The 144,179-nt window shown below is 39.9% G+C and overlaps 1 protein-coding gene across 2 annotated transcripts; it reads right to left on the reverse strand.

Moving 5' to 3' along the window:
* Positions 1 to 34,964: 34,964 nt before the first annotated feature.
* GDA (guanine deaminase) lies at positions 34,965 to 114,509 on the reverse strand. 2 transcript variants are annotated; one of them, XM_055311111.1, is made up of 15 exons: positions 111,498 to 111,581; positions 110,786 to 110,944; positions 78,593 to 78,681; positions 72,879 to 73,050; positions 65,896 to 65,983; positions 63,666 to 63,771; positions 61,716 to 61,743; positions 60,443 to 60,550; positions 57,818 to 57,925; positions 54,938 to 55,035; positions 52,565 to 52,632; positions 43,820 to 43,966; positions 40,537 to 40,667; positions 40,111 to 40,138; positions 34,965 to 39,010 (listed from the first exon to the last, which is right to left on the reverse strand). In XM_055311111.1, exons 1-15 carry the CDS (start codon positions 111,543 to 111,545, stop codon positions 38,940 to 38,942), a joined length of 1,449 nt encoding a protein of 482 aa, XP_055167086.1. In that variant the 5' UTR covers positions 111,546 to 111,581; the 3' UTR covers positions 34,965 to 38,939. The 2 variants fall into 2 exon arrangements, with proteins under 2 accessions (XP_055167086.1, XP_055167087.1); XM_055311112.1 differs by lacking the exons at positions 110,786 to 110,944; positions 111,498 to 111,581 and adding an exon at positions 114,270 to 114,509.
* Positions 114,510 to 144,179: the final 29,670 nt, after the last annotated feature.

The following is a 144,179-nucleotide window of genomic DNA, read 5'->3' on the forward strand; positions in this document are numbered from 1 at the left end:
AAGCATTTTTTAGGCTCCTAGCAAAATGGGGCAGAAAGTACAGAACTTTCCCACATAGCTTTAGTCCCCACATGTGCACAACCTCCCTCCACCCCTCGCTACCACCTCCCACCAGATTAGTACATTTGCAACAGTTGATGAACCTCCACTGACACATCATTATCACCTAAAGTTCACCATCTACATTAGGGTTCACTGATGGTGTTGTGCACAACACCAGGTAGGACAAATGTATAATGATACGTACCCACCGTTATGGCATCATGCAGAACAGTGTCATTGCCCCAGAAATCCTCTGAGCTTTGCCTTTAGATAATTCTCTTCAAGCATTAATTAAATAACAGACGAGCTCTGAAGACAGTTCTTAAAAATCAGCAGCCTGCAAAGAAGTCCATCTGGCTCACAAGGGTTGGATTTCTGCCTATGTTTACCACTGATGCACATTGTCTTCTGAGCTAGTGGCATCTCTGACTGTAGCTCTGACTGTAGCTCACCATCTAGAAACCAAGGCTATCTTATCCACCTGAAACAAGCACATCCCCAGCTCACCTGAGGCAGTGGACGGGGCAGATTTCAATGAGGACTGTAAAGGGGAACAAGGTTCTCATTAGTCCTATTCAAATATTCAGGCAAGAACCCCTTTCTGCTCTGCTTTGGTCTGTGGCTTAATTCTTCAATTCCATCTTTACTTCCCTTTCAGTTCCACCTCATTGGTTTAAATGAAACAGAAAGCAAATTAGGAAAAGCCCAAAATACTTTGACAAATTTAGGTCATTGAAAAGGCCTAGGATTTTTTTTTCTTCTCATTAGTGGATGGAACCCATTGTTTATTCAGTTGGCCAATCCACAAGGATACACGGGCGAGCCCAGGGATCCCAACCCTGGAAGCCCCCAGAGGGGTACAGAGCACTGATGAAGATGTAGTCTTTGATTTTGGGAAGTCTCCAGTCCTCCTCTCCTCCCCAGCCCCCTTCCCTTCCTTCCCCTGCTTGTATGATACACATTTATTCAGGACTAGACCTATATATATATTTACTGCCTCGGGCCCCACTGTACAGCATCTTACTAAGATCATTTTATGGTCTTGCGTAGTAATGATTTAGAAATATTTTTAAATGTTTTTAAGAAATTGAATTTTCTGGGGTGCCTGGGTGACTCAGTTGGTTAAGTGGTTGCCTAAGCTCAGGTCATGATCCCAGGGTCCTGGGATCCCCACATCGGGCTTCCTGCTTAGAGGGGAGTCTCTCTCTCTCTCTCTCTCTCTCTCTCTCTCCCCCTCTGCCATAACCCCTGGCTTGTGTGAGTGTTCTCTCTCTCTCTTTCTCAAATGAGTGAATAAAATCTTTTTTAAAAAATCATATTTCCCTTTGTCAGCACATATTTCTGGGTTCGATGTTACCTCACAGTCAATTATACTCAAGTCATAAATGAAGAACCATCTTTCTTTGGATAATGGGGGCAGTAGGAGGTGTGCAGTTCCTGTTAATCACTTAGGGATTCGTATGTGAGTAAAATACATCACTAGCGATGGTGTAGGGGAAGGTAGGCGGCGTCACGTGGAGTGTGAACTGGGGCATGACAGAGACCTGCATTTGGATCTGAGCTCCATTATTGAGTTGCTGTGTGATCTTGGGCATGCTATTTACCTTCCCTGACCTTGGTTTCCTATTCTGTAAAGTGAATGAGACTCCCTGCCTTAAACACACGTCTAAGAGTTAAACATGAGTCACCCAGGAGTTGCCGCGGGCAACTAAAGCAGCCTAGAGGCATGAAATGCATCTTCTTTAGGAATAGGGTACGAGTTTGCTAGGGTCGCCATAAGAAAATACCACAGATGAGGTGGCTTAAACAGGACAAATGGATTTTCTTACAGTTCTGGGTGCTGACAGAGACTTCCCTCCTTGCCTTGCAGATGGCTGTCCCCTTGCCTGTGTATATGGCTGCCCTGCCCCTTGTGCATCTGTGCCCCTGGCATCTCTTCCTCTCCTTATAAGGCCACCACTCATATTGGATCAAGGCCCACCGTACCAGCCTCATTCTCACTTCATCACCTCTTTAAAGGTTTCATCTACAAATTCTGAAATTTTGGGAGTTGGACCTTGACATGAATTTGGAAGGATACAATTCGGTCCCTAAGAAGGAAGCCTTTGGCTTTCACAGTCTTGCATTCATTTGCATGAAGCACAACCACAGCTCAGCATGAATCCCAGAAGGTGTCTTACAGGTGCTCAGGGTTTTCAAGGGCTTCTACTCTTGCTTTGCCCAGGAAGCCACTTTGGGGTCCCTCCACACCACTGCACCTGCTGGAGCCCTCAGGGAAAACACAGATGTCTGCACCCAGGGTGCCCTGACCACCAAGGAGGGTGACCAGGCCCGTGCAGTGGGGAGAATGCTGCTCAACCCGCTCCATGTCACAGCCCATTGCTGGGCCTCCAGCCAGGCTGCTTATACTTCTATGTCTCAAATCCCTCATGGAAACAGCTGCTTCATCATCTGTCTGCCGTCTCTTGCCCTAGAGGGCTCCGAGAGTATAGAACCAAATGCCATGCTCTGTTCCCTACCCTCCTTTCTCTACATGGCACCAGGATATGCCACCCTCCCACTCCAGGTTCTTTGACTTGGGGCAACCTTGCTACTAGGTCATGCACTTGCTCAGACAAATTGGAACCCTCCTTCCAGTTTAGGGCAGGACTCCTTTACATAAAAAACACTTGTGCTTTCCCTGTTTCTTCAACTGAGGCTCTGATGGGCACAATGCCATTGGATTCTGATATGCCTCCCTCTGCCACTTGGCATCTTGTAGTGGTTAAAAAGGTAGGCTCCGCACTCGGTTTGCTGGGGCTCTAATTTTATTCCATGACCTTGGGCCAGACCTTTCTCTTCCTTTAAGCTTCAGCTTACCCATCTATAAAATAGGCATAAGGAGGGTGGCTTAGTGGTTGAGCATCTGCCTTTGGTTCAGGTCATGATCTCGGGGTCTGGGGATCGAGTCCCACATCGGGCTCCCTGCAGGGAGCCTGCTTCTCTCTCTACCTGTGTCTCTGTGCCTCTCTCTCTAAGTCTCTCATGAATAAATAAATAAAATCCTTAAAAAAAAAAGTCATAAGGATGGTTCCTACTTTGTAGAATTATAATAAGAGTTAATGGTAATACACACAAAGAATGTATCCCCTGGCCTAGGAATCATGATTATTATCATTACCATCTAACACTCTGAAGGGTAACTTCCAGGCAGAATTACCTGTGATTAGTGATTAGCTCAGTGATTAGCTCACTGAATTCGCAAAGAACCCCAGGACGGAGTTGCCAGCCTGACCTCAATCTTACAGATGAGAAAATGGGTAAGTCAGTGGCCTAAATGGCAGGTTAACAAGCCGCGCTGTCAAGATTCAATCCAGTTCAGCGAGGCTCTGGACAGATGCGCTCTAAGCCCTGTACTCAGTAAATGTTATTTATTATCACCAATTAGTAAATTAGATCATGATCATTACTCAACAGATTTGATAGAGATGCGAAGTGCATTTCTGTAGGTGGAGTGAGAAATTCAAGGCTTTATAAGAAGCAGTGCTTTCCTTTAAGGATTTATAACCTCATTGGGATCTATACTCTCATTGATCATTGAAACCAAAACCGAAATAACGAGGTGCTGTGTGCAGGTAAAAGGTGGGAATGAGGGGCACCTGGGTGGCTCAGTGGGTTAAGCATCTAATGCTTGATATTGGCTCAGGTCATGATCTCAGGGTCATGAGATAGAGCCCCATGTCTGGCTCTAGGCTGAGGGCAGAGTCTGTTTGAGATTCTCTCTCACTCTCTCTGCCTCTCCTCCCACTCACATGTGTATTCTCTCTGTCTCTCACTGACTCTCTCTCTCCCAAATAAATAATCTTTAATAAAATAAAATAAATAAATACATCTTTAAAAAAGAAAAACATGGGAATGAGACACACTGTGAGTCCATGGCCAACCAGCATGGTCAAGGAAAGCTTCATGGAGAAGGTAGGCAGTATGCCTGGAACAAAGGAGCTTTGTACCTGTTTGATGATGAATAAATTCGGCAGGCATTGAAAGATAAGTAGAACTAGCAGAAATTAGGAGGAGGAAGGAAAGGCATTTTGGAAGATCGCAGTGAACAAATAAACTGTTAAACTGGAGGACACATGAACGTTGTTTAGATTCAAAATTTAGAGTGGCCCTAAATGACCCTAAATGCGTGTATCCCCAGATACATTCGAAGCGAAACCACCTCTGCCAAGCTCCCTAACCTCTTTAGCTTCAGGGCACCTTGGGGTAACGGAATGAAGCTTCTAGAAAATAGCAGCCAGTAGCCACAGAGCTGAGCCAACCCAGGCCTCGCCAGCTGCCTGAGGACTGAAAGAAACGAGTATCTTGGTTCCAAGAGCTGTTCTAAACAGCTTTAAAAAATACTTGGGGAGAATAGAAATGTACCACTGTGTCTTTATGTAATTATAACCCAAAAGTGTCTAAAAACGATAAGCTACATGTTACCAAAGCAAACAGAGAAATTGTGCAATTAATTTTACATAAACCCAGTGATGAAACTAGTCTGAGGGTTTAAAAATGAGACAAAAGGAAGCCGGCCACGATGAATGAAAACAAATGAAGACTTAGGGTTTCTTGAGTTTTAACATTAGACCAGCAAAAGTCAAACAATAATAATGACAATGAAAAGGAGATTCATTAAGTGATGTCTGACCACACAGAATGCTGGGAACTGGGTTTTATTTATGAAATGCTTTATTAGCACAGTCCACCCGAAACAGCAGGATAGGACATGCATGGCCGTACATTTTGGGTAGCAGCACATCAGCTCCTGCCTCCGAGGCTATTTGAAAGAGAACATTCCATGCATTGTGTATGATTAGAAAATTAGAGTGGACATCAGGACACAGCGGTCTTACGTTTAGGACCAGGCAGGAGGGGGTCTCGTCCTGGGACGTGTAGGTTTGAGGGTTCTATGCTGGCCTTCCACAAACAACATCTGTCCTTATGAGGGAAAGAATTCATGGGCCAAAGGGATGTGGAATTCATCAGTTCCTTTCCCTACCTTGACCGAATGTCTTCATTTTTGAGGGCTTCTGCAGACCTTGTCTGCAAGGTCAAAGAGAGCAGATTCGCCAGTGCCATGATAACCTCCAGCCATAAAGTGACTAAGCGCCTGCTGCCTTCAACCGAGCTCAAAGGGGCAATGTGGGCTGTCCATACATCTTGCATTAAAGCCCCTCAAGATTGAGGACAAAGTTCGAGTAGGAAGGTTGAGCAAGTCAGTGCCCAGCCTCCCTAGCCCACCATGTTCTTATGTGGTACTTTGGAGAATCTGATGATTCTAAATTCAAACCTGATCCTCTGGGTCATAATAATGGTACATTAGGTCAACCTGTACCACTTACCAGGCTGTCCACGTGATTTATAACTTTTAAATATTTAAACATAAGGCATGTGGATCCCTTTGGTAGTCTTGCCCTGGGCCCCACAAATGTTTGTGGTGAGCCCAGGACATAGAAAAGAGTCTGACAGGAAGCAAAAAAAGGATAAGGATATAGAAATTCTGAATCCCAATCTCTTCTGAACCCTGGGCTAGGAAATCTGTGGCATAAATGAGGGTCTATCAGAACTGTGTCTATCACCAACCCCAAGTCTTTCTGTTCTCTTTCTTCTTTCTGTTCTTTTAGTTCCTTCCTCACAGTCTGATTTCTCCCTTACACAGATTGGAAGATCAGCCAATGACCACCATGGGCATTGCTTGGGTGGTCACCCACAGGTACACAGAGGTAAAACAAAGTCGCTCAGAATTACAGAAATGTGAACTATTTACCCAATAGCACAGCCCCTTATGGTCACAGATGCCCAGCTCTGCCTCACTTTCTAAACCAATTTAGTGTTTTCCTAGTTTGCTATTCTTAAGGCTGGCCATCCTTAGCCTTTTGAAGTAGAGTTTGCTCAATTTTCTTTTTATAATGGATTAGTGTTCTCCCTTGAGTTCAGAACATATCTACTCCATTGGTTAGTATTAACTTTAAACAGAGATGAACCCAGAATCAGCATTAACAGTTCTTACAACTAGGGGTGCCTGGGTGGCTCAGTCAGTTGAGCATCCAACTTTTGGTTTTGGCTCAGGTCATGATCTCAGGGTCGTGAGATCAAGCCCAGCATGGGGCTCTGCACTTAGCCGAGAGTCCGCTTGAGATTCTCTCTCTTCTTCCCTCTGCTCCTCCACCCACTAGAATGTTCTCTCTCTCTCAAATAAATGAATAAATCTTTAAAAAAAGGTTCTTACACCTAAACGTGGCTTTCTTTGTAGAGTATCTAGAAGCAATTTGCATTCCTACCTTTCTTACATTGATGAGTTTTGTAGCTTAGGCTAGAAATGAAGATGAGTCAGGAAATAGATTGGGTGTAGTTTGTAATGGTATCAGTTATTGGTTTTGTTAACCTCTAAACTCACAGATTCAGGAATTACACAAACTTAAAGGAAAATCATCTAGAATTTGCCTTCCTCTGCTTAATAACTATAATACATCTCTTGACAGGCTGACTTTGGACATATTATAGACAAAACTAAAACAGCAAAGTCAGGTGATATTTTCCTTCTTTAAAGACAAGAGAAAGAGGTGGCCTTTAGGAAAGAAAGGGCTTGAGATCTGAATACAGAAAATGAGTTCAAATCCCAGCAGGGCCTCTCACCAGTTGTGCAACATTGTGTGGGTTACTTACAGTGGAAATAACATCTATGGGTGAGACCACCTATTGTCTCAAAAGAGATTATGTACAATAAAATATTTTGTGAACTAAAAAGTACTGTAATAATAAGTTATTACTAAAGACTCATTACAAGGCCATTTGCTCTCAAGTATCTGTAAGAAGAAGATAGAGAAGAACTTTCAGGAAGATAGAGAAAAATAAATGAAAAAATGGTGAAGATGCACACTAAACCAGAAACCGCATATTTAATAATCACCCATCAGACTCTGTCAGCAGTGGGTACAGAATAAATAGTATTGACAATACTATTGCCATTGACAATGGGCAAAATCGAATTCTTAATGAACTGTCCCCTCAAGAGTGAGATGGAATTTAAAAAGTAAATATTTTAATTTAAGGACCCAGAGATTTGCTCATCATTTCTCAGCAAATATGTTAACATAGAAAATGCACGCTTCTCTGAAGTATTTCTATATCCCATTAAATGAACAAACAAAAAAACCCTGGTAATTATATGCCTCACACAAAAATGGAAGGGCCAACAGGACAGAAATTATTGTCTATTTTATTCACTGAAATATCCTCCCTGTATAAACCCGGTGCCTGGTGCAGAGCAAATGTTTAACATCTACTTGCAGAACAAAATGAATTAATACGCATATCTAGATTACTGCTGGAATTTGGGGGGCTAGTTTCCACAGAGAACTTAGATTTAGAAGAGTCACAAATGAGGTCCAGGTTTTCTGTCCCAAGGAGAAGAAGTTTTTTGTTAGTATAAGACTCTGTACTTTAATGACAAAGATTTCTTATATATGAAGTTTGAATGACTCCCTCCAAGGAAGGAAAGGCTCTGCAACTCACAAGACTTTGCCCTTTGAGTAGATGGTCTCCCACCAGTGGAAAGAATGCTGTAAGAAAGCGCTTCCTGCTTTCAAAATAACTTACATGTCTGCAGCTTAATAATTTTATTTTTTTTAAGATTTTATTTACTTATTCATGATAGACACAGAGAGACAGATCGAGACGGGGGCGGGGACAGAGACACAGGCAGAGGGAGAAGCAGGCCCCATGTAGGGAGCCCGACATCGGGACTCGATCCTGGGTCTCCAGGGTCACGCCCTGGGCCAAAGGCAGGGGCCTGACCGCTGAGCCACCCAGGGATCCCAGCTTAATAACTTTAAAAGTCTCTTTCTTATTTAATATCTCAACAACACAGAGAGGTAGTCAGGTGGTACTCTGTTCATTTTGTTAGAAGTTGGGTCCCTGAATCCTTCCCTACTGGCCTACTGACCACCACATGATGTGTGCCTGTAGTCATAATTAATAGATTGCTCATTCATCCCTTATCAACGGAAAGATGTGTAAATGAAAAAAAAATGTCAAATTAAACAATTGTTTGGACTAAATCAAATCACTTTCAATTGAATATAAATATCCCAAAGATGCTCACTTTTGTCTCAGCTTTCTCGGCCGTTCCTCATCCTCACTGTACCGTGCAAGCTTGAACAGTCTTGTCACACACATTTCCTTAAAGCAAAGTGCCTATTTTCCTTCCTTTGAAAAAAAAAAATGGTTTTTGACTTCTTGTTTATGATTTGAAATTAACCTCATTTTTAAATATTTCCTATGCCCTGCCTCCCAAGCGAATTACAGAAGAGATAAATGCACAAAAATTAAAGTCCACGAACCCAAAGTAAAAAGGATGTGGAATCTTACTTGTGAAGGAACATAATTTTAAAAGCATACCCCCTGCTGGAGGAGTGGTGACATGGCATCTGGAAATGAATAAAATTAGAACCCTGCAGTCGTGTTGACCGTCCAATCTGATACCCATAAGGCTTTATTATCATTTAAGGGCCCCTAAAATTATAGGTCTTTCTGCCTGTTCAGATTAACATCAGTCACACAGTCCAGAAAATGCAGAGTTCAAGAATAATATAACAGATGATTGAGTTCTCTGTAGATATAAAATTCCATCTTAGACCAAGGGATTTCTTTCACAAATTATTTAGGAGAGCGCTTTAGAAGCAAATAAAAATTTTACCTCTTGAAAAATTGTAAATACAAATTCAGAAGCAGAAAGCATATTAGTTGAAATATTGAAAAATACCATCTTCTAACTCTGCCTTCTGTAGCTGGCAAACTCCTACTTGTCTCTCAAGACCCAGCTCACATGTCATCTTCTTTGAAAGCTTAATCATATCCCCTTAAAGAGGATTAGCTGTTTTCTTTTCTGTGCTCCTATAAATAAATTTTACATTTATTATACTATAGTATAGTGAAATCATTTATGTATCTTTCTCCCCAAAGCCACTCCAGAGACATTAAACAAAAATATATAAAGTGTTCTGCTCCTTACAACTGAATTTCACAAAGTATTTTAGAAAATTATGGATTGGAGTGCCTGGGTGGCTCAGCTGGTTGAGTGTGTCTGCCTTCGGCTTGGGTCATGGTCCCAGGGTCCTGGGATAGGGCCCTGACCCTGGTTCCCTGCTCAGTGGGGAGTCTGCTTCTCCTTCTCCCACTGCTCCTCTCCCTGCTCCTGCTCTCTTGATTGTTCTTGCTCTTTCTCAAATTAAAAAAAAATTTTTTTAAAGAAAATTATGAAAAAAAAGAAAATTATGGGTTATAAGAACCAGAAAGTATCTGAGAGTTTATTAATTCAAATAAACACCTTCCCCAAGCTTTCCCTCCCACCTTCATTATATAGATGAAGAAACAGAGTCCATCAAATATAAGTCTACCAAAATAAGATAACTACATGCAGTCTCTCACCCAGGAATTAGCAAAGTAAGGCCATTATCCCCGCCTTTTGGTTCTGATCAGTGTTCTTTCCTCTTCAACATAACCACGTCCACCCTATATGATACAATAATACATTCTGCCAAACTCTTCAGGGGTACTTAATTTCACATCCTTGAATTTGTTAAAATTATATGCAAAATTTGTATGCATGTATTATAAGGTCTGCCTGTATAAGAGAAGCTTTCCCTCTGTAAATATTCATACATGCATAATTCAAGCATTCATTCAACAAATATTTATCAAAGACACTATGTACAATCCTCAACAAAATACATGCAAACTGAAACCAGCAATATGTAAAAAGTATTATACATCATGACTAAGAGTGACTTTTCCTAGGAATGCAAGATTGATTTAACATCTGAAATCAGTCTTGTAATATACCATATTGCTATAATCCAGGTCAGAAAATAACATGATCATCTTTTTGTATACATTGACAAACTGATCCCAAAATTCACATGGACATTCAAGGGACCCAGAATAGTCAAACAGTCTTGCAATAAAAGGACCAAGTTGGAGCACTCAGACTTTGTGGTTTCAAAACCTACTACCGAACTACAGTAATGAATGCCCTATGGACCTAGCATAAGGGTTAACAAAAGGATCAATGGAATAGGATTGAGAATGCAGAAATGAAATGTGTGGGAAATATCAGAAAGGAATGTGTGGGAAATATCAGAAAGGGAGACAGAACATAAAGACTCCTAACTCTGGGAAATGAACTAGGGGTGATGGAAGGAGAGGAGGGCGGGGGGTGAGGGTGAATGGGTGACGGGCACTGAGGGGGGCACTTGACGGGATGAGCACTGGGTGTTATTCTGTATGTTGGCAAATTGAACACCAATAAAAAAATAAATTTATTATTAAAAAAAAGAGAATGCAGAAATTAGCCATCACATTTATGGTCAATTGATTTTTGACAAGTATTCCAAGACCATTCATTGGAGAAAGGATAATGTCTTTAACAAATGGTACGGGGTCAATTGGATAACCACACGCAAAAGAATGAATTTGAATCCTCTACTTTACACTATATACAAAAATTAACTCCAAATAGATCAAAGACTAAAATAAAAATGCTAAAACTATAAAACTTTAGGAAAAAAAATAGAAGTAAATCTTTGTCACCTTGGATTAGGCAATGGTTTCTTAGGTATGACACCACACAAAGCAATAAAAGAAAAATAAATAAATTGTAGTTTGTATAAATCAAAAATTTTTTGTGTTTCAAAGGACATCAACAAAAAAGTGAAAAGACAATCCATAGAATGAGAGAAAATATTTGCAAATCATGAGAAGCTTGTATCTAGAATATATCATAAAGGATTTGTATTTAGAATATATAAATACAATTAAACAATAAGAACATAAATAATCAGTTTTATTTTTTTAAAGATTTTGTTTATTTATTTGTGAGAGACACAGAGAGAGAGGGAAAGACACAGGCAGAGGCAAAGGGAGAAGCAGACTTCTTTCAGGGAGCCTGACGCGAGACTCAATCCCGGGTCTCCAGGATCACGCCCTGGGCTGAAGGCAGCCGCTTAACCACTGAGCCACCCAGGTGTCCTAAATAACCAGTTTTAAAATAGACAAGGGATCTGAAAAGGAATTTCTCAAAAAAAAAAAAAGGTATGCAAATGGCCAATAAGAACATAAAAAGGTACTCAACATCATTCGTTATTAAGGAAATACATATCAAAACCACAATGAGGGGCACCTGGTTGACTCTGTAGAGCATGAGAATCTTGATCTCCAGGTTTTGAGTTTGAGCTCTATATTGGATATAGAGATTACTTTAAAAAAAAAAGACACACAATGAGACACCACCTCACACCTCTAGAGTGGCTATGATAATAATACAATAGCAAGCAGGGGTGAGGACAAGGAGAATAGAGATTCTCATACATTGTGGAAAGGTAAAATGGTACAGCTACTTTGAAAAATAGTCTGAAGGTCAGGCAGGGGTTGAAAGAATTTTGTTCATGACTCCCAAAGTAAGGGGCTTAAACGCACACCTGCCCTGAGGTCTGCACTAATAGGTTGTGAGCTCTTTGAAGTGGGGTCTTTGCTTTGGTAGCCCCCAGTGCCAGGCACAGTGCCTGAATGCTGAGAAACCCATTAGAACGAGACTTGACTAAAGCAAATCTGAGTCTCAGAAAGGGCAGAGCTACCCCGTTCCTCATCCCCAGCTCTGTGTTATGTGTACCCTGGGTTGATCAAACCTTCTTTAACTCTCAGGGAGTTTGGGGGCGCTCCTTAAAACGCAGTCCTAGTTCAAGTAAGACCTTTCCTGTTCACTACTCCTCCACTTCTGCTTGCTCATACAACTTCGAAGAGACTACTTAACTATCCCTATTCCCATGAGAGGACCATGAACTTTCCCACAGCTGAAGTTCAGGCGTACATACAGAGCAGGAGTTAAAATTCAAATTCGGAGAGATGTCAGGATGTAATAGCCGTGAATGTCCAGTGCGAGGCGCCAAATCACCGTGCACAGAATTTTAAAGGCCGGTATTGAGAACTTGCTACAGGATCCTCACAATCTCACACCACTTTGAGAATAGAAAGGGTATGTAAAAGGCCCCAAGGTAGTGGGGAAGGGATTAGGTGAAGAGGCTGTCTCCGAAGAAAGCTGGACTAGGAACCCCATCTCCTTATGAGTCTAGAGTGGGAATGGATTCTTCAGTGGAAAAACTAAGAAGGTCTGAGATACTTCTCTGGGGAGTTGAGGAGCACTCACCTCCTGCCTGGGTCATTCAGTGAGTGAGAGAAAAGTTGCTCAACTGCTTTGATGGCCATGCTGTGAGAAGTCTGAAGCACAGGTTGGGAATGGCAAAAATTTTCAGTTTCTTAGGCAGGTGGAGAAATGAGTGCCTCCTGTGGGCCCGAGGTGGGCCTCACAGCACTCGGAGCTGGCAAAGGGTCATCTTGGGTCTCTCTGATCAGACTTCCAGGTTAGGATGAGGGTCTACAGCATCAGGAAGTTGGGGCAGATCCTGGGAGCTGCAGAACTCATGGGTCAGATATGACATAAAGCTGCATTGCATCTGCCCAGGCTCAAGGAACTCGGGAGAGGGGACCCAGCAGAGACCTGCAAACAGCCAACAAACCATCCCCACGAAGAACAAGTCACGTGTAGCAATGCCAGGTCTAGGGAGCAGTGAGCCAGGTTTCAACGGTCCAAATTCAAGTTAGACATTTCTTTTCCTTTCTTTTCATTTTTCGACCTTCTTTGTCTTCCACCCAACCCTGAAAGGACCTGAAACTGGCTAGCAAATTGGTGTGGCAGATCGGGGGAGAAAGGAGAGAAAATTATTTTGCACTGACCTTCAGTATAACTTCTGACCTTTCTCACACTGAGATCCACAGATCCCCTTGCTAGGAGGCTCTGAGTTGGGTTCTGCTGACAGAGGTGATGGGCTGGAAGGAGGAAGGGAGCCATTTTTCTGCTCTGGCAGCTCTTTCTGGCACTGGGTAACTGCAGGCTACAGCATTAACTGTGAGCTCAAGCACAGTGGTGGTGGCTTCAGCAGCTCCCCGGAGCACAACCGCCTGTATTTCTGCCTAGCGGGTCAGGTGAGGTGCCATCAGCAAGAGTGCTCACATGCCTCTGGGGCTGAGCTTTGCATTTGGCTCTGGGCTCCAGCACACAGCTCCCTCACCCTTTCCCTCTTGCACTTCTCCAGTTCTTCCCCTTTAAAAACCAGTTAAATCCCTCTCTGCATGATGAGTCTAGAACAGCGTCTCTATTTCTGACCAGACACCAACGGATACACTCTCTTTTCCACAGTTTGGCCCAAAGCAGGTCCAGCCCATATGTGGGGAGAAGACTCAAAGTTGAATCAAGTTCAATGCTTGAGGGGTACCTGGGTGGCTCAGTGGTTGAGCATCTGCCTTCAGCTCAGGTCATGATCCCGGGGTGGGGTGTGAGTCCTACATCAGGTTCCCAACTGGAAGCCTGATCCTCCCTCTGCCTGTTTCTGGCTCTCTCTTTATGCCTCTTATGAATAAATAAATAAAATTTAAAAATAATTCAATGCTTGAATTTATACTTGGGACTAGGTATTCTAATTTCTGAATCAAGAATAAATTTGGCTTCTAAAGTAACATAAGGTCTCAGTGTTACTTAAGAGGGAGCCATGAAGGGGCACTTGTGTAGCTGTCAGTCAAGCTGCTACCTTCCACTTTGGTCATGATCCCAGGGTCCTGGGATCAAGCCCTACATCAGGCTCCTAGCTCAGTGGGGAACCTGCTTCTCCCTCTCCTTCTGCTTCTCCCCCCACCGTGCTCTCTCTCTCTCCCTCTCAAATGAATAAATTAAAATCTTTAAAAAAAAAAAAGAGTAAGCCATGACATCATGGCCATTTTTTTTTTGTAGAAAAGACTATTTTATTGAAACAGTTTCTCAATTAACAATGGACCAAAGTACAATTTGACTCAAACCTGTCCAACCAGCCTCAACCGCTAGTGAAAGAACCCAAACATACAGGACGGGGTGGGACCTTTCGGTCTCATTTCTGCCAATGTGGCAAAAAAAAAAAAAAAGAAGAAGAAAGAAAGAAAGAAAGAAAGAGACAAAAGACAGACACAACCAGGTTTCCCCTTGCCCTGGGAGCTGGGTGGCAGCTGTGGCTCCTGCTCCAGATGGAATCCTGGAAGACAGGCTCCCCAACATTGGCATGGTGGGTAAAGAGCCCCCACCTTAGCAGAGCAATGCAAGAAAGGCAGGCCAGCCCTGACCCTCTTCCTTCCCTCACAAGGCCTGCCGCAAAGAGGACGAGGTGGCAGTTTTACATTCACACCAGGGGCTGGGGAAGATCCCACCCATGGAATAATTTTACATGGGGTGTAGGAAACTAAAATAAAGCTGTGTTCTGATTGTGTCACAAGCCAGGCTTGTTCAACATGTTTATATATGCAGACACGTGTTGAGGAAGGCTGTATTAATGACCAAAGTGAATCAGCAGAGTCTAAGGGTGTATGCCTAGCAACCTCAAGATTTCCCCAACAGTCCCCCCACTTTGTATTCATGCTCTGGAGTAGTCCCCTCCCACATCAAATAGGGCTGACTTGTGTGACCAACAGGATATTGTAGAAATGCCAGAGTATAGATTTCTGAAACTAGGTTGTAAGAAATATTGTGGCTTTTGCTTTGCTCCCTCTTCAATCTCCGGCTCTGAGGAAAATCAGCTGTCTTACCAGGAAGACATTCAAGTGGTCTTATGGAGGTGTCCACATGGTGAGGAAGTCAGGTGTCCCGCCAAAAGCCATGAGAGTGAGCATCTCGAAAGCAGATCCTCCAGCCCCAGTCAAGACAGTGACAGCCCTAGCAGACATTCTGAAGCTACCCTGAACTCACATCACTCAGCTAAGCTGCTCCTGGATTCCCAATCCACAGAAAGTATGTGAGCTAACACGTTTGTTACTGTTTCGGGCCACTAAACTTTGAGCTAATTTGTCACACAGTAGTAGCTAACAGATACAGGCTATGAAAGGGCAGTAGCTCTGGGTACAGAGGAGATACCAACCAGCAGAGGGGCACATGCTCTCCCTGCCACATGGTGACCTGATCCACATCCAGACAAACTGGCAAAGTGCCCTTACCTGGGGCGGCCTCTGGATCAGCCAGCCGAAGCAGTGATATTGAGTGAGGACCCTGATGAGCTCAAGATAAAATAGAAAAGTAGAGCAAGTTTGTCTCCAAAACTATCTTTAGAGTCTTCCTACTGCTTTATAATTTCTCTATGACCCCCATCCTGACATCTCCCTGCCACCCTGTTGCTACTCCTCTTTCTTTGTCTACTTCAAATCAGCATATACTGAGAGTCAGCTCTGTGCAAAGCCTCAGAAATGAACAAACCACTATCCCTCTCCTAACAGAGACTTCTATTCATAGACTACTTTGTGTTAGAAACATTTTCTTTCTTTCTTTCTTTCTTTCTTTCTTTCTTTCTTTCTTTCTTTCTTTCTTTCTTTCTTTCTTTCTTTCTTTCTTTTTCCGCTAACCTCAACAGTGTATGTTAAACTGCAGAGTCTGATTCAGCAGGTCTGAGATGAGGCCAGAGAGTCTGCATTTCCAAGAAGCTCCCCACTGTGAGGTCACTGCACTGGTCCTGGGACCGAGCTCTGAGCATAAGGCTCTGAGAGACCACATGTGTAGAGATGGAAGGTAGTGCAGAGTCACCAGCAAACGCGTGAACTCTCAGGGAAGCACTCACTATCTATAAATTGAACCACATGTACAGCTTTGGTTCCTTATGAATCACGCGGGTTGGTCTGGTCTTATGTGTTTCCTGGGTAGGAAATCTTCACTAAGAAATAAGCAGGGCACCACAGGAGCAAAAGTGTTCTATTTGTTCAGTTCATAAGTCAAGTCATCTAGGTTGGAAAGGATTTTCAAAGTCCTCTCCAATAACCCAACCTGTGGCTGAACCTGCTCCATGTCATCCCTATCAGATTATGGTCTGAGCTATGTTTGGATACTTCCAGTGATGGCAAACTCACTCCCAAGACAGTCTACGTCACCTTTCAGACAGCTCTAATTGTAGAAAATCCTGTAAAATTGACCGAAATATTTTCTCTCCAAGTTTCCAACCTGTGTCTGAATTATACTTGTAAAGTCATTTAAAACAAGTCTTCATACATGTAGAGACAGCTCCCTGATCTGGGTCAAATTCCCCTTGCTCCATGTTAAACATTTTCAATTTTTTCACTTGGTGCTTTAGGGCCATGCTGCATGGTTTTAGTTGATTCTTGGATGATTCCGCTGAACAATCTCCAGCGTGTTTCCATTTGGAATCAGTGACAGAGTCTAGGCAAAATAACAAAAGAAGAGATTCTGGGAAAGGGGAGAAAAGCAAGAGTTGAGGGCAGTTTTCTAGCCATGAGTGACATGCTGTCGAACCCAGAGAACTCAGGTGACATTGTATGAGTGCCCTTACCAGAAACAGGACCACAGCACAGAACAAAACAAGCACAGCAATCAGCTAGAGTCTGCACCCTGACTCTCATGAAAGGGATTTAGCCTGGGATCGTTTTGCCTGGAACACTCAGGTCCAGATTGCTTCTACTCCTACGTCACTGTTTTTCAAAGCAATGCCTCCAAAACACCTGGATTAGAATGCCCTCAGGTGCCTGTTTCAGTATGCTGATCCATGGGCCCCATCTTGGTCCTATGAAATCATCGTTTTTGTGGTAGGGACCCTGGAAGCTGCATTGTGTATATTAATATACAATGGGTTTATTAACGCTATTGAAGTCAATTAATACATACACTATTTCTATTTTGATACCTAAGATACTAAATAGTATAGACATAATCCATGTAAACAGAAACTCTTCAGGGTCCTCAATAATTTTGAAGAATGATGAGGTTCTAAGGTTACAACACTTGAGAATCAATGCTCTCAACCTTTGCTGTACACTGGAATCAACCTAGGAAGCTCAAAACAAACATTGATGCCTGGGTTCCATGTCCAGAGATCCTTATGCAATTAGTCTGGTGTGGGGCCAAGGTATTGGGAATTGTAAAAGCTCTCAGGCAGTTCTAATGAACAACCAATGTCGAGCACTGCGGCTCTAGGCTTCAGGCTTTTATTCGGTGTCAAAACAAGCATGGCCATGGCCAACTAACAGGAAAGCAAATGTAATCCTCAAAGGCAATTGGAGGAGAAAAGCAGTAAACAGTAGAGTTATCGAGTTTCCCCCCCAAAAAAAACACATTAGGAAAAGGGGGATATTGTGTGTCCCTACCAATCAGAGATTTTCTTCTGGCCAGAATTGTTGGATTTATTCATACATTGCTGTGTCACTGGATGGGATGCAGGAGAATACATTAAAATGAGACCCAGGTGAGGATTACAGCAGCGTTTGGGGATATAAAATAATAAAATCTATCCACAGAACTCTCCCCAAAGAATAGGAATCAAGCCAAATCACAACAAATCAACCCAAAACATCAGGATGCTATTCTGATTAAAAAAAAAAAAAAGGCCAGACAACAGCTGGGGAGTATGGGTGTGGGGAGGAGGATTTAGCCCATAAGGAAATATGTTCCACAGCCTGATAGACACAGGTGCACTTTCACAAGCTGATAAGAAGAAAGGAGCTCAAAATAATAGTAATAAACAGTATATATTGAGAATTTATTATTCCAGGCAGAACATTAAGAATTTCATATACATTATCTGGTTTAATATTCTCGATGACTCTATGAGATAGTCCTATAATTATTCCCATTGATAAAGAAACTCTGGCTATGTGGAAGTCAGCTCCCAGATAACCCCCAATAATCCTCTTTTCCTAGAATTTCCCTCCTCATGTAACTTTCCCACATTGAATCAGGACTGGTCTGTGCATCAACAGCAAATAAGAGGAAGAAATTGCATGTGACTTTCAAGGCGACATTGTGAAATGTAGTGCACATTCCATTTTGGCTTTTGGATCACTTGCTTGGAGGAAGCCAGCTGCCATGCTGTGTGGACACGCAAGCCCTGTAGAGGGACTGCGTGAAAGGGGCTGACACCGGATGTCAAGAACCAGCAGTAATGCCATTTGGGAATAAGTCGCCTTAGATAGAGAAGGATCAAGCCTTTGGATGACAATGCTTCTAGGTGGCAACTCCTGGCAACCTTATGAAAGACTCCCAATCCAGAGCTGCCAAGCCAAACTCTTCCTAGATTCTCGATCCACAGAAACTGTATACTTTTCAGTGTTCCCAGCAGGAATGCGCTCGTGGCCACAACCTTGATAGAAACCCTTATACTGGTTTTTCTTCCTTCTCTGTCTCTCACTCACACTCCTGGTTCCCTCACTCCAGCCTCCAGGAACCACCTTCCAATTAACTACCTGCATCCAAGTTCTTTTTTTTAGGCTGTGTTTTTAGGGAGAACCCGAACTAATACAAACATCATGATAAGTGAGCTTTTTTTCACAGATTCAAATGACGTTCTGATAAAGACATATTAAGAAAGGAGTTTAAATGTAAAGAACCAGTTCATGCACCCCCTCCAAAAGTTGTTCATTTGTTGTTGTTTTTTTTTTTTCTGGTTACCAAGAAAATGGATTCAGGAATACCTCAAAGTATGGAGCTTCACCCCAATTGATGTGCAGGACTCAAAGGGCTTTGAGTTTTTCATTAGTGTAAGTAATTTTCAACCATGAGCCCTTTCCCACCTGCAGAGCTGACCTTGACATCTTGTTGGTGACAAAATTTCCCACAAGATTTCAAGGGCAGCTACCCTGTCAACCAGGATCTTGGCCAGCATGGTCTCACTGGCCTGCTTGGAGCAAATTTTGACCAGGAATCAGAAATAATCAAACTTTTAATGAAAACTCTCTAAACTCTAGCACATGTTTTGGCTCTTGGGCCACTATAAAATATTCCTGTGATTCAGCCAAGACACGAATATTCTCCTAATATCTTTAGTATCCTAGGCTTAGTCTATATAAAATATTCCTGAACATTAAGACTTCTGTTGGAAGGTGTCGGAAAATCATATTAACATCCCTATGTCCGTCCACCCTACTTATAGGCCTGATCACATTGAGTAGGTGAGTCAAATACTTGTCTCCAAAAATTGTATTCACTAAGTTGACTTGAAATCAATTGCTTGGAGTGAAGCATGTAGTTTCCTACAAAAACAGTTATTCCTAAGGTAACCAACCCACGGGGGTTGGTGAAGACTTTTTCAGTTCTAGCACTGATAGCTCAACATCCCAGGAACACCCTCAGTTCTGGCAAACCAAGATAGCAGGTCACTCTACTTATTTCGGATGGTTATATTTCTGATCCCTTCACAGAAGCCTGTCTAACCCTTGGTTTGGCTGATCATGAATAAGTTCTGCATAATGGACAAGGCAAGATGCTGTGGCGTGTTGGAGAATTTCAGAGCTGATATAGGAAAAAACAGGACCAGGAGATAGCTTTATGGTACAGCGTGCTTCTTGGGCAATGCTGGGATAGAGTTGCTTGGAAAAGGCTGACCCTCTCTGCAGGAGATCTTCCATACAAGTCGGGGAGGGGCACCACCCACAAGGGGATGAGGGCCAGGAAACTCTCAGAGGAGAGGGAAATTGGAGAGGGTGCTGTGTGTCTAGGCAATGTCACTCAGCAGCAAGGTGGGGAGTCTCTGATTCAGAGCTCTGAAGGGCAGCAGCAGTTTGAGGCCTTTTATAGCCATGGGGTTCATCTAATGCATGGCTAGCTTTTGCTGAGTGCAGTTCCATTAGGTATGTATATCTGGCAGGCTTTAGGTGCTAAAAATATGTTTATTTGGGCTGTAGTTAAAGCAATTGGATGTGTAAGAATTCAATGTTGTTGTCGGCAGGCTTTGGATCCAATATGCAGAGCTCATCTTTGCATACAGGCTTCTAGCCATGGGTATCAGAACACGTATCACTCCTGCCATAGCCTAGACAGTGATAACAAAAATTCTCCTCTGTAGATAGCTTTCTGCCTCCCCCTCTTCCCATCCTTGTAGCTTCCTTCTTCAAACACCAGCAATGAGTGGCTCTCATGACCTAGAGAGAAAGATCCAACAGGAAGGGTGGGGGAAGGTGGCAGTGAGGCTGGGGCAGTAGAGTTACTAGTGGATCAGGAGAGCTGAGACAAAATAATGGGACAGGTGTGGACAGGATGTAAGGAACACAAATGTTGTTCTGGGGCATGAGAGGAACTATAATGGGACTTACAACTCAGTATCTCCCTACACTGTAGGAATAAGCATTGTAAACAGTTGTGTCTTTATCCAGACTGTCCCCTAATCCGTTCTTTTTTTATTTTTATTTTTTAAGATTTTACTTACTTATTCATGAGAGACACACAGACAGAGAGGCAGAGACACGGGCAGAGGGAGAAGCAGGCTCCATGCAGAGGCCCGATATGGGACTCAATCCCTGGACCACTGGATCACGCCCTGAGCTGCAGGCAGATGCTCAACCACTGAGCCACCCAGTGATCCCATCCATCCATTTTCTAATTTACAGGAATACCCCACTCTATGAGGTGTCAGTGGGATGTGGTACCCCATCCCTCGCTGAAGAAGGTTGGGATGAAGTCTTCCCGTTTCATGCCCCTTACAAATCCAGGGGCACAGTATGCAGGCTGGCCCATCAGATGGCCAGCAACCAAAGCAGAAGTACAGTTAGAATCATTTACCGTGGCGGTGTTCTCCGATGGCACTGGTGTTAGGCACTGGCAGTGTCCCCTGAAAGTGGTGTCAGCAGAGCCCTAAGCACACTGTTCCTGTAGCCTGATTTTCACTGTAGTTCCAGTCTATCAGCCTCACGTTGTTTCATGCCTGATTTCTAAGGCTGATTCTCCAGCCTCCATGGTGAGTTTGTAAAAATCTACCCTTAAATTAGTTGGGATCATTTCTGTTGTTTACAACAAAGAAACCTGATCAAGACAAATGCCATGGTCTCTTTCTTGTTCCAGAAGTTGTGAATTTCTGTCTCCAGGCTAGTCCAGATCTGTCCTCAGAATCTTAAAACATAGATCACATACATTTTTCCCCCTGAAAGACAACTCTTCTCCAAGATTATTGGTCCTCAAAATGTAATGAACAATTTCCATTACAGTAAGTAAATAAGATATGTATCAAACTCTTCTCTTGATGGACAGGAAAAAGATCATGAATTAGCAAATGTGAAAACATTTTTATTGACCTGAAGGTACAGTAGTTTTAGAAAAGCAAAATAGTTGACATTGTTTTCAATTATTATCACAGCAAGATGCCTGCAAAATTCGTATAATTGGAGTGTTTGGCACTCTGGATATGTACAAATCTGGTCATACACTTTAAAGTTTGCAGATGCAAATCAATTTAATGTGCTTTATTCACTTTCTGGATTGGGCATTGGGTTATACCCCATTTGAATAAAACATCAGATGGGCTCTAATTTACATTTTTGCCCATAACATACTTTCCAATTCTGCCTCCTTCACATCATTATTTAGTATTGAGATTGTGTCAGTGATTTCTTAGACAGGATATTAATCACATTCATTATCAGCTGAATGATTTGATCCAAAGGGCAATAATAAATCACACTTAACCTAGATAACTGAATATCAAACTCATTTAACCTGTGTACCTAGGTGGGCCAAAAGAACATTGGTCCCAATACCCTAAATGCTTCTCCTTTCCAGGGAACACAGTATCAGAAGCACTGTGCAGGGTGGCTCTCCAATCTCTCTACTGTTCAATATGGAGGATTATGCATGTATCCGATCTGGTAGGAGGATATGGATGACTTGTTCTCCAGGCAAAAGCTTACATATGATCATCAAACCAAAAATCTACAGAAATGTGTATCAGTGACAAAGGGAGAGAGGCTTTGAAATTTTGAGCCAGTTTGAAGCCCAGGTCATAAGATTTCACTGCTGCCAACGAGGAGTTCAAACAAGAGAGAAGTAAAATTCAATGACCAACCTGTCTTCCGTTCAATCCTCCTTCCTCGAAGAAAATGTTAAAGATATATATTTTAATAATAAATATGATATATAATTTATGTATATTATATATTTAGATAACATAATAGAAAAACTTTTAATATATTATATATTTATAATAATAAGTAATAAGCTAAATATTGTTTAAATATATATATTTATGCATATATATATATATATATATATATATATATATATATATATATTTATGCCATGATGGTAAGGAAGGAAAGCACGTGAGTAGTAGGGAGCCAGGCTGAGGTATAGGTCTGTGCTGTCCCTCCTGGCCACATCAGCTGCCTGAGACAAGAGCTGGAGAAAATGCAGGATTCCCAAATGTGAGGAAAGCTGTGCCCACGGGTCACTAGCAATCATCCAAGCAGTGGAAAGTAGTGGCTCTCCCCAAGCTTGTGAAGAGGCCACCTGGAACCCTTCCTCTTGGCATGTCTTTCCAGCGCTCTCTACTGATGAAGCTTAACATTGTGCCCGGCAAAGAACAGTTGAAGGACCCGGTTACTTTTTCATAAATAAGGCAACAAGGCTTGAATTTAAAGTTAAGAGACAATAAATTGATAACTGCTGGGACCCCCGGGTGGCTCATTCTGTTGAGCGTCCGACTCTTGATTTTGGCTCAGGTCATGGTCTCAGGGTCATGGGCTGGGGATTGAGCCTCTGCCATGTCTGGCTCCTCACTCAGTGCTGTCCCTCTCTCTCTGCTCCTCTCCCCAGCTCATGCTCATGCCCATGTGCACATGCGTTCTCGCTCTCTCTCTCTTTCAAATAAATAAGTAAAAATCCTTTTAAAAAATTGATAACTACCGTAACACTGTACATACTGCTCTGACCATTTAAGTATAACCATTGGACTGGGGGGGGGGGGGAGTCGAGTGGCCTAAAATAACCACTGTATTATTTTCTCTCATGGGTCTGTGGGTTAATGGGGCCAGCTGGCCAGTTCTCATATTCCACATGATGACATCTGAGGCTGTGGTCATCTGGAGGCTCAACAGGGCTGGAATAGCCGAGGCGGTTTGCTTACATATATTACTTCATGCAGAGATGACTGGAGGCTGGACTCAGTTGAGATGCTGGAAAAGCTGAGTTTCTCTCCCCATGTGATCTTAGGACTTCTTCATCTCTATGTGCCTTCTCTATGTGATCATGCCACCTGGTCTCTTTAATAGGTCATTTTAGCCAGACTTCTTAAATTGTGCTCTGAAAATGGAAAGAGCTTTGGGATATAGCCTTGAGCTCCCCTTCACTCCCAGGCTTAAGCAAGGTTGAATATTCATTGCCGGAGATATTAAAGAAGCCATTCAAGCATCAGCCAGCTGGCCAGACTGGATGACCTTTAAAGTACTCTTCCAAACCTGAGATTCAAGATTTCTAAGACTTGACTCCTAACATCCTTCACAGGACTATGACAGCATCATCTTCCCAATTCCCCTGCTAATGATGTCATTTCACTGTCTAATCCTGGCAGAGGGGATGATGCTTGCTAATGGGTAACTGGTTTGCATAAGCTAGAGTAAGCAGTACTTGAATCATGCATGAATCTGTAGAAATTGAAAATAATTGACCAAACTATAAGCAGTGCGGTTGAATTTCATATTTGGTGAATATATAAAACAATTTGTATTACTTTCTTACTTCTTAAGCCAAATTTAATATATCCATGGAAATTCATCATTCTGCAGTATTTCCACATGCACAATTCCTTTTCAGTGGACACATCTTTGCTTTTTATCTTCTAGGAACTGAGGTGACTTGAGCAAGCCACTTGAAATTTCATAATTTTGTCTATCTTTCCTTGTGAAATTTTCTTCACTAAGGACAGTAAATAAATGACATGTTTTTGTGTTGCGAACATACCTTTCTTTACATCTGGTCTATTAAAGAGTCTGAGTTCAACCTAAGAAATTATTTATTAATTTTTTTGCATAGAAAAAGAATATATCCAGCTTACTGCTAGAAAAAAATACTCTTCCAAATTATACTGTATAGTTTCAGTATTTTATGAAAATTGTGAATTTGTGTTCTACTGGATGTCAATGTAAAATCAGTTTGGCCTTTTTCTCCCAAAGCAACTTGACCTTTTTGATGGGAGACGTTGTTCTATTCAAGCTTTGGTCACTAGGTGGTGCACTTGTTAAACATTTTTTCCACCTCCCCGGCCTGCTTGCAATCTCACCCTGTACTCTCAAAATGTCTGTTTTAGATCTTGTACCCAAGGGCCAGGTTCATTCACTATGAAATAATTATATTTATCTTAGCATGTAAATCACATTGAACTACATTTTCTTTCAATCTGATACATCATCTCCTCATTCATTTATGTGGTCATAAAATGAAATGAGCTGCTTAAAACGAGCTCTCTGTCAGTGGAGATATGCAAGCAAAGGCAGGAGAGCCATTTGGTGGAGACAAGTTGGAAACAAGATATTGCATTATCTCTAAATACTTCCAAGTGTGTTTTCTAGAAACAAGGGCATCCTCTTGGATAACCAGAGTACAATGACCAAACACTGTTGTCTAACGCAGCAATCTGCAAACTGTGACCTGAGGGTCAGATCATTTCTACCACATTGTGGAGCCTGTTGTAGCTACGGATGTTTTTAAATAATTGAGAACCAGTTAACAAGTGAAAATTCCATGAAATTCATATTTTAGTGTCCACTGCGTATGGGTTGCTTTTGCGCTACAAAGACAGAGTTGAGTGATTATGACAGAGACTTCCGAAGTGCTCTCACTGCTGGTCCACAGAGCCCCAAACATACACCCCCTGGGCCTTCACAAAGACAGTCTGCAGACCCCTGATCTAATCTGCAAATGTTATTCAAATCTTGCCAATTATCCCTCCAACGTCCTTTACCAGGCCTCGAATCCAATCCTGTTATTTCATTTCCATGGGCCTCGGTCTCCTTTGTGAAGTTAAGATGATGATGATCCCTTCCCGTTAGATTCTTGTGAAGATTATGTGGATGCCATTAAATGTCTTGGAACAAGGTTTGGCATAAAATAAGTACTCACTAAGTATTAACTACTCTTATCACATCAATCTTAGTTAATTTTTCATCCTTTAAAGAGAAGTAGGAGAAGTCAGGAAATTCTGCTTCTTTTCATAGAATGAGGGGTGCATCTGGTTGGGGTGTCCTCCCTCTGGGGCCAAGGACTGCAGAGTTCTGCATAACTCCCAGGTCCTCCCCTCTTAGAAGCTGAGAGACATTCGGCTACTCTCTGGTGTGTAGCTGAGAAGCCCGCAGGAGGTGGCAGCTATTTCAATGCAGAGAATTATTTCATAAGTATTAAGTGCAAACCTAAAGAATTTAATCAGGGAGTCAGACCAACTGATGGTGTGTGGCAGCAGGGGCTTGTTTCACCTCGCCAAGGAAGGCTAACTCTAATTTGTGTTGTGAAAAGGGCAGAAGATACCCCACACCTCCCTCCCCACCTCTGCCTCAAGAAATGGAAGCAGGAGAACGAGGTTCTTGTCTCACAAAGTCAAAGAATGAATCTCTCGGACCCTGGAGAGTGAGCAAGGCAATGGAGGCAGTTTTATTAAGCAAGGATACAGCGAACACTCTCAGGGGTGAGAAAGGGGCCCTCCCAGTTGCCAATGAGGGTTTATCATTAGTACTTTTTTATTTAGAATTGGCTGGGAAACCTGTGGCCTTACAATTCCTATGAATTGTTATTCCTATATATTGTTATATATTGTTATGTGTTATTTTGTTGAGTAAGGATTCACAACAACATCTTTTAATGGTTAACCTCTCCTTTGAGGCCTAGTCAATTTTTTTTTTTTCCTGTGGTCACAATGTAATTATTAGAAAAACACTTTAACCCTAGCAGTTGGGTCAGGGTGGCCTCGTTCTTTCTCATTTTTTCCTTTGTCTTCGCATCTGCATACCTGACAAGCCCCCCTCAGATCCTAGACAGAGGCCTCCTGCCTCTCCCTGCCTAGACCTTAACCCTTGTCCCACTCAAATCCAGCTGCCTGTTTGCCAGGGGAATAGCTGCCCAAGAAGGAATAACAACCTTCCATTTTAATAGCAGGTAAGTCTTTATTTTATTTTTAAAAACGATTTTATTTATTTATTCATGAGAGACACAGAGGTGGAGACGTGGGCAGAAGGAGAAGCAGGCTCCCTATGGGGAGCCCGATGCAGGACTCAATCCCAGGACCCCAGGATCATGACCTGAGCCGAAGGCAAATGTTCGATCCCTGAGCCAGCCAGGTGCCCCCAGGTAGATCTTTAAATAAGAGTTATATGATTACAAAAAGAAAAAAAGAAGGCTATAGAGGATTTAATACAATAAATCTTATGGGATCCTCAACAAGGAAGCACACATAGACCTATCAGGAGTCTTTTTTTTTTTTTTTTTTTTTTTGAGACAGAGAGAGAGCATGAGCAAGGGAGTAGCAAGCAGAGGCAGAGGGAGAAACAGGCTCCCCACTGAGCAGGGAGCCCTACGTGGGGCTCAATCCTAGGATCCCAGGATCATGACCGGAGCCCAAGGCAGATGCTTAATGGACTGAACCCCTTGAGAGTCTTAATTGAGGGAAAAAAACCACAAAAGGTCCAACACAGCTTCTCTCCTTCTCTGAGAACACATGGGTTCTTCTCTGTTTCTCAGCACAGGCCTGGCCTGTGGTCCTACTTCTCTCTGCAGGTTGCATCTGCTTACTCAGCTGGCCTACCCATGGCTCCTAAGAGCCACACTCAAATGGAAACAGACACTTGGCCTCTGAATACAAGTGTCCTTAAGGATCCTGCAGTAAACAGTGAAAGCAGTGGGTTTATTTGGCGCTTGAATCCTAATTCGAGGAAAACATCATTAGATTGCCCTAGGTTGTCAAGTACAAATACCTGGTCAATCATCTGTGATGGTGGGGTTGGGGTGTCCTAGTACAGCATCCTCTTTGGAGAAAATGACTGTTCCCTTTTAGAATGGACAGTTCAACAATGGCTACCTACTGGCAATTTTTTTCCATAAATGCAACCTTTTTTCACTGCATAAAACTCAAGATGTTTAGACAGCAAAGAATATCATAAACAGAATGATTAGGGCTAAGAAACATTACAAAAGTAACAAATATTTGCAAAATGTCAACTACTCTAAAATAACGTGAATTTAGGATCAAACCAATAAAAATATCCCTAAATTTAGCTGGGAGCATGGTTGAGAATTTTTTTGACATTGTTTTTAAAAGTTATTGCTATAGGGGATCCCTGGTTGGCTCAGCGGTTCAACGCCTACCTTTGGCCCACGGCATGATCCTGGAGACCCGGGATCGAGTCCCACATCGGGCTCCCGGCATGGAGCCTGCTTCTCCCTCTGTCTGTGACTCTGCCTCTCTCTCTCTTTCTCTATGTCTATCATGAATAAATAAATAAATAAATCTTTTTTTAAACAAAAACTTATTGCTATAAAAATTAAGTAACTTTTTAGGTTTCTGATAAAAACTCACAGCATAGAGAGATTATCTTTATTGTTTTTAAACATCTTCATCCCAGTCATGTCAAACCTCTCTCAATTGTGGGTTAGTATGGTGGACTTTTTGTTTTAGTCAAAATAAAGTACTTCTACTGTCTTAGAGGAGACAGAATTGAAGTGGAAACAATGTATTCATAAGAATGATATTAAAACCATCTAGAAAAATCTATATTTGGTTTTGGTGGTGGTGGTGGTGGTGGGTTTTTTTGAGTGAAAGAAAGGGGAGGGAGAAAGAGAGAGAGAGAGTGCACGCAAGCTGAGGGGGGGAGGGGTAGAGCAAGAGGGAGAATCCCAAGCAGGCCCTGTGCGTTGGCCGACCCCATGACCACCAAGATCATGACCCAAGATGAAATCAAGAGTCAGACACCAACCAACTGAGCCACCCAGGTACTCCTAAAACCATCTATATTTGAAAGCCACTGCCCTTGGCAGTAAGAACAAATGTAACATTAATCAAACAACAGCAGTCAAACTAAAAAGAGATGAAGCAAAATTATTCCTGAGGATAGAAATCACAGGCACGTGACTGTAGATGTTTGAGGTCACCTGCTACACACCTGAATGAAACCTGCAGGTGACACAGATCCCTGGCCCTCCCTGCTTAGCTCTCTTCCTTTCTCGGGGGCCTGATGATCCAGGAGATTGTCTGACCCTGGGGCCTGTGGACCAGGCCGATGTGGAGCAGCTGGGAGCCACGAGGGAAAGAGCTGGACTCCAAACTCGGCTTCGGCCAGGTTTTGTCTTTTGTGACCATTTTCTTTGCTCAGCTCATTGAGCTTTCTCTCAGGCGACAGAGCTGCCCCCCAACCATCTTGTGCTCTTCTTTCTCGGGATGGATAGTCCACCTTTGATGGCCAGTCTCGGTTCTTTCCGATCCTTTCTCCAAGGCGCCTGCCGTATCTGCCAGTAGGGGGCGCACTTCCGGAGGCGGCCGTCCATGTTCTCGCACAACGTGGAAAGTTTCTCCTCTCCCGTTGGCTACTCCCTCATCCTTCGGTTTTCTGCCAAGCTGCGTTCCACTCTCGAGGTAGTGCAGGCTGTATTTCAAGTTTTAGCCGAAGCTCTTGAATCTCACTTCTGAGCTGTGAATGTTTACCCCGTAACCATGCTGGAGCAGGCTGCTGACTCTGATCTCTCTGCTCTCTATTCCGTTGGCTTTCTTCGGGTAATTCTTCAATATGTCCTAGTTTTTCTCTTTCAAGCCTTTCGACTAAACAGCATCCATGAGCTTCTTCACATCAACTTCAGATTCGCAGACCAGGTGACCTCCACTTTCTGTCTACTGCCGGGTCGTGTAGCGTTTTCTGGAAAGAACAGGCAAACTTGCCTAATCTTTAGTGCTGTTTTGGGTATTCGACAGTTTCTCATCATTTACCCCTTGCTTCCTCCTCAAACATCTGTTTCTGTCTCTTAAGTTCCTGCAGTGCCCCTTCTAGGAGCTTCCCTACTCGGGAAAGCAGTTCCGGGCTGCCCTGAAAATGACTGTTTTCAGCCATAATTTTCCTCAGAAGTTGTTATACATTCTTCTGAGATGCTTGTGAGAGATATTGTTGGCATCGGTCACTAGGGAGTGACAGGATGTTGATGCATTTTCAAGTGGTGTTAATGTCTGTCCTTGAAGTCAAGCGATGGGCACTGCATGAAATGGAAGCTGAGGGGGCATGCTGTTCTGTTCTTTTTGGACAAGGTCCACCCTATCCTCAAGTGAAGATGCTAACCTGTTGGGATATTTACTGCCAAACTCAGTGTGTGTGATTCAGAGGACTAGCCTCCTCCGCAGATGACTCTAGGGCTCCAGCAGCCTCTCATGGACTTGTCAGGATTCTTCAAACAGAGCAGAGAATCATTTACTGGCTCTTTTCTCTCCTAAAGTGCCTTGGTTCTTTTCTAGAATGACAATCAGGGCAGCTCATACCAGGATCTCCCAGAGAGACCCAAGGACACGGGCCTGGCTCAAGCATTCCTGCACCGCCACCAGGGCACTGAGCAGTGCCCTAGACTGGCTGGGGAGATGTCACGCGGCCTTTGTCAGGCCCTGCATGACTCCCAAGGAACTGCTGCTCTGTCTCTGGTTGCCAGTATCTCGTAGGCCACAACTGAGCACAAGCAGCAGCCAGCCCTCCTCCCCGCTCCCCCACCCCACCCACCCAGGAGAGGCCATCAGTGGGCTGGAGATCAGGTCCTACTAAACTCTCTAAGTTGAGTCTGCTTACTGTAAAAACAGAACATGGTATTCTTTGTCCACTGTCTTTGCACAAGTGGAAAACGCTGATTGCAGCCAGAGGAGACCAGCCGTGAGCTCTGAGAACTCTTGAGCTGACCAAGCACTGCAGGAAGCCTGGGAGGTCAAAGCAGTGTCATGCCATTACCCATGCTCTGCCCACAAGAGGGTCAGGGCATGATGACAGGGCACGCTGCGGTAGAGACTCCTATACCCACACCCCTTGGGTGAGGCTCATTCTCCTGAGCTCAAGATTTCTTTAGCAGTGGGGAAGCCTGATCCTGCCTACAAAGGTCACAGGGATGTCCCTCCCCTGGAAGCTCCCAACCTGGGTTTTGTTTGGTTAGTCCAGGTGGGTAAGGGCAGAGCCCTGAAAGCCCTCAACAAAGGTATTAACCAACAGCCCTGGATTTCAGTATCAGAATGGCAGTGTTTTAACAGTTCGTGAATTTTCAGTGGGACCAGGCTTCCACCTTCAATTGTGTATTTCTGGACCGAAGAGACTCTACTCCACTGGTGACCTAGTGAGTCAGGCTACTTCTGTCTTGTACCTGGACCATCTCTTAGCTCATGGCTCCCAAGGTTGTCCCACAATTTTTCCCCACCCCATGAACTCACAGAAGTGTGGTTGTCTCTGCAGAGGGAACAGATTCGTGTTTTGGCTAAATTCACCACCATTTACTTCTTCGAACAGCATCTGAGTCTCCCAGTTATCCCACCTGGGATTCTACACCTCTACCCCTCGTACATTTATTGGAGGAAACTAGGGAACCGTGAGTGGAGGCTGGGCTGGGGTCCTAGAGGGTGCCAGGTTCAGGCCACATGGGGTGTGGAGGCAGCCAAATTCCTGGTGAAGTGATAGTTTCTTATCACTCATTCCTTTATTTAAGACGAAAGTTTATAACCTGTTTCTAAAAAATTCAGCCACAGTGGGGCGGGGGGAGATTAGAGGGATTTTAGTTTCAGCTCTTTGATTTGCAAGTGACAGAAACAAAGCTGGCAGGTGTTTAAGCCACCAGAGGATACTGAGGTAGCCCACAGAATGGCAGAGCAGAGGAGCTGCAGCAGCCCTGGGGGTCTCCAGTTGGCTCTGGGAGCACAGGAGCTCCTCCGTCTCTGGTCCCACAGGCAGGAAAAGGCTTCTGGATTTTGATGGGCAGGACTCACCCTCTCAGGTCTCTCCCTATGGCAGGAATGTGGCTACTGGCATCTCTGTGCACTGTGTGCTCATAACATATTTGCCTAATGAACTGGTAAAGGACCTTTGTTGCACATGAAGATCATAGTACTGGACTCAATGGGTGACATGTCTTCTCTCTTCACTTTTCATGCCTCTGATCCCACCTGGTCCTTGTCTTCACAGCGATGGCCTTCCTCGCTACACCGGATTCCTGCCCTCACCAACATCCTGGTCCAGATCCACCAAATCACAGTCTCTAGAAGAAGGGCCTGGAAACCTTCCTTTTGAATCAACACCTTTCTGTGACCTTTATGGTCACTGGATTAGCCCACCTCAACCTTATCTTACTTCTTTTAGAGGTCAAGTTTTTTTTTTTTTTTAAAGATTTTATTTATTTATTCATGAGAGCCACAGAGAGAGAGAGGCAGACACAGGCAGAGGGAGAAGCAGGTTCCCTGTGGGGAGCCCGATGCAGGACTCTATCCCAGGACCCCGGGATCATACCCTGAGCCAAAGACAGATGCTCAACCGCTGAGCCACCAGGTCCCCCTAGAGGTCAAGTTCTTTATGATGACTACTATTGCTCATGCTGGATGCTCCTTTTGGAATACCCTTTTGAGAATCTTCACATGAAAAATTAGTTCCTATTCTTCACAGCTTGGATATCACTTCCTCAGTGATACCTCCACCACAGACTGTGCCCCTTGATTTCTCTGCTGACCATATACCCAACACACACTAATTTGCCCCTCTGAGCACTCCACACATCCATCATGATCTTAATATATTGGCTTCTGTACATATTCCTCTCACGAACTGTCCCAGATTGAGTTCTTCAAAGAGATAAACATTGTTTTGAACCCTCAAAACTGGGCCGTGTGCCTGGTATCTGGTGTGCATTTACTAAAATATCACTTGAGTGAATATGGTCTAAAACTTACCAACTTCATGATCAGCAAATTAAACATTACTTAAGAGGCTGTTATTTCTGCTTCCTGCAGGGACGGATTTCTATCTTTTTTTTTTTTTTTTACAAGAAGCAATTCATTCATCTTAAGTATTCAGTTTTATCCACACATGAAAGGCTATGTACATTTCAGGGCAATCTGACTGATTAAGTGCAATTTCTGTTAGGAGCAGTCCTGCCATGTTAAATGGTCCACAGTACTGCAAACAATATTTAATGAAGACTCTTTGCGCATTTATGTTGACTTCTTTCTCATTTTATCTGGGCAGTAATTTTACAAGGAACATGAAGATTTTGTACACGTTCTACATAGTGGGTTTTCTCCCCTATATGTTGAAATAAAGAACCTACTTGCAAAAGAGGGCACAATTGTCCTGGACATTTAAAAAAAAAAAAAATCTATCACTGAGCTTAACACAACAATCACAAATGCCCTAAATGCCACAGCTTCTCTTTTACACCATACACCTGAGTCATCGCCATGTGGTTTGACTGGGTGCAGAGCACGCCACTGCATGGTGCCAGGGCAGGTTTATGATGCTGAAGGGTTGGTGGTACTTATATAAATTAATCCAGAATATGTAATTGGCCAAGGCTGATTCATCTTCACAGTTCTGCCAGGAGCATACTGTTCATGAATTGAAAGAGGTGTGGGCACTGCCTTTCCTGAACCTCTTAAATTCTCCTTTTGAAATAACAAAAGCCTCTTATTTCCTTACCTATCAATTTGGTTTAGGTGCTTCAATGGGGATTTTCAAAGTGCTTTCCAAGCATAAAGCCATCCCTGGATTTGTTCTCAAGCTCAGATGGCAAAGGAATCAACTCTTGCAGGAAAACAAAACAAAACAAAACACAAAACCCCAGCAAAGCTGCTTAAAGTCTCTCAAATGCTCCAGGAAGCAAATTTATCAATTAAAAAACTAAAACTCATCCTTGGACTATTCACGTATGTGTTGTGGCTTTGTTTGACAAGTAAAACAAAAGTCTGATTTGGAGGCCGTCCAAGATTAGGACGGGATTTAATTTCACAGTGAAGCTACAAGTTTCAGTTTTCAAGCGAATATGAGAACCTTTTGTCATCAGACTGAATGATAATCTTTCTAGGGATTTTATTTCTTGTGTGTTATATTTTTCTGCTATGACTTTGAACTCTCTTTCTACAGATGGGGAAAAAACATTTGTTTGATTCCATGTAGGGGTGGGAAGAATCCAGGCAATTGAGGAGGGCTCAAGGAGCCTGCAAAATTCCATGTCAACTGTTCGTATTTTCTTTATCACTTCTTATGTTTAGGTAAAAATGTTTCATTTTGTTCTGAGTTACTACGGAAAAATTTCTCACTAAAGTTTTTCCCATGCTTTTTTTAGCAACCTAGCTCTCTTCCTACCCCAAAATATAGACTCAATCAATATAGAAGCATGGAAAACACAAAAAGTATGACAAATCTTTTTTTTTAAAGATTTATTTATTTATTTATTTATTTATTTATTCATGAGAGACAGAGAGAGACAGAGAGGGACAGAAAGAGGCAGAGACACAGGCAGAGGGAGAAGCAGGCTCCATGCCAGGAGCCCGACGTGGGACTCAATCCCAGGACTCCAGGATCGCGCTCTGGGCCAAAGGCAGGCACTAAACCGCTGAGCCACCCAGGGATCCCCAAGTATGACAAATCTAATGTAATTTTACAATGATGGTGTAGGCAGGCTTGATGGTAAAAGGGGATGAGTTTGATTTGTGAAAAAAATTAATTATACTCTAAAATAATGTTTACCCCTTTAAAGAACAGAGAATATTTCCCTTAACCCATTTAATTTAAAAAAAAAATTTTCCCTCTAGTCTCATTTTAAAATAGAATTAAAACCCCAGAACCCAAAGCCTGCTCCAACTGGTGACAATACTTATGGATCCGGTTCCTTTAACTGAGTGGCCTCAGCATGGAATCTTAAAACATCCTACTACAGGTCCTATTTTGCCACTGGCAAGAATTTTTGCATCTACATCTTATTTTATTTAAATGCCTAATTTAGTACCATGCAATAATTTGCACGTGTCTGTTAATTAACTATTACAGAACTCTGTACCCACAGTTACAAATTAGGCCCACATTATTACTAGATTACGCACCTGAGAGTTCTCTTCTGGGTATTTTGACTAAGTTGTTCTTCAGGAAGGAAAAAAGATGCATAGTGGGTTGCTCAGAACATTGAGGGTGAATTTATAGACCAAATCTTCTACTACTTTCTCATGCTTCATGTTATAAATAAAAAATGAACATAATAGTGCTGAAAAAAATCAGATTTAATCCTTACAGAATATTTTTATGCACAGAGAGATCCTAAATCACTGGATTTAAATTCTAAAAAATAAACTGATAAAAATACAGCTTAAATTATTTTTATTTCTGTTCAGTCTGTATTCATTAAAAAAAAAAACTACCAGATGGTGAGCACTCACTTTGTCCCACATGCTCTCCTAAGTGCTGGCTATGTATTATTCCATTTAGTCATCCTCATTACTCTAAGGCAGGTACTTAGGTCATGCCCAGATCACAGAATGCAGTCATGGAGACTTACAGTGCACAGCTCAAAAGACACTGGATACCCTGCTTCTTCACTGCAGGTGACAACCCACTGGGTTCAAGAAACCAATTTGGGAAATAACTACCCGCATAAAAAAAAAAAAAAAAAAAAAAAAACTTAAATAGCACAGAACAGAAAGGAATAGAATAGAGCAAGAGACAGAAAATAGCCCAGGGCATCACAGATAGGGAAAGTATTATTTTATGAGACTTTTGTTTTAAATCCACATGCACATATATATGCATGTGTGAACTGATTCTTGATGTTTAAGTGCATTTATTACTCTGGATTGTGACTTTAGAAAATATGAAATTTAACTATGCTGAAATCAAAAGCAATAGCAATCCTATTCTAAAGGGCTGGCATTATAGCTTAATTTTTAAGTCATGTATATTGTCTATCACAAAAGGGAAGATACATGTTGGCCCATAGCTAAATATTCTATTCTATTTTTAAAAATTCATGTTAAAAGGAGAAAAACATTGTATGATTAATCTCCCTTCTGTCAGAGTGATAGAACTCACAACAACAAAAGATGTAAACACAAAATCTCATTTATTTTTGTCTGAAGCACAAAGGAGCTCACTCAGCACGTGAACAATAAGCAAATCATACAAATATTGAGTAAAAATGTCCCCATGAATACACACATATATATTCTTAAGAGCAGCTATCAGGAGTTTAACATACAATGTAAGGTGGTTTTTGATACAGAATGCTTTCTGACAGGCTTTTGAATAGGAAATGAATAGGTAAGTCAATGCCACATGACATCTGTTCAAGTCACTTGCTCTGCATGGACTCTGAAATCCATCTTGGAGTTTACACTGAGTTCCATTACTGGCCTGTTCAACTTTTGCATTTCAGTAAATTTGGATCAGAGATACAAACTAACCCCTCAGCTCTTAGATCTCTCACCCCTGGGGCTGTGGGAGGAAATGGGAGAGGCTGAGCAAGAAAACACACAGGGGGTCCAATGTGAGGGCTTTCTGATAGCATCTGTTCATCAGTGCAATTCTTTCCACACTTTTTCTTTAGAGACACTGAAAAGGGCTAGGGTCCAAAATCATACCTAAAGGGGCTAGATTGTTCTGAAATTGCAAATATCTCTTCTGAGCCTTTAAAAAAAAATCTCAGAAGCTCATAACAATCCATGTAATTTGAAAATTATTTCAAGACACTGCCATGATACATTTCTTAGCCTACCTTTTAAAAACTCAGAATGCTCCTTTTAGACATGTGAATGTGTCCAACGATATTATCAACTTAAAAAAATGGACAACAATGTAAAGATGTCCACTAGGCTACAGAAGCATCCAGTTCTGGATATCTTCCATGTATAGCACAAGGTAGAATCGATATAACGTGCCTTCCAGCTTGCCTTGAAAGCTTTCCATATGTCTAGTTGTGAGGTGAAAAAAATTAAAAATAGGAAGAATCTGGAAGGGAGTGAAGATTCAAAATACACTGCTGGATCTCACATCCATTATGTCACCTCTCTGACATCTCAGCTGTAGTTGCCAACAGGGATGTTCAAGGGCACAGTCCAAAATCAGCTAAGCATAACAGGAATGTTTCCAACCACTTTCCAGCCACTTCTCAGGGAAGTGAAAAAGAGATTCAGTCGGGTTCAATGCTCACAATAGTAGCTTAGAGAGACCTCCTCCTGGCTTGAAGGGAGCTAGTTCTAAAATATTCCCTTGGATTCCAGAACCTTTGACAATTAAATCAGAAAAGGAGCCGATGAAGGGAGCAGTCTCAGCCTCAGGTTACAATGACCAGGACAACCTCTCAGGTCCTAATCCCATGTTTCATTCCCTTTTGGAAATTAAATTCACCTTAGCCGATTAGCCTGTTTTTGTGTTCTGTGGTAGAAAATATCTTTTAAATGTATGACTGTCAGCACTATTAAATCCATTTTTACCCATTAAAGAGTATTCCATTAAAAATACCATGAGAGCGGAGGAAAATAGTGCAAGGCGAGGTCAGGAGCCTGATAAGAAGTCTTAATTCTTTCTTTCCTGTCAGAGAGCAAAATATTCGGACATAAAGTGACAAATAGAGTTGGGCTTGAAATACCACCTTGCCACGATTCAGAAAGTCAAGCCACAGTAGGCAAAGCCAACATTTCCAAGTGTAGAGCATCTAGCCACATGTACGGCCAATGCCAGTCATACTGAAAAAAGCAAATGTAACACTCAGAAACACTGCCCTTGATGAAACCAAACACAAGTTATAAGAGATGCAGGGAGTTTGAACTACACGTAAACATGTCAACACATTCTATTTTTACTAGGAAAGATACTCAGTTCTTAACATACTCCCAGGGATAAATGTAATGCTTGACAGACTGGTTGTTGATGGTCACTCTTCCTGCTGCTGCTGCTGCCGTGCTTGTTTATATACACTGCATGTGAAACCTTCATCCAAATGAACACTGATGCTCATCATCAAAATGTACATCCTTAAGGAAGATAAAGGTGTAGGAACTTGCAAAGGCTGGGCATATAGCTGCTGCCTATTAGGGGATCTTGCACATCTTCTCCAAATTCTTAAGCCCACTCATGTGGGTTAGACATCAGGTAACCATGTTCCTTTAGCAGGGATCAGGGGACAGAGCAGGAGACACTCACCAGCACTACAGAGAATGGGGGGGGAGGGTAGGGGCGAGGGGACTAGTGGAGCATTTTCTGACATAGCTCAGAAAGTGGGAATTCTGGAAATACAGGAATGGGACGCTGGAAACTAAATTTACGGAGTTACTTTATATCCCACAACACAAACTGTGTTTGCTTGTGTGTTTTCAATAAGCCCAAATTGGGTATCAACTATATTCAAATAAGAAAAGTCTTTAAAAAAATAAAAATAAGACCAAAAATCTGTTCTGTCATTGGGTGGTGTGTATACACAATCAAATCTAAAAGTGTTTCCACCAGGAAAAACAAAAAAATGTGGGCAAATTACTGCTGATTCAGCATAACTTCTGTGAGGATAAAATTTCTAGTATAAGTGGGGGAATTTTGTTCTGTCAATATGGAGTTAACTCTATTATATCACATAAAGTTCTTTACTCTAAGGTAAATTATAAGGAGTCACACTTAACCCCAGTGTATCAGTGTTATGATATATTAAGAAGATTTATCCCTTTTCCATGTCAGTTTAAAGTATTAATGGAATTAAATGAGAAACTCACATCAATACTTCTTCAGGGTTTATCAAGAAGTCAATTTGCTTTTAATTGTGGGTGATGGAAATGTACACTATATTAGGAGGCGTAAAAATACTCTTTGTTTTGTTTAATGTTCCTAAATGCCTAGTTGAGAGATTAAGTCCCATTCATATAAACATTAAGTGGGACATGTACATAGTTTTCATTTTCCTAAAATCCTAAAGGCCTGAAAATTATTGGGAATTAAAAGAACTGGATAAATTGAAAAATACTGTACTTTCAGTAAACAAGGTTTAAAGATTTTTCATATTTTTAATTGAATTTGTCCCTCATTTTAAAGTTCTACCAGAATGGTATCAGAGTATGCAATTTCCAGCAATCATGACATAATGCTTGGGGAGAACACATCATTGCAATGAAGCCCTTCCTTTCAGTATTGACAGCTCTTTGCTGCCCAGCACTGGCCCTAGTTCATGAAGACTCCAGTCTACACAACAGTGGAGTATGGAATTTGTTTCTTTTCTAATAACACTGAAGCAATAATAGCATCGCATAGTTATACATTAAGGTGATTTTGAAATACACAAAAATACCACTACTTGTGCCATGTAGTTATATGAATAATATTCCTAAGAGACTTTAAATCTTTAACACCCAACCTCTGTCAAACACTTTGAAGCACGGAACTATATTAAGAAAGCATGTGGCATTCAATTTCTGACATTTCATCCCCAAAGAAGGCAAAGCACAACAATAACACATCTCTGAAATGCAAATTCCATTAAGTGCAAATTTCCAGAACACAAGGTCAATCTAGAAACACGTTTTAAAATTCAACAAGTTCTCTCCTAAAATTAATATGCTCAGTATATAATTTTCAAATATAATCTGAAGTAATTTTCCAATGTTTGTTCATAGTCTAACTTCTTCTCCCTCATAAAAATATATCCATGGGTTCATTTTCCATTTTCTGATTGTCACATTGATTAGCTCAAAATATCTAGCCATATAGGAATATCTTTGCTCTCCACATTTCCAAATATGAAATCGATTTTACTTAAATCTCATAATAAGAACACCGCCAGGAATAACATTCCCTTATGTTTGAGCTTAAAGTCAATCTGAACAGCTCAAAAGGGAGACATTTCGAATCCTCCCAACCAGAGAGTTGAGGATTAGTGCAACTTCCTTCGAACAATTTGTCAAGTGAATATTTTAACTAGACACAGAAAGAGATAGTCATCCCAAGAACAAGATACTATTTTTTGACTTCCTAACTCTGCCTGGGCACAAGGGAGATGCAGAACCACATGATCCCAGGAGAACCGGTAGATGCCAAGGATCTTACACTGAGCTTGAGAAGGGGACCACCTGCTTTCCACCCACATAAACCTCCTCAATATTTCGGTCATCTCCTGAAAGAAAAATGAAGGAATCATTCATAAAATGTTTCTATGTCAGTATTTTTTAAAAAGATTTATGTATTCATTAGAGAGAGAGAAAGAGAGTGTGACTGAGAGGAGGGGCAGAGGGAGAGAGAGAAAGAATAAGACTCCCTGCTGAGCATGGAGCCCTATGGGGACTCCATCCCATGACCCTAAGATCATGACTTGAGCTGAAATGAAGAGTCCCCACATCCAACTGACTAAGCCACCCGGGCGCCCCTATGTAAGTAAATATTTTAATTGCCACTAGAAAGGATTTAAAAATAAATACCACTTCTGAGAGGGAAAATACAAAAGGCTGCCTCTTTTCTCTCAGACTGTTTATAATCTGAACAAGGGGACGTGACCAAGAAGGGTGCTGCATTGAATTGGAATATCAGGGTCTGAATTCTGCATCAAAGGCAGAAATCACAGAAAGTTGAGTTGACTTTCCATGGGCTGCCCTTTCAGTTGGGAGTGGTTTGCATCACCAGCCCCGACTATAAAGGAAACACTCATCTTTACATCCCAGAATCATACTCAGCATGGGAAGATGGAGGGCCTGCAGGAAGGGGCTCTGGAAATGGCACCTGCATCTCTCCCATCTCTAATTCACCCAGGACTCAGAGCTCCCTGGACCAAGTGGGAAGCAAAGTAAAATCTTCAGTACCATTTATTTCTCTCTCTCAGTGAACAGAACCGAATGTAAGTACATGTTTTTTAAAAAACCACACCAAATATGGATGAAGAGACTCCATCACAAACTTATCACAAATACAACATGGTAGGTCAGTCTGGGGTGGGGGGTACAGAGTGAACGGAGGAGGAAGGGACATGATGGCCTCTTCCCCTGGGCCTGCCATTCCTCAGCTTTGGATTTATCTTCCAAAGGAGCCTGGGCATTTCAAATATTGCCTTTAAATAGTGTGCCATAAATGGGCTTAATGCTGAGGAATGTTAAAATAAAATAATAAATCAAATAAAATGGTCACGCATAGAGTTTAACTTCTGATGCCATACATACTGAAAGCCGTACACAAGAAAGAGACAAGGAAAGGTTTTCTTTAGTACAGAGACATATATCCACTTACCTAGGTAGAGGAACTTCTGGATTACAGCCTAAAATGCAAAATAAAGTAATAAGAAAAAGATATATTGTGTGCATTTAGAAGAGTAAATTTATAGCCATTAGGGGTTGGCAAAGTGCAGACTTATAAATTTATTTCTCAATGGCACAATCTACTTCCATTAATGAAAAAGAAATGGGCTTCTTGTAGTCAAATACATTCAAATATACAAATATGTTCAAAGTATTAGTTTTTGTCACTGCCATTATTCTTAACATTATATTGACAAATTATAATAATTTGAAAAGGCTCTAGCTTCCCTTTTAAGATCCTCCTGCATCCCTTTATTTAAATGGTTCCATTTCTGTTTTTGTTTTTTATTTCCTCCAGGAGAGATAATGTGACTACTTCATGAAAAAGATGACTTTTGATGAAATTTATTTCACTTACTTCAGAGGTTTCACCAACCAAATCCCCAGAAAACAAGTCAATGGGAGAGTCAGATGCTTTTGGGTTGATCAGGAGGGCATCAAATTCCTTGCCCACTTCAAAGTTTCCAATCTCTTTATCCAGCCCCAGCGCTACAGGGTGGAATAAAGGAATAAACAGTCAGTATTTTGAGTCATCAGATGGTGAAAATGTCCTCATTTAGAAGGACAGAGTCAGTTAACATATCACTAGAAAAAATTAGTATCTTAATGTGAAGCAGAGAAACTCTCTCATTCTAAGAGATCCTAAAACGTTGACACACAGAAAGCAGAATAAGCACAGAGAAAGCAAAATCTGAGAATAAAAACAGGTCCCTTCATCACCATGATCTATAATTCAGATGCCGTCTGTCTATTTCAGCTCTATCAGCGCACTTCACAGTCCAGCTGGTCTAAGATTTCCATTCATCCCTCTAAAAAACGTGACGATTGACATAATATCTTTCTTCTTTTTCCCTCCTGTTCTTCCCCCAACACGCCAACTCTTTTCCTTGCCCTTTTTGTTCTATGAAACAGCTGACAGGATCTATTTTCTTGGCAGTGAAATGAACCTCGAATAAATAAGAAATAAGTATCCTTTTGCATATTTGCCAATGCAGGCATATCCATCATAAGTTCCTTAGTTTAAATCCTCCAAATGGAGAAAATTCACTTCTAAAAGTAAATAGATCCTTATAACTCAAGAGTGCCAATGCTTTAGAAAGCAGACCAATTTCTCTGTAACCTCAGACTTATTGGTTGCCAGAGAAGAATGGTTTTCTAAAATAGGCATAGGTCAATACTATCTATTGACTTGATCCACCTCATAGCAAGAATTCATGCCCCATGAATATTGGATATCAAGGAAGAACATATGTCATTTTTATGATTTAGTTTCAGAAGATGGGAGTTGTTGGCTTCCTAGTCAATAAAAGCATTAAATCTAAAGCTCCTTAAAGCCTATGATCAAAGTGTACACTGAGCTACCAATGGAAGCATGCATAAAAGGAAGGCCAGCTGGAGTGCATCTGCATTTTTACATGTCTTGGTTGAATTCCGTCACCATCAAGATACAGTCTGATGTGAAAATACTGGATCAGGTATCTCCATTAGACAATATCTGGTACGTTATATATCTCTGTATGGATATCCATCAGGCTTTTGGCAATTCTCCAAGCACTGATTAAGAAATCTTACTTGTTCTTAAAATATTGTTAAAAGGGCAACTCTTTTATTCTCAGAAAAGAACAAGATTTTTTAGTTAAAGAATTCTTAAAGGAAGACAGGGGTGCAAAAGTAATTAGAAAATGTTAAAGGCAGGTGACTCCTACTAATTATGTGGGAAGACCAAATGTAATAGAAAATCACTGGAAATTCTCTCCTCCTTTGCCAATTATACTTCATTTTGCCTTTGACAATGAAGCATAACAAAATATGAGTTTTTAATGACTGCTTTCAACATAAAATTGTTGTGTGTTTAATAGGCCAGATAACCATGTTAATTTGCCAGAGTTTGATGGGATATATATATATATATATATATATATATATTAACTGAGCTAATCATTAGAATCTGGAAAGTCAGGTAATCAAAAAAAAAAACAAACAAACAAAAACAAAAAAAGGACACCATCACTCTCACAAATTTGTAAATTGTTTAAATTAAGATTATTGCAGAGGCCCAGCAGGGCTGGTGAGCGATTCAGATGCATTTCAGGAAATGCAGTTTTGCTGCCTTTGGAGCAGATGTCCTGTGAAGGTGATTTAGGCTCATCTTGATCTTGAGAATGAATGGAAAGGCTGTGTGATAAGCTGGGGAGATGCCACAATTTAAACAGCGATCCATTCATCTCATTCCACTCGTAGTCTCACAGGGGCACAGGCTAAGGAGAAGAAATCTCATCACAGTAAACTCAGAGGCCCAGAAAATAGATTTAAAAGCTACACAGCAAGATAAAAATGATTTGGTAAGCACCGCATGCCAGCTTGATGACATACAGGATCCTGATGAAGCATCTCACAGACAGCCTAGAATTAAAAAGGCACTTAAGTACAATCCGTTTGCACCAGGAAGATCAGGTGGTAGGCCATCGACACAAACTCAGATGCACAAACACGGGGAGTGCCACACTTATTTAAAACAGGGGTGACTGAATAATTGGAACTTTAGAAAAATGACATCATCATAAGATGCAGGAAAATGCAAAGAGCATGACCTTGGCTTGTTTTCCTTGAAATGTTTTGTATGGCATTCATCACAGCCCAGAACATTCAAAGAGCCAGAAGGTTTCTCTTCAGAGGATACTCTCAGCCTCTATCATCCTCCATTTCTGAGACCCAGGGTAGCTCAGAAATCTCTCTCTCTACGTCTGTTTCTACTTGAATGTTTTCATTTCTCACTAGCTCCCTGAGATATTATGCTATTTTCACCATCATACATCCAGATTCCCCAAAACACTGAAGTGATTGAAAGTAATACAATGACCAATCTCCATTTTTTTCCAGTAAAAAAAATGATTATACAGGTGAGAACCAGAAAAACCTGAGGAAGAGTATTTACATATTAACCAACTATCCTTTTACTCTTTTTCCTTTTAAATAGCTTTGGGTAATTAGTGTCCTTAAATACATCAACAAAATCCATCATTTGAGCTGGGATTCACAGTGGGAAGATAACACAGTGTAAGCATAGGAACCAGCATTCCGGCATCAGATTTTCTGGATTCCAACCATGGTACTCCATAGCTTGACAGTTGGGTCCACCTCACTCAGGTACCTCGCTGGTAAGATAGAATTAGTGGCAGTGGTTGTAAGGATGGAGTAAGAACACAGAAAGCATGATACATAGTGCCTCTTACCTATTAAGAGTTCAGTAAGCCTTGGCTATTATTTTTACTATTACTAATAATATTATGCCATCATCATCAGGCCAATAGAGAGTGTGTTACTTGACTCAGTGGAAAAGAATTTATTATTTTAGAGAACCCATGTACATGTGACCATTGCAAATATCCATTAAAGCAATTAATATCATTGTGTGTCGAACATGTCTTCTGCCAAAGCCAGGGGACTTGCTGGAGAAATGATACATCTACCACATGTCTGAACATTACTCATTAATTTTGGAGTGTGTTAAATGAGATGCAACAGCCATGAATATGAGATGCCTGCTGATGCTATTCTTGAGTGTCTTCATATGGCTTCCGAGGACACAGGTTGGCACGGATAAATACTGTTTGAGAGACAAATAAAATAATGGCCATTACCTTGGCTGCCTCCAAGAGTAGCTAGTCGGAAGACCTCTTGGAGGGTGAGACTCTTCTCATTTATCTTATTAATTAAGAGGATATTGGAAACCATCACTGCTCTTCTGATTGCATCAAGCATGGAAGATGAATAACCACCAGCCACATCTATGGCAGACAAAATAAAGCCAAAACTTATGAGATAAATGTAATATTAGGCAGATGAGGTTGGGCTTTTGTTTTTAGTGACCAATATTCAGTCTGTAGTATATTTCAAAGAAAAGATCTTTATCTAAACATAGAATAGACACAGACAAACATTGAAAAGAATTTAAAACCGGCAACTATTTATTTATTTGATATTTATTTATTCATTCATTTATTCTTTTTTTTTTTTTTTTTTGAGAGAGAGAGAGAGAGCATGAATAGGTGGAGGGGCAGAAGGAGAAGGAAGAGGGAGAAAATCTTAAGCAAACACTGAGCTGAGCATGGAACCCAAGGCAGGGCTTGCTCTCACGGCCCCAAGATCATGACCTGAGCTGAAACCAAGAATCAGATGCTTAACCACCCAGGCACCACTGATTTTTAGTGATTTTGTTTTTTAAAAATTCCCTAATCATAATTAAATTGAAATACTATGTTTGACAAATATAAATGCCTCAAGTTACTAAATGAGGTTGCATAATAAGTGTCAAGTAAATTAGTATGTTTTATTATAGGAAAAATGCATCTATAACTAATAAAATACACTTTATATTTCCAGGATTCTTTCTGCATTTCTAGGTAGATATATATAATTCTCAAGGTCTACCTGCACTTCAAAGATTAAAAGCAATAGCCTGTTAAGTAATAATCCCTAGATTGCAGTTCACTTCTATGTTCAACTGTCTTATATGTCCTTAGATACCCCTGTATAGAAATTTTTTTTCTTTTATCTCAAAAGTACTGTCAGAGGATCACCCGCTTCCTTGATAAGTCTTATTATATCTATTTAAGTTATTAGTCCATTTTAATGAATAAAGAAGATGTGATATATATAAATATATATACAAATATATATGCAATGAAATATTAATCAGCCATGAAAAAGAATGAAATCTTGCCATTTCAATGATATGGATGGAGCTAAAGAGTATAATATAAGCAGAATAAGTCACATAGAGAAAGACAAATACCACATGATTTCACTCGTGTGGAATTTAAGAAACAAAACAGAGGGAAAAATAAGAGAGAGAAAGACAAACCAAGAAACAGAACTATAGAGAAAAAACTGATGGTTACCAAAGGGGAGGTGGGTAGGGGAATGTGTGAAATAGGTGATGGGGATTAAGGGGGGTACTTGTCATAATGAGCACAGGGTGATCTACGGAAATGTTGAATTGCTCTATTGTACACCTGAAACTAATGTAACACTGTATTTAACTAACTGGAATTAAAATAAAACTTACAATTTTTAAAAAGTTATTAATCCATTTTAGTAACAATCCATTAAACTTTAATTCTGCCATAGCTTAAACTAAGTAAACAAATAAGATTTGGGAATAATTTACATTAAATTTTGAAATATGTTGTCTACTAATTCTTTATTGCTAGAACAATGAAAATGTTAAGATGTAAAGGCAGAACAAAAATGCTATCACTATAGGATATGGAAACATGTGAAGACTGAATACATATTTCAAAATATATTTGACCTTTGAACAGTGTGTGTTTGAACTGTGAGGGTCCATCTATTTATATGCAGATTTTTAAAATAAATACAGCATAGTATTATAAAGGCATTTTCTCTTCTTTATGATATTTTTAGGATTATTTATTTATTTGAGAGTGTGTATGGAGAGGAAAGGCAGAGGGAGAAGCAGACACCCTGCTGAGCTCAGGACCCTATGCCCATGGCCTGAGCCAAAAATCAAAAGTTGGACACTTAACTGAAGGAGCCATACCAGGTGTTCTCCTTATGATTTTCTCAGTAACAATTTCTATTCTTTAGCTTACTTTATTGTAAGAAGACAATATATAATACATATAACATACAAAACATGAACTAATTCACTATTTATATTTTGGGTAAGGCTTCCAGTCAACAGTAGATTGTTAATAATTAAGTTTGGGGAGAGTCAAAGTTATATATGGATTTTTGACTATACAGGGGTCATCATCCCTCACCCCTACATTGTTCAAGGGTCAGCTGTACAAGAACAAAGACTGGAAGGAAACAAAAGCAAAAGCAATGCTGTTAGGATGGTATTAACATGGAAGACTTAAATATTTGCAGTTATAAAAACAAGTTTTATGAAATATGGCAGAAAGAAGTCTTTTCTTCAATATCTAATCAAAATCATCAATATGGAAAGAATAAGGACAGATTAGAAAACAATGCAATGCAATTTATTGAGATAATTTTGAGACTGGTCTTATTACGTTGCTTATCTTCTTATACTCTTTGGTTATGTTAATAAAATAACAACAGGAACAATACTGGGCAGATGAATTGATGAACCCTGGATCACACAGAGTGTGGTATTTAGTCAGGATGAGTCAAGCTTTTGTTCCAGAAATTTCCATGGAGAGTAATTTCCTGATCCCTGTGCTATCCAGTGAATTCAATGGCTTCCTCCTCCCTCTGCAGCACATTTAATGCAGGTATAATCCCCACTTTATCATATCACAAGAGACAGTGTGATGGGGTGGAAAGAGAAATAATGAACTTCACATTTTACTGACCTGGTTTTAAACTGTGGATCTGGAACTTTATTGCTTTGTTGACCTTTTGTCAGTTACTTAGTAACTCTGAACCTCAGGTTTCTCAGAAAATAGAAATTACATCACCTATCTTAACAGCTGCTGAGAAAATCCAATTAAATAACATAAGTGCAGAGGAATAAGGACCAAGAGATGGAAACTAGATGGGGTATGTAGAGGGACCAAAAAGAATGAATTTTGCAGAAAATGTATTCCTGGTCCCCCATGCCCGGCTACTACCATGATGAAGAACACCACCATCACTTCTTGCCAGAGTCAACAATAAGGACACTGTTACTTACAAGAAGACTCTAAAGAAACCATATGAAAATAAAAACTTGAGTCAAAGAGCAATGACACTAAATGACATGATTGGATATGTGTGTATTCATTTCATATTCATTCATTCATTCATCAACAGTCATTTATTTATTGAGCATCTTCTATGTGCTTCATCTATTTAAGGCTCATAAATAAAAGTTACTGGCTCCATGTGGGCCAACTATCTAGTGTAGGGGAAAGAAAAGAGACACACACACAGATGGTAACTCTAGATTGTATTCAGCTAATGGCAGAGAAAATGGACGTGGAAAGCCCATTTCTACAGGGAGAAGCCTTCTTTAAGGCAATGACATTTAAACTAAGGAATGAGAAGAGGTCAGCCATGTAAAGAGTGTCATAAAGGGCATTCCAGGCAGAGGAAAACAATACACAAAGGTCTTTTGGTAGAAAGGAGTGTGACTCCTAGGGCAGGTTGAAAAATAACCAGTGTAGGAAAAAGGGAGTGGTGGGACACAAGGCTGGGAGGTGGATGGGCCTCTAACTGTGCAGAGCTTTGTGTGCCTGGGAATGAGGGTTGCGTATTCAAAACCCCATTGAAGGGTATAAGCAGGAGGGGGTGTGAAATGGTCTGATTTTTGTTGTAATTCTTTTGAAAAGGGAAGGATTCAAAAAAAAAATGAAAAGGGAAGGATTCAAAAGGCCCAAGATGAATATGAAACCAATTAGGAGGCTAGTGCAGGAGTGCAGGCAAGAAACCATGACAACCTGCATCAGGTGGTGGCGGCTGTCTGGGAAAAGGGGCTGGACTCAGGATATGTTAAGGAGTCATAGGCTGGGTCGGTACAATGCAGAAACAGAACACCCCTCAGGGTAGAAATTTTAGGAAAAGTAAGAAAAGGCTACCTTGGAATATGGGGACACATGCTTATTAGAGCAACATAATTGTCTATTTGTATAGTGCTGAGGGCCATCTGGGATTTGAGAGCAAAATTTAAAATGAAAGCCCACTGGAGAATTTTTTTTCCAGCAACTTCTAGCTGCTCAGCTGTAGACACTGAGAAGGGGAATAGTTGGGATAACCAAGGAGGTCGGGCTTTTGAGTGAGTACAAAGAAAGCGAGGACAGGAGAAGCAAGGAAGTTTCCAAGGGAATGATTATGGCAATGAACTCTGGCATTTAAGATGGGTTAATCAAGAGTGGAACAATGAATTTGAGAAAGCATGGAATCAGTGGCTTAGAGTCTGTAGACTGATCAAAGAACTGTTACTTTGGTAGTAATGGAACAAGTAAGATGGATGGGAAACAGTTGTTGGAAAGTGGAATTCTGGGGGCACCTGGGTGGCTCAATTGGTTGAGCATTTGGCTCTTGGTTTGGCTCAGGTCATGATTTCAGGGTCAGGTATCGAGCCCTGAGTGGGGCTCCACACTCAGCAGGAAGTCTGCTTGAGATTCTCTCCCCCTCTCCCTCCCCCATACTCACACATACATGCATGCACGCATTCTCTCTCTTTCTCTTTCTCTGAAATAAATGGATAAATCTTTGGGGGAAAAGAGTGGGATTCTGGCTCCATGTATATGTCGTTTGTTTTAACGAATTCATAGGTCTTGTTGATGTAAACTTGTTCCATTTTTTTTCCCTTCAGATTACTGTTTTTTACTATGTCTCATGATTCTGAGATGAGAAATTTTATACACTTAAAATTTTGCTCCCACTTGCCAAATACATCTTCATCCTCTCAACCTTACACATAAACCACAATTTCTCAGTTTCTGTTAACAAAATCAGAAAATAGAAGAATTGTAATATCTGGAATGTTCTTTCTTGGAGAGTATGTATTATTTTTAAAATTTATGATCAAAGATTGAAGATGTTCAAATGGTATAAGGAATATATAACATTCAAACTCAAGGACCTGGCACTTGATTTCAAAAATAACTATCAGGTACTCAGGTCCTGGGAACCTCTTCCAACCTGAGGGAAGCCCTTCTTGATTGATGTTGCCATATTAATTTTTTTATATGTCTGTAGTTGTTGTTTATTGACTTTATATTTTGAGAGCAGTTTAAGGTTTACAGCCTAATAATTTTTTTAAAATGTTACTTCTAACATTGTACATACTCCCTCTTAAGATAAATTTTTGATTTTGCTTTCTTTTTTTAAACTTTTACATTTTTAAAATCTTATTTCTATTTTAACTGACTTAGCTTTCCCTGGTAGACTATTTACCATCACTTCCCCAGACCTTGGTCGTTTTTGTCTCAAAACTCATTGAATGCTGTAGATTTTCAAGTAATTTTTTCCAAGAATTCATGGGGAGAATATTTTCCAAAACTTTGTACATCTGAGAATTCTGTTGCCTTCACACATGAGGGAGAAATCTCGTCCAATATAATATTCTTAAGCAACAACTATTTGGCTCCAAACTCTTTCTTGTTCTTGGTATTTTTCATGCCAGCAAAAATATCTGAAACCAAACTGGTTTTTAATTGCTTTATTGATAACTGACATTTTTTTCCCTGCCTCAATGTTTTAGGGCTTTTTTCGTTTTTTCTTTGCAATTCCAATATTTTGCCACAATGTGTTCAGTTATGACTTAGCCTAGGCAGAGTAAGTTCTCTTTGAATATGATGCAGTTCTTTTTTAAGCTCAGAAAAGATTTATTCTTCAAAAATTCTATTCTATTTATTCTGAATCGTGGGTCAGGAAAACCCCCTGTGTTAGTGTTATGCTTTCTATGCATGTAGATCATTCTCAAACACCCCTTTGGTCTTTGATCAACCATGTTTTCCACATCACTGATTTAATTTTCTGCAATCGTTCTACTCCTCATAGGTTCCTACATGGCTTGTTATTTTTAAATTGAAATATAATTGAGATAACATAAAATGCACAGAACTCAGGTGCCCAGTTTGACCAATGCTAACAATTGTACACAGTCATTTAACTACCTCCAGAAAGATATTAAACATTTCCATCCCTCCAGCAAGCTCTCTCATGGCATTTTCCTTCCCTGCCCCCATACCCCACCCTTGGCAACCACTTTCTGATTTCTATCAACATAATGCTAGCTCTACTGGTCCCTAGGTTTCATGCATATGGAGACATATAGCATGTGCTCTTTTGTGCCTGGCTTTTTTCAATTAACAAAATATTTTTCAATTTACCTTTGTTTCACATATATCAGTGGCTCCTACTTTCTTGAATGTTAAGTGGCACTCCACTGTATAAATACGCCACAGTTTGCTTATCCATTCCCCTGTCGGCAAGATTTTGGATTGTTTCCATTGTGGGGCTATTATGAATGCAGCTGGTATAAACATTCATGTACAACTCTTTCTGAAAACATATGTGCTCATTTCTCTAGGGTAAATACCCCAAAATGGAATTACTGGGTCATATGTAGAGGTATATTTAACTTTATAAGAAACTGCCAAACAGTTTTCCAAAGTGGTTGTAAAATTTACCCTCCCTCCTGTCATGTAGGATTGTCTACATGCTTCTCATTCTTTTTTTCCCCTCAGTTTTCTTCTTTCATTTAAAAAATTACTTTTTCCATCACAACTTGTGGTCTTTTCATAGTACCATGTCTTCTTGTACTCCACGGATGATGGCAATTTTCTGAAAGTTTCTTCTAGATCCTGAAGTAGAGCATTTTCAGAGATAACCTCATCTTCTCATTGTTTTTATTTGATTTTTGTTTTGAGAGAGGAAAGCACACACATTGCACATGAGTGGGGAGGGGGGCCAAAGGAGAGAGAGAATCTTAAACAGCCTCCATGCCCACTGTGGATCCCAATGTGGGGCTTGATCACAGGACCCTGAGATCATGACCTGAGCTGAAAGCAAGAGTGAGACACTTAACCAACTGAGCCACCCAGGTGCCCCTCATTCTTTTTGATATGACTTTCTCTTGTTTTGCAATATTTTTGTTAAACTTCATGTGGGTTTCTCCTATCTAATAGTTGAGAAAGTCCAGATCTGCCTCCACTTCTAATAGACAGGGTGAACAAACCACTTTTGGACCTGCTCTCTGCCCACAGTGTGAAGTTAAATGATCTTCTGAAGGCTACATGGAACGGGCAGGTTGGTATATAAAGGCTGTGTTTCAGAAAGAGTGGAACAAAATAGGGCTATTACAACAGAGATTGTGTAAAATGCAACAGTATTCTCCCAATTCGTAAGTCAATATATCATATTTAATCAAACCTTTGGTCAATACACCAACATTGTTCTTTCCCTTTAAACCAATATTTATTGACTAGTACAATCTGCCAAGTATATGCTAAGCATTTTGCATGGACTTTTTTTCTCGTTTAAGCTTCAAAACAAGCTTGTAAGACAGACATAGTTATTACTCATGTTATTGTTATAGAAATTAAGGAAATGAAGTCTTAGGAAATTAAGGAAATTTGCTCAAACTCTTATAGCTAGTAAGTGACAAAACTTTACATAAACATTTTCCATCACTATACAACTCAAAGTCAAGAACTGGAAGTCATGTGATGAGCTTAAATCATGGAGACCAAAATTCTAGAAAACTGGAAAGCAATACCTACCTGATTTTTGGCTGTCTACAAAATTTTTCATTAACAGACTAGTATGTAACAAAAATTCTTGGCCATGTTTTTCTTATTTGTTAAAACTTTTCTGTGAAGTTAAAATAACTACCTTAACACCTGTGACTATATCCACATATTACCACAGTCTCAATGATTAAAGACTTAAATGAGAATTTTTTTTAAAATCGTAGTTCTTTTGACTCATATAAAATTGGGGAGAATATCTAATCTAGCATATCTCTTGAAAAATATGAATAATTCATTTTGTTTTATTGTATTTCTTACTAATATTGCTGGTATAAAATTAACTGAGATGTGAGTTATTGCAGAAAATGATGACAACCATCATCATCAATATACAAACATCCCAATGCTTTTAAGTATCAGGAAGACAACTGCATCAAGAACAAAAAATAAATCCTTGTGTCCCACACCCATTTAAAAATTTTTTAGTTTATTCACACACAGTAATAAAAGATTCACAGAGGATATGCCTAGGCATTTGGGCCTGTCTCACACTTTCAAAGTGAGCTACACTGCCCACAGTCAGGAAAAACAATTGAAATATACTGTAAAAAATAGAGACATCACTAACTCATCAGCCGCCTAGAATGTCCTTCAAGTCAGCAAACTACAGACTGCCTGTGGGAATTGGAATCTCATTTTGTTAAACACTGCTCAAAAGCAAAGCAAGTTCTTCATATATCTCAAAGTTCTCAATACTGGCATAGATTGAACCTGTGCTCACTATGGCAAGATCAAATAATTTTCTTCCAAGACAATATTTGTGATGACAGTTACTGAAAACGAAAACCATACAAATCCAAACCATCAGAATCTAGACAGAAGGACAAAACAAAAGAGGAAGAAAAAAATCAAGAAATTTTTTTATTAAAAAAAAAACAACAAAAACCCCCTAACACAACTTGGAAGGAGCTACCCTTTTTTACCCAATCTCTGAACAGTAAGCAAGGATAATGGCCTTCAGGAATTTAGTGTCATCAACACTCCTCCCTCTTTATACATTTTCTTCCTGCTTCCAACCTATTTTATTAGCTCGAGTTTTACCAGATAATAAAACTAAATTTTTAAATATAACACTGTTGCTTGAAAATTAGTCACATCATAAAATTATGCATCTACTCGACCACTTTGCCCACATCCAAATAGCAAATTACTGACCTGTACCCAGCCCTATTTTCACTTCATGTTTCAGAACTTCTAGCACATTGAGAAAGCCGCTGCTGAGCCTGTAGAGAGAAGAGATAGTCAGAACAAGGGGACCCATGTGTTTCCAACCAAAAAAGAGGATACCAATGCAATAATGATGGCGATTTCACTAAAATTATGTTTCCCATCATATCAGCTCATGTTGACACAAACACATTAGCCAAATCAAATCGCATGTCCCAGAGTAAAAGGTGATCATAAAGGAGCTTTAGTCCTTGGGTCGAGGTTAATCTCAGGAAGGTACAGAACAGCAAGAAACAGAAGGAAAATGGGATCATTTATAAGGAAAAATAAATGAAGAAAGTCGATCTTTCAGGTAGTGCAAAAGTCTATTGGTCTTCAGTGTTTTGTTTTGTTTTTTAAACCAACTTATCAATGCTTCTATGTTAAGAAGTATATCTTTCCTCTGTGTCTGGGATCCTTTGTTACCCTGAGTGAGTAATGACTTGCAAAATCAAAGAGGGTACTACTAGGAAAGGAGGTGCAGGCTAATGAGTCAGGGCCTGAGAGTTCACAGGCTGCTGCTGAGGACCGTAGCAGCTAGGAGAGAAGGTTCCAGGCTGAATTCTGGACATTACGACCTTGAGCTTACTAGATGTGCCACCTTTCTATAAAAACAAAGGAAAACTAAAGTGTTCCTTAGAAGTCTGAGAAGATGCAAAGGTCAAAGTGGTCTTGCTTGAAGATACACCTAACTACCATTGTCGAAGCCCCAATGCACAGGCAATAAATCTTTTAAAGTTGTTGGAGAAAGAACAGCAGTGACCATCTAACAGAAATTTATCCATAAAGAAATTTAACTTCCAACCTCAATTTGCAAAACTGGATCATCTTTTAATTTAGATAGTGTATAACTAACCCATGGGATGCTAAATCCTTTCCCTATCTGGTCAGTTGTTAGACCATAATTATGGTCCCTCGCCATATATGGACAAGATTCCCTGTCATGCCCCATCATGTCTGAAAACCAGAAGACTCTGGAACCTTTCAATACACACCAGAAATATAGCTCTGTGGCCTTCATGCCTTTCCTATACCACATCTGACATGCATCCTTTTTGCGGGCCGACTCCCTAGACTTCCAATCACCAGTACCTCCCAACTCTACCAAGGGGCTCTTTCCCCATGACACAACCTACTCTGCCCTTGTTTCAGGAAGGTCAGGAGTTCCAGGGAATTAATGCTCCTTCACTTCACCCAGCAGCCCTCCACAATAACTGACAGGTCTGTGGGGATAACTATCCCTGCTTCCTCACCCCTTGGGCAGAATGACTTTGAAGTCTGTTTTGGACATTGGTTCCCTGAGTTTTCTGGAAGAATCAAGCTTCAGGAGCCTACAGTGGTCACATGCTTGATGATACGTTCTTACTGACTTCTTTCCCTTCTCTGTCTTACCAATCAATCCCCAAAAGTGTTTCCTCAGATCACCTCCCAAATAAACTACTCGCACATGGATTATATCATGGTCTGCTTCTCCAGGAACTCAAAACAAAATGACACAAAGTAACCCTCAAAAAAACTAAAATCTAGTAGAAGCTAAATAAATTCTTTGAATGAATATATGAATGATCCATCTCAACCTGCCTCTAAGTGGGAGGAGTCTGGATCAACTAGCACTAGAAATGAGATCCTTTCTGTATTGAATCCTAGAACATGGATTCTTAATCTAGCATCCATAGGTATCATGGGATCTATGAATTTCCTGAAATTAGATGTGACATCTCTATCTCTATGAGCTTTTTTCTGAAGATACAGGTCATAATTTTCATCTGACTCCCTTATAAGATTTAAGACCTTTGAAAGGGTTAAAAACTAATTATGAATGAAGCTTTGAATTCTAGGAAATTACAATAGGACATGGTCCCTCCTGTGTGAACTGACATTCTATTGGATCCAGCAGCATGACATATACCATGGAGTGCTTCTCATAGCACTGACCTTTCTGACTACAAAGCATGCAAAGTAATGGGAAGCCAGTCCCCTCTCTTGAGAACACCTGGCTGGCATGTGCGTTCTTGTAGTCCTTAGCTCAAACCCCAAAATGCTGTAGGTTTTGAACTCTTTCTTTTTCCTAATGTCCCATTTTTTGCACAAAAATTTTAAGAGATGTTGTGTTCTTCAAAGGCAAAAGTATCCTCTTTTGAGTGCTTTTTCTCCCTATCAACGCACAGGTGAGCCTCTGTGCGTCTATCTGGTTCCTGTCCCAATCAAACAGAACTCTAGGAGAAGGACACTTGGAGGCATGACTGAGAAAACAAAGGTATTTAAGCTGCTAATTTGCAACCCAAATGATCATACTCTACCAACTAATTATTGCATACTTACGATAAGTTAGAATTGGGGCAATGTGAGATAGCTGCTCCTCGTTCCTTGAATACCTGCAGTTCTTCTGCAGAAAGGTAGCAGCCATGTGCCATCACTGTCTGGAGAGAAGAGTGAGAGAAGAGTGTGTGGAGAAGAGTGTGTGGAGTTTACCACTTAAAAATGTTTCCGATAGTCTTCACTGACCGCAAGATGTTACAGGCACAGACAGAAGCTGTGACTTGTCTGTAAACATCTTCATAAGACCATTTATGATTACTTGTATGTATAAAATCCATGTACAAGTTACTCTTAAAAAAAGGCCTGTAAAAACACTGGATTACACAATTCTCAGCAAATGTGTGGATCTTACTTTTTTTCTTTTTTTAATCTATAAAATAATGAGGGTCCAGGTGATCTACAGCATAGGATATCCACCCAGCTCAAAGATACTATGATGTCTTCATCTCTGCTTTAGAAAACAACCAAGTTACTTTATTTTCTTATTCTACATGGTGAGCAACCAGTGGGGCTGTGCTTATTCCTATCTCAATCAGAACTTACTATAAGTAAGTTTTCCTTTGTCAGACATGGAAGCTGTAGGCATAATCCTGGAAAGAGTTGGGCTTTTATTTCTGCTCCTAGTTAAATACAGGCACTGATGCTCTCAACACATATAACCAAATAATCTTTATTTATCTATCTTTTAAGTCTTTTTAAAATTGGAGTATAGTTGACACAACCAAATTAACCGTTTAAGAGGCACCTGGTGGCTCAGTGGTTGAGCATCTGCCTTTGGCTCAGGGCTTGATCCTGGTCCTGGGATCAAGTCCTGCTTCAGGCTCCCCTCTGGGAGCCTGCTTCTCCCTCTGCTTGTGTCTCTGGCTCTCTCTCTCTCTGTGTCTCTCATGAATAAGTATAAAAAAATCTTTAAAATAAATCCAAACTGTTTTATCACCTATATTTACATTTTCACAAAATTAGGAAATGTATCTATTAATTTGGAAGACAAAATTATCCATGAAGGCAGGCACTGCACACATACAATACTTCTCTATTTAGTCCTGGTAAGATTTGTGGGTTTTCCTGAATAAGACTTAAGCCTTTCTTGCAGTATGTGTGTATATATATATATATATATATATATATATATATATATATATCATGTAATATTACTCAGCTATAAAAAAGATGAGATATTGCCATTTGCAACAAATGACAAATACCATATGACTTCACTCATATGTGGAAACTAAAACAAAGAAAAATTAATAAGCAAAGAAACAGAAGCAGAATCAGACCTATAAACAAAGAAAACAAAGTGATGGTTGCCAGAAGAGAAGGGGGGCAGGAGGATAGGCAAAATGAAGGAAGAGGAATGGGAGACACAGGCTTCCAGTTATGCGATGAATAAGTCTTGGGAATAAAAGGCAATATAATCAATGGTAATAGGGAATATAGTCAATGGTAATATGTTGTATGGTGACAGGTGGTACCACACTTGTGGTGAGCACAGCATAACAGAGAAAAGTTGAATCATTATGTAATGCTCTGCATCAACTCTACTCAAAAGAAAAAAAATAAAATAAAATAATAAAAAGGCTTTACTCTTTCAAAATTCTTTTTCCTTCAGTACAAAACCTGTTTCTAATAGCTTTCTCCTTTGGGAGACACAGCTCAGTGACCACAGAATTATTAATAAAATAAAAATTTCCCAAACTCTGTACAAATAAAATTAACATGCAAATAGGAGGTTAATTTATTAATCATATGGAAATATATGTAAAGGAGGATGAAAATTACAGTGTAGCATTTACAAGATCTATGTAGAATATTAACCTTTCAAAGTAGTCATATTCAGCCCTCTGTTCATCATCCCAAAGAATTTATTCACTGCAGTAGAATTTATTTGCTGCAGTAGGTTCAACTCTCCATGCAGTCTGTACAATTCATTAGAGGCCAAGGGGTATATGGTTGTAATGAGGTGTCACCTCACTATATTAATTTTAATTAATGTAAAATTATTTAGTTATGAAAGTATTATATACTAATTTTTAAAAGCAATACCACAGTGTTTAAAAATAGAGTAAAAAGTCCTTCTGTTTTCTCCCTCAGGAAGACCGTTTTTTAACATTCAATGTTTGTACTCCCTTATACTTTTTTTTAAGAGACAGAGAGAGAGAGCGAGAAAGAGTACGTAAGTGGGGAGGGGCAGAGGGAAAAGGAAAGAGAGATTCTCAAGCAGGCTCCATACTCAGCATCAACCCCAATATGGGGTTGATGACCTGAGCCCAAATCAAGAGTCAGGTGCTTAACCACAGAGCCACCCAGATGCCCCTCCAAATCACTGTTTTTAAGTGAGCATGCACCCACACATACACACATCAAACACAAACAACCCTTATAAACATTCTTCCTTGTGAGCCTGTATACATCATTCTTGCGAATGCTGGATAAAATTTTAATTATGGATGTTCTATAATCTAGACAATCCCCCACTGATAGACATTTCCTGACTTTCACATTAATTAACATTCCTATTCATATTCCTTACAGAATGGATCCTTAGAAATGCATCTGCTAACTCAAGGGAATGCACATTTACATTCTGATGGATACGGACAAAATATCCTTGGGCCAAATGACATTCTTACCCCCAAAGAAGTCTTTAGATTTATTTACTGGCATGAAACTTCAGGCCGATTTTTAACTATACATCCATGCACGCGTGGTATATAAGCTTTACTCTAGTTTGGGAAATGCGCACATGTTGAAGTCTGAAGATTACTATTGAGATTTTATTTTATTATTTCATTTTTCCCCACTGCCCTCCATTACTGAGATCTTAAAATGTACATAAATATGCCATACTTTACACAGATTATGTCATGATATGCAATGTACCTTATCTGTCAGAAGATTGTTTCTATCATACACATCTGTGTAATTTTTATAATTGTAAAACAGGCTCTTCACAGCTTCAACTTCACTGATATTTTCACTTATGTGGCTCTACAAGAAAAGAAATAATATTTTCAATTTTCTAATGTGAAATACCATTAGAAATTATACTTCCTACCCCAACAATGATAAGGATGGTTTCTACTTCCCTATATAAGACAACAAAGATTCTACATGTGCTTTATTGGAAACAATTATTCATATGATATATAACATCTATAAGAAAAAGAAACTATGAATGTGAGCATGATAATTACATCAATATGTAATGTTCTAGCCCTAACCTTAATCCATATTATGTTCTTTCTATAGCAAGAATGAATAAAAATAAAAAGTACTTGAAGAGAGTCAAGAACCTAGCTATTTGTGGCAACTTGCCTCTTCTGGTACTGGCCATTAAGAGTTTATTGGCCATAAAAGGACAGACAGCATGGTTCTTTCATAAGAAAACTGGAACTTGAACATGGAGAGATGAATGTTAGCCCAAGTTCTGAGCCTCGTCATTTGTCTTAGGGTGAATCAGTTCTTTCCTTTGGGTCTCTACATTCTCATCTCTCAAATATTAGGGTTGGGCTAAATGAGTGATTTTCTAAATTCTAAAGTCTTCCAGTTTTGAATACGTTATTCATATAAAAATTCATAGAAATCCAATATGTAAAAGGCATAAACAAGTTGCGTCTCAGGAAGAAGCAGGATTGGGACTTAAGAACACTGTCCTCATTTTGCCCACTTTGTCAGCTTCCAAAATAAGTTCTTGTACAGAAGACAGTTTGTTAATAACTGAGTTTGACAATTCTGAAGTCACCAAAAAAGAGCCCATAAAAATCCACACCCAATAGAAACAAATGAGTCCTGGCCCATACACCAACCTTACTCCAGGGCACCATAAACCCTGAGAGGGCAGTAAGTACTTTTGAGACACAACATTTAAGTGTAACCACTCCATCCCCTTGCCTAAAACAAAAATCACTCCAGATCAACTGGTGATGAGTACATATTATGGGAAAAAACTCATGAGCAAGTTGCCACTTCCAAGAATAGCAAAGCCATTTCCCTTTCTCCATGAGGTAGAGTGTGAACCAAATAAGAGAAAAAAGAGCAATAGTCTAAAAATAGAGTGTTCTACCTAGAGGGTGAGCTCTATCCTGGCCTTGAGGAAATCTAGACCACTAAGGAAATACATGGGCATCTGAAGGGAAGAAAGGTCAAGCAGATGATTCTTTTCACTTTGATAAGGTTGAGTAAATGCTGAATGAACATGCACACATGCATACACCTCTAGCAAAGATATACTTGATTTTTTTTGTGTGTTCATGGAGTTCAGGACACATTACCTCCAAATGTGGCACTGTAGTATATTGTACATTTTAAGCTGAAGGAAAATAGCTGAAGATCAGAATGACCTTCCCCTACCCATCATCCCTGTAACAGATCAAAAAACTTTTATGTGAGGGTGCCCATCCTATACTTGGAGGAAAGGAGCAGCCTTATCTCTGAAGACAAAGGGGTGCCCAGAAGAATCCAAACAACGATCATATTCCTCCATGACTGTTCACATGTCACCAAATCTAGCCTAGAAATGCTCCTGTTTCTTACTTTGCGTCTTCATTTCCTTATGAAGGCTCCTGTATCATGTAAAATTTATATTAAATACATTTGTATGCTTTTCTCCTTTGTCAATTTAGTCTCCAGACCCAGCCAGGGACTCTAAGAAGGTCAAGGATGACTTTTTCCTCCCCTACAATTATATGGGATTGAATAAAAAATACAAATACCACAGTCCTCCAAAAAGGGAGAAGGGTAATGAGAATAGTTAATGAGCCTCAACAAAATAAATCTTATTAAAACAAAACAAACAAACAAAAAAAAACACCCTCCACCTTGATAAAGAATCAATGTGTTGCCTTTTCTCTAACTTGCCCTTTGTTATAAGATAGTCAACTCTTAAGGAGGAAAATTTTAATGCAGTCTGTAATGAAGCTTGGACGGGGGAAGGGGAGCTTGCAAATCTCAATTTTAACCCAGCTGAAAGCTTCAAAAAAGTGCTTTATTCCTAAATTGCAACCATTTAGTGACAAAGTAAGATACACTTTTTTTGTTCCTGATTTTAAATTAAGAAACTCAGAACAAAAGGGCTTTTAAATGCATTTTTGTAAGGTAGAAATTAGGTTCTTTTTGCTTTTCAAATAATAGGTGGTTCCTCCAAAAATGAAGGCCTAGAATACTGAGAAAAAGATCAAATAAAAGAGAAAAGTGGGAAAGAAATGAATTAAATTTATCCTACAGAGAACAGGTAAGCAGTGTCTCATTGATCTGGCTTGGTTACATATGATGTCCTTGTCTCTCCATGCTTGATCAAAGAAAATTGAGGGTAAAAGGAAGTTTAAGTTTCTTATCTGGGAAATTAAAGAAGCAGATTTAGGTGATGTCTGTAAGAGCCCTTCCTGTCGTTTGATGCTATTTCTCTAGGAGATCTCAGGAGAAGAACTGGAGATTACCAACAGAATTTAGGATACAGAGAAGTCTTGCCGGTGTTGACAGAGGCATGTATAGGAGAAAAACACCCACCTGAATATGCAAATTATGGATCTTCGCGATGCTTCCTAGTTTATTCAACAAGGTGTCAGTGCAGGAAAGAGAAAAACGTGGTGTCACTATGGGCTTCACTCTAGAATACTGAAAATAATAATTTAAAAAATTGGTAAGGAAACTATGGATATTATGAATGCATGGCATACCTCAACACGCATATCATACAACGTGATAATTTTATGTCTTCATTTTGGGTGATAGTCCCTCATTCTAAGAGTGGGTGGAAGTAGTGGGTTTCATGGAAACAGCTCATGGCTAAGGACAACAGAGAGACTAGCACCAAGTTCAACAGAAGATCTTGTCTCAAATGACAGATACCCCCAGTCCTACATCCACATGAAGGCTCAGACGAGGCCTTGACTTGGTGGCCTTCAAGAAGAAAAATGGGAAGCAGAAGAACTTCTAAAGGAGACTGCTATGGGAAAATAAAAGTGAAGCAGTGGCCCCTTCCCCAACTACATCTTGGGGAGGCGTGCAGGCCATGGCCTCCCTCAGGACGTTTAGTGGCAGCACTGGCTCTGATGTCACCCAGGGTGAAGGCTGAACAGGTGGGAAGGGCTCCAAGGGGAGTGGTGAGGATGTGGAACCACAAAGCTCCATCTGTTCTCCCAAGATGAGATTGAAAGTAATGGGGTTTTTATGGTTTCCAATCAGCCCTCAAAAGTTGGTAAGGGGAGAGTCTGGTTTGCCCATCTAAGAGATTGCACAATGGAGCTACGGTCCAGTCTGCTGGCGGTAGAGGCAGGAAACAGCACTGCCTCCACAGGCTCACCAATGCCAGGACACTGCAAAGAGGAGTGTGTGGCTGAGGGTCTGCAGGCCATGTGACATACTAAACATTAGGGTCCAAGGTGGCCAATGACTGGGGCATCAGGACACTACCCATGCTTCAGACCAGATCAGGGGATCCAAGAGGCCAGAGTTAATGTTGATATAACCAACTTCCAGTTGCTATCAATCTGTCCACATCCCTGAAGCCCTCTCCCAACTCCCCCTGGGCCAGTCCTGTGTATTTAGAAGGTTCCAGAAGAAAGGAAGGGAAAGCCATCGAGAAGACAAAAAAAGGCTGACCTCACAGAACTGAGTTGAGGGTCCACTGTAAAAACAATCTAAAGCTCTGGGAAAACATTTCTGCCTGCATGGAGTAAGCCAAATGTACACAGACTAATCTTTACCAAACAACTTAATAACAAATCTTACAAATAACACAATAGCAATCCAAAACCAAGTGGGGAATAAGCTTACTTACGTTCTTTTGGAGCATTCTTGACACAAATCTGAAATAAAGCAACAAATGGGAAGATATAAAATTTTGCATTTTAAGTAGTTTTTTTAAAAGGAGGGAAACGTGATACCTACATGTCTTCATATCCATGCAAACCCTTCTGACGCTATACGTGTTTCACCACCACTAATTAAGGATTAACAAGTAGTAATTACTCTGCTTTCTCATTTGCACCCAGAGAGACAGAGTGCAAAATCACAGGGAGATGCAATTTTATCATCTAACATCAGCTGAGCTATTCATGAGTATTCCCATAGCACTCAAGCCATTCTACTGGCTTAAGCTCTATTTGGGGGAACATTTCAGGGTGTCATGCTCCAGGCATATTTAGAGTCTTGGAATCCTATGCACCTGGAGACATTTAGAAGTCACAGGGCTCTCTTCTCCTTTACAGAGTGAGAGCTACTTCTCACACAGTATCATCATTTCCTTTCTTATCTTTTCTTTATTAAAAATTTTATTTATTTGACAGAGAGAGAGCAGAAGCAAGCAGACTGGCAGGCAGAGGGAGATGGAGAAGCAGATTCCCTGCCCAGCAGAGAGCCCAACGCAGGGCTTGATCCCAGGACCCCAGGACCATGACACGGTCCAAAGGCAGATGCTTAACCAACTGAGCCACCTAGGTATCCCTCATTATTTATTTTCAAAGGCTGAGTCCTCCTGGGCACAGATGTTGGGGTAAGGCAGACACAGAATAAGCCCGAGGTGCTGTAAAATGGAGAGGGTAGAGGAAATGGGGCTAGACAGGACAGGGGTGGCAATCAGTGATGGTAGTTTCTGTAGGGTCCATGAAAGAGCTATTTGTGCCCTGACTGAAAAAATTTACTAGCTACCTTTCTGCCTTCTGGTACTCCTTTGTTTCAGAATAAAATGGTTTAGTATGACCACAAACCCACACCCGTAAAAAAGTTCAGCATGTGGACAATGATAAGAGGAAGGTGCTCACTTTGCCCTTTCTGTGAGCTGGTGGCAGTTCCTAAGCCACCCTTTTTCAGAGGACACATTTAAGGTGGAGGATGTTTGGAACTGTAGAAAAGTTGGGCTTCTAAAACTTGCATCAGGATAGGTTAGGTCCTGGGGAAGATTTACAATGGAAGAATGCTCTTCTACATCTCTTGGAATGTTGAATGCCATACAACACAATTCCTAGTCAAATCAAAATCCTCAAGGGACTATGGAAAAGCCATTAAAGAAATGTCGATAAAGTACTTCTGGGATTCATAGACTATCTCAATGTAATATTATTTTATTTATTTTTTATGTATATTTTTTATTGGAGTTCGATTTGCCAACATATACTATAACCCCCAGTGCCCATCCCATCAAGTGCCCCCCTCAGTGCCTGTCACCCAGTCACCCCATCCCCCCACCCACCTCCCCTTCAACTCCCCCTCGTTCGTTTCCCAGAGTTAGGAGTCTCTCATGTTTTGTCACCTTCTCTGATTTTTCCCACTCATTTTCTCTCCTTCTCCCTATAATCCCTTTCACTATTTTATCCCAATGTAATCTAAAAAGAGCATTAACAAAAGCTCATGACCTCAGATGAGAGGATGACCCCACAACCAAAAGTAATCTGATGCGCAGACCACATACACTTAAAGCAATTCAATGGATAGGAGAAGCCTCCCATCTATAAGAGAGAAGAGGGAAGTGGTAAATCATTAACTTTTAAAAAGAATCGTTCATTTCACAAGGGGATTGGCCCTAAAACTCCTATAGCAAATTCCCAGAGGCTTCAAAATAGTATTGACATGCGACACTTTCTTTAGGAGCAGACCAACTGCATAAACGAAGGCAGACCCACACAGTGACATGTGCGTTATCTTCCTGGTCCACAGAGGTTAATGCTCCCTATCTCTAACTCCATCAGTGCCTCAGAGGGATCTCCCACCAGATAAATCAGGACAAATGTACCTCTCTGTTTCCTTGATTGATGCCTCAGTGGTTTCCTTGTATTCTGGAACAGTGGCATTCATATCCATGCAGACTTTGCCCACAAATGCCCGCTGCCCAAATTTATCTGTGAGGCACACACAAACAGAATCTGAAGTCAGGTTGTCTTCTCCCCAAAAGACTATTTTCCCCAGTCTTTAGGAAACACATTTAAATTAAAATCATTATGAAGACACAAGTGAGAATGTCAAGTGAGATCATCACACCATTTAAGAACAATAACAATGGCAATAAAACCACACCAAATTCTGTAAGATATAAAGGTCTTTTATTGACTCATTAATCCTTGGATTACTAAGGACTCAGTGATAATATCTGATTACAGTCTAAACTTGTATGTGCCCAATGTCTTCTGTTACATGTAGGGTTATGAGGAATACACTCAATAATGTATATAAAGGGTCTGGCACGCAGAGCTTAGAAAAGATACTGCTGCTCGTCTTATCCGTAGCAATGCCAATTATTGCCATCAGTGGGGAATCTGATTTAGAACTACTAGTAGCGCTCAGCACTTCCGGAACCTATTCCTCATTAGAGATGCTACAGAAGTTTTATTTCAGCTAGAAAGTTGAAGCTACGTGGGGCAATATTAATTTTGTGTACAATGTCTCTGCCTCTGTCCTAGGAGTCTTGCAGAAGTCTTTTTGCCTCTCTCTTTCCCCTGTAATTCATTGTAATACCTAGCCATTAGTTACTCCTCCCTGAAACACCACCTTTATCACATACCTCATCTGGCTCAAAATCTTTGAGCATCTGATGCATATTTGAACCTGTCCACAATCTGAACTATCCCATCTGCCCAGCCTCCTCTCCCACCCACCATGCAATGAATCCTGTCCTCCAGGTCAGTCACTCTGTTCCCAGCTTTGTGTATCACTATGGATTTCCCTGTCGCCACACCTTTGTCCATGTCATTTCCCCTGTTGGGAAAATACTCTCCTCTATCCCCATTTGATGTCCCTGTAATGCGCCGTTTAAAGTCCCCCTCTATGAATTCTTTCCAGTTGATCCAATTCTGAGTTTCCTCTATCTCACCCAAAAATAGCAATATATATTTTCAGTGCTCCCCTTTAAGCCTCTGGCTGAAACTACTTTGGCTAAAAAGCAGAAGTACCAGCACATCAGCCAATGGTACGTACTGATCATCTGCTATGTTCTGGGCACTGTGCAAGATACAAATTTTGGAATTACTCATCTCTTTTTTTAAGATTTTATTTTTTTCTTCATGAGAGACACACAGAGGCAGAGACACAGGAAGAGGGAGAAGCAGGCTCCCTGTGAGGAGCCTGATGTGGGACTCAATCCCAGGACCCTGGAGTCTATCACAACCTGAGCCACCCAGGTGCCCCCTGGAATTACTAATCTAAAGCCAATCTCATATCTGCTTACTAGCTGTGTGACTTGGGCATGTTATGGCCTCTGAGTATCAGTTTATCCATCTATAACGCAAGGACATTAACAACTACTTCTAGGGATCCCTGGGTGGCACAGCGGTTTATGCCTGCCTTTGGCCCAGGGTGCGATCCTGGAGACCCGGGATCGAATCCCACGTCGGGCTCCCGGTGCATGGAGCCTGCTTCTCCCTCTGCCTATGTCTCTGCCTCTCTCTCTATCTCTGTGTGACTATCATAAATAAATAAAAATTTAAAAAAAAAACTACTTCTAAAGACTGTTTGCAACTGAGCTGAGATAATCCATATAGGATGCCTTGTGCAAAGCCAGGCATCTAGCAAGAGCAAAGCAGCGGTTAGTACAGTTATTAATCAAGGCATGTGGTTATTAATTGGTTAATCCTGTCTGGCTCCTCAAGGGCAGAGACTATGTTCTATTTCATTGTGTTCCCATCATCTAGCACAGTGTTCTAAGTCTAGCCAACAGCTAAGACATGCCTGCGGATTATAATACATTAAACTGTTGCCACCGTGAGAATTAGTAAACACCCTAAATTCATCTACAAAATTCAGACCCATACACATCATTCTGGAATCAAAACCATAAGTAAATAATCATATTACTTACACAATAAAAAACATTCAAAGGCTATATACAAACACCTAATTACTTGCAAGAAGTGCAGCACTCAAATTCTAGCAATTAAAAGGCAGTACAGCCCACATGTATCAGTCATTGCTGGGCATGGTCTGACTGTCTTGGCTTGATGTGTCCATAAATCATGGTTTAATTTCCTCACCTGCAATTTCTGCAAGGAGCAGAGATGAGTCAGTGTGAATTGTTCCAAAGTAACAAGCTGTGGTTGTTCCATTCTTTAGTGTTCTCCTCTAAAAATAAATCACAAAAACCATGAATCGCGTGTGCCCAGAAAAGTCACATGGCAAATAAAGATGAAAATAGAATTCTAGTTTTTAATTTTAAAATGTTTTTACTTAAAGGGATGCCATCTTGATATGAAATACAGTTAAGGTAAATGGCAAAAGTATTTATATTCCGAAAGTGTGAGCTGGAGAAGAAGCTGGTACTTCTGATTTCCTAGATTTCACACCGTTCTGTGTTGCAGAATTCACAAAATGTAATACTAATTAATTCCTTGCTTTTTAGAATTATTTAAGGATATCCAAACTTTATTGCATCAAGAGATGAATAATGAGATTTTTCCATCTAGATAGAAGAGGGCAAAATTATTCAGCCAGATTTCTAGTTCAACCTGGCAGATTAGTCACATGTATTTATCTCCCTTCCTTAGCAAATTTCCAGTAAACTAACAGTAAAGGAGGATAAAATGTATTAACCCACAAGAAAGAGACATGAGCAGAGGAAACATTTCTACGTGTTCTTAGAAGACAAAAAAGACATGGATGAGAATCTGGAAGTGACTTTATAAGGGGAAAAAGAAGCAAAGAGCTGTTAACAGAAAATTGGCTGACAGTCTATATACAGATGATTAAACCCTGGCAGGATCCTCCTCGTCTTTGTTGAAATCAGCCAACCACCCCAACCTGATTCTTGCAGGAGAGATCCGCTCTTGCAGAAAAGGAGTAGTATCAGAAACTAGGCACCCAATATGGCAAGGTACAGCAGAGACTGAAAAGAATTTTAAGTGGATAATCTGGTTGACCCTCTGAATCCTTGGTCACTTTCCTCAAAATGCCACATATGCAACTCCCACCACTCCTAGCAGGACTGAGGAACTCTTTCCTAGAGAAGAATGGCTGTAGAAGGAAGATATCCTAAAATAGCATTTGGGGCCCATAGTTGAAAAGGCTGTTTATTGCCTTCACTTTTCATCCTATAATGAAGTTCACTAGTCAGTAAGTGGTACTCCCATCTAGATTTCCAATCAGCATTTTAGAGCATCACACTTAAGTACAAAAGATATGTTTAAGGTTCAACAGACATTGGAGGAAAGTTCGTATAAAAAAGAGAAGGAGGAAAAAAGAATCTGGAAAAATATCTCAGAGGAAAGAGGCAATCTATAAGGCAAGAAGGGTGCTTGATTACAAAAAAATCTATGGGGGCACCTGGGTGGCTCAGTTGGTTAAGCATCAGACTCTTGATTTCAGTTCATGTTATGAGCTCAGTGTTGTGGGATTGAGTCCTGAGTCAGACTCTGTGCTCAGCGGGTAGTCTACTTCTCTCCGTATCCTTCTCCCTCTGTCCTTCCCCCACTCACACGTACACTCTCAATAAAATAAAAAGGGGGCAGCCCCAGTGGCCCAGCAGTTTGTTGCCACCTTCAGCCCAGGGTGTGATCCTGGAGACCTGGGATCTAGTCCCACATCAGACTCCCTGCATGGAGCCTGCTTCTCCCTCTGCCTGTCTCTCTCTCTCTTTCTCTGTCATGAATAAATAAATAAAATCTTTAAAAAAAATAAAAATAAATAAATATCTTTTAAAAATTATGATTAACATTCTCAATTAAATAAAAGAACATACTGCATTCACAAAACAAGAACATAACGCTATGAAAATCAGAGAGGAAGAGCTCTCTGACAGTAAAGCTTTTTATAAATGAAATTTAAAAGTCAATAAAAGGATTGTAGGACAAATTTAAAAAGAATCTCTCAGGGGAAAAAATACTTCACATTTAAGATAATAGGGAAGAACATGCCCTATTTTAACAGCCACTACTCAGCTTAAACCAATTGTTGAAAAAAACAAGTGAGAGCCCAGTGACATTAGTTAGTCCTAAAGGTTGGGAGAACTGGGAAATCTGGACTTTATGTCAATCTTTTCAAAGTTTAAGATACTTTTTACATGAAATAACACATGTCTGGCTGCTGGAGTTGTTTAGAGCCTGACAGTTACAGATAAGGATAAACCCTCCATCAGAATCACAAATTCAGGAAAAAGGCTACTAGTTTCATGACAGAGATATTGAATTCCATCTCCAGCAACCAGAAAAATGCCTAAATTCCACAGTGTGCCCAGGAAATAACTGTTGAATGAACCCCCGAGGAAGCAGAATTACAAAGCAACAAGAGACATAAAATGAACTAAAATTAGCAGCCTTAGATGAAGAGAACAGGACACTGTACCCTTGAAAGAGAAACAGGCTATTGCAACAGTTAAGAGTGAATTAATGATTTGTAAAATTGGGTCACAGCATTCTCTACTAATGTAGCATGAAAGAGACACTAAAGTATATACAGATGTTTCCATATTTTTCTAACAAGAGTTATCAAGAGAAAAATGTAGACTGGAGGGAAGAATATATGGGAATGGAGGAGGAAAGAGAGAGAGAGAAATTTCTCTGATGGAAGACAGGAGTTCTCATATTGAAAGAACTATATATTTATAAGAATGAACTGAAAAAAAGGTCTATAATGAAATCACAGAATGTCAAGAATGAAGAGAAAATCTTGAAGGCCCCAAATTAGCCAGAAAGGAATGAGAGTCAGAGTGACACCAGCACATTGGATGCTGATGAACAAATAATTTCAAATGGAATTCTCTCTACAGCTAAAGCACATCATTTGAGAGAACAAAGTAAAACCATTTTCAGTAATTCAAGGATTTAGAAGGTTTATCACCTACCTTATTGGAAATGATTATCAGAGGCTAATATTTCAAGACAATGAATACAAAAGAAGACAGGGATCCAAGCAGCAAAAGAAAAAGCTCATTGTTAAATTAAGTACAGATGTTGAAAAATAAAGTGGAATTAAATTTTAAAGTTAAAGTTTATTTTATTATAAAGATTTATTTAGGGGATCCCTGGGTGGCTCAGTGGTTTAGCACCTGTCTTCAGCCCAGGGTGTGATCCTGGAGTCCAGGGATAGAGTCCCGCATCTGGCTCCCTGCATGGAGCCTGCTTCTCTCTCTGCCTGTGTCTCTGCCTCTCTCTCTTTCTGTGTCTCTCATGAATAAATAAAATCTTTTAAAAATGATTTATTTATTTATTTGATTGAGTGAAAGAGAAAGGGAGAGTGGGAGGGAGCAGCACAGAGAGAGGGACTCTTCAGCGGACTCCCTGCTGAGCACAGAGCCTGACCTGGGGTTTGCTCTCACAACCTGAGATCATGGCCTGAGCCAAAAGCATGAGTCAGACACCTAACTGACTGTGCAACTAGGGACTCCTAAAGCTTATTTTAAATTAAGTGTAGATGGTGAAAAAAATAAACTAGAACCAAACCTCAGATGATAGAACATATGATGTGGTAAGAGGTATGGATGAAGAAGGGAATATACATAAGGTTCTTGTCTTGTTGGAGGATATATTGAAAAATGGTAGAAGGCTTGTCTAACACTCTTAACAATCTAATAGAGACATTAAAATGTCATATTGACAGGGAACACACAATCTTTTAAAAAGTGGGCAGAAAAATCATAAAAATTGACCTTTTGATCAGGTCATAAAATAAAGCGAACAAAATCCCAAGAAAAATAATCACGCAAGTTGCCTACACAAACCAGAATAAAATGAACTCAAAATTAAAATGGAAGTATAATCTAACATTTTCTAAGTTCTCAAAATATTACATAACGTTCTAAAATCTTGGCTTGAGGATGAACTCAAAATGGAAAGTGTCAGCCCTTTAGCAAGAAGGATAATGGAAGTGCCACACAGACACTCACAGTAAGTCCTCCCTCTGATGGGGGTAGAGGGAGGGAGGGGAGAAGCTTTCACTAGTTGAGAAACTGCACTTTGAAATTGGACGAGAAGGAACTAGAAAGTTCAAGGATTGGCCCAAGTTATAGTTAAAGAACAGGACAGAGAGAAACCACAGAGAAAAAAAAGGAAAAGGAAGGAGAGATCGAAGAAAGAAAAGAACCCCTGAGCTACTCTTACTGGTTCCCACTGAGTTCAGCCCATTTAACACACCAGCTACATGTGTGTGACTAATATAACTGAAAGAAATGAATCTGGCTATAAAACCTTACTGAAGAGGAATGCAGCCACTTTCCTTCTTCATTTGTTCTATATTTGGGCATCCTGGACCCAATTCCACCCTAATTCTTCATAAAAAGCTTTCAAGAGGACTCATCCATTAGTGACAGGTTTGTATTTTTCCCATTTATCAGAATCTAATAAGACCAACATCAGACTGTAGGTTGTGTTTCTCAATTGTTCCTCAACCTTCAATTCTTGACAAGAAGAGTTTTGAGACTAAGCTTTTTGAGCTCAAAACAGACATCAAACATAGGGTGACTACAAACTTCAAGGCCAGTAGCAATGGCCTCTTCACAGAGTAGATGATTTGCATTTCCAGTGGGCTGCCATAGTGGAGGAAGAGTGGTCTGTTCCCCTTCTCTTCGCCTTGTACTTTAGTGATTTGATTCCTCTTTGCAATTAGTTGGATTCATCAGCTGAATCTTTGACAACCCCATAGAGTAAGCATATTCATTCTATTTCCCAGAATATCTGCAACGCGTTTATCTTGGTACATTTACCACTCTTCAATCCCTTGACTACAAGCTATATAATTAATATAGATTCCTGAACCTTCCAGTCTTTTTAGTTCATTCCAATCCAATTTGAAACTGTAATCTCTCACCCAGTTTGCAATGTTTAATGGCAGATCATCCAGGCTTGCTTTACTGGGATTTTTTTTTTCTAAATAATCTCAGGAGATGTTTGTTAATGTATACTTTAAAATTATTTGCAGATTAAATGATCACTGTCATCTATGGTGCAAAACTCTGAGATCTTGATTTGCTGAAGTATAGATCTAGGACTGTTTCCTGAGGGAGAAAGTAAAACAAACAAACAAACAAACAATAATGGCTTGGTTCCTCATTATATGTACCGTCGTTTTAGCATCCCTTTGCATTGCCATGAGCAGTCGTCAGCCTAGGGACAGGTTCTAGTTAACAAATCTCAATGCATACAGATTTCAACCATAGCATCAGCACATCCAACTGTTAAAGTGCGCAGGCTTATCTGCTCATAATCAGAAACAGACATATGCAACGCAAATATTTGTAAGAATAAAATCTATTTTGTACCACTGACATTAAATACTTAGCTCTCTGATATAAGAAACAGCCTTTATGGAGTACTGCCTGAGGATATATGTTTCTAGATATTCTAAATGTCTAAACATAAAACAAAGATATTTTTGGGCTTTTAAAAAATATTATAGCACCTTAACAATATACATTTTGACAACAGAGCATATATCTAGATAAAATATTATTGAAACTAATTTTTAAGAAAATCAGTATAAGGAATGAAAATGCTTTACCTTAACAAATATTTTATTCTTTATCATATACACAGTGTAAATTACAAAATTTATTTCCCTCTCTGGGTCAGCTGCTAGAAATTTAAAGCTGTATTTGTGACAAATTCTAACAAGCGTATGGACTCCCATTGCAAACATTTATCTCTCAGTTTTATTTTTTCTTTCCTCCCTTTTTTCCTTTGCCATGCTTTGGTGACTCATTTGCTTCCATTGTATACTATGTTATTTGAAGATATGTCAAGCTCTTTTTAGAACAATGAGAGGTATAAATAAATTTTGAGAATAAAAAGATTTGGTGCAGTTAATGCAATTCATTAACACAATGGCCCAGCAACTTCATGCACCGTGTGAGTCCTTCTCAATTTTTCTGGTGTCATGTGGATGCATGCTAAATAAGTAAGATCCACAATTACACTGAATTAATACATAAGTAATTTAAGCATTTAAAGGACAGCACTTACTTTTACTCCTCAAGGCTTGAATCATGCAAGACCAGGGGAAATAGCAGAATGGCTAGGTAACTGTATAGGGTTATGATACTGTCCCTTTAGAAGTGACACTATAGAAGATAGCCATCACTTCCAAAGGAAAACTATCAATGGGTCCAACAGCAATACTGAAATATTCGGACTAAGTGTGCTGCATGACAAGAGGTAGTGGTCAGATAAGGAGGTATTTGCAGAGGGTATTCTCAACTGCAGAAGCTGTTTCTGGTTGCTGAGTGGATTTGGCATAGGGATGGAGTTGAAAGAAGGGGACTGATTTCCTTGAGAGAGTGGAAGGTCATTTTCAGAGCCTTCCACCAGTGGTTGGCATACACAATGGTCACTGTGCAATGACCAGACTAGCTCCATAGTTCCCTCTAGTGGTGTTAATGCCCATCACCGTCCCACATACCCTGCTATGGGGAACATCCTATTTTCCCTTCTTGGGAACCTACTAAAATAATGTGATATCCTTCTAACTGTAATTTTAAATTTAAATTTTAAATTTCCTTGGCTATTTTTTAAAAGCAAACATATAGAGCGCCTACCATGTGTCAGGCACTATTCTAAGAACCTCGCAAATATTAACTTATCACAACAACCCCAAGAAGTAGTTACTATCATTATCTCTACTTTATTTTACAGATGGGGAAAATGAGTCACAGAACTTTCCAAAGGTTACACAGCTATTCCATATGGTCCCCAGAACAGCACTGTGGATTGGCAGGAGCAAGGGAACACACACGTGCAATAAACTCAAATTTAGTTACTCAAAACATAAAAAGTAACAGACAGAGAGTAAAGAGAACCCACCAGATTGGGGGCTTGGGGATTTGGATTCAAGTTCTCTCTCTGCTAGGGGTTAGCTTATTTATGTAGTTGAGGTAGATGATCACACACTCCCTGGGCTATGAAAAGACTAAAAAAGTCTCCATGGTCCATTCCAGCCTGTGTTTTATAATTCAAATATGCCCCCCCCCCCAAAATGGATATATCTATAGGCGATTTGGTCATAACTCACCACCACTCACAAGCAAGATACTTACAACAACTCTGGTATATACTTCTTCAGCAAAGTCGATGTTCTGGAATTTGAGCTCTGTGGGAAACGTGTACTTGGTCAGCCAGTCCAAAAGTGGCAGGTCTACATTACTCCCAGCAAAAGAGTACTGAGGGGCATGGATATGTGTATCAACCAGCCCAGGCATGAAGAACTCACTGGAAATCAATACAAGAGGAAAAGAATTTAATAACATCTTCAATCATTTTCCGTATCTTTATATGACATTTTCTCTCCATAGTGATTTAATTGCTCACCTCACACAGGCTTAGAGCCAATGCAATCAGGCAATTGTAAATTCTCTTGTTATGTAGAGATCAAGAAATAGAAGTGAAGCTCTGCTGGGAAAGATACAGCTCCTACACTGGAATGGCTGGTATGAGGTTAACCCAAGGTGATCCACTGAGTAGAATCATAGCAGTCATGGAACAAGACATCTCATGACTTCGTTCTCATAATTGGAGGTTGTAGGATGAAGAGCAAAGATGAGAAAGAAGAGATTTAAACTTCTAGAGGCATACTGAGGAATTACTCCTAGGTCACTAAGGATGACTGCTGATGGCAGAGTGGCCACAATGCCAGACTCAGTGGTAGTCTTGCCCTTGGCTGACTACAAGAAATCTAGTCCTTTCCCATGGGACATAGGGGCTGAGTTCTGGAATGAAGCAGCAAGAGCAAACTGAGGCTGGTTAGGGACAGACAATCTTAGAGATGAGACTATCAGGGGGTAAGTGGTGTAAGTGAAGACACAGTTGCAGTGCTATGATGGCCTTCTCCAGGTGCTGCTGGTCACTCCTGATGTTACTCTGGCCAACCGATTAACTTTCATATTTCCACTGATTCTCATAACAGAAAGTCCTGGAAAGACATTTTTAAGAGTTTTCAGGGGCACCTGGGTGGCTCAGTTGGTTAGGTGTCCACCTTCAGCTCAGGTCCATGATCCCAGGGTTGGGCCACCTGTTATAGGGAGCCTGCTTCTCCCTTTCCCTCTGCTTCTCTCTCTGTTGATGTTCCTGTTCTCTCTCTCTCTCTCCCTCTCTCTCTCTCCCTCTCTTTCTCTTCCATGTACATGCATGCATTCTCTCTCTCTCAAATAAATAATAAAATCTTTTTTAAAAAAGAGTTTTCAAAGGCACTACCCACAGAATCGAGGCAGCCCCAAACTAACAGACACAAACAGGTATTTGTTAGAAGACAGTAAGTACCACCGCCACCATCACACTGAGAAAATATTAATTATATTTTAATATAAGGAACTTGAGCTCAAAACTTGATGTAACAAAAAATCCCTTATGCTGCCAGTTCAAATGTATACCACCTAACTGAAAGACAAACAAAGCCAGGGGTATCTATAAAGTGCTTTATTTTTAAAGAAATGGGAACTGGGAATGGTGACAAAAATGTTGATGGTGGTGACAGTGATGTTTCCTGAAGAGATGCATGTACAGGGCACAGCATTCACATGCATCAGCTTACTTGTGGGAGGCAGTTTATGGTTTATTTTTTATTTTTTTAAAAGATTTTATTTATTTATTCATGAGAGACACAGAGAGAGAGGGGCAGAGACACAGGCAGAGGGAGAAGCAGGCTCCATGCTGGGAGCCCGATGTGGGACTGGGTCCTGGGTCTCCACACCCTGGGCTGCAGGTGGCGCTAAACCGCTGAGCCACCGGGGCTGCCCCAGGCAGTTTATTACAGGAGTTAAGTATATACTTCTTGACTCAGACTGATTTTGAATTCAGATCCCATCATAAAGGAGCAGTGGGATAATCGATGTGTTATTTAACTTCTTTGTGAGTCAGTTTTCCCTTATGTATAAAATGGAGACAGTAGTAGCACCATAGGGGTGTTGTAAGGATTGTTAGCATGTGTAAAAGCAGTGCCTGGATAATAAAAAGCACTCCAAAAAATAGTAGTTATGATGATGCAGTGCTCACAGCAGACTTATGAAGTAGTATTGTTATATTCATTTACATAGGAGAAACTCAAAACTAGGAAATGTAAATAGCTTGAACAAAAGTTATCATTCAATTAGCTTTGGAGTCTAAATTCAAATCCAGGCAGTTCATCTGCAGGCCTCAGTACTCTTGGTCACTACCCTTAGTAGGACAGAATTTTTTTTTTAAGATTTTATGTATTTATTCATAAGAGACACAAAGAGAGAGAGAGGCAGAGATAGGCAGAGGGAGAAGCAGGCTCCATGCAGGAAGCCTGGTGTGGGACTTGATCCCAGGACCCCAGGATCACGACCTGAACCTAAGGCAGATGCTCAACCGCTGAGCCAGCCAGGTGCTCCACAGGACAGAACTCTTACTTCACTTTGGCAGTGATGAGCAGTGACAAGTTAGTATGGCAAGAAGGTAGCATTAAATGAGCCTACAATGCAGGGGGCACGCAGAGAGGGAGGACAAACTATGGATTCCTTTCAGGCATTAGTTGCTGACCTCTCAGGATACCTCAGGCTTTTACGGTCTCTACCACCATGAAATGAATGGCAGTGTGATTTCTTCATGTAGTTGAATTGTTCAATCAAATAATATCTCCCAAGTATCTGATTAGTTTTAAAAACACTCCTAAGCCTTGTGGGAGGTCCAAAGAGAAATAAGACATTTTCTTGTCTTCAAAGAGATTATAATGTAGTTGAGCAGATTAGGGGTGAATGAGGATATCTGTGTGTGTGTGTGTGTGTGTGTGTGTGTGTGTGTGTGTGTGTGTGTGTGAGAGAGAGAGAGAGAGAGAGAGAGAGAGAGAGAGAGAGAATGGGGGCTGAGGAGGAAGAGAGAAGTAGATCTGGTTAAAATAGAAGGATCTTAGTGAGCAATTTAACTCCTGCTATTTACCCAACTGAAACAAAACACATGCTTAACAAAAACACCATTGTACAAAAATATTTATAGCAGCCTTATGCATAGGAGCCTCAAACTGGAAACAATCAAAAAATCACAGGAAAAGAGATAAACTCTGGTATATGGACACAATAGAATACTATTTGGCAATAAAAAAGAAAAACAACTACTGATATAAACAACAATATGGACAAATCTCAAAAATATCATGATGAATAAAGAACTCAGGCACAAGAGTTATTTACTCCAGTCACACCACATTTAAAAATAGGTAGAAGTTATCTATGTGGTAGGGAAAAAATTAATCACTTCTTGGTCTTATGGCTAAGATCAAGTGTAGAAAAAATTAAACAGTGGATGAGGGGCTGGAAAGTGACTGGAAGGGGCACAAAGGAACTTTCTAGGCTGATAGGAATGTTTTATATCTTCATTGGTATGTTGGTTACATAGTTTTATAGACTTGTTAAAATTTATCAATGTACACACCTAAGATCCATGCACTTTATACATAAAACACGTTTCAAAACAGCCCAAAAAAAGTGTCTTAAAAAGGGTCTTGAATAATCATTTTTTTAAAAAAGATTTTATTTATTTATTCATGAGAGAGAGAGAGAGGCAGAGACACAGGCAGAGGGAGAAGCAGGCTCCATGCAGGGAGCCCGACATAGGACTCCATCCAAGGACCCCAGGATCAGGCCCTGGACTGAAGGTGGCGCTAAACTGCTGCGCCACCCGAGCTGCCCTTGAATAATCAATTTAGTGAATTAACTAATTAACTGGCACTGTTATTCGTGTGTGTGTGTGTGTGTGTGTGTGTGTGTGTGTGTGTGTGTTACTGGTTATTCTGTATACAGGAAGGAGGGGAGAAGATACTTGTTACTTTGTTTTTTCTTCTCTGTTGCAGAACTATGACACATTGAACCTCAGGTTTAAGACATGAATCTGGCGGTGGCAGGCATGTGCTGGGAGACTTCTTCCATGCATGTCCCAAGCATGACATTCCTGAATAAAGATTATGGTGATGGGGGGGCGGGGTGGCACCTGGGTGGCTCTGTGGTTGAGTATCTGCCTTTGGCTCAGGGCGTGATCCTGGGGTCCCGGGATCGAGTCCCACATGGGGCTCCCTGCAGGGAGCCCGCTTCTCCCCCTGCCCATGTCTCTGCCTCTCTCTCCGTGTCTCTCATGAATAAATACATAAAATCTTTAAAAAAAAGATTATGGTGAAAGGAAAAAAGTGAATCCAAAAGAAAACCTTGATATTTTATTAGCTCTGGGCAGCAAAGGAGGGGAATGAGGTCAAAAGAGCGTTTTTGAGCATATGAAAAACACATGACATGATGTGAAGAGAATGTGGGAGAAAAATCCACGTTGCGGGAGGGGTGATGTTGTTAAGCCTATAGTCATAGTGAAACAATGATAATGTAGGGGGAGAGGGAAAATCATGTTTGTTGAGCACGTTCTTAAGGAAGCAGAGTTGAAAGAAGGCTTTTCAATCTCACTCACTCTTCATTCCCTCAGAAAAGCCTGACATCCCCCCAGATAAAAACCATCAATTTCATATCCCAAACCTGTGGTGCTGGCCAGTCTGTATCAGAATCTGAGCACCAAGAACAACGTTCACCCCTATATACACTTATCAAAACCCCTACTCGTCTTTTAACCAAGAGGACAATGTTAATAAAATCTCTACGATCAAAACACATGACTATCTAGAAGGGTCTGAGCTGCCCAAGGTGTTTACACACCATTGTCACCCCTTGTTAACCTGCCCTGCAGGAGGTGTGATGATCTTGTGGGCTTAGGAACCCCAGGCTCTTCGAAAATGACTGTTTCCTTGCACAACAATGCAGGGGTAAAAATTAATCAATGACGTCTTTATTTAAAATTTGATATTTTGTTCATCACTGATTTTTTTCATTAATTTTGATTTTTTAAAATATTGCCTCAAACTATTACTTATCTTGATTACTGAGTTTTTTGGTCTCCCCACCACCTTAAGTTCCTTGCCCAATGTGAATGCTCCATTTGCATTAGCCAAATTCTGGCCCTGCCAACCTCTCTATGGTCCATGGCCACAATCTGATCCACTTCTATCAAAGCACTGCTCAGAGTGCTGTAGTCGTAATTTTCTTTTAATAAAATCCACATCGTGGGGCTCCTGGGTGGCTCAGTAGGTTAAGCATGTGCCTTCAGCTCAGGGCATGATCTCAGGGTCCTGGGATGGAGCCCCACATCTGGCTCCCTGCTCAGTGGGGAGCCTACTTCTCCCTTTGCCTCTGCTCCTCCTCCTGCTTGCATCCTCTCTCTCTCTCTCTCTTTCTCAAATAAATTTTAAAAATTAAAAAAAAAACATAAAACCACAGCTCAAATGCATTTTGGGGGATCAATCTTTCCTAACTGTGCTGTCAGTTACTGCCCCCCCAAAACCTCCATCCCCCTCCCTCCCAACAGTTTATCTCTCTCCCTCTTTATTACTTTCGAGGAACATATCACAACTCATCACTGTCATGCTTCTGTATGTGTGCACCTGCTTACCCTCTGAGATCCCCTTGGGCTGTAAACCCTGCAAGGGCAAAGACTTTATAGATCATTCTCTCCTCCAGACCCTGGTCGTTGTACATAGTAAGCTCAACAAAGATTTGCTGAAGAAATAAAGGAATGATGGCAGTTTCCTGTTCTCAAAGCTTCCATCCCACAGCTTCCTGTTCTCAAATTTCCTTCTCTTTCTCACCTTACCCCACAAGGAAAAAAACAAAACAAAACCCCTCAGTTGGTCAAGGCAGGCTTCTAATTATTTGAGATTCGTTAAGGGCACTAGTTAACAGCAAAAGGGAAGAAGTTGGCTATGACTTACTGGTTGCTTAGTTCTCTTACTTCACACGGCTTGAAGCACCATTCTTTGGCCAGCTCTTCTTGTTGAGATGCTTCTTCTAAAAACATTATCTTTAAAGGAAAGAAAGAGAAGAATCACAAATCAATGAGCCATAGGCACCTGTTGTTAAATATCTAAATCTTTTTCAAAGGTGTTCAATACCAAATGGGATAGAGTTCATGGACAAAAAGACAGGGGTTCACCTTTGCTTGTCCAAGGAAGCAAACTGCCTGCAATTTCTCTTTTTTTGCCTTTCTATAGATACAAATAAGACTTCAAAAGTTCTAATTTGAAGATACATGGTATTAAAAATGGCTAATTGATATCTATTTCTCCCCACACCCCAGAATGATTAAAGGAAACAACTGTGTACCTCACTGCAGATGAACAAAAGATTTTTGTTGGACTGTTAAAGGAAAGTCATGTCCAGAGTATGGCAGTAGTATATCACGGGGCAAGTTATTAACACTGAATATAACTGCACATAATAATCACCCGACAATTGAATCTCAGCATGAATTATGTCTATGCTCTGGTACTAGACATCTGCCATAAAGGGATCTGTTATATTTTTCTAGTACTGTGGATGAGATGCTAACAGAGCGATCTCTCATGCTGGCTGATGAGCCCATGCACAATAGCTAGGAAACTCTGGATGGGCCTCTTATTAGCTCTTGGTCTGGTTTCCCCACCTGCACACTGGGGATGTACATCAGTACATACTTCACAGGGCTACTGTAAAAACTAAACATGGTAACTGTGGTGAAGAGGTTGGCACATCCCTAGAATATATTAAATGTTAGATACATTATATCCATTGCAGATTCATTTTAAAATGCATTATTCTTTCTCTATAAAAATGGATTGCAAAGAAAAAAACAAGGAACAATTGAATATATATGCAGGAAATAATCTGCATTTCATTTATAAATGTAATATTGTCAAGATAAATTGTAAAATTGTCAGGAAACATTAAATACTGAAAAAAGACTGATAGATAAAATGTATCTAATTCATTAAAAGCAAGGCAGTAGACTGCAAAAGTTTGTGGGATTGAAAATAAAGGAAAAAAATGTTGATTTCTCTATTCATTGACAATATGCTTTTTTAAAAACTTGGATTTTTTTTATCTTAGAAAGAGAAGATGAAAATGTAATTCCTACAAATGAGAAAATGTAATTTGATGATTCTAAAAACAGATTTGAATAAGTATGAAAGCAGATCCATAATTAATTTAAAAAACACAAAACCAAAAAAAAAACAAAAAAAACTTTGATTTGTAGTTTTAAAGATTATCTATTAACAAAAAAACTTTGATTTGTAGTTTTAAAGATTATCTATTAACAAAAAAACTTTGATTTGTAGTTTTAAAGATTATCTATTAACAAAAAAAAAAACAAAAAACAAAACAAAGAAAACCACAAAACCAATTTATATAATTCAGAGCTGATTTACCCTTAAAGACATAAGTACACACATGCACACCTACATAAAAGTATTTGTAAAGCACTATATTCGCACATTTGAATATATATTTAAAATAAATGGGTTTTGAGGAAAATGTGAATGATCAAAATTTATTCTGGAGATACAGGGGAACTGAAGGAACTAGTAACTCTAAAAGAAACTGAGGAGGGTTTTTTGTTGTTGGTTTTGGTCTTTTTGAGAGAGAGTGTGTGAACAGGTGGGGAGGGGCCGAGGGAGAGGGTGAGGGAGAGAATCTCAGGCACACTTGTGCTGAGCACAGAGCCTGATGCAAGACTCAGTCTCATGACCCTGAGATCATGACCTGAGCCTAAATCAGTAATTGGTTGCTTAACCGACTGAGCCACTCAGGCACCCCATGAAGAAGTTTTACTAACTATAATGTCCATCACAAATACAAGTCTCTCTGTTCTATTAGCATAGTCCTTTAAGACTTGCCCCTTCCAACTTTCAAGAGCACCCTATTCTTATTGTCTAGACTCAGTGATGCATGCTGCACATTCTTTCTCTCCACTCCAAGCCCTGCCTTCATTCCTTTGAAAATCATCATGGATTTTTGATACCATGACCACCTATTTCCATGAACTAATGAAGTTCATGAAGTTCACATTACAGTGGGTTCATGACCCACCACTGCTCCACCTCCAAACTCCTGAATCACATATCAGATCACAATTAACCTCCCTTTCCCATTTGCCATTTCAATATCTCCAACCAATCTTCCACCTGAAAAAGCCTTCCCTGTACCTTCTCCTCTCTACTCTTTTCTAGTCCACCACCTGTTATTTCATCTTTTTTCTGTCTTAGTCAATATATATCTGGTAGAAGTTCAGCCTTAATTGAACCCAACTCTCCCCTTCTCTGGGCTACACCTGCAAAGCCAAGCAGCACTGGAAAAAAACACATGACATGATAGGTGGAATATCCATAATTATCTAGGTCAAATGTGCTCCTTCCAATACCTGTGCCTAGCACCCTAGGATATTTCTCTTGCACTGTGGTCTTTACTTTCAGTAAAACTTACAGAAAACCTAATTGTATAGCCACCAAAAGATCATTAAAAATGTTTTTTTCAGTGACAGAGTAATACGCAATTTTTATCAAATAACCCAGAAGGAATTCAAAGAATTGAGAGATATTGCTATAGCAAAGCTCCTCCCAATCACATCCAACTTGACTGACATGAAAACGTTTCTCAGCACTTACATCTATAAAAATGGAAAAGAAGAAAAAAATTGATGCTGCTCCTATTTTATTCTACCAAGTAACACTCATCCATACATATGTTATCTAGTTGGAGAAAAACCAGCTTTTTTTTTTTTTAACCAGCTTTTTTATTTTACATTTAACCAAGTACCTTATGGTCCCAGGAAATTTTAAACACATTTATGCACACAAATTTGACTGCAATGGTTGATCAATAAAAGACTTTCCAATATAAAACTATATTGCATTAGCATAGGCTCTGTAAGGAAACTAGAATAGAATTATTAGCTCAAGAAGAAAAAGGGACTATATAGCATTTTAGACCATTAATGAAAAGCTAGTTCATAGTTTTTAAAAAAAATAGATTAAGGTATATATCAAATCACCATATCTTTATTATCTTTATTCTATCAGATACATTTTAAAAAGTAATTCACAGTTCCATATTAAAAGGTATATATTTACAATTTACCAAAAATTATGGGCTTTAAATGTATTTAAACTTTAAAAATTATACATATCAACTTTTAAAAGTGCAAAAGCACATAAAGTTTTTCAAAATTCCTTTAAGGGACATGTTAGTTTTAGAAAAATGTGAAGAGCATTTCTCTAGCCAACTCACATCCAGTCCTGCATCATGAAGGTTTGAAATCTATCCTTTCTTCAAATCTCTCACCACACTTACCCCCAAAAGCATATATCACACATGTGCAAAAGTGAAAAATCGCAATTTCAAAGTCAGTCAATAAGAGATTGATTAAATACAACTAAACACTGCAGCAATTAAAAGTGGCAGTGAAGGGGCACCTGGGAGGCTCAGTTGGTTGAGCATCAAGCTCTTGGTTTCCACTCAGGTCATGATCTCCTGGGTCATGGGACTGAGCCCTATGTTGGGCTCTGCCTTCAGCAGGGAATCTGCTTGAAAGATTCTCTCCTTCTGCCCTTCCCCCTACTCACCTGCATGCCTCTCTCCTTCTCTCTCCCCCCAAAAAATAAATAAATAAATCTTTTTTAAAAAGTGACAATGAAGCCTTATATCTACCAAATGGAACATTATCCCTGATACAATCTTAGGGTGCTTTTAAAAGATACTAGATAACATGTATGATATAATCACACTTTTTTTATATAAGAATGTGGTGTGTGGGGATCCCTGGATAGCTCAGTGGTTTGGCATCTGCCTTCAGCCCAAAGCATGGCTCTGGAGTCTCGGGATCGAGTCCAGTCCCACATCAGGCTCCCTGCATGGAGCCTGCTTCTCCCTCTGCCTGTATCTCTGCCTCTCTCTCTCTCTTTGTCTCTCATGAATAAATAAATAAAATATAAAAAAAAAAAGAAGAATGTGGTGTGCGTGCTGGCATATCTGAATGTTGATGGTAGTTATCACTTCCTTATAATAGGATTGGGGCTGATTTTTGCTTTTATCTTTTACACTCTTTGAGATTCAAAATTGTTAATCAATGTTTACTTGTAGCAAAAACATCAAGTTAGTTCAATTTTAATTGTATATAAAAATGTAAAGTAAAAAAAATAGAATACATAAAAATAATCTCTATTCATGGAGTCTGTGGTTGGGGAATTAAGATACACAGAGACAGATGATAAATGAGACAAAGGGAAGGGGTAATGACAGAGCACAGTGGGTCTCGAGGTTCAGATAGAGAGACAGTGTTGTCCAAAGGCAGAAGTCTCACAGAAGTGTCTAGGGTTGGAGAAAAAAGAATAGAAAGGGTAAATAATGATAGGAGCAGGAAAAGAGAGGCAAGAAACTACAAGCTGTATTATAGACAGGAGTCTTCTTTAAACACCATTACAACACTGGGTTGGAGAGAACTTTAATCCACAAATCAAGTGCTTAGGATCAAAGACCATGGCCCCATAAAGAGAACATCAGTGATATTTTACAATTTTGCCACATTCATTTTCCAAAATAATTTTAGATATTTCCTAAAAATATATCCCAAGGGGGACCTTGGTGGCTCATTTGGTTAAGTGTCTAAGATTGTTTCCTTGCTCTTACTTATGTATTCATTCAACAATTACCACCTCCATGATCCCTGCATGAAAAACACTATTCCAGGGAGCAGGAACAATACATCGATAGGTGAATATGAGATATATTGCATATATTAGTGAGTGCTGTGATGAAAAAAGAGCAAGGTAAATGGATGAGATAAAATGTGGTATATGATGGATCTCTCTGAGAAAAACACTTTCATATTCTGGGAGAAGTAGTCCAGGCAGTGGCAACAAATCAGTAGAAAGGCTCTGACATGTATATTTAAATTTAATTTAAATTAGATGCTTGGTAAGTTTTGAAACACCAGGGATGCCAGCAGAGATACATTACAAGGACTAGAAGAATAGAGATGGTAGCCAAGGGGTTTGTAGACCATGGCGTTGAGATTTTTTTTTCCAAGATTTTATTTATTTATTCATCAGAGAGAGAGAGGGAGGCAAAGGGAGAAGCAGGCTTCCCACGGAGCAAGGAGCCTGATATAGGACTTGATCCCAGGACCTCATGATCCTAGCCAAAGGCAGACCCTTAACCAAATGAGTCACCAAAGTGCCCCTCTAAAAGTGCCTCTAAAATTATTTTGGAAAATGAATGTGGCAAAATTATAAAATATCACTAATGTTCTCTTTATGGGGCCATGGCTCTTTGATCCTGAATTTCTCTGGGCTTTTTTTTTTTTTTTTAAGATTTTACTTATTTATTTGAGAGAGTGACAGAGCAAGCATGAACAAGGTGGGGGGAGGGATGGGCAGAGGGAGAGGGAGAAGCAGACTCCCCTCTAAGCAGGGAGCTGATAGGACCCTGGGACCACGACCCCAGCCGAAGGCAGATGCTTAACCACCTGAGCCACCCAGGCACCCCTCTCTGGGCTTCTGTGGACATTCATTCACCTCTTCAATCCTTCACCATTTAATGGGTGCTTGTTATAACCCATGACCTTCCTCCACAAGTCACAGTTTAGGTGGACTGTCTAGCACATACAGAAATCATTAAAAACCAGGTTTCATAAAATCAGAGATGGTGCCAGCTGATCGGAACCTTCTCATCCGACCTCCTTGTTTTCCAGATGAGGAAATTGAATCCTTTCTGTTAATCCTTTCTGTTAATCCTTTCTGTTAAATTGAACCATTCCAAGTGCTCTCTCATGTGTAACTGGCACTATTGAGGATGAGCAATAAGGAGAATGTCAGCATTACGAACGCCAAAAGCATATGAGTAATGACTGTCAACTAATGAAAAAACTCTCTATAAGACAGAGGCTTCAAACAGCAGATGGCAAATTTGGGCAAGATGTTTGTTGCCACGAACCGAGTAAACTGCTTTTCAGGCCACTGCAAAATAGTTCAGCCACCCAACAAAATAAGCTAGTGTATATCACACTCCATTACATAAAATCCACACTTAGGCACTGTAATGAGAAATAAGATTGGATAAAAAATAGATGGTTTCAAAGATTTCTGAATCTTTTGGACAGAGATAAAAATCACCTTATTAATAAGTTCAATTCACCTCAAACAGATTAATGAGAAAGAAAGATGAAGTGAGATTGCCTCAAAACACACACACACACACACACACACACACACACACACACACACAACAAACATAAAAACCTGTCAGCCTATAAAGATACAATCAAACAAATTCATGTTACAAAGGCACCAAAGGGTGGCATGGGGGACTTAGATACTCAGGTCTGATATTCTCATGTCACAGATGAGGAAACAGACCAGGTTACATGACTTGTCAAAGGTCACAAGGAAAGCCAGGAGTACCTCCTGGACTTGACCCATCTTCCCATGGGTTCTCCCAGACCTTTAAGACTGCTTCTGTAATAGTATTTTTTTTTAAGATTTTTATTTATTTATTCATGAGAGACACACAGAGAGAGGCAGAGACACAGGCAGAGGGAGAAGCAGGTTCCTCGAGATCCTGGGTCTCCAGGATCACGCCCTGAGCCAAAGGCAGACGCTCAACCGCTGAGCCACCCAGGCGTACCGTGCTTCTGTAATAGTATTAACTAAGGGTCGGCAAACTTCCTATGAAGGGCCATAAAGTAAATATTTTAGGCTTTGTGGGCCACTGTCTTTGCTGTCACTATTCAACTGTCATTTGAGCACAAAAGCAGCCCTGGATAATAAATACAGATAGGCGTGACTGTGTTGCAAAGAAACTTTATGGATAGAAAACAAAATTTGCATTTTTTTTTTTTTTTACTTTTTACTTGTTAGGAAATATTCTTCTTGTTCAACCATTTAAAAAATATAAAAATTACATTAGCTCTTTGGCTATATAAAATCAGCCAGTGGGCTGGATTTGACCTGCGGGTCACAGTTTGCCAGCCTCTGCTACAGACCCCTAAAAAGACTTATGTAAGTTAAAATTGTGTAATTTGAAAACCTCCCTAGTGGCTTACACTAACATTTCCAAAAAGCTTTATCTGAATTTGTGATTCGTTTTTCAATTGGTAATGACTTTTAACAATTATCCCTTTAACTTATAAGATTGATAAAATATTCCTGGAAAAGTGTAGATTCTGGCTGCCTTATAAAATTTTATTTTGCTATAGAAAATGTGGTTTTGGACAGATACAAAAGTAAATTTAGTAACTCTCCTGATCTAATGACATCACTTATGATTCATTGGCATTTAGTAACCTTTTATTAGAAAAATAAAACATGTTTAAAGTGATGGGACATCTGATAATAATAAAAATATTATTAAATGTACTTACTGTGTACAAGTTACACACTTTACATGTGTTAACTCATTTTAACCTCTCAAGAATCCTATGAGGCAGGTACTATTACTAACCTTATTTTACAGATGAGAAAACCGAGGCATGGATAATGTTAAGCACTTTATCCAAGATAACACAGCTAGTAGGTATCTACAGTTGTTGTCCAGGCTGAGGGCTATTAAATACTATACCATACAAAATCATCTTTCATACAAAATTTTTAAAAAGAGCCCTCCCCTACAATTTCTCTTTCCTTTATTTTTTTTTAAATTTTTATTTATTTATGATAGTCACACACACACAGAGAGAGAGAGAGAGAGAGACAGACATAGGCAGAGGGAGAGGGAGAAGCAGGCTCCATGCACCGGGAGCCCGACGTGGGATTCGAGCCCGGGTCTCCAGGATCACGCCCTGGGCCAAAGGCAGGCGCTAAACCGCTGCGCCACCCAGGGATCCCTCTCTTTCCTTTATAAAATATTTTTTTGGTGTCTCTCCTTTCCTTTCTCTTCTCTTACTACATCCCAGGCTGGAGGGGCCAGGAACACAAGAGCAGTTGGGGCTAAAGGGGTCACCAAGGCTGAGAAGGCTAAGAGGGCCACAGGGACTGGGGGTTAAGAAGTACAGAGTCAAGGAGGCAGGTTAAGTGGGCAGCAATGGCTAAGGAGTCAGCCACTAGGGTCAAGAGACTGATTATACACAGGATCTACAGCAAGTATATAAACATCCTGTGGTTAGTGATAGTCTTCTTAGAGGTGAGTTACAAATATGGAAAGGGAGGGCTAGCATAGGGTGGTACTGGATTTGAACTGAAGGTACTAGTGTAATGCAGGGGTTAGACAGATCAATAACGAATGAATGCACATGCATGCATATATAGATCCTTCCTAAGTCCATCTGCTAAGAGGACCTAGAAACAATGACACCCTGTAGCAATCAGCACCCATAATGCTCAGATCTTGGTTTCTATATACCATTCTCCACTAGAAAGAACCAGATTGACTCCAGGGCTAGAGCAAAGTACAAGATAAATCTGGAATATAATTTTGTACCAAATAGAAAGCACTAAAAAAATAGCTAAGAAATGGTAAAAGTACACAGGAGCCACCTTGAAGAAGCTTCAGCTAGCAAAATCTAGGCCAATTTGAGTATATAATAAAAATAATAATAATAAATTTATGATTATTCATTTATAATTTTTATTATGAATAAAATATGAATCCCTGAGGCCACACAAATGAATGAATGAATGAATGAATGAATGAATGAGGGAGAATTCCTTACAGTAGAACACCAACTAACACGTGTGGAAAGAATGATACAATTAGAAAATGAGCATTTGGCAACCGTCACTGTAATAAATGATCCACGAAAAAAATCATCAATTAATGTAAAACTAGCGGGTGAAAATTTTGTTGAAGAACATATTTATATAAATTAAAAATATCTCTCCCCAAAATTTATTTTACAGAGAAAAATAATAACTTTATGGTGGAAAAACCTGATAAATACTACCTTAACCAAGCGAATAAAGTTACACCAAGAATAATGGGATAGATAAATCAACATCGTGTACCTCCTACTATGATGCAGCAAGAAGAACACAGCATCACTTCTGTGGTATTCCTCCCCCCAAATATGCATAATCTGAGTCTAATCAAGATGAAACATCAGGTGAACCTAACTTGAAAGACATTCTAAAACAAAACAAAAGAAACAAACAAATTGTCCTGTATTCTTGGAATTTACCTAGGACAAGAAAGACTTAAAGACCTGTTTCAGATGGAAGGCAACTAAAAAATCATGATAAGTAAATGCAACTTGAACTCTAATGGGCATCCTGACCCAGAAGGGGAAAAAAAAACCTATCACAGACATTAGTTGGTCAGTGGACAAGGTTTGAATGGATCTGTGGATAATGTTGCAGATTTAGATCGACATTATTTCCTGATCTAAATGATTGTACATGATTATATAAGACAGCATCCTTGTTTTTTTAATACACACTGAAGTATTTAGACTTACACAGTATGTCTGTAAATTATTCTCAATTAGTTCAGAAAAAAATGTGTGTATGTGTGTTTGCATATATGTACCTACATGTATCTAGAGAGAGTGAAGAAGAACCATGAAGCAAATGTGGTACAATGTTAACAGTGGGAAACCTGGGTGAAGGCTATATGAGAATTATTCATAGTAGTCTTGTGACTTTTTAAAAGAATTTTGCACTGATTTAAAAATAAAAAACCCTTGGGGATCCCTGGGTGGCTCCGCGGTTTGGCACCTGCCTTCCACCCAAGGTGTGATCCTGGAGTCCCAGGATCGAGTCCCACGTCAGGCTCCTTGCATGGAGCCTGCTTCTCCCTCTGCCTGTGTCTCTGCCTCTCCCTCTCTTTGTGTGTCTCTCATGAATGAATAAATAAAATCTTAAAAAAAAAAAAACCTTTAAAAAATAAAAAGTAATAAAAACTCTTAACTACAAAACCAATAGTATATTATTTGAAATACAAATATTCAAAGGAAAGTATAATGACAGGTAAGGACATGACAAACATAGAATTTAGGATTTAGGATAATAGTTCCCTCAGAGGGGAAAGGGAAAGAAAAGGAATGGAAAGGGCATCTGGGAGTCTTTGAAGAAAACCGACATTCATCGTGTCTTCATTCATACCCAACCCACAGGCATTATAATTGTTCTTTTTTATGTGAGCAAACATATGAACAAAAACAAATTATCTTCTCATAATAAATGTTATTTTTTAACACCAAAATCATATATAAAATGCTCACTTTGATAATCTGTGGAATATCCAAAGGACCAAAAAGAAACACTGCAAGCAGGGTGGAGGCAGAAAACAGAAAGACACAGATCTAATATTTACAGAACCCTAAACCAGCAATCTAAAGTGTGGTCATACTGGGCACCTAGGTTAAGTGTTTGACTCTTGGTATTGGCTGAGGTCATGACCTCAGGGTCCTGGGATCAAGCCCTCCATCGGGTTCTATGCTCAGCAGGGAGTCTGCTTGAGGATTTTCCCTCTCCATCTCCCTCTGTCCCCTCCCTACTCATGCTTTTTCTCTCTCTAAAATAAATACATAAATCTCTTTTAAAAAATAATAAAAAAGTAAGATAATATATGTCCCTTTTTTTCAGAGTCAGTAATGTGCTGAATGACCTCTACATGCACCTGACAGTTTGTGAATGGCTTTGGGATACACATTGTTATGCTCTAATTATTTGTTTCATAAATACAAAACCCCTTGATGCCTTAGCCAATTTTCAGAATAGGGAAACTGTTAAGATGGATACAGTTATCATCAAAAATTGAGTCAAATTCACCCCAAATCTCAAATCAAAACCAACACTAAAAAACACATTTGAATCATTAAATCATTAAACAAGCCAATAATTTTGGTTGCTGTCTCACAAAAGACATACTCAGATATGAAATTCAGCAAGCGGACATCTGAGCATGAATTTAGGAAAAGTACTCATTTTTCCTTTTGAAAACTGAAAGGTGATAGTAATAGTCCATAAAGTTTATCTCAATGGACTGTAGCAAATACATATATACTGATAAGAAAATGCTGGTATGCAGAAAAGTACTGGGTATACAAGCTTACTACTTTGTTTTTCTAAAACATGAAATTTGCCTTAGAGACCTATTATAGGTTCGATTGAATCTTCCTAAAATTCATGTGTTGAAGTCCTAAACCCCCAGTACCTCAAAATGTGACTGTATTTGGGATAAGGTCTTTACAGCACTAATCAAGTGAAAAGAAGGTCTTGAGGATGGATCTGAATCCAATAGGATTTATGTCCTTACAAGAAGGAAAAATGTGGTAAGTTGATATGAATAAACACAGGGATAAGATGTTATCAACAAGGCATGGAGAGAGGCCTAACACAGATGCTCACATCTCTCAGAAAGAACCAACTCTGCTGATAACAATGATCTCAGACTTTTAGGCTCCAGATTGGGAGACAATAAATTTCTGAAAAAAATATAAAATAAAAATAAATAAATTTCTGTTGAGTAAATCAACTGGTTTGTGGTACTTTGTTCCAGTACTCCTAGCAAACTGATATAAAGATTCTATCAGAGGAAGGATTGGAAGACTAATCTAATAAATCAGCAAAGAAAAAAAAACAAAAACAGAAACTCTTTCTTTGTTTTCTGTAGGCACCTCATCTGAGAAGTTTGAAATGGTTAAAAAAACACTAGGGGCACCTGGGTGGCTCAGTCAAGCATCTGACTCTTAATTTCAGCTCAGGTCATGATCTCAGGGTCATGAGATTGAGCCTCAAGTCAGGCTCCATGCCCAGAGGGGAGTTTGCTTAAGATTCTCCCTCTCCTTCTCCCTCTGCCCCTCCCCCCTCTAAAATAAATAAATAAATAAATATTTTTAAAAAACAACACTAAACTCACTGAAGAATCCAGATTCTACTATTTAGGAGTTCTGTTAAAACAGGCAAATCCCATACTGTTTCTGACTTATATTTTCAAAAATGTGGTAATAAGGTGTGCCACATTTTTCAACCCCAAAAAGACAAAATATTTTCAAATGGAGATGTGTAAAATACTCCATGATGTGTTAAAACTCTCTGCAAACATAAGGTATTGTCATTAGACTTAATTTTTTTAAAGATTTATTTGTTTATTCATGAGAGACACACACAGAGAGAGAGCGAGAGGGGCAGAGACACAGGCAGAGGGAGAAGCAGGCTCCATGCAGGGAGCCCAACATGGAACTGGATCCTGGGTTTCCAGGATCATGCCCTGGGCTGAAGGCAGGTGCTAAACCTCTGAGCCACCCGGGATGCCCTAGTCTTAATTTTTGATAAGGTAACAAGACTAGTATTTCAGGAGGCAACTGCTAACACAATGTGCATTGATTTCAGAAAGGCATCTGATGGCACCAGTTAGTTTTGTTGGATAAATTTGAAAAAGGCAACTGGCTGACAAGAGAGTTGCAGAATTCATGTCTGGTTATATATTCCTACTCAAAGGGTTGATTAACATGATGAGGGATGCATGTCTGGAGATCTCAAGAAACATCACTGAGCTCCACCCCAACTGTTTTTATTAACAGCTTAGATATGAAAAGGATAACAATTTGGAGGGGACAGCTTATTCTCTAGATAGCAAAATCAAGATTTAAAAAGACATCCATAGGCTAAGACTAACAGGAGAAAGCTTAACAAGAACATAAGTAAAACCTGACATTTATATTTAAGAAAAGTCAAATGCACATAGTTAAGATATATGAGACTTGATAACCACAAGGACCACAAGCTCAAAATAAACAGTGTGAAATAATTGCCCATAAAAACAGATTCTAACTAAGGTCAAATATGTAGAAATACAGGCAACCCTTGCTTTGCATGGTTCTGATACACATAAATTTCAGATAACATCGTTTAAACAACAACAGTTCCCCAACAGCATGGTTCAAATAGCAGTTACCATGATCTATCATTTGTGACTCAGTTCAAACACTGACAGCAAAGCATGTAGTTGTGTTGCCTCCTTGTCTTCCAGCAATAAACTCATATGGCATTTTATAAAAATGGATAATTGAGGGACACCTGGGTGGCTCAGTGGTTGAGCGTCTGCCTTTGGCTCAGGGCGTGATCCTGAGGTTCTGCGATCAAGTCCCACATCGGGCTCCCTGCGTAGAGCCTGCTTCTCCCTCTACCTATGTCTCTGCCCTCTCTCTCTCTCTCTCTCTCTCTCTCTCTCTGTCTTTCATGAATAAATAAATATAATCTTTAGAAAATGGATAATTGAAAGAGTGCATTGCTTAACATGAATGAAAGTATAGTGGAGAAGGGAAAGGTATTAGCAAGAAGTGAAATCTGAATCTAACATAAATGGTGTAACAGAAGAAATAGCTAACTATGGGAATGTTGACATTGCCGCCATTTAAAAAATTCTAGTTCAACAACCAGAGGAACTTAGCAGAGGTGGACTTATCAACATAAATAAGAATAGTTATTGAAGATGTCTTGGAAGAAGTGACACCAGTAAAAGCTTCCCATTAAAGGAACTCTCAGAGAAGCATCTCAGGGAAATTTCATGACACTGAGAGTTAGAGAGATAAAATCTTGGAAGCTGATCCAAAAGCTAGATGACAATTTGCCAAGGCAAACAAAAGATGCTCACTCTGTAATAAATTATAAAATGAGAAGAAAAGGTAAGCACTGTACAAACTATTTTTGCTAAGTATTTTTTATTAAAGAAACAAAAAATTCCCTATTTTGAATGCTTTAAATTATACTAAATGAACACTAAGTTTTACTTTTTTTTCATTTCCCCATGCATTTAGATTGGAAAAATTTTTTTTTCATTTTAACAAAAGTTTTTAAAGATGTCAATAATCATTTTCTCATTAATTACTCTTGTTCTTCTTGTTCTTGTTCTTGTTCTTGTTTTTCTTGTTCTTCTTCTTGGTCTTCTTCTTCCTCTTCTCTTCCTCTTCCTCTTCTTCTTCTTCAAAGTAGGTTCTCTGTTGGGCACAACAATGGGGCTTCACTCACAATCCTGAGGTCAGGAACTGAGTCAAGATCAAGAGTCAGACATTTAACTGACTAAGCCACCCAGTCGTCCCTTTTCGTTGATTCTTAAGATTATTTTGCATGATTTCAGTTTTCACAGTCATTCTTTTTCAGTCCTGCCCTATTGTGCCAAATAAGAACTGCCTTTTTTTTTTTTTTTGTCATGTCCTTTTAAACTTAGCTTGAAGTACAGAACTAGTTGTTGGCTTACAGTTGTGGAGGGATGAACTGAATGTTTTCAGGAAGGTGACCAGAATGTGGAAAAACAGGAGAGAAAATTCTAAGTGGAAATGACGTTATTTTCTCTGAAGGAAGAAAGATTACCATGGTTGCAAATAATGGACACACCATCACATAAATGTGCCACTCCAGAGGAGCAGAAGCAGCTTTTAATAATGAAATATTCGGCAGCAAAGCTTTCAATTTCATGAATAGAAGAAACTTCTAACAATTAAAAGTGGGTACAAATAGAATTCACTGACTCACAACATAGTGAACTTCTCATATTTGGAAGTGCCAAGCAGAGGCTTACTGCCCATCTGTTAGGTTTGTTGTTGCAGAAATTAGTTTCTACACAGGGTGAGAGGGAAGTCTCCCTCCACAACTCAGATTCCAAACATCCATGTGGTGGCTCGAAAACACATCCACAGATTCTTCAGCGTTCCTCACTTCAAAAGGTGGAAGAGTCCTTTCCAACCTTACAGTGGGCCAAACTTAGCAGTATGTTAGGAAAGAAGCACCCATGATAAAATATGGCTTCTAAGGCTAGCTCCAAAAAGAACAGCTTTCACTTGGTTCTCTTACTCTTGGATTATTATTCTGGGAGAAGCCTCCAGTCATGCCATGAGGTTACTCAAGCAACCCCAGGAGAAGCTCTTATGTGGAAATACAATGGATTGCTGCCAAACACTGTAAGAATAACAAATAAAATTGAACAGCAGAAGTGGATTCTCCAGCTTCAGTCAAGTCTTCAGTTCTAGCCAACATCTTGAGTGAAACCTCATGAGAGATCCTGACCCTGAGTCTCTCAGGTAACTGCTCCTGAATCCCTGACCCAAAGGAACTGTAAAAATAATAAGTTGTTTTAAGCCCCTCCGTTTTGAGGTAATACGTTCTGCAGCAATAGTTAACCAATATGATCCATTTTGATTGATCTAAAATACTAAGAGTACGTTGCAGTCTTGAGAAGCCTGCTCACACAGCCTTTTTTTTTTTGCCACTTTTCTTTTAATAAATCCAAACTACAATTGCCAAAAATTAGTTCCTATCATTGAAGGATAAATGATTATACAATGGTAATCTGTTGTAAAAGTAGAAAGTAGACAAGGAGTCTAAAATTAATTCCTCCCACTCTGCCTGATTATTACCCCACATTCAAATCTGCTGCAAAAGATTAATACAGACCTCAAAAATAGGTCTTTAAGTTATCTTTAGCAGGAATGAAGCCTTCAACAATTTCGTCTCTCAGTTGCAAGTGGTCATTTAAACAAGCGCTGAGCCTTTCTACTCTTCATACATAACGGAACTGTCTCTTTCAATATGGCACCTTCTGTTCACCCAAACTTAAAGGTACAACCTAGATGTCTATGAACTTCAGATTCATATATTTACATCTTCCTTGATATCCCATTAGTATTTCTCACAAGGTACTTCAAAATCAACATGTCCAAAATGGAATCCATTATCTTATTCCCAAATCTAGTCCCTTTCCAGGGTTCCTGTTCTAGAAAATGAGACCTCATCAACTCAGGATATTATGCAGAAACTTTTGTCACATCTCTTTCTTACCCTCTGCTTAAAACCTCAATGGCTTCCCACTCCATTTAAGATGAAGAAAAGTTTATAACATGGTCTATCTACAACACCCTGGGTGGTTTGGCACCTATGTGCTTCCCTAGCCTAATTCGATTTCAGCCTAATCCCATTCCTTGCTCCACACCTCCCTTGCTCTCCCTGCTCCACCACAATGATCCCATTCAGACCTTGTCAGCACCCTGTTCTTTCCCCCAATGGGTCTTTACATAAAACTTCCCTTTGCATAAACACATTTCCTTTCCTTTTGCCCAATTAACTCTATACTTCTTTCTTATTTCAGTTTAGTTGTCTTTCCTTAAGACACTTTTCCTGACTATCTCAAATTCCCTATCCCTAATTAATGATTCTCAAAGCACTTGGCACTACTTCTTTATGGAAATGCAACATTGAGTTTAAATAATCTAGAACCAGGCTGTCTGGCTTAAGTCCTCTCCTGTTGTGTGTATTTCAGCAAATTACTTAAACTCTCTGTGCCTGTTTTATCATCTATAAAGTAGGGATAATAGGTATGAACACTTAGTAACAAATAAGAAAATGTATGTGAAGTATTTAGCAAGGTGGCCAACACATCACAGACATCACATAAGTCTGAGCTACTGTTTGATTATAGTTGCAATTTCACAATCTCACATGTATTCATAATTAATGTTTTATTTACATCTGTCTTTGTCATTAAATGGCAAATTCCATAAGGGTGGAGATGTCTGTTTTTACTTGTTATCCTACTACCATTTCCTGCCACAATCTTAGCACATGAAAGGTGTCTGATAAACACTGGATGAATAAATGCATGAATGTAATGTAGTGCCTAGACTCTGGAGAACCTTGAAATGTAACATTAAGGAGTTTAGACTTTATGCTCTAGAGGCTGTTTTTTTTTTTTAATAAGAGTCATATGTAAAAATTAATGGAAAAATGATTGTAAGGTAAGCTTGGAGGAGAGTTTAGCGATAGGAAAAAGCTTTAGCCAACCATTTGCATGGTTCATTTGGGTGAAGGCAATTACCAGTGTAGAGAGTAGCAGGATGTGGGAAGAATGTTAAGGAAGGACCCACATAACATGGTAGTACACTAGATGTTACGGGGGGACAGTTGAGGAGATATATATATATATATATATATCACACACACACACACACACACACACACACACACACACACAAAGTCTCTGAATGAGAGGACAAGGACAGAAGGATAGAACTATGGAAGCCAGGGGGGATGTTGGTTTGTGGGTAAGGAGAAGAGATGAGGTGGAGGAGTAGGAATTGCAGATAGAACTGCCCAACAGCAGATGTGGACATAGGACTGAAGCTCTGGGAGTAGCCGGGTCTGGAGACAGAAATTAGAGCTGTTGTTTTAAGCACCTCCATTGGTGGTGAATGTGAACCCCATGCATGTCTGACATAGGCTGACATATCTGGGAAAGAGAAGATGAACAAAAAGGACCAAGAGGAGAAGCCTAGGGTTTGCAGCTGCTTTAATGAGCCTAGAAGGGAGAGAGGAGCCTGAAACAAATTGATAAAGTCAGAGAGACAGGACTGAGGAGTAATGACATGGAAGCTCATTCCCACCCACTCTTTAACAATTCAGTGTTAGGGTCTACCACTTAGTCTGGCAATCTTTTTGACTTACCACCTCAGGCTAAATGAGGTGCTCCTTTGGCACTGTTTGCATGCAATAGCAATGCAGTGGACTGAATAATGGCCAGTTATATACAGTTCCTAATCCTTGTAACCTGTAAATGTTATCTTATATGGCAAAGGAGATTTTGCAGATGTGGCTAAATTAAAAATCATAATATGGGGAAATTATTCTGGATTATCAGAGTGGGTCCTAAAAGTTATCACAAGTGTTCTTAATAAAGGGAGATAAAGATTTGACACAGAAGCAGAAGCCAAGGTGATCAATGAAGGAAGATGCTGGCTTTGAAGATGAAGAAAGGGTCCATGAACCAAGGATGGAAGGAATGTAGCTCTAGAAACTGGGAAGGGCAAGAAAACAGATTCTTCCCTAGAACTTTAAGAGGGGGTAGGGCCCTTGATTTTGGCCGGTGAAAGTGATTACAGACTTCTGACCTCCAGAAATGTAACAGAATCAACATGTGTTGTTTTAGGCTACCAGGCCTACAGTAATTTGTAATAGTAGCCGAAGGAATTTAACACAAGCACTTAATTCACTGCATTATCATTTAAAGTGAGGGTATCTGTCTCCCCACTAATGTATAATCTCCTCAAAAGACAGTGAGGCTCTTGGACCTTGGTATTCCTGGCATCAAACAGTGCACTAGACATATGGAGATACTCAAATAAATATATGGAGAAAGGCTGGAAGGAAGGAAAAAGAGAATCCGAGAAAGAAGAAAAGAGAAGGAGGGAGCTTCAAAATAGAGAGAGTGGTTGTCAAAGGCCTATCCTTAAGCTTGAAACTGACAATATGAATGCAGAGAACCTGGGCAGGGTTGAACTTCATGCCCTCCAATCCACCCACCAGGAGCCAGTAATCCCCAAACTAACTGGGGCAGGCCATATCTAGGCCTACTCTACTCACACCAGAGTAGAGATCAGGAGATCCTAAGGTGAACCCTATCCCCAGCCTCAGCTCTAAACCTTGCCCTAACCCAGGACAGAGGTGCTAAGCATGTCGATTCCTCTGAAAACCCAAAGGTAGCATCATCTGAGATCTGAGTGTGCATGTTCAGGCTCCATGAAGACCTGGGTTTGCATCCAAGCTTTGCTTCTTACTATCTAAAAATCCTTAGATAAGCTACTAAACTTTCCTAAGGCTCAGTTTCTCACCTGTAAAATAAAACTAATAATTCTCCACAAGATTAAATGAGGTGATGAATGAGAAGTATCAGGCATGGAATAAGAATTCAAGAAATGTGACTTTCTGGCTTTCTTATTTCTATGTTTCTATCAAAGGCAGGCAGAAGGGAGTAGGGTAGGGCCCAGTCTTACCCTAGGGCTGAAACAAGACAAGGAACAGGTCCCAGTCAGAGCTCAAAGATTCCAGGTGAGACCCTGCTGGTGGTTGCAGTGGAAGGAGAATGGAGGCCCCTGGAGTTGGATAGGTGGAAGAAGTAAGAGCTTACACTGTCCACATGGTAATCGGAGAAGTGGGAATTTGTGTTCATTATTAAAAAAAGAATCTCCTTGCTGCCAGATTCATCTCTACCTACAGTCTCCTCCCTACAGCCACCAGGGCCATCTTTCAACAATAGAGCTCTGGTCACATGTTACTCCTCTACTGAAAAATGTTTCTACCTTATGATTGGAGGGTTGGAGCTTTCAGTACCATTCCCTGATCTCTAGGAGGGGAGAGGGGCTGAAGGTTAAATAAAACAGCAATGGTCAATGATTTAATCAACCCTGCCTACTTAATGGAGCTTCCACAAAAGCCTACAGGGATGAAGTTTAGAGATCTTCAAGATGGATGAAAAGGTGGAGATGTGGGGAGAACTCCATGACCCTTCCCCATGCCTTGCCCTATGTATCTCTTCCATCTGGCTCTTCTTGAGTTGTATCCTTTTATAATAAATCAGTAATCTAGTGAGTGAGAAATATGAATAGGTAAGTGAATATATAAATATATCTCTATTTCCTCATCATTTCCAGAATGCAGAAAAGATGTCCAAGACAAAGCATTTAACAGTGCATTTAGTGTACTACTACGTGCTAAAGGGAAAAAAAGAATGCATATAACTATTTTAATATATAAAATATATATATATTAGCTTGTGTGTTCTGTACACTATCTCTAGAAAAATACAAATACAAAATACAAAAGAAATACAAAGAAATACAAACAGAAATTAGTTGCCTGTTGGAAGGCACAATACCATGTCTAGGCTATAGGAACAAGGAATGGCACTTCCTAGCCACTACACCTCCTTTTGTGCACTAGAGATTGCCCACTGGGTGTGTGGATTTTTTTCTTTAGGTCTATTTTTTTAAAGCCCAGTTCCAACATTTATCAGCTGTTTGACATTGGCAACTCATTACTTAATCTCACTAGACCTTTGTTTCCTCCCTCATAAACTGAGAATAAAACTACTACCTTCCCCATAAAGCGGCATGAACATTAGATGAGATAACACAAGGAAAATGCTCAAAAGAATGCCTAGCATAAAGTAAGCATTCAATAATATAAGTGATACCTGTTTCCATGATTACGGTGGGTGAGATATTTCTAAAGGGCCCTCCAGGTACAAAATAATTGTGTGTTGCATTAGATTTTTTAAGTAGTGCTTTTAGGTAGCACTTGAAGGATGTAGGGAAAGCCTCAAGGTCCTTTTTTCAGCCTGAAAGAGGAGCAGTGAGCAGTAAGCTCAGAAAAAATGCATGGTAGCCCCAGAGGTCCCTCGCTCCCAAAAGAAGAAAATAAAAATCCTTTCTAGAGGACCACATCACTATACCCACTTCACAGATAAGACACCCTAAGAATACTGACTAGCCCATGATCACATGATCCTTTGAATAAGAGAATCCCTTCTCTACTTCAGGTATCTTAACTTCTGGACTAAATATTTTCCTATAATATTTAGTTTAAAAAAATCCCCTGTATATACAGCTCCATAAAAGTTCAGTATTAGGGTTTGAAAAGATCTGAACTGGAAGAAGACAAAAATGAACTTTATTTTTCTTTCAGGTTTTATTTATATTCCTTGCCTCTTGCTTTATCCTTTATATAGTTCTAGGAGAGCCATTTTTGCTAACTAGAATTCTAGCTTTAAAATTAATATGTGCAAATCCCCTCCCCCTTCTGAGCTACTGCAACTGGTTCATTCCAAGAGCTCAGGGATAATTATGTGTTTTCATGAACACAGAATCATTAGTCAAACCTGTGGGACTGATCCAACTTTCCTGTTGTATTTTTATGGCAACCTTAGAATGGTATTTGGATGTCATATTCCCTAAGTTTAAAGGGAAAATAAGCTTTATATTTTTTTTCTGTTTAATTTACAACTCATCTCTCCTCATCCCATTTGCTCACTGGATGGGACATAGTTGTATGAAATAACAAAGAATGTCTCTTTCTGAAGGTTCAGATGTAGGGCACCCTTAACCTGCTCTCAGAGCTACATTTTTTAAACATCTATTTTTTTCTATCATGTGAAATTGAATGCTGAAATTGAAAACATCTTTATTTCAGTGTTTCATTTGTTGCATTAATTACAAAGCTTTTTGCAGTTCCCCTGGAAAACCAAATGTTTTTTAATTACTTTTTTGTTTGGTTGGTTGGTTTTAGGGTTGTTGGGTTTTTTTAGTTTAGTTTAGTTTGTTTTTGCTTTTCAATTTCTAATTTTAGTGTGAGCTCATCAACCTGTTTGGTTGTTGTTTATTATTTGTTAATCAGATTGATTGCATGTGGAAAGTTTGATGAGAGCACAAAGGCAAAATTCTGCTTGGTTGTTTCTGCCAAGACTTCCTACCTGTGATTTGGGATAGTTCTTCAAATAAGTTGCACCAGAAAAGTTATTCCAAGGTTTGATTTATAAAGCCTACTTACGAAGTCGATATAAACGTGTCACAAAATCATGGTGGCCCTCCAGACAGCATGCATTCACAGCAACTGAATTAAGTCAAATCATGACTCTATTGCCAAAAGAGTAGATTTTAAAAGATAAAATCTAAGTCCGACAAATATTTCATGTGACTTAAGACTCTTCGCCCTCTTTGTTTGCCTGGACTCTCTTTAAAGTACACTCAACTCAACTCTTTTAATACACTCAACATTAGGTTTCACACAACCGATATACTGTGAGCTTCACTGACCTGTCTGCTTAACGCCACAAACTCAACTCCTGAAGCTAATGAAAGAGACTCAGAAGGAGCCCAACTCCTGGCCTTACAAATTCCTCTCCTGTGTGAAGATGGATGCTAGCTACAAACTGATACTAGTTTACTTCTCACGGCTCCCAAAGCCAAATTACTCACTGGTTCTAAAGCTCTAACATGTGACAACAACACTACAGTGCTGTTAAAAATCTGATTAAGAATTAGAAAATTGTGGATCTCAGAAAGAACACATAACTGCTTTAGAAGGTGTGCTGACAAAATTTTCATAACCACTTAGTTTTCTTTTACAAGACAGAAAGCCAAAAACAAGCAAAAAATTTTATAACAGAAACAGAGGACAATACCCTAAGGCTTCCATGTATCTATCACCAAACAGTTGAGCAACAGTAGTACAGCATTTAACTTCTGTCATACAAGAGCTGCTAAAAGTACAGACTTTAGAACTAGACCATGTGGATTTAAATCCTAACTCCACTAGTTAACAGCTATGCGACCTTTAACAAAGCACTTAAACTGTTGATGACTCAGTTTCCTCATCTGCAAAATGGAGATAATGATGGCACTTAATTGACAGAGTTGTTGCAATGATTGAGTTAGTATATGTAAAAGACTTAGACCAGTGGCTGATATATAAGAAGCGCTCTACAATCTTTTGCCTTATTAGAAATAAACATTCTTTTAACCTATTCATCCCTCAGATATCTGCTGAGCACATTCTATTTACTAGATGAGCTAGCTTATAGCCTTGGGCAGCAGCACCACTAGTAAAAAAGAAACTACTTTGTTAGCAGTACATCTTCCTTTGCTCATCAGTTTTCTCAAGAACATTCTAACATTTTATAGAAATGCCAAGTTTGGGTTGTTTTCCAACTGTTTCATGAGAGTTACTCCATATATACCAAGGGTGAGAAATTGCACTGAGACGCTGGTGCTAATGAACCAGGTGGGCTCGTGGGCTCATGGGCTCGTGAAGAGATAGCAACCAGCAGGCCAACATGCACCTTCTGGGATTCAGTCATAAACCTCCACAAAACCAGAAATATCTTCCGGGTTCATCTGTGAAAGTCACACCTGTGCACGCCAAGAGCCTGTGACCGGATGCATGCCAATCAAATCACTGCATACAGAGTTTGGGAGGAAAATCCCAAGATTTGGCAGGAAGTTGCTTAAAATATGCTTCTTGGCCTACCTTTTATCATGTTCCATAATGCACTTCAACTGATAACAATCCAAGGCAACACATACTGTTGAGATGTACATCGTATGCCCATCAGACTGCTAAGGATTCAGATATATATATATATAAGAAATAATCCTCACCTTTCGAGAGTTTATATTCTAGCTGAGGAAATAAAATTTATGTGCATATAGGAAACTGAAAACAGTGCATGGTGGCATGTGTGTAAATTCCAAGTTGACATTATAGACCAAGCTGAGAAAACTCAGGGAAGGGAGAAATCAGTGAGGACTAGAAAAATCCAGTTGTTTTTTGGAGAAGGTGATGGATAAGGTGAGTATAGTTGTGGGTGATAGGTAAAAGTGTTCAGGGTGTGGACAAAAAGATGGAGAAGCCCAAAGACATGACTCACTGTAAACTGATCTGAGTTTTTATTGCCATTTGTCATTTGATTGCATTTCCATATCCTCTCCTCTCAGTGCCTTCTTACTCTATCTGCCCAATGACTTGGCATTTTGGAAGCATCCAGTCCTTTTTAGTTTTCTAGGTATAATTCACCTTGTTCTAATTTCAATTGGCATAAATCTAGCGTAGGTTTTCCTGCTTTTCTCCTTCTTCTACTTCATTGTCTGGACAGAGAAATAAAAACAGAATGATTATACAAGCCTGTGTTCATACATGTAAGGATTGCAGTTCTCCTTCTTAATATGAGTCACTTATAAGTTGTTTATCTCAGCTGGATTAAATCTTTTCAAAGTAATTCACCAGAAAGGAAGGAACGGGTAAGGTTTTTCTCAGTTTCCTCAGAGAAAACAGAAGTCCAAAAATGCTTTCCTGTAATCAAACTGCACTTTGAAATTAAGAAAACATCTGGTTTTATGGTCTTTTCCAGTTTTATTATTTATTTTTGTTTTAATTTCAAAAAAAAATCTCAAACCTAAGGAAAAAGTATGCCTTTCCTGTTTGATCTTAACAACATGAGAACAGTTTCAATACTGGCATCCTGCATTATAAAACAAAAACACTGACAGAACACAAAGATTTTCAGTGACACATAAAAGATAAATTATATTTCTAAGATAAGACATTATAAAATGATTATTAAGAAGGCTGAAGCTACTTCTAAGCTGTGGCATATAACATGTTTGCCAAGGCCTTGGCATCCACTCAAACATTTCCAAGTGGGCAATACCAGTGCTTACATAACGTATGGAAGTGAAACATTTGTATAAAAAGGTCCTCAAATAAAAAAAAAAAAGTCCTCAAATAACCTAAGCATTGGGAGAATAAAACATATGTAATTTATTTGTATTTTATTACTATTAAAGGCACTATTTTATTTTTCTTATATGATAAAAATATGACACCTTTATTATCTCAAAAGAGTTGTCTATGATCGCTTTCTGCATTTTCTTATCTTCTACCCATTCCAAAACCCAAATCAGGCTGATTGCCATCCTCTCTCTTTACAAAATAAGTTTTCTTAAGGCCAGCAATAACCTCAGGTTGCTAAATCCATTGGACATTTTCCCAGTATTATTCCTCTTACTTCTGCTATTCAGTAATGTGCACCATCTGCTCTACTCTCTCCTCCTAAAGTTGTGCCCTATCCTTTGCCTTCTATTACACTACCCTCCCATGGTTATCCCCTGACCTTTGGGTTGCCTTTCTCAACCTAGTCATTCTCTTTTGATCTAAACTCAACCACTGGAGTTAATATATTCCTATTCTCTTCTCAACCCTTATTTCACATTTTATAGCTACCATTCAGGTATCTCCTCTGAGCTTCAGACCTGCAAGCCAACACCTACCTGATATCTCCATATGGATGTCACAAGGGCACCTCAACTCAGCATGATCATAACAGGCCTCTGAGTCTGCCCTCCCTGGGTGGATCTATTCTGTTCCCTCCACCAGTGATGGCCAACACATCCATCCAGTTGTATAAACCTGAAACCCAGAGAAGCTTGTCCCTAGCCCTCTCTACCCAGTCACCAAATCTCACTGACTTTTTTTGCCTCTCTATTGTGTCACAAATTTGCCCATTTCTCTACCATTACTCTACCACCATCTGTGTGTCTCTTTCCTGGTCCACTGCAATTGCTTTCCAACTTATCTCCTCTGGCAACTACTCTTGCCCTGCACCACTGGTCCAGTTTGTTTTCCTGCAATTTTTACTGTTATTCTGCAGTTACTGTTTATATATACATTTTTTAAATGCAAATCTGATCTATCTTCCTCTATCTAACATCCTCCACTGGTTTCCCATTGTATTGTCCTGGGAATAAATGAAAAAGCCTACAATAGTCTGGTGCTTAGCTCTCTGGCCTCATCTATTTCCACCAACTCTCCTTCTCTATTCTCTATCACATCAGTTCCCAGTTATTTCTACCCAGTGAGTCTCTGGCATAGGCATTTCCTCTATCTTTCCCTGCCTAATTAAATCCATTTAACCTTCAAACTCAACTCAAATGTCACTTTCTTAGGGGTGCATTCTTGAAGCACCTCTTCAAAATAATCCACATCCTCTGGTTTCACGCTCTGTTGCACTCTGCATTTTTCCCCTTTAGAAATTATATACTTTTCCATGATCATTTGATTTTTGACTCTGAGTGCAAATAAGACAGAACCTGCATCTCTTTTGCTCATCATTTTATTCCAACCCCTTGAAGTCTTTGTTCTTTCCTCATCAGTTGTCAGTTCGTACGAGCTCCAAGCATACCAGCTCCACAGGACTAGTGAGTCCACAGCAGGCTGGATCTTGAGAAGGTTCACATGCTCCCACTGAGCTAGGGACCTAGAATGGCTTCTCTCTGTGTTTTACTTCAAAAGAGGGTGAAGGTTTACATGAGACCGCTCTACACATGGCAGGAGGAAAACAACTTCTAGGTAAATAGTATGGAGGAAAAACTCTGCTGCCTCATCTGTGCTCCCAAAGGAATAGCATACAGAGTACAGCAGCCCATTCTGTCCTTTCTTTTATTCAGAAGCATGTACTGAATGCCAATTTGTGCTAAAGCACTAGGTACTAGGAGGGACGGGAGATGGATAATAAGAACCATTATTCATGGAGGGCCTACCATATTCCAGGACTATAATTGTAAGTGGCAATTTACAAGCAATATTTTAAGGAAATCACCATCTTATAAAGAAGTGAACACTTAACAAACCACTATACAAAACCGAATGGAATAAGCAGTCCTCTATAATCTACATTATTCCAAATCCTTAACATAGTCCGAGTTAAAGACATTTGAGAATTTTATGAGGTCTCAGGGTTCCAATTAAAGTCTACTTTTCCAGGTTCTTAATTATTCACTGGGACATGAAACTAATTACAACTCCCAGTGGCCAAATACATTGTATCAAGCGTCTAGATTAGAAAAACTCAGAGTTCTTATTCAAACAGTTGGTTATCTGGAAGATATTTTTAGCTCGCTGTACATTTTGCTGACTCATAAAGTAAACTTTTCCAACTTGCTTATCACATGGTGAGAGTCCAAACACCATTTATTTATCCAACAAATATTCATCTGAGTGCCTACCATATGCTAAGAGTTGTGGATATGAAAGTGATAAAGTCATAACCCCTCCCTTCAAGGTGAGGTTATGGGGAAGAGTCAAGAGACTAAGTAAGAGCTGTAAAAAGGTGCCAAGCAAAAAGTGGAGCACAAAGAGGTTAGCTATGCCTGGGAACAGGAGGGCTGGAGTGACAACAATGATACCACTGAGCAAATGACACTTAAATTAGTCTTAAAAGGTATATTCATCCAGCAGATGGAAGATGAAAGAGGAGTGTAAACAAAAACATGAAGGCATAAATGATATGGAAAGTTGGGCAAATACTCAGGAGGCCAGGCTAAGGTTCATCCCATAGTTAAGCAATGAAAAGCCATCAAAAGATTTTAAAGGTTTTTAAAATTTCCACAAGGATGTTGGTAGCAGAACTGTTGATGGTAAGCAAAAGATAGAAACAAAACAAAACAAAAGATAGAAACAATTCAAACACTCATTAACTGATGAATAAATAAACAAAATATATCTCTACAATGGATAATTATTCAGCTGTTAAAAGGAATGGGGCTCTGACTCAATGCCACAACATGGGCGAAACTTGAAAACGCTGAACTAAGTAAAAAAAAGTCAGACACAAAAGGTCACATACTGTATGTGTCCATTTATACGAAACATCTAGAATATGCAAACTTAGAGAAAGAAAGCAAATTAGTGTTTGCTGAGTGGGGGAGGGGAAGCAAAGGGAGTGCTGCTCCATGGTTAATGGGTTTCTTTTTGGGGTGACAGATATATTCTAGAACTAGGGAATGGTAATGGTTACACAACATTGTGACCGTCATAAATGATGCTAAAGCATACACTCTAAAATGGTAAATTTTAAATTAAATCATAAAAGTGAAACAAAAAAAACCTAACAATACAAAAAGTTATAAAGTACAACACAAAAATTATCCACATTCCAACTCTGCACTCCTGCCCTACAAAAGTATTATTTCGGTTCTTAATTTTATTATTGCCTTCTGAAAATGCATTCTACATGTGTGTGTATAAGGGTGTGGGTGGATGGAGGGGGCATATGATCATATGATACATGTTTTCTCTCTATTTAAATTACTGGAGAACATTAGGCCCTTATAATTTATATAATATTATATGTAAGCCTAAAAGAACTTTTTTTTTTTTTTTTTTTTTTTTTATTTTATGATAGTCACCGAGAGAGAAAGAGAAAGAGAGGCAGAGACACAGGCAGAGGGAGAAGCAGGCTCCATGCACCGGGAGCCCGACGTGGGACTCGATTCGGGTCTCCAGAATCGCGCCCTGGGCCAAAGGCAGGCGCCAAACCGCTGCACCACCCAGGGATCCCTAAAAGAACTTATTTTTAATTAGAGTTACTGTATCATTGCCCTAGCCTTCAAAGATGTTATTTAACTCATGAGTGAATAGCTTGCCGATAAATTGAGATCGACACAATTCGGTTCTCTGGTGGGGTTTTTGCTGAGAAAGGTTCATCCTGTCAAAATAATTTTCAAAAACCCAGTAATAGGCTGAGAAGAGAAAGAGCACTATGACTACAGAAATGGGAATCATAGGGGTGCCATCCTGTGCAGGCCAACAGGGGAAGAAAAGACTTGAGAGGTATTTGCTATGAAATGGTTTCAGGTAATTGTGTATGAATAATTAATTAATGGGACAAAATTAGCATTTGACAAGCAGAAGCATCAAATACAACAGTCAAAAGGTTTTGAAAACTGGATCTCAATTAGAAGTTAAATTTGAGCAGCCCGGGTACCTCAGCGGTTTAGCACCGCCTTCAGTCCACGATGTGATCCTGGAGACCCGGGATCAAGTCCTACATCGGGTTCCTTGCATGGAGCCTGCTTCTCCCTCTGCCTGTGTCTCTAACTCTCTCTCTCTCTGTGTTTCTCATAAGTGAATAAATAAAACCTTTAAAAAAAAAGAAGTTAAATTTAAAGATAATGCAATTTATCCTTTAGCATTAACAAATCAGTGTAATAAAGTCAACTAAAAAATGTCTTCACAAAGGAAAAGAGTATGCCTTCTTAGAAAGTAGGAAAACAACATCAAAATCATGCATGAGATAAGATCTGTTGGGAGATGATCAACATTTATTGCTCAATCTTAGAAAAATTATTGCTGAGAAATTCCAGGAACAGGAAATGTTATAGAACCAGAAGGGGGGTAGCAAACTCGTTAAACCCAGCAGTGTTGCTTCAAAGCCTCAAAGAATAAGTCCGATTGTGCTCTTTAAAAATCTCTCTAGGATATCATCTTATACCTGCCAGAATGGCTAGAGTCAAAAAAAAACAAGAAATAACAGGTGTTCCTCTGAAAACAAGTTAAAAAAAAAAAAAAAAGAAAGAAAGAAAGAAAAGAAATAACAGGTGTTGGCAAAGATGTAGAGAAAAATCCTTTTGTACTGCTGGTGGGAATGTAAATTGGTGCAGTTGCTGTGGAAAACACTATGGAGGTTCCTAAAGAAATTAAAAATAGAAACACCATATGATCTAGTAATTCTACTACTGGGTATTTACCCAAAGAAAATGAAAACAAAACAAAAAGAAAGAAAGAAAGAAAGAAAGAAGAGAGAGAGAGAGAGAGAGAGAGAGAGAGAAGAAAGAAGAAAGAAAGAAAGAAAGAAAGAAAGAAAGAAATGAAAACACTAATTTGAAAAAGATAGATGCATCTCAATGTTTATTGCAGCATTATTTACAATAGCCAAGATGTGGAAGCAACCTGAGTATCCACCAATAGATGAATGGATAAAGAAGATGTGGTATAAATATACAATGGACTCTTATTCTGTCTTAAAAAAAAAGAATTAGATCTTGCCATTTGCAGCAACCCGATGGACCTAGAGGGTATTATGTAAGTGGAATGAGTCAGACACAGAAAGCAAATACCATAGGATTTTGCTTGCATGTGGAACCCAAAAAATAAAACAAATGAATAAACAAGACAAAAGTAGAAACAGACACATAAATACAGAGAAAAACTAATGGTTGCCAGAGGACAGGAAGAAGGGGGATGGGCAAAATGGGTGAAGGGGAGTAAGAGACATAGGCTTCCAGTGATAGAAAGAACAATTCATGGAGATAAAAGGCACAGAATTGGAAATACAGTCAATGGTATCGTAGAAGTGTTGTATGGTGACAGATGGCAGCTATGCTTGTGATGAGCATAGCATAACGTATAGACTTATTGTACTTCTGAAATTAACGTAACATTGTATGTCAACTATAATTTGGAAAAAAAATCTCTGGAATTAGAAACGTCTTTTTTTTTTTTTTTTTACACATCACACAAAAACATCTTTGTATTACATATCACATGCAACACACTTTACTAACCACTTAACTTGTACTGAAACAATGGGATACTGTTGAGAAGCCCTTAGGACAATATAGTTTCAGCTTTTCTCATAACAGGAAGCAGCAGGGACCCTGGAAAGAGCAGAGATCTTGGAAATCAGACAGACATGGGTGTGAATCTTGGCTCTGCCGTTTACTTGCTGTGACTACAGCCAAGATAGACAACTCTCTGAGCCTCCATTCTTCATTTGTAAAGCAGAGAGGATGAAGAAGAAAAAGATGATCATGATGCTCTCTCATCTCAGGATTGCTGATGAACAAAGAATCTGTCAGAGTATGACACATAGTATGACTTAATAAATATTAACTTCTCTCCAGTTCACCTCCCATTTGTCAAAGAACTTCTCATCAGCTCAATGAGTGAGAACATTCTATAAAGCTAAGCATGATGAAAGGTAAGAATGAAATAATTACCTTAGTGAAAGAAAAATAAGAACAGTGGCCAATACTTATTGTCAATTACTATGTGCCAAAAGCTTTACACAGACTATCTCATCTGTCTTACCACTCTCTCAGGGTACTATTGTCATCCATATTTGATAAATGAGGGAGCCAAGGCTCAGATATGTTAGAAAATTCATCCAAGTAAGAGGCAGGGTTGGGATTTGAATCCACATAGTCTGACTCCAGAAGCCATGCTCTTAACTACCAGAAAAACAATGGTTTCAATATATATGCCAACATTTATGGGAGAACAAAGGGTAATCTATTCTACCTGAAGGATGATGGTCAGGGAAACTTTTGAAAAGAAAACGATATCAGATTGGTGCCTTTTATTTCAAGAGGTGAAGTGGAAAAAGGGGGGTAGAAAAAGGAGGGCTATTCTAGGCTGTGAGATTGGCACTCGCAGAAGAGGCATAAAAGAACACGATGTGCTAGGAAACAGTGAGAAATTGGCAGGGATAGACATCCCTCAGCTCATGGATACCTCGCGGTGTAAACCAGTCATGGAAATCCTCCTCCCATTTGCCAGAGAGAAGGATGGAGTGGGAGGAAGTATTAAAAAAGCAGGCTGGAGCCAAATAGTGTCATGCCTACAGTGTCGGGGGCATTGGATGTTAGAGACAACAGAGAGCCACAGGTAGTTGTCAAAGAGGAGATATATGATTCTATTATGCTCCAAGAAAGTAATGGTCTGGCATGTGGAAGATACACCAGAATGCAGGGGAGCAAAGAGCTAGAAGGCTCCTCTATTCCTTTAGCAAGAGGCAATGAAAGGCTGGACAAGGTCAATGACAATGGAGAGGATTGTGTACAAAGATACCCCAGAGGAGAACTGGCCAGGTTTGACTACTGATATGGGTACCTGAAAAGACACTGACATTTTGGGCCAGTAAGGAGAAGACAGAAATGGGAGAAGGGGAAGACAGTGAGTAGTCCTTTGTAAAATATGATTCTTTGAAAAAAGCAATGCAAGCGTCAGAGGTGTCCTAGGCTGCAATTAACAGAGATGGAGACAAAGAAGACATTTCATTATCATGCAGAAGTCTGAGGACAGTGGGCAGGAGGCAGTTCCAGGGACAGTTAACTATCCAGTGATGTTATTCATATATGTATTTGATGATGTTCGAGGACGGACTAGGCAAGTGGCTCTGAGATCATCTTAATTTTTTCCTCATAGTCTCAAACAGCAGCAGCAGTAGCTCCTCTTATGAGAGCATCCAAAAAAGGAAGACCTTCTCTTCCCGTGTTTATTAAGAAGAAAAATATTTCTAAGAAGCCTCTGAGCCAACTTCCTGCATGTCACAAGGTCATCAGTGGCCACCTTTTACCACCAGGAAGCTGGGAAAATAAGTATCCCACCATCTGGTTTAATACAGTCAGTCACACATATCTCTCATCAAATCCAATCGACTTGATCTCAGTCGCTACAAATCCTACCCACCTCTCTCCATCTCCACTGCTGATAACTCCTGGTGTTTATTGGGCATATGCTATGTGCAAGGCATTATTCTATGCACTTCATAATTATTCATTCATTTAAGCCTTCCAACAACCCTATGAGATGAATTACACTAATTATTTTATACATTAGGAAACCGGGAAATAGAAATGTTAAGTGACTTCATCAAATTCACATAGGTAGTGACAGAAACGCTCTTAAGAGTTCATCTTACCTAAAACTAATGTAATATTGTGTATCCACCATACTCAAGGGGAAAAAAGTAAAAAAAAAAAAAAAAAAAGTTCATATCTTAATTGACACACTATACTGCCTCTGTCGTCGTCTTCTTTTTTTTTTTTTTTTTAAGATTTTATTTATTTGAGAGAGAAGGAGAGAGTAAGAGAGAGCACAAATGGGGGGGTGGGCAGAAGGAGAGGGAGCAGCAGACTCCCTGTTGAACAGGGAGCCCAACATGGGGCTCAATTCCAGGACCCTAGGGTCATAACTCAAGCTGAAGACAAGTCTCAACTTCCCCATCTGTAAGTGAGAATAATGACACGGTGGGATACTAAACATGATGTGCTAGCGAACCTGGCAACAAATGTTCGTCAGATCTTTCTTCCCAGAAGCATCTTTGTGCCCCTGTGGACCAATGACAGGAGCTGTGAGGCTGCACAGCTGAGATCTGGTGACCTCTCCACTTCCCACATAGTGCGTCGCAGGCCACGGCTTTCTTCTCCACTTGTTGGTCTGTATGATGCCACCATGTGGAAATATGCAAAAAATGCTACAGTGAGGAAGGGGTTAAGGGTTTGATAGTGATATGGGAAACAAATGCAGAAGGAAATGTAAATAAAATTAAATGTCATAACCTGCAGCCCATTGACAAATACCTGAGACAGGCAGATCATTAATATTCCTCCAGGACCCTGAGTCTTCTTTAGCATATGAAAGTCCTTCTGGAACTTCCTTCCCCCCCCCTGCCCCCCCAGAACTTACTTTACTTCTCCCAACCCCAAGGTATATATATATAATCACTTGCTCCTCACAATCCTGGGGCAGCAGCTCTTCCTGCCCACAGGTCCCTTCCTTGTGCTTTAATAAAACCACCATTTTGCACCAAAGACTCAAGAATTCCTTCTTAGGTGTCAGAAAATCTGATTCTACTAATGAGGAAACTGAGGCTCAGACAGGTTATGTGTCTCACTCATGGTCTCAGAGAAAGTAAGTGGTATAGACTGAACTTGAACTCAGTTCCCTGGTTTCTTTATAGGACTTTCTCCTGCTACCCCAGGGTACTAACCTCCAAAAGAATTCTCTTCTTCATGCTTGCTTCCAGGTAAGTGTGCATTACAAGACCCAGGGCATCTTTTAGGTAAGTTTAAAGTCAACCTGATCCTGTTCTATGTGGGAAGAATCAGATAATTTAGTAATATCGGAGCACATAGTGTCTCAAGACTTAATTAAATATCTGCAAATAAATTATATTTGACTCTGGAGTCTTTCTTTTAAAAAGCTACATGCCACTTCACTAGAAGAACTAACTCTGAATTCAGAATGCCCAGGACTAAAACATTTACTAGAGCATTTTTTAATTAACTTAGTTTTGAATGGGCTTTAATTAATAAATTAAAAGTAGTTACTCATTTTCATACTCTGGGTCTAAATGAAGTGACACAAAATGAGAGATGAGGTTTAGAAGGGAGAGGAAGGATGAAGTCATGCCACTTCTCTCTCACATGCTACCCCAGGCCTCGGCTCAAAATGAAGAACTAGGTCCAAGACCCCATGCAACTGGTTCCATCACACAGCCTATACACTATGGTCACCCAAAATGTAATCCATCCACTACCTGCCTCCAGATCTCCTGGGACCTTTGCTGGAATGACATTTCCTAGGGACCTCTCCAGGCCTACAGATTCACATTCTCTGAGGATGACCCCAAGGAACCAACAGGTTAACAAACTTCTGCCACCCCTCCCCCCGCCACCCCCCCCACCCCACCCCACCCCCTGCCTGAGATGTTTCCAATCATCCCAGGGTTTGTGAACAGCTTTAGGAGCTCAGTAAAAATGTAAACATCATGCTGACTCCACAGACTTATTTATTTTATGGGGACATAATTTAGTGTAAGAACCTTAACATTTTTTAAATAACTATTATCCCACCAACTATAAAGGCAAAGCATTCCCACTTACAAAATGGGAGAAATAGGGATCCCTGGGTGGCACAGCGGTTTGGCGCCTGCCTTTGGCCCAGGGCGTGATCCTGGAGACCCAGGATCGAATCCCACGTCGGGCTCCCAGTGCATGGAGCCTGCTTCTCCCTCTGCCTATGTCTCTGCCTCTCTCTCTCTCTGTGACTATCATAAATAAATAAAAATTAAAACAAAAAACAAAATGGGAGAAATAAAATCTTGGAGTATATATGGCACATTCTCCCCTTACACATAGTCAGCAATCAACAGCCTTGCAGCTAGAAGAGCAATCAACAGTTACCAATTCACTGATTAGGATATTTTACAAGGTACTTGATTAACTCACCTTGGTATTCAATGCCTAGTTACTTTTATCTTGTGAGGGAATGGCATTTTTCTAAATTTATAACTCCAGTACATTCCTTAATGAGGAATAGACTCCCCGACTCAACATTTTGCTTCTTCTTCTGTACAACCCCCAGAATAGGTAACTTTTTTAGATAAATTATTTCCTTTTCTGACTCCTCTCCACTGGTTGAAGACAGTCTTCAAGTCCACCCTCTTGCCTGCTATCTTACCAATTAAAGTTGTGGATATGAGAAATTACTTTTTAAAAAGAAACCTAAGAGTTGAACAGCACCTTGTGATTAGGCAAGCTCCTCTCATCTCTCCCCAGTTCAGGGGCTTCCTTAGACCTGCCCCAAGCCTAAAGGTTCTCCCAAACTTGAGGGTCAAGTGTACTATGCAATAAACTCAGCAGTCTCGGGGGTTATTGGAATCTCCCCATTTTGGGGAGCTCTGAGAGTTCCATCACCTTGGAACCACAGCAGCAGGCTCCCTGAATATGCACAGAGAGAATGTTTTTAAAGCACCATAAGAAAACAGGGTTCATGTATCCCCAAATGTAAGAGTCACGATTCAAAACTGTCACCAACTCGGAAGCATCCCTAGTCAGGAATAGTAACTTCAAGCTGACAAGTCACAAATAGGTGTACTTTTGCTAACCAGACTGGTAGTTGGGGAAAAGCTCAAAAATATCCCATCCTCATCTCCTTTTTTTTTTTTTTTCCCCTGCTAAAAATGGAATGGCTTCCACTTACCAAACTAGCTAAGCCCCTGTTGATGCAGTTACCACCACCTGCACGGTGTGTATGAACGGGAAGTGTTAGACATCAAGTTACCTAGGTCGTTTGCAGACATCCCGAGTTTGGAGAAACAAGAATAGAAGATACACTCATAGTGGACATTTTGAGCCTTAAAACGGGACTGCTTGTTTGGATGCAGACGGCTATAGGGGGGCTTGGGGGGGGGGACATGGATAATTTCTCTGAGACTGTCCTTTCTAGTATTAGAAGTCATCTGGTTGGGATCATCGGGACATTGTCTGCTGAGCGAGCAGGTGAGTAAATGAGTCCTTTGCTAATTCTATGCGAAAGGGCTAAGCACTATTAAGCAAGTGACCCCCTCCTCCGTTATTGCTCCCACAATCAGTTCGATCCTCCGTCCGGGGCGCCTCGCCCGTGCAGGCAGGCGCAGGAGATGCAAGGATGAATGGAGCCGGGCTCGGGTTCCCGAAGGGTCCTTAAGGTTCGCGAGGGCAGCGCCGCGCTCGGCCTTCCCGAGCAGCCTGGACGGCCGTCTAAGCAACCGCCGGTGGCGGCGAGCTCCCTACAGCTCCCGGCCCCTGCCCCGGCCCCGGCCCCGGCCCCCGGCTCCCCGCTCCCGGGAAAGGGGAGTCCCCGGCCGGCGGCGGGCGCGGCGCCCGGGGCTCTGAGCAGCCGACGCTCAAGTTCACTCCGCACCCGGCGGCTCGGCCCCGCGCGACGGCGCGTCCGCCTGTTCGCGCCCGTCGGGGGCCCGGACCCCGCGCCCGCTTACTTTGCCGCCGTCGCTCACGCCGAGGAGGTGGTCCCGCAGCACCTCCATGGGGTGAGCCCAGGTGGAGTGGATGAAGGTCCCCCGGAAGACGTGCGCCAGGGGCGGCATCGGGGCGGCACACATGTCGGCGGCGGCGGAGCGCAGCGCGGGGCTCGCCGACCGAGGAGGGCGCGCGGGGCGGGCGAGCGGCGAGCGGTCCCTGCGCTGCGGGCGGCTGCCGAGCGCACCCCCAGGGCCCGGGCTCCGTCCTGCCCCCGCTTTCGCGAGCGGCAGCCTGCCCCCTGCAGGCCGCGCCCAGGGGCGGGCTCCCTGCCTCCCCGACGCCAATAGGATTCTTCCCCTGCCACCGGGCTCCGCGCTCGCTCGGGGTGTGTCTTCCTCTCCTCCCCGGTGTTAGCTTTTGGCAGGTTAACTCTTTGAGTTTCCAAAATCACCGCTCACAGCGCAGTTCTTTTAACCCGGGGTGGCTGAGTGACCGACCCCGGGGAGGGGAGCGAGGTAAGGGAAGGGGCAGGAGGAGCCGACGGTTGCAGCCCCCACACACCCCCCCCCCGTACCTCAGCAATTTGCTGTCGCACCTGTCCCCCCGCCCCCTCCACCTTCCTTCACTGGCATACCTAGAGTTGCATCTTCCTGCTTTTCTCTGCCCTTTAAACTTCGGGCTATTGGTGACCACACCTTTTCCACCTGTAGCACCTGTAGTCTGAACAGGCACAAGTCCGGGAACAGGTGGAGAGGTCAGTTAGGGCTGCCGGCTTTACCGACCAGTGAGATTTCTCAGTTTCTGCAGCTTGCAGAATTTGTCCTAACCTGGTGTTCTGAAAGCATCTCTGAACAGAATCACCTGGGGCCCTGCCAGGGGAGGCTGATCTGTACCCCGAGAGTCCCTGTCTCCCACCTTGGCGCCAGTGTTTTGCCCCTTGTGTCCATCCACAACTCCAAGCCCCCTCTTTCTCACACCTAAAATACATGAATTTGATTTAATTCCAGGTGTACTGGGGGGGGGGGAATTAAGTTCTCAAGCCAAGTGACTGGGAATGGCAGTGTGGCGCGGCTTTCTGGAAAGAGCTCCAGACTACGAACAAGAGGCTGTGGTCAAGGCAGTGGGGCTCAGCATCTTTATCTTCGTTTGGGAAAATGGGATTTAGACTGGTTGCTAAGACCGCTTCCAGATTGGCATTCCTTCCTCGCGCTACATTCACAGAGTCATTTACTGACTTCCTTCAGGAAGACCAACTCGTCTCCACTCGTCCCTCACACATTCTGCTCCTTCGACCTCTCATGCCTCCTATGGATTTTCACATGACTGGCTCTTCTCATCACTGGTATGCCTCAAATGTAACTCTTTGGGGTAACCCCACCCACCCACCCAACCACCACCAAACTAGTAGCACCCCCAACCCTGAAATTTCTATCCCATCAACCCATCTTATGTCTGCCATTGGATTTATCATATCCATCCTCATTTATTTCACGTGCTTTCATTTATTTCTGCTTCTCTCACCCCAACACACACACACACACATGCACACACACACACACACACACACACAGAGTAATGGAAGCACCACAAGATAGGGGCTCTTATGCCTAGAACAGTGCCTAGTGTTTCATACATATTTATTGACTAAATGTATGGATGGTGTTGGGGGAGCACAGCAGTAACCTGAGATAAATATCTATTCTGGTATCTATTCTAGATAATATAAATTACCTACCTTATATAAATATCTATTAGATAGAGAGGTATATAAATATCTATAAGGGTTTCTCATTTTAGTGCATGAGCAGGCTTTCTCTGAATTATTATTATGACACAGGGCTAGTTTACATAAATGATTCATTCCCTCCTTGGTTTTGTCATGTTAAGGATACTCTGCAGTCTCGGGCACACCAAGGTGGTGCTCACCCCACCAAGGACTCAGAAATAGGAAGCCCTGAAGCCAAGAGCATTGGACTTGCCTCCTGAAGTTGCCACATTAGCCCTTTCTTCCTGTCATCTTCTCTTGATTCTGCAGACCGCACTCCCTCCTTGCAGTTCCAACAGCTTGCACAAAAGAAAACATCCTCTTGACCTAGGCTCGTATGCATATGAACCTCTGAAATAAAAGTGAAGAAAATGTCTGGGTTTTAGTATTTAAATGGGAGCCAATTAAATGTTTCCAAAAGAGATATTGGTTCCCTAAAACAGATACAGCTAATGTTTTTGTTTTTGTTTTTTTAAATGAAAGCAATCTGAGCAACCAACAACAGAGACTGGTTTAGTAAAATAGAATCTATTTATTCAGTAGAGTATTATGCAGTTGTTAAAAATAGGAGAACTATGTAGCCATATGGGAGTTACATATAATAAAATGGTAAGTTTTTTTTAAAATGTCACTTATGCAGCGGTTAAAATCATGAGGAACCTGTAGGTATGTAGGCTAGAATTTAAATGGTATACCAAACAATGGGTATTGTTCTGTTGAGCAAATGGAATTGCTAGGGAATTTTGTTTTGATGTTTGTTGACATTGTTATGTCTGGTTTATGGAATGAGTAATTATTGTGCAGCTTTAAATAAAGTTTATCTTAAACAGAAGGAATGGTCATGGGCCCCCAGAGGACGTAGTGTTAGCACTCCTGGGGAGTTAGCTCTTCCAAGCAGTACTCTCTCCCACTTCAACTCCCAGCCAAGTTATAGGCACCTCAACTGGGACCGGGGACCCTCAGCTCAGCCAAAGACCAAGAAATCTTGGCTTTCCAACTATTCTCATGTGTTCTCCATCCTCATCCTTTACTTTGTTGGTCCTCCTGGAATTTCGACTCCCATCTCAGTGTCTCCAGGGAAATGTTCTCAAGGCCATGGAAGTCTGGAGGAAGAAAGGAGTGAAGAGCTTTAACATTCATCTTTGAAATATGGCCCAAGCTCATCACAAGACAGCTTCTGGTTAATATGGTTATTCTGACCAGGCAAAGGATGTACCAATAGCAGCTTCTATTCTTCAGCTTTTTCTATAGCCCACGTTTATATTCATGCAATATTAGAGCTGAAAGACCTGAGAAGATAGTATTCAATGTGCATTTCCCTGGTATTTACTAGTATCACTATTCCATCAGCAATGGCACCTTTCAACCCTCACCAACACAATTTCTCAAAAGGAAATCCACAATGGTATGCACTTTCAGTGCTACCCCACATATCACTTCCTTCCAAAGAAAAGAGATGCTCCTTGGAGCTTCCCGAAGCCCTCACTGCTTCTTCAGGCTCTTCTCCCTCCACTATCCCACATACTATGCATCTGCTTTGCTCACGATCTCTGCCTGCAGTGCCTTTATGCCACCTTACACCATGCCTGCCTTATTCTACTTCCCACTCTCCCCTGGCTAAATCTTTCAACTTAATTGCCCATTCCCAACCCCTTCCAGAAAATCTTTACACTTCCTCACTCTCTCTCAGGTGCTAAGTGCTCCTTCTCTGAGTTTTTGGGGTGCTAGAATTGTTCCTTATTATCTATCTCCACCAGAAGATTGTGTTCTACTTAAGGACCATGTCTTCTTTCTTTCTCTGTATCCCCTTAATACAGTGCCTTGCTAATAGGATATACTCAACAGACTTATACAAAAAATGTTGAATTTCAAGTGATGGCTCTATTGCACATATTTCAGTGACCAAAAAAAAAATCTACAGAGGTTGTGTGCTAATGATGATCAATTCAATAGGACTAAAGGTTAAGAAAAGTTTCATTTCAGTTATTTAGTTTTCCAACATTTTATTATGAAAAATTTCAAACACACAGAAAAGTTGAGCAGCTACATTTCTCAAAATCACATTTCTCCCTACTTTTAGATGGAGCCAGGTAGTCTCAAAACTCCACAACTACGGGGGGTGGGGGGACCAGTATATTCTGAACCTCTAACTCCCTGAGGCAAAGGACAGGAACATGGCATGATCAGTTTTGATATTTTGGTCACTTTATTCATATAATTATATCCATAGCTAGTCAGTCTCTCCTGCAAGACAGAACTTCATCATTGAAAAAGGTTTTTCTCTTCCATTATCTTATTCTGAGCCTCACAACAATCTTATAGAATAGGAAGAGGATATATTTTAACCACTTTAGAGATGGAGAAACTGAGGTTCAGGGAAGTTGGCTTGCCTGTCTAGTTAGTACAGGATGGACCTGAGTCTTGACTCCAGTTGTTCTCACACATTGTCTTATCACAGTAGACTGCAAAGAATTTTCCATTCCATTTTGCCATGACTGTCGGTGCTTTGTGAGTTGTCATTACAACTTTCACATTGTACATGGTTTTCCAACAGTTGCCAGTGACACACAGATCTAACCCAAAGTGAAGCCAAAGCAGGACCAATGGACTCAAGGAGAAGAACAATCCAATCACCACGGGTCAGTAAAATGATGCAGTGAACAACTCATGTGTTCGTGAGGCACAAAGTATGAAGGACAGGCAGGTTAAATGAGAAGCCACTTTCCTCTTCCAGGCAGGAGAGAAGTTGTCATTGCACAGTGAAATAAATGCCTGCCTATTTTATTTATTCTTCTTGTGTAGCTAAATCTATCAGTTTCCATGGTGCCCCACGTTCACCATGGAAACTCTGACAAGCTTGTTATGCTTTAGAGAAGAAAGAAAAAAAGCACACCAAAAATCTGAGATGGGATAAATGCATTCCTTTTAAAACTGTGCTCTTCTGAGTAGGAAGCCTTGATGGATAGCAAATAATAATGATCTCGATTTTCCAGTTCTTAAGTGAGAATGCAGGTTTGCATTCCCATCGAAGGAGCACCCTTGACCCCCCAAAACTACTTTATCTGTGCAGCAGTAGTTATGTCTGTGAGCATCTCCTGCATTTCCTGGCAACAGAGAAATGGCTCAGTCCTCGTTTAGCTGATTTTTATGAGAATATTGCACTAGTCCCCTATATATTTTTTCTATTTGTCCATTCAACCTTTTTGAAAATCTAAATTAGAATAGGCATTATGCTAAGCACCATTGATATGACACTGTATGAAACAGATACGGTCCTGCCCATATGCAACTTACACAATTCTCTTATGAATTGGTGCGGGAAAATTTTTTTCCTGGATGGAAAGCTTTCACTATCATGTAAGTAGTTTCCTCCATCACATACTGCTGATCCTCAAAATTGTGTGTAGCACCTTAGCAGAGATTAGCTTATGCACTTTCCCACCATGGCAGCAAGCTCAAAACAAATACAACTCACCTGGTGTTACTTTATCTACATTTCTGCCCTAACACGAATTCTATTACTCAATATTTAATATCAAAGGATAAGCACTAGATAGAGTCACAATCTCTAGGTTCCAGTCAAGCACAGCCACTAGCCAATGATGCTCTTCTGGTCTTGGTTTCTTCTTCTGTAAGATGGAAGGTCACATACTATCACTGACTCCATATTTCTTTAGTCTGAAGGACTCATTTTTTTTTATTTCTCCTACTTAAATCTTAAGTTTTAAAACATTTCATTCATCAACACAAAAATAGATATTTGCTATAAGTAGATGTTGAATGAATTATTTCCTATTTTTCACTAATTAAAGACCAAATCAACTACCAATTAGAATTTCTAATCAATATGAACTAATATCATCACGTTGAGTTAACATAATTTAAACCCAAAACAGATGTAACATTTTATTTTATTTCTTTAAAGATTTTATTTATGTATTTGAGAGAGAGCACACGCACAAACAGAGAGAGGAGCAGAGGGAAAGGAATAAGCAGGCTCCCCACTTAGTGGGGAGCCACCTGCCAGGGCTCAATCCCAGGACCCCAGGATTATGACCTGAGCTAAAGAGAGATGCTTAACTGAGCCACCCATGTGCCCAAGATGTAACATTTTATTTAGCCCATACAATGTATCTCAAGTTGGACAAATTCTATTAAGCTTTTTGAATTGCTAAAAATAGTTTAAGAGGCACCTTTAAGTATCTGACTCTTGATTTCAGCCCAGGTCATGGTTTCATGGTCCTAAGATCAAGCCCTCTGACAGCTTCATGCTCAGCACAGAGTCTGCTTGTCCCTCTCCCTATGCTCCTCTGTGAGTGTGTGTGTCTGTGTTTTGTGTATTTGTCTCTCAAATAAATAAATAAAATCTCTTTCAAAAATAGCTAAAGAGCACAGTTTTAAATTTGTTGAATTACTCTTCTGAGTATCCTGGGACTGTAGGTTGATAAAAACCAAAATAGGGTAGAGACTTACTGACATGATTTCACATGTATTTTGAGAACTAGTAGTCAATTTTTTTGCCACATCAACGGGTAAGTCCCAGAGGATGAGATGACCTTAGGTGCTAATTCTGGAGACCACAGAGAAGGGTTGGGTTTCCTCAAGAAATATCAATGCACTCAAGAGGCTCAAGCTGGCAATGGTTACAGGGTTGGAAAGACACTGGATGCAGTTAATAACATGATAGTGGATGTACTAAGAACCGTTGAATGGGTGTAGAGTTCATGTTCCTAGAAGCATGCCAAATTTGAGCTCTACCCTAGCAGAAAGCCAAATGGTACCATCCTTAGAAGAGCTATACAATTAGCGCCCCCCCCCCCAATCGCATATGGAACTTAAAGACTAACTGAAACTCAAATGACGTTTTTAGTGAAAAAAAGTTCTGAGGAATTCTTATAGCATTACTTGAATATATAAGATTAAACATTTCAGAAACCATAAATGTCAAAAATTCCTTCCTCTCTGCTTATTTCTAAAGAGATGATTTTTAATATTATGCATAAATGAAAAAACTTATCATTTATGGAACACTCTTCCATATGGCATGCAAAAGCCACTAATAATTGTATTTGTGACAAAAAAAAGCTAGCCCTAATGGGAGAAGAAAATACATTTCTGTTATTGCTTTTATAAATTTGGTTTGTTTGCAGAATTCTTTGTGCAATGGCACATAATAAGGATTCATTAAATATTAGATGAATTAATGTTACATTATATACACTTAAACCCCAATTCAGATTCATTTATTTTCCCCTGGAATATTAAAATTTCTATAGCATACTTTATACTATAATATTCTGTGAAATAAAGAAAATGTAATTTGAGATTGGGGCATGTATAAAATTATGAGTTGAAAGTGGTAGAAGACTAACTTAAACAGTTTAAGACAAAATATAGTGTCTCACACAACCTAAAAATCCATGGTCACATTACCTTGTGGCACAGCTTAGTTGCAGTTTAATTAATGTCTACAGCAACCAGTTACCCACATCCCCCACCTCTCTCTCCCTCCCTCCCTCCATTCTCTGGCATCTTTCTCCTAATGACTACAAGATGGCAGCAACAACTCTAGACTTTACACTCTCTGAAATTCAAGTGAGAGAAAAACCCAAATTCCAGAAAAACAAAAACAAAAATTCATTGCCTTATTTGCCCTAATTGAACCAATGTTTTTTCCTCAATCAACGTAGCAGGCCAATATAAAATGTGATATCATGACTTGAGTCCCATGCTCCACCAAGCACAAGAACTGAGAGTGAGGAAGAGGGTAGTTATCCAGACAGAGATAAAGCGTCCAGGAGGAGGTGAAAGGATGTTGGGTAGCAAAAACAGCGGATGTTTATTACGGTGTAATGAGTACCAGTTTCTCTATTCAAAGTAATTGACTTAACTCAGTGGAATAAGTGCAGACATAATTAGAAATGTAACAGGCATAAATATTGATAAAGTATAATAGACTACAAGATGTACATGAAATAATTATAACATTTTTTGTTTTCCCTCAACAAACTTTGTTTGTGCCTAATACAGGAAAGATCATGTGCTATGTGTTGTGCAGGATATAAAAATAAGTGTGGTATGGTCCCTGTCCTCACACTAAGAATCACAAGCATAAGGGGCCTTTTAAAAATAAAGTGCATAGGGGCACCTGGCTGACTCAGTTGGAAAGCACACAACTCTTGATCTCGGGGTTGTAAGTTTAAGCTCCACATTGGGTGTAGAGATTACTTAAAAATAAAATATTTTAAAAAAACAAAACATAACATTAAAATTAAAGTACATAGTGGAATTACTCTTTTAATTTTTATTTACAGACTGCTGTTACCTTAGAAGGACATGAACACATAGATCTGGCTCAGAGTTCAGCCACTATGACTTAGAAAAAAGACACTTAACATTTGTGGTACCATAAGGAATTTTTCCATTTGCCATGTACCTCATGGAAATCACAGTCATTTCAAGTTATGGAATATACTGATGTAGTTATATCAGTGACCTCAAACACAAAGCATTACATTGTTAACCTGATTATTAATCCTCACAGTCTTTATCTTTCATGCAATCCTGAAATTGATAATAAAATCTAGTAAAATTGCAGTTGACCAAATACACCAAAAGTCCTGGTTCAAGTGAGCCACAACAAAAAGCCCTGCTTTGATCATTTCTGAGACTCAAATTTTTACTTGTTAATCTTAAGAAAAAGTGCTAAAATAGGAATGGCAGATCATGCCTGGTTCATATTTTTTCATATACCTAGCAATGTTAGGATAGGGGGCTATGCTCATAAAAACAACATATGATGAAACTCATGGAAAGATGATATGATATTAATGTTTTATAAGATCCAACAAAAACCGAACTATATAATTGTCCTCCTTCAATAAAATATGGTTGATTTTGTCGTTGTCCAATGTGCTGAGTAAGTTACCACTCCCCACCCTTACCCACCCCCTACCCTCTCATTCATTTAGTCAGCAAACATTTGTTGAGCACCTATTATATTCTATGCATTCAGCTAGGCTCTGGGAACCAAAAGATTTTTTTTAAAAAAATATGGTTCTCACCTTTAAGGAGCTCACAAGATGATAGAAACATATAGGCACATAGGTTAATTATGATAAACCATATACAGGGCTGCCTCTTTTCCCCTCAACCCCTGGAACCCCAACCACCCAGAACAGAGCTCTGTAAGGACCAGGTCTGTCTCCTTTACCACTGTAGCCACAGGACCTAATGCAGCATCTGGCATATTGTAGATACTCAATAGATGTTTGTTAGGTGCATTAAGCACAATAGTAAAAGTATGCATGAGATATAAATATTTTGAAAACTTCTTATTGATTCCTGTCTCAGAAGAGTAAATATACACAGAGAGAAGTGGGTCTGGAGCAATGATGCTCAACCAACAGTGGTCTGCTCCCTAGGGGGCATTTAGCAGTGTCTCAAGACATTTTTGGTTGTCACAGTGGGAGGTTCTGCTAGCATCTAGTGGGTAAAGGCCAGGGATGCTGCTAAACATCTCACAATACATAGGACAGCCCCCTACAACAAAGAGTTATCCAGTCCAAAATGTCAGTAGTCCTGAGGTTGAAAAACTTTCTCTAGAATAAAATCCTCAGCCATAGGATCTTAAATGTCTAGCGATCTTTAAGCTACCTGAAGCATCATGGAGTCTTAGAGAATGATGGAGTTGAAAATGATCTTAAAGTTCTAAAGGATCTTAGAGTTGATGCCAATCCCCCAAATAATAAAATCAACTCTTTCATATCAATCTTGGAAGATGGTCTGTTACCAATTCTCACGGGCAGAGAACTCAATTCTTTGAATGATAGCCATTTCTATAGCTAGTTTTAATATTCATAGAGTATATCATATGGAGCTGAAAGCTGCATTTCAAAATGTCACACAGGTTGTCCTACTTTGACTTTCTTGAGCAAGAAAGAAGAAATCAGTTCTAACTTCCCACATGTCAGCTCTCCAGGATTTGAAAATGGTGGTGATTGTCCTAAGCCTTTTTTCCCCTACCATATCCATCATTCCACTATTACTTAAGGAAATTAAGAAAAATTATAAAGAGTATATTTAATACTGAATATGAGCAACTGGTGGAACATAGGGTGTCTTTAGATGATGGTTTGTGAAATGATTTTAGCTATCTCACAGTGCATTAGACAGCCTTGAATTACATATAATTACAGTGAGAAAATTACTTCTATTGGAATTTTTCAATCCTTAAGTCAAGGAGACCTTCTCAGTGTGGCATTAAAAGGTTTAGCAACCTCAAAAATTTCCCTTTTTTAACAAACAGAGAGGAGACTACAGAGTTAGAAGCTTCCACAGGCAACAGTATCTAGCCAGAATCCAACATTATTTTGTTCATAATATATTTATGTTTATGGTTTCTTCTTGTTTCTCTTTTATATATTTGGCTGGTTTCTGATTTATGGTTTTGTATACAGTTCTCTAAAGTTTTAAGAAGTGAGACTTTTTTAAAAAATTAAGTAAATTACAATACACATTTACAAATTGGGCAAAATCAGTATGGGCTCCATGTAGAGTATTTGAAGTTGGGGAAATGAGGGCCCACTATGGTCATCGAATCAGACAGAGAGTAGCCTGATTTTGATTCTACTACTTAAGCATTAAATGATTTTAAGTGAGTTGTTTGGCCCTTTTGTTTTGTTTTGTTTTTTGTTTTGTTTTTTGTTTGTTTGGCCCTTTGAACCTCAGTTTCTCCATATTAAAACAGGGATGTGATAATACCTATTTCACTGAATTATTTTATCGATCAAGGGAATGCATATAAAATATCTAGCAAATAGGAGATGCCTAATAAATGTTAATTTACTTCTCTAACTCATCCATATCAGTTCATTCCCACTCACACATTTTTCCCTTCAGTAGTTAGTGTCCTCTAAGAGCCTGATGTTGTAGTGTGGATATGAGCTTTGGAGTTACATCAATCTGAGATCAAATCTCAGCTTAACTGCAAACAATGTGTTAACTCCTCTGAGCTTCAGTTAGTGCAGTTTTCTTTAACGAACTCCACAGGGATATGCTGAGTTTGGATAACACCTAGCACATTAGCTGGTATATATTATGTCCTCAATAAATGTTGTCTCTGCTGCCTCTTACTGATTGATCAATACCTCATTTAAAAAGAAGAACTTGGAACTGTTGCAACATTTTTTAAAGGAACAACTGATGCTGAATACACTGAAACTTATCTTCCTTGATCTGAACAGAACACTTCCATTAATGCAGTCTAAGATTACACCCACACCATTAGCAGCCATATCATTTTATTTCAGTATACTGTACATTTAAATCTTTTCCAGGGTGTCATTAGTATTAATTGTAATTGGCTTCCTGAATCTAAATCCAAGGCTTTACATTCTCTTTAATGACAATTATCTTGTTAGTTTTAACTCAGTGTGTCAGTAATTGCTCAGCATCTGTCATTCACAGATTTGTTGTGTGCTAAACAAATCAATGATCTAAGGGATTAAGAAAGATGAACAGGTCAGGTCTATGACAGAGCCCAATGGGTCCCCTCTAGAACCTCATGCCAGCTTGACCTTGACCACTAGTCAATACATTTTAACATAGGGGCTCAGATAATAATAATAACAACAACAATAATAATAATAATAATATAGGTTCTTGATCAATTCTGAATTCTCTATATTATACTGTCATTTAAATGATATTTCTATAACTCTCCTTCAAAGATTTTATGAAATATTGCCTGATACCCTACTGAAGTTAAGGTAGACCACATATTCTGTTACCACTTTTATTGCTTAAAAATTGATATAATGCTAAGTTAAATAAGTTAGAGAAAAAAGACAAACATATGATTTCATCATATGTGGAATTTGAGAAAGAAATCAAACAAAGGGGGCAGGGAAAAGAGAGAGAGGGAGACAAACCAAGAAACAGACTCAACCATAGAGAATAAACTGATGGTTGCCAGAGCAGAGGTGGGTGAGGCAATGGGTGAAGTAGAAGGGGATTAAGAGTATACTGAGCAATAAGTAATGTATAGAATGTTTGAATCAATATATTGTACACCTGAAACAAATATAATGCTGTATGTTAACTCTATTGGAATTAAAATTAAAAACTTTTTTAAAAAGTATGATTTATATTTCCTAATGCAGAAAAAAAGGAATATTGTCCCCTTAATGTGTAAAAGCATTTTATTTTTATGAAAAACTATTATGGTAATCATTCATCTCAGTCATGTGGGCCTCTCGATAATAGCTTTTATAATGTTCATCCAAACATTACATGGGGCTTGATGAGAACAGGGGTACTACTCTATTCATCTTTCCATCCCCAGTACACAGAACACTTTCCTCATAGTAGCTGCCTTTATGTGAAAATAGGAGAGCAAACTGATTATGTTCCTGGAATTAAGAATCGAAGATGGATCTGAATCCTGGATGTGCCATTCTGGTGATACAATCTTGTGCAGGTGGTTTCACCTTAAATTTTACTTTCTCAAGATAAAGAAATACTCAGTTTTACTATTAGAATTTAATGAAATAATATACATATAGTTCTTAGAAGAGTAGTTGGAATAAAGAAGGTGCTCAAATATTACTGCTATTTTTATTTTTTGATCATTTGATGACTTGTGTTGATTAAAATTGAAAACACATAGTAAAAAGGGTTGGTCATGATGTCCTGGACTATACCTTAATTCTTTCTTGGATAAATATATGTTTATTCAAAAGAAAATGTAAAAATGTGTCAATCTTGCCAATGAATAGCTAATTATGGATGCTGATGTAGAAAAAAAACAAAAGCAATAGAATAGAAGCTCTGTATTTAGCTGACACTGTCTTCCCTAAAGTGTAGAATCTTGTGTTTCCAAAGAAGTATTGCTCAACAGGGAAGTAACCAACAAGAGACCTAACTTACTGTAAATCATAGACATGCAACCTAGACCACCCACTCTCTTTGCCAGAACCAGAGTTCCCACAAAGGAGCCTGGTCAACTGGGATATCCTTGTTTCTTTTATGGCAGCACCAGGATTGCTACCAGGCAGAGCCATGAAGCAGAAGCTACTCTACTTTTTAATATCTCCCACAAATATTCATTCAGTTCTACATGCCTTTTTTGGACTCAACTTCTTTCCCAATAGATTTTGAGGCACAGCTTATGCATGCTTATTATAAACCTGTAATAACAACCAAGTACTTTCCATAGAGCATAGTCTGCTTTATTGAGAGTCTTCAAAAGTATAAATTTGGGTCTCCCAATCAGCCAGGGAGGTAAGCAGGGCAAGCATATTGCTGTTTACCTTAACAATGAAACTGTCAGTTATTTTAATGGATTTATTTGAGAATAGCAGAGGACTGCAATTCAAGACATGCAAGATATGGCAAAACCATAGACCAAGTCTGTAGAGCAGAAAGGAAAGCCCTTTTATGGAGGAAAATGGGGTTGGGCTCTTAGAAACAAAAGGTCCTTGGAGCAAACTTGGAGCTGTAAGTATAGTTGCTTTTTATTGGCTGAGCTGTGATGGTCTCTCATTGGTTGGGCTACTGCCCAAACAGGAGAAATCTTTCTTCCTCTAGCTGGGGTAGTCAAGTGTGGGCTTCCTGCCCAGAACCTGCAAGGTGTGCCTCTTCCTGTTGGGGTCCACAAAGGGCTTCAAGGCATGATAGGGCATGAAAGCTCTCCCTACTGGCCTCCTTTATTCAGCCTCACACTACTTTGCATTTTTCAGATGAATGAACTGAGCTAAACAAACATCAAGTGCCATGTCCAAGATCACAACACTGGCTCTCTAAGATCCTCAGTTTGGCATAGTCCAAGGCTCTTTCTGTTACCCTCTTTGGTCTTTCATTTTAGCAAACTGTTTCAGCCCCAAACTGGTATATATCCCTACCTGCTAGGCCTTTCCCTTTCCTCTCCACATATTTTCTTTTTCATGGTCTTCCTGCTCCCTCTTATACCAATGGTATCCACTCCTGACAAGGAGTAAAGAGAGAAACTGGCAGGTTCCTATGCAATAAATGAGAAACACAAGGAGAGTTCGATGCATGGCCCAAAGGACCAGATTGCTAAATGGTGAGCAAAACCTGGTAACCTATTTCTGAATGGATTGGCTTCAGTCCTCAAAGCAGGATCCCCAGGCTTACCTCTTGAACCTTGCATTTAAGCGGCACTGAATTTTATAGAGTGACTATTTTGGGCCCCATTCATAAACTATGGCAGTGATTGATTAATTGATTGATTGATTGATTATAGTGGAATTTCTAGCATTGTTTGGAAGAATATTTCTAGGAAGCCAGCTTGTATTAGAAGAAATGAAGGAGCTTTCTTATTCTCCTTAAATTGTAACCAGAGTCAATGTCTCTCATACCCATTTGAAATCAGAATGATATAAGGTCACAGAGTTTAAAAATAAATGACCAGGAAATAATTTCCATGTGGGCTAAGGTCACTTGGCTAATCTAAAAGCAAGCATTCTCAGTCCCACATTCCCAAATAGAATGCTCATATACATGAGGGTCACCCAACTTGTATCCAAACTATACACACTGCAGATTTTAAAAATAGAACAGAATTTGTGTTAAATAGCTGATATGCTGGAACCTGCAAATCAATAGGTAATATAGATTGAGGCCAGAAAAATATAAGTTCAGAGATTGCTTCCTAAGCAAAAATTACTTCTTGTTATCAGAAAATAGTTCTGAAATTGATTATCACATTTTTCTTCCTCTTGTTACACTTTGTCCTTGGAAATGATAGGCCTTCTCTCATAGGTGCAAACATCCAGGGCTGCTCTGTATAATGGGGTTTCATAAGTCAGAGCCATAAATCTGGACCACAAGGTTAGGTACAGGGATATTGTTCTGGTTGGGGATGGGGTGATGGAAGATGAGGGGACTCCAGGATCTATAGTTACTTGGGTCCAGCAGAACCATTAATAGCCTGAAAGTCTCTTAGTGTGTCTGGCCTGCTGGGTCCCTATGGGACATTCTTGGAGTACTATTCCTGACACCAATTAGCTTCCTCTTGGTTGATTTACAGCAATGATACAGCAATAATAAAAATAGACTGAGATTGCTGCCCATGTCATTTACTGTCAAACTGGGCAAGGAAGAAGAGATGCCAAACACCTTGTTTCCTTTCTTCATTGTGTAACACTGTCATGGCAATTCCATCACTTCTACCTCACTTAGTATGGATCATTGCTTTTTCCATGCTTCTAGGAGCCATCCTGCAACATGCTTATGCCTTTTCTAAGGTCCTTGCAAGGGTATTATTACAACCTATATCATAGGAGAATGCTCCCATGTTGGTAAATTCTTTGTATACAAATTTATCTTCCACCCACCTTTGTCAGGTGTTCTCAGAGTCCAGTCCCAGGCATATTATCCCAGTGGCTGATTGGTATTGTCTGGTATTGAAACTGGACTCCAGGAGGTATAGTTCTTTCCCCCTCTAGCAGTGCCAGCAGGTCCTTGACAGAGTTATTCCGTGATTTAACCCCAGTAATTGACCTGGTGGTTAAGAGGGGATATGCAGGGAGGGGGGCATCCTGAATAAAGTGCATAATGTCTTGCACTTGTCTTTACTACAGGAGAGGCCTCTGTAGTAAATTTGAGCATGGTGTGTGTGTGTGTGTGTGTGTGTGTGTGTGTGTGTGTCCTCCCTTAACAGAGAGGACAAGTGAGCCATTTATGCAGGCTCAGAGGACTCAGTGTAATCTGGAAATTTCAAATTCTTGGAGGAACATGGGCTCCTGGGTGGCTCAGTTGATTGAGTGGCCGACTCTGATTTTGGCTCAGGTCATGGTCTCATAGTCACAATCAGATGGTCCCACATTGGGCTCCATGCTGAGCATGGGGTGTGCTTGTTCTTTTTTCTTCCCTCTCTACCCCTCCCCCAGCTTGTGTGCACCCTCTCTCTTTCTCAAACGAATATATGGAATCTTAAATAGATAAATAAGTAAATAAATAAAATTCTTGGAAGGACATCAACACAGATGTATCCATCCCTTGTGTCAGGGCCCACTTTCCCAATCTTGGCATAGCAGACCTTCTTCAACTGTTCTTACAATAAGATTCTATCCTTAGTCCTCTTTTTGAACCCTTCCTCTCCCAATTTAAGAGATGAGAACCTCTTTGTGTATTTTCAGGGAGGCCCTTTGGCCTTCTCACTCAGCATTTAACTGCTGATTTATCTCAGCTTTTTGCTATATTTTTCAGGGTACCAGTAGAGCTTAGCAGCCAGATAATTCACTGCCCTTATGATTAGTATTTCCTTCTTATTTCTACTTATCAGGGATGGCATCCTCACTGGCAGCCAGGAGATGGTGGTCAGCTCCAAAATCCCAATTCAGTGTTGTGCTTGGTGAACCAATCTTGGTACCTATTGTCACAGGATGCAGGTCCTGAGAAGGAACTTAGTGAGTGTTCTTGAGATCAACACCTGTGGAAAAAAGCAGGCTTAGGCATAGGAAAAGGCTGAATTTCCATCATCCATGAGAAACTCTGGTACTAAGATGGCTCCTCAGGTCTGAGTTGGAGGTTAAGGGACCAGATCTTCATTCTTCCCAGAAAAATGAGTCATTAGATGAAGACTATCCCAGAAGAATCATGACCTGAGGTGAAGTTTTTCTTCCAAAACAGCCAAAAGCTACCAGCTAAGTGCTATCTTTTGACTACTGGAAGAAGAAATCCTCATTCTGAAGAGGAATCAGGGTGGCACATCACAGCATCCACCAAATACACAGCACCTGATTTAATCACATAAAACATACTTCAGCTTTTATGATTATTGTCATGTTACTTGAAATTGAAACACAGAAAAGTTAAATAACTATTATTTCAAAGACAAAGATTTGGAGGCCATTCTATCTTTGAAACAACTATTTGATTCTGCTGTTGTAACACAAAAGTAGCCACAGATGATGTCTGAACAAATGAACATAGCTGTGTTCCAATAAAATTTTATTTTTAAAAAAGATTTATTTATTTATTTGAGAGAGAGAAAGAGAGAGCACATGCAGGAGGGCAGGAGAGGGAGAGAGAATCTCAAGCAGAATGTGCTGAGTACAGAGCCCAACATGGGGCTCTGTCTCATGAACCTGAGATCATGACCTGAGCCAAAACCAAGAGTCAGGCATTTAACTGACTGCACCACCAAGGTTCCCCCCACCAATAAAACTTTATTTACAAAAACAGGTGGCAGACTGGATTTGGCTCACAGACCATAGTGTTCTGACCCCTGATTTAGAGAGTACAACTAGAGTGAGGCCTTGAAGAGCTAGTAAGGTTTTTTTTTTTTTAATTTTTATTTATTTATGATAGTCACACAGAGAGAGAGAGAGAGAGAGAGAGGCAGAGACACAGGCAGAGGGAAAAGCAGGCTCCATGTACCGGGAGCCCAACATGGGATTCGATCCCGGGTCTCCAGGATCGCGCCCTGGGACAAAGGCAGGCGCTAAACCGCTGCGCCACCCAGGGATCCCTAGTAAGGTTTTTTATAGTAATAGATGAAGGACACTGTAGCAAAGGGAAATTGCATGGCATGGTTAGGAATGGTAAGTAGGGTAGCAAAACTACAGCACAGAGCTCATGAAGCAGGGGTGTGGTGGGAATGGGGTTACAGCATTAGGGCCATGGTTATGAGTAGGGATGAGAGGTGAGGAAGGCAGAAAAAAAATTGGAAACCTCTGGGTGTTTACCCATATTAAAGAACAAAAATTCAACTCAGTAAATTTAAAGCTCTAATCGACTTTATTCAACAACTCATGAATCACATAGTTTCTCCTCTAACAAACGAAAGGGTGTTCCAAGGAGTCATACAAAAGGGAAGGATTTTAAAGGCAGAAACTGGGTGGGACAAGGAAGTTACTAGCAAAGGAAAAGTTTATTTCACTTTCTCAAGAGTCTTATTGTGCAGGTTTCCTTTGTAATAGTGATCAGGAAATTCCAGGTTCATTGGCTTAAAACTCCACTCAAGGAAGAGGCTGAAACTACACTTAGGTTAAGTATCAAGACTTGGTAGAGCTTAACCTAAGTGACTCCATTTGGGGCCTGTGGTTTCTTTTCAACACTCAGGTACTTGTATCTGCCTGCAACGCTTCCCTCACATCCTTTGCCTAATTAAACTCTACTGACCCTTCACAATTCAACTCAAGCAAGAACCATTTGCACAGCAAAGTCTTCAAGGACTCTTTCCTTAGCCTGAGGCTGGATTGAATGCCTGATTTATTACTCTTCTAAACCTTTAAGACCTTTAGTCATATAAAACCATACCTAATTATCTGCTCACATATATATCTGTCTCACTATACCAGTGGTTTTCAAGTCATCTGTACATTTGGAAGTCTTGCTTGGGTACTCATATTTTAAAGCTCTCCCACAATTCTAAACTGCAGCCAGGATTGAGAATAACTGCACTACACTGTGAGTTCCTCCAGGGCAAATGTCTCCTTTATCTTGTGTTTTATCTCTAGCAACTAGCATATAGTAGATGCTCAATAATGATGATGAATTAGATAATAAATAGAAGCTCAAGAATGCCACAATAAGGAGTTTTGACTCGATGTGCAGAGAGAATTTTAAGCCTTCCTTGACCACTCTCGATAGAATTCTGTTCTATTTCCATATTATCACAGTGCCTTACACACCCTTGGATCAGTGGATATAATATGCAGTACTGTAATTACTTCAGAGAAGGTCTCCTCTATTGGACTGTGGCTTCTTGAGGGCAGGGACCATGTGCTGTTCATCTCTGCCCTCTGGGTTAGACCCAGTGCTTTTGTCAGCACAGGTGCTCAATAAATGTAGAAGAAAACAAAACTGAGATTGCCCCATTCTCAAAAGTTATCCATTAACCAGAATCTCCAGGTCTTAGTATAACTACCTTCCTATGGCTCTGCTTTCCCTTCCTGTACTTGATGGTGAGGGTTTTGTGCTTTACAAAGCTGATATAGTTGAAGTAGTAGAACAAAATCTACCAAAAGCCTGGCATGAGAGCTGCCAACCAATTCTAGAAGAATTGTGCAAGTGGCGATGCATCATCGTCCTCCCTGCACCTTAACCCCCTGGGATTCCTTTTAGGTCCACTTGCCCCGACTAACGTTTCATTCTCAAAAAACAAAAAACAAAACACATCTCTTTCCCTTCTCCCTCTCTCTCAAACCAGAATTTCCTTTCTTTATTTCGTGTATATCAACTGGGTAACAGGGGAAAAATAAGCTGTACTTAATTGTGTAAAAAAAACTTTGGACAAGGGTTAAGAGAGCAAGAGTAGATTTTTGCCTTGGCTTCTAACCAATTATGTGTCTTCAGCTTTGTAGGTGTCAACTTCTTCTTATGTAAAGTTCTTAATCACCATTTTCTATAAATCAAGCATTAGACCTCACCAAAAAATTATCCATGTTAAGTGCACTAAGCTGTGAATATTAGGTAGATTTAAACCTCTTGGGAGTATCTATTTTTTAAAACAGCTCTTATGTATATAAGTAAGCCACTAAATGTCACAGAAAGATATCTATATGGGATCTGCATCCCCTACACACCACCTATTCCTTTTTTTTTTTTTTTGCTTTCTTTAACATACCACCTCTATCCTCTCACTAGATGAATAAAAGAAAATTACTTGGCATCTTATTTCAGAAAAAATGTTTAGTTCCTAATATGAATATAGGATTAGAATAAGGGCATTCTGTGTCTATGTGCCATAGCAGTTGGTGTTTAACTATCTTTCTCTTAGTACCTGCTTAGTGAAGTGCATTGGGAGACTCATAGGAAGGCAAAATATTTCCAGTGTCAGAAATCAATATTTCTAGTGTCATCCAATGTTTTCCACCAGGCACAAGTCATCTCCAAGGCAAGGAATTTCCAGGGGGAGGAAAGCCTTGGCTCAGGAATTTGCCTTTTCCTATCTTGGTAGCAGAAGTCCTGGTCGCAGGCTGATAAAAGTGGAATGCTGCTAGCTCTGCTGGCCTGCATCATGCTTTCCAAGTAATGTTCTGATGAACATTTAGCTTCTCATATAGATTTCACTAGCAGAGATTCTTTTTGGCAGCAACATTTCTCATTGTCATCATTTAACCGTAGCATTTTGGGTTTTACATGGAGTCTGTTGTGAACTAAGTGAGCATTAATCTGTCTCCTTATATCTGGAAAGTTCTGGGACTCTAGCAATATTTGGAGCTGTAAGACTGAGGGCCAGAATATGGAACATGAAAAATATACCATAGTAGATGCCATGAGCCCTGAGTGTGTCCCAACCAGTAATTTTTCTTCAGTGATTCTCTAACTTTATCCTATGTACCAATAAGTCCTAACGTGATCTAGAAGCAAGAGGGGGTAATTAATGCTGCCTGAGGACTGTGGATACAGCTAGAGAAAAGCCAAAGGTCTGGAGGTAAAGTGAAGAAAACAAGCTCAGTATGCCATGGTCAAAATGCCAGGAATGAAGCAGTCAGTGAAGACTCCAGACTCGCCTGGCTCATTCTCTGGCTTTCTCATGGAGACAGACTGCTGGCCCATTCTTTTAAAAGCTTGAATAATTTTTTAATCAAAAGAAAGCTAAAATTGGTATAATTTTATTTCATCTCTCATTGCCAGTCAAGGCCACATACTTCCAACACCCTAAAAGAAACTCCAATGAGATCTCACCCAATCTAAAGAGTGATTTTGTGTTGCTGCGATTGTATTGTTGTTCACTATTTTATTTTTATTACTATGTATTGCATTCTAAAAATAAGTTAGGTGCTAGGCAAAAAACTGAATCAGGCTTAAACTTTGCCTAAATTAAGATGCTGGCTGCCAGCCTGTCTCACAGGAATCCTATGAGGGTTTAAAGCTGGCTTGAAAACTGGTAAAGAACTCCTACAGAGAGTTGTCAAAATCCTAATGCAAATAACCAATCCACTCTAATCATATCAACATTGTGTGTGTGCATATCTTCCATTGTTGAGAAGATAATGGATATAAAATGCCTAGCTCATGGCAAGTACTCAAAAATGACAGTAATTGTTTTTAAATTATTATCATTATTACTACTACAATTAGAAAAGAGATTGCCAGTGTAAAGCAGATTTTTCAGAAAAATGGTAGAAAGCCATCTAACACACTCCCACCCAACCACATTCCACTACTTCAGTATCTAAAGCCCTAAGAGAATATAAAATGGTGAATGAGCATGAGCACATTTGCCACTTGCCATTCACTTAGTTAGAGAGATAGCCTTGTAAATACATCAAAAATGATATGGTGGTAATAGGCAGGGACGGAAGTAGTCATAAGCCATCACTTATTCTATCTATTCATGTCTATGCCAATTACATTTATCTCTTGATAATGAAATTATTTTCCAAAAGTCCCTTTTCTGTGGGGATGTGGATAACTGATGACAAAAATCCAGTAAACCACTAACTAGGAAAATCTGGAAGTCTTTGGCTCAGCTGAAACCACCACGTAAAGTAGTTGACAGAATTGAGATCGGATTCAAAGTCCTTGGTAATATATGATTTATAGTCACAGAGAGATAAGAAAGAAGAACAGACAAGCCAGAAGCCGAAGATAAACAGATCCATAAAAACTAAATGGGGAAAACCATCTAACCTCTTTTGGAGGAAATGACTTCATAGGTCATGATGAGTTGATAATGATAATTTATTTTGGCTCGGGGAGGAGGCAAGATGGCAGAGGAATAGGGGTCCTTGTTTCATCTGGTCCCCTAAATTTAACTAGATAACTATCAACCATCCTAGACACCTATGAATTCAACCTCAGATATAAAGAAAGAATGGCTGCAACTCTGAAAATAGAAAAGTGACCCCTTCTTGCAAGGTAGGAGTGCGGAGAAGAGAAATAAAGGGGATATTATCAGAAGATGAACGGCAGGGGGAGGGGGCCTTTGTAACCCGCTGCGGAAAGTGATACAGCCTGGAGCTCAAAATCCAGACCTTCAGAAATCTGTTCCCATGAGATACTTGCCTGTTGAACAGTGCTCAGTGGGGAAGGAGGGCGGACTCTCAGGAGGGACGGTGGAGTCGCAATATTCCCAGAGACACAGAAAAAACAGGGGCACCTTAGCCAGCAGAGTACCCAAGCCCTGGAGCAGAAAAACGGGTTTAGGTCAGTGAGCCAGGAGAAGCCTCTGCTTGTTGTGCCATAAACCACAAATGGACAGGTGGGTGGCCATTTCAGTGCTGGGTCCCTACAAAGGACTGGAACACAGCAACCCTTTGCTTTCATTTGGGAAAGGCGGAGCGGGTACTCACTCCACTGGGGGAATGTGCCAGGGCCCTGCAATGGACAGAAGTGGGGCAACCCTCCACTTCCTCTGGGAGGGGCAGAGCACTGTGGGCACAAGCAGGCAAAACCTCGCCCTGCTGGTGCCCTACAAATTGCACAACTCAGTGTCCCTTCACCTGCCCTCGAGGAGGATCTGAGTGAGTGGGCACTATAGGAGTCTGCAGAGTTTGGGATCTCTCACCTCTGGGGCTGAGATCAGGGCACCTTTGGCAATTTTTTTTTTTCTCTTACCCTTAAGAGAGGCATGGAAGGCCTCCAGAGAACAAGGAGCCCAGCCACCTGACGGGAGAGTGGGACAACTCCGCACAGGCACAGACCCCTGAGAATTAGCGCAGCAGGCCCCGTCCCCCAGAAGACTAGCTGGAAGAACAGGGGAACAGCAAGTTGTCTGACCAAATAGGGCTGGAAGACCACAGCACTAAGAGAAAATAGTATCTAGAACTCAAGGTTTCTCTCCTATGATTTATCTTTCCGGTTAAAATTGTCCAATATTCTTTCTTTTTTCCCCAGTCTCAACTAGTTTAATATTTTATCAACTCTTCATTTTTAAGTTTTTTCTTTTTTAACTTTTGTATTTTACAATTATATGTCATAGATATATTCTTCATTTTTGTCTTCCTTTCACCATATTCAATTTTATTTTTGTATATATATAAGTTTTGCTTTCTTTATACTTTTGGGATTTAGTACCTTCTATCATACAGACCAAAATGCACTCAGAACCAAGTGGATCCCTGTTTTGGTCCACTCTGAGATTATATTTTCTTTCCCTCCCCATTCCCCCAGGCTTTTTTGTTTCACTTTTGTTTTATTATTTGTTTTTCTTTTTCTTTGTCTTTTTTTCTTTTATTTTTCTCATTCCTGACCTCTTCGGGATTGTCTAGTATGTAATTTGCTTGGGTCTTGGTTGATATTTTTTACTCTGCTCACTTGTACAGCCATTCTGCACTGGACAAAATGACTAGAAGGAAAAAATTCACCACAAAAGAAAGAACCAGAAGTAATACTCTGTCACAGATCTAATGGATATGGATTTAAATAAAATGTCGGAGATGGAATTCAGGATTATAATTATAAAGTTACCAGTTGGACTTGAAAAAAGCATAAGACTTTAGAGCATCTCATTGCAAATATGAGATCTAATCAGGGTGAAATTAAAAACACTCTGAGATGTAGTCTACACTGGATGCTCAAACAGGGGAAATGAGGCAGAAGAGAGAATAAGTGACATAGAAGATAAGTTTATGGAAAGGAAGGAAGCTGAAAAAAAGGAGGGAAAACCAAGCAAGGAGAGGCTCTGAGAAATAAGTGATAGTTTGGAAAAAAAAAAATAACATCCATATTACTAATTCCTGAGTGCGTGGAGAGAGAGAGGACCAGAAGGTATATTTGGGAAGGAAATAGGCATTCATATCCAAGAGATAGAAAGGACCCCTTCCAAAATCAGTAACAACAAAAAAACAATCAACATATAGTGAAGCTTGCAAATTTCAGAGATAAAGAGAAAATCCCCAAAGCAGCTCCAGACAGAGATTCCTAACATATAGGGGGAGAAATATTAGATTAACAGCAGACCTATCCACAGAGACCAGAAAGGGCAGAAAGGGCTGGCAGGCTATATTTAGGGCACTAAACGAGAAAACACTCAGCCAAGAATACCTTATCCAGCAACACTGTCATTCAGAATAGAAGGAGAGATAAAGCGCTTCCAGAATAGACAGAAACTGAAAGAATATGTGACTACCAAACTGGCCCTGCAAGACATATTAAGGGGGACCCTGTAAGCAAAGGAGAGAGCCCAAAGAAACAGAGACAATCTACAGAAACAGATAATATAAATTCATATGTTTCAATAGTTACTCTGAATGTGAATGGGCTAAATGCCCCAGTCAAAAGACACATGGTATCAGACTGGATAAAAAAGCAAGACCCATCCATATCCTATCTTTAGGACTCATTTTAGACCTAAAGACACCTTCAGACTGAAAATGAGGGGGTGGAGAGCCATTTACCATGCAAATAGACTCCAAAAGTAAGCTGGGGTAGCAATCCTCATATCAAATAAATTAGATTTTAAGCTAAAGACTGTAGTAAGAGATGAAGAGGGACACTCTATCATACTTAAAGGGTCTATCCAACAAAAAGATCTAACAATTATGAATATTTATGCCCCTAATGCAGAAGCAGCCAATTATATCAACCAGTTAATAACCAAAGTAAAGAAACACATAGATAATAATACACTAATAGTAGGAGACTTTAACATTCCTCTCTCAGCAAAGCACAGATCGTCTAAGCAGAAGATCAACAAAGAAACAAGACTTTGAATTATACTGGACTAGATTGACTTCACAGATATACACAGAACATTCCATCCTAATGCAACAGAACATACATTTTTCTCAACTGCACATGGAACTTTCTCCAGAGTAGACTACATACTGGGTCACAAATCAGATCTCAGCTGATACCAAAAGATTATGATTATTCCCTGCATATTTCCAGACCATAATGTTTTGAAACTAGAACTAAATCACAAGAAGAAATTTGGAAGGAACTCAAACACTTGGAGGTTAAAGAGCATCCCACTAAAAAATGAAAGAGTCAAGCAGGAAATTAGAGAAGAATTAAAAAGATTTTTGCAAACTAATGAAAATGAAAGTTCAAAATCTTTGGGATACAGCAAAGGTGGTTCTAAGAAGGAAGTACATTTCAATACAAGCCTCTCTCAAAAATTAGAAAAATCTCAAATACAGAAACCAACTTTACACCTAAGGGAGCTAGAGAAGACAGCAAATAAAGCCTAAGCCAAGTAGGAGAAGAGAAATAATAAATATTAGAGGAGAACTCAATGAAATAGAGACCAGAAAAGCAGTAGAACAGATCAATGAAACTAGGAGCTGGTTCTTTGAAAGAATTAATGAGATAGATAAACCCCTAGCCAGACTTATTTAAAAAAAGAGAGAAAAGACTCAAATTAATAAAACCATGAGTGAAAGAGGAGAAATCACAACCAACACCAAGGAAATACAAATGATCTTAGAAACATATTATGAGGGGATCCCTGGGTGGCTCAGCGGTTTGGCGCCTGCCTTCAGCCCAAGGCATGACCCTGGAGTCCCGGGATCGAGTTCCGCGTTGGGCTCCTGGCATGGAGCCTGCTTCTCCCTCCTCCTGTGTCTCTGCCTCTCTCTCTCTCTCTCTCTCTCTCTCTCTCTGCCTATCATGAATAAATAAATAAATCTTTTTTAAAAAAGTATTATGAGCAACTATATGCCAACAAATTAGGAAGAAATGGATGCATTCCTGGAAACCTATAAATTACCAAAACTGAAACATGAAGAAATAGAAAACTTGAATAGACCCATAACCAGCAGGAAATTGAAGCAGTCATCAAAAACCTCCCAAGACAAGAGTCAGGGCCAGATGATTTCAGGGGAATTCTATCAGACGTTTACAGAAAAAATAATACCTATTCTACTGAAGCTGTTTCAAAAGAAATGAAAGGAATACTTCCAAACTCGTTTTATGAGGCCAGCATTACCTTGATCCCAAAACCAGATAAAGACTCCACCAAAAAGGAGAATTATAGGCCAATATCCCTGATGAACATGGATGTCAAAATACTCACCAAGATACTAGCTAATAGATTCCAACAGTACCTTAAGATGATTATTCATCACAACCAAGTGGGATTTATCTCCAGGATGCAAGGGTGGTTCAACATTTGTAAATCAATCAACATGATAGATCACATTAATAAAAGAAAAGACAAGAACCATATGATTCTCACAATTGATGCAAGAAAAGCATCTGACAAAATACAGCAAACTTTCTTGATTAAAAGTCTTCAGACTGTAAGGATCAAGGGAGCATACCTCAAGATCATAAAAAACCACCTACAAAAAGCCCACAGCAAATATCATTCTCTGTGGGAATGGAACATGACAGGGATGCCCACTCTCACCACTGTTGTTCAACACAGTACTAGAAGTCCTGGCCTCAGCAATCAGACAAAAAGAAATAAAAGGCATCCAAATTGGCAAAGAAGAAGTCAAACTCTCACTCTTCACAGATGACATGATACTGTATATGGAGAACCAACAGACTCCACCCCAAAATTGCTAGAACTCATAGAGCAACTCAGCAATGTGGCAGGATACAAAGTCAATGCACAGAAATCAGTTGCATTTCTGTAAACTCACAATGAGACTGAAGAAAGAGAAATTAAGGAATCAGTCCCATTTACAATAGTACCAAAAACTATAAGATACCTAGGAATAAACCTAACCAAAGAGGTCAATGATCTGTACTCTAAAATCTACAGAACACTTATGAAAGAAATTGAGGAAGACAGAAAGAGATGGAAAAACATTCCATGCACATGGACTGGAAGAAAAATATTGCGAAAATGTTTGTGCTACTCAGAGCACAATTCAATGCAATCTCTATAAAAATTTACACATTCAATGCAATCTCTATAAAAATACCATGGACTTTCTTCACAGAGTTAGAACAAATAACCATAAGATTTGTATGGATCCAGAAGAGATCCTGAATAGCCAGAGGAATGTTGAAAAAGAAAACATCAGGCATCACAATGCCTGACTTCAAACTATATTACAAAGCTGTGATCATCAAGAAAGCATGGTACTGGTACAAAAATACATAGATCAATGGAACAGAATAGAGAACCCAAAAATGGACCCTCAATTTTATGGTCAACTAATCTTTGACAAAGCAGGAAAGAATATCCAATGAAAAAGAGACAGTCTCTCTGATAAATGGTGTTGGGAAAACTGGACAGCCACACAGAAGAATGAAACTGGACCATTCTCTTACACCATACACAAAGATAAACTCAAAATAGATGAAAGAGCTAAATGTGAGACAGGAATCCATCAAAATCCTAGAGAAGAACACAGGCAGCAACCCTTTGAACTTCGGCCGCAGCAACTTCTTGCAAGACATGTCTATAAAGGCAAGGGAAACAAAAGCAATAATGAACTATTGGGACTTCATCAAGATAAAAAGCTTCTGCTCAGAAAAGGAAATAGTCAACAGAACTAAAAGACAACCTACAGAATGGGAGAAGATATTTGCAAATGACATATCAGATAAAGAGCTAGTATCTGAGATCTATTAAGAACTTATCGGGCAGCCCCGGTGGCGCAGCGGTTTAGCGCCGCCTGCAGCCCAGGGTGTGATCCTGGGGACCGTGGATCTAGTCCCACATCCGGCTCCCTACATGGAGCCTGCTTCTCCCTCTGCCTGTGTCTCTGCCTCTCTCTCTCTCTCTCTCTCTCTCTCTCTGTCTCATGAAATAAATAAAATCTTTAAAAAAGAAAAAAAGAACTTATCAACTCAACACCCAAAAATACAAACAATCCAGTGAAGAAATGAGCAGAAGATGCAAACAGACATTTCTCCAAAGAAGACATACATATAGCCAACAAGCACATGAAAAAAACTCCACATCACTTGCCATCAGGGAAATACAAATCAAAACCACAATGAGATACCACCTCACACCAGTGAGAATGGCTAAAATTAACAAGACAGGAAACAACAAATGTTGGCGAGGATGTGAAGAGAGGGGAACCCTCTTGCGCTGTTGGTGGGAATGCAACGTGGTACAGCCACTCTGGAAAACAGTGTGGAGGTTCTTCAAGGTAGAAATAGAATTACCCTATGACCCAGCAATTACACTCCTGGTTATCTACCCCAAAGATACAGATATAGTAAAAAGATGGGACACCTGCACCCCAATGTTCATAGCAGCAATGTGGAATAGCCAAACGTGGAATGAGCTGAGATGTCCTTTGACAGATGAATGGATAAAGAAGACGTGGTATATACATACAATGGAATATTAGCCATCAGAAAGGATGAATACCTACCACTTACATCGACATGAATGGAACTAGAGGGTATTATGCTGGGTGAAATAAGTCAATCAGAAAAAGACAATTATATGGTTTCACTCATATGTGGAATATAAGAAATAGTGAAAAAAACCATAAGAGAAGGAGGGGAAACTGAGTGGGGAAAAATTAAAGAGGAAGACAAACCATGAGAGACTCCTGACTTTGGGAAACAAAGGGTTGCAGAAGGGGAGGTGGATAGAGTAATTGCATGATGGGCATTAAGGAGGGCACATGATATGATGAGCACTGGGTGTTATACTATATGTTGGCAAATTGAACTTAAATTTAAAAAAAGAAGAACTGGGGATCCCTGGGTGGCGCAGCGGTTTGGCGCCTGCCTTTGGCCCAGGGCGCGATCCTGGAGACCCGGGATCGAATCCCACGTCGGGCTCCCGGTGCATGGAGCCTGCTTCTCCCTCTGCCTATGTCTCTGCCTCTCTCTCTCTCTCTGTGTGTGACTATCATAAATAAATAAAAAAATAATAATATTAAAAAAAGAAGAACTTATTTTGGCATTGAACAGTAGAGGATACAAGGAAGGCACAATCTTATACATCATTTCATTCAATCCCCACAATGACAATGAAGGCAGATAACCTGAGAGAATGTCCAAATTTTCAAGCTCTAGCCTGAAAGTAAAGAACAACTATATCTACAGATCTATGGTAGATTCTCCCAGGAAAGATTTACTTTAATATCTTCTTTCTGTTTTTCATTTTAAAAGATATTCCTTAAAAAAATAAAAAATAAAAAAATAAAATAAAAGATATTTCTTTTCCCATCAATTAATTTAAATTTAACAACTGGTTTTGATTCAGCCTGGTTCAAATGGTTATTTTTTTTACTTCAAGTTAAGCAACCCATTAAATATAACAAGTATCATGCCATTCAAAAAAGATCAGGCTAAGTCAAACATAAAGACATGGAAATTTGGAATCTGGCAGATTGCCTAATGATTTTGAACCATGCAGATGGCCAGTTTGAATCATTAAGGTCATAGAGAATTTTTTTTTTCTGGGAAATTTTCTAGAGTTGACTTTGTACAATTTCCTTAAACCTATCTGACTGATGCAAGCTGGCAGTTTGCTCAAAGAGAGTCAAATAGTCTCAGAAAAGATCACATAGTTAGAACAAACTTGAAACAGGGATAGAAAAACTAACCAGTTCTTCTGTATCCTTTTATGGTTTCTTGTAAACCTAATTCTTATCTTATTCTAACTGGGCAAGTAGATTTGGCCAGACTTAAGGTCAAGATGCCATTTGCCTCTCACTACGGGTCATAACCACTACTTAACATTTGGCAAGTTTGTGAATCGCCAACATTTATTAAATATCTCAGCATAGTGACTGGAGTATAGCAGATGCTCAAAAATATTTGTTGGGTGGATGGATAGATAGATGGATGGATGGATTAATGGATAAACAAATTAAGTACCAAGTTTAAAAATACATTGTATCAAATTATAAATTTATATTATATTACATTATATATATATATAAAATATATACATATAATTTTCCTCTAAGTAACTGATGAGGTAGGATAGGGACAAAATTAGAAGTTTCTAGGGTTTAGGAAACATGAGGAAACAGAATCCATTCATTCTTAGAAGCCAAAGAAAGTTAAGTGCTCTGAATCCAAGACATTACCCTATCTTAAAATATGTTTCCCACCTTCACTCCAAGCAACCCTAATGTTCATAATTCTGCTGTAACCTGCTGCTGAATCTTAATGAATGTATTGATAAACATCTCTTTCACTACATCACCAAATGATTCTTTTAATAAATTGATAACAGTATGTCATATAATTGGTCTCCTTTGTAATTCTAAATATTTTATTCTATGCATATAGCGATATTATTTTAAGAAAGAGTCCTTAGACCTCTCCAGGCTACCAAAAGAGTCTGTGAAACAAAAACTAATAGAAA

This window comes from Nyctereutes procyonoides, unplaced genomic scaffold (genome assembly GCF_905146905.1).
Source record: "Nyctereutes procyonoides isolate TBG_1078 unplaced genomic scaffold, NYPRO_anot_genome, whole genome shotgun sequence".
In the NCBI taxonomy this organism is placed as follows: domain Eukaryota; kingdom Metazoa; phylum Chordata; class Mammalia; order Carnivora; family Canidae; genus Nyctereutes; species Nyctereutes procyonoides.

What these genes read in the sequence shown, in the direction of transcription:
- GDA (XM_055311111.1), bottom strand. Translation starts at nt 111,545, where the DNA reads ATGCACACTTACCTGGAAGCAAGCATGAAGAAGAGAATTCTTTTGGAG. An exon ending in AGAAGAGAATTCTTTTGGAG is followed by an intron (nt 110,945 to 111,497) that starts GTTAGTACCCTG and finishes GGCATCATACAG; the next exon opens with ACCAACAAGTGGAGAAGAAA. An exon ending in TGACGAACATTTGTTGCCAG is followed by an intron (nt 78,682 to 110,785) that starts GTTCGCTAGCAC and finishes TTTCCTTTAAAG; the next exon opens with ATAATGTTTTTAGAAGAAGC.